Genomic DNA, 144179 nt, shown 5'->3' with positions numbered 1-144179 from the left:
AGCTTCACTGGAGAGTTCTACCAAACTTTCAGGGAAGAAAACTACCACTAACAGTATTTCAGAGCACAGAAAAGGACAGAATACTCCCAAACTCATTCTATGAAGCCAGCATATCCCTGAGGCCAAAACCAGGTAAAGACACCACAAAAAAAGAAAATTACACACCTATATCCCTCATGAACTTAGATGCAAAAATTCTCAACAAAATTCTAGCCAATAGAATTTAACAACATGTCAAAAAAATAATTCATCATGATCAAGTGGGATTCATACCAGGTATGCAGGGATGATTCAACATTAGAAAAAACAATTAATGTAATGCATCATATAAATGAAACAAAAGGCAAGAACCGCATGGCCTTATCAATTGATGCAGAAAAGGCATTTGACAAAATTCAACACACATTCATGATAAAAACTCTCAGCAAAATAGGAATAGAAGGAAAATTCTTCAACGTAATAAAGGGCATTTATACAAAGCCAATAGCCAACATCATCCTAAATGGAGAGAGTGTGAAAGCATTCCCCTTGAGATTGGGAACCAGACAGGGATGCCCTTTACCACCTCTCTTATTCAGCATTGTGCTGGAAGTCCTAGCCAGAGCAATTAGGCTAGATAAAGAAATAAAGGGCATCCAGATTGGTAAGGAAGAAGTAATAGTATCTCTATTTACAGATGACATGATCTTATACACAGAACACCCTAAAGAATCCTCAAGAAAACTACTGAAACTAATAGAAGAGTTCAGCAGGGTATTAGGATACAAGATAAACATACAAAAATCAGTTGGATTCCTCTACATCAGCAAAAAGAACATCGAAGAGGAAATCACCAAATCAATACCATTTACAGTAGCTCCTGAGAAGATAAAATACTTAGGAATAAATCTAACCAGAGACGTAAAAGACCTATACAAAAAAAACTATAAGACACTACTGCAAGAAACCAAAAGAGAACTACATAAGTGGAAAAACATACCTTGCTCATGGATAGGAAGACTTAACATTGTAAAAATGTCTAATGTACCAAAAGTGATCTATAGATACAATGCAATTCTGATCCAAATTCTAACAATATTTTTCAATGAGATGGAGAAACAAATCACCAACTTCATATGGAAGGGAAAGAGGCCCTGAATAAGTAAAGCATTACTGAAAAAGAAGAACAAAGTGGGAGGCCTCATACTACCTCATTTTAGAACCTTCTATACCGCCACAGTAGTCAAAATAGCCTGGTATTAGTACAACAACAGATACATAGACAAATGGAACAGAATTGAAAATCCAGACATAAATCCATCTACATATGAGCAGCTGATATTTGACAAAGGCCCAAAGTCAGTTAAATCAGGAAAAGACAGCCTTTTTTAACAAATGGTGCTGGCACAACTGGATATCCATCTGCAAAAAAATGAAACAAGACCCATACCTCACACCATGCACAAAAACTAACTCAAAATGGATCAAAGACCTAAATATAAAATCTAAAACAATACAGATCATGGAAGAAAAAATAGGGGCAACCCTAGGAGCCCTAATACATGGCATAAACAGTACACAAAACATTACTAACAATGCATAAACACCAGAAAAGAAACTAGATAGCTGGGAACTCCTAAAAATCAACCATCTATGCTCATCCAAACACTTCACCAAAAGAGTAAAAGGATTACCTACAGACTGGGAAAAGGTTTTTATCTATGACATTTCTGATTAGCATCTGATCTCTAAAATCTACATGATACTGCAAAAACTCAACAACAAAAAGACAAATAACTCTATTAAAAAATGGGCAAAGGATATGAACAGGCACTTCACTAAAGAAGGCATTCAGGTACATGAGGAGATGCTCATGATCATCAGCCATTAGAGAAATGCAAATCAAAACTACAATGTGATCCATCTCGCTCCAACAAGGTTGGCATTAATCCAAAACACACAAAATAATAAATGTTGGAGAGGTTGTGGAGAGACTGGACCACTTATACACTGCTGGTGGGAATGTAAAATGGTACGACCACTTTGGAAATCTGTAAACATTTTTACTTCTGTAAAAAACTGGAAATAGTATTACCATACGATCCAGCAATCCTACTCCTTGGAATATATCCTAGAGAAATAAGAGCCTTTACACAACAGATGTATGCACACCCATGATCATTGCAGCACTGTTTACAATAGCAAAAAGAAGGACACAAACAAGGTGCCCATCAACAGATGAATGGATAAATAATGATATAGTCACACAATGGAATACTATGCATTGGCAAAGAACAATGACAAATTGTTCTTTGCCAATGCATAGTATTCCACTGTGTGACTATATCATTATTTATCCATTCATAACATGGAGGACTCTGGAAAGCATTATGCTGAGTGAAATTAGTCAATTGCAAACAGACAAATATTGTATGAGACCACTATTATAAGAACTCGAGAAACAGTTTAAACACAGAAGAAATTATTCTTCAATGGGTACAAGAGCGGGGAGGGAGGGAAGGAGAGGGGTATTCACTAATTAGATAATAGGCAAGAACTATTTTAGGTGAAGGGAAAGACAACACACAATACAGGAGAGGTCAGCACAGCTGGACTAAACCAAAAGCAAAGAAGTTTCCTGAATAAACTGAACACTTCAAAGTCCAGCATAGGAGGGGCAGGAGTTTGCGACCATGGTTTCAGGGGACATCTAAGTCAATTGGCATAATAAAATCTATTAAGGAAATATTCTGCATCCCACTTTGGAGAGTGGCAGCTGGGGTCTTAAATGCTAGCAAGTGGATATCTAAGATGCATCAATTGGCCTCAACACACCTGGAGCAAAGGAGAATAAAGAATACCAAAGACACAAGGCAATTATGAGCCCAAGAGACAGTAAAAGGGCCACATAAAATCAGAGACTACATCATCCTGAAACCAGAAGAACTAGATGGCGCCTGGCTACAACTGATGACTGCCCTAACAGGGAACACAACAGAGAATCCATGAAGGAGCAGCAGAACAGTGGATGTAGACCTCAAATTCTTGTGGAAAAAAGACCAGACTGGAAGGTCTGACTGAGACTAGAAGGATCCCAGAGGTCATGGTCCCCAGTCCTTCTGTTAGCCCAAGACTGGAACCATTCCCAAAGCCAACTCTTCAGATAGGGATTGGACTATGGGATAGAAATGATACTGGTGAGGCATGAGCTTCTTGGATCCAGTAGACACATGAGACTATGTGGGCAGCTCCTGTCTGGAGGGGAGATGAGAGGGCGGAGGGGGTCAAAAGCTGGCTGAATTGACACGAAAATAGAGTGTGGAGAGGAGGAGTGTGCTGTCTCATTAGGGGGGTAAGCAACTAGGAGTACATACCAAGGTGTATATAAATTTTTGTCTGAGAGACTAACTTGAGTTAAAGCACAATAAAAAATTTTTTTAAAAAGGTGGAAAGAGAGCCACTCCCACCTTGACAATAAGAAAAAGCCAAATAAACTACAAAAGCACAACTTTTCTTGAATAGAAATGTTGAACCTAAGAGCTGAGATGAAGTTGCAGGCCAACAAAGTAGCCTAAAATCCAAGAAAAAACTGAATGCCTGGACCATCTCATCTGTGGTAGAGCCTGGGTGGAATTTGGGTCATCATATAAATGGGTGAGAAGAAATCAACTAAAATTTTTAATGAATTACTAAAAATTTAGTCATTAGTGGAGTCCAATGACTACAAAGAACTTCTGGGAGCCAGCCACAGAAACAAGGGGAATTTGTACTTACTGATGGAGTCTTTTCTATGACTTCTACTAGACACCCACAAGAAGATTGGGGGCAAGATGAGAAACTGAAAAGAGCCTTCCTCGGAGATACAGGCATAGAGGAAAATATTAGCTACCACAGCAGGAAAGGCCCCAGCTGCCCAGACCCTTCTTTAAAAAGGCTTAAGACTGGAGCAACAGAGGAAGGAGAGTCAGAAATAGGAGGAGGAAATGGCATGTGTGGCTAATTTTCTCCATGAACAAATGCCTCCTTTGCCAAAAGACCAGAATTAGGTGGTGTCCAGCTACCATTACTGAACATTTGATCAAAGACTTTACAGAAGAATCTTAATCAAAAGCGGGAAAATGTAGAATAGAATTTAAAATTCCTATTAAATCCATATTTTATGGTGCTGAGAAGGTTGGATGAACCCCTGAAACTATTGCCCTGAGATAATCTTTAAACCTTAAACCAAAAGTGTCCCCTGAAGTCTTCTTAAAAACAAACAATAATTTAGCTTAACTAGGAAAGAATGTCTGCCTTGAGCATTGTGCTCTTAAGATTTATCTATATGGGATCAAATGGACAACAACAACTTATAGATTACATAAGAAACTTATGGGGCAGTGAGTTTGTGTTAACAGGGAAGGAACAGCTTAGAAGAGGAGAGTGAGAATGGTTGTACAACTCGAAGAATATAATCAATGTCACTGAATTGTACATGTAGAAATTGTTGGACTGGTGTATGCTCTGCGGTGTATGTTCTCAACAATGATGACAAAAGCAAAATAAATTATATTCAAGTAGTCCCTGACTTATGACATACTCAAGTTATGCCAAACAACATTAACAACCATCTTTTTTTTTTTTTGTACATCTTATTTTTTTATCTTTATAATATGGACCCACTTACAATGTTCCAACCCCCAAAGACAAATAAAGTTTGGATTTATAAAGATACTGATAATAAAAGGCAATAATAATGAGAACAATAATAATAATAATAAAAATGAGGTATTTAACTTAAGTTAGAACCGACTTATAATGGAGTCATTGGAAGAGAACTCCTTCATAAGTCAGGGACTACATGTGTATACATATATATAAGCTTAAGATTCTGGGGGGAGCAGCAAACATTGTTGCCCCCAGGGCACAGGTGAAGACCCATTGTTGCCAGGTACAAGAAACAGTCCTGAGCCCAGTATTCTATACTTCTAGAGATTTCCTATAACTGGAGGAGTAGCAAGAAAATCTTTCCCACACAAGACTTGACATAGACCCAAGGCACAGTGTGACTGCCTGTCACAGAAGGAGAGGCAGGAATATGAAATACCTCATCCCTAAGGCCCTGGCATCTCAATGGGTAAGAACCTGGCTGCTAACAAAATGGTTGGCAGTTCGAATGCACCAGCCAGTCTTTGAAAACCCTATGGGACAGTTCTACTCTGTCCTATAAGGTCACTATAAGTCAGAACAGACTTGGCAGCATATAATAACAAGGCCCAGGCAAATAATGCCTACCTGAGACTGAAGGTGAAGAAGACTATTCTGCTCGCCCCCACCCCCCACCACCCTAGCAAACACCAAGTAACAAGCAGCAGAAGTTTGCCACTGAAGGAAGGGCAGGAACATGGAGAGAGACTGCCTGTATGGTGCCTACATGGTGTAAAGAGAATGCTGGAAGCTGAAAGTGGAGCATAAACATTGAAAAAACCCAACAGGACTCCAGACCCCACCCTAAGCATAAGGCATCTGTGATAGCTAAGATTGTGTGTCATCTTGGCTGAGCCATGATTCTCAGTGTTTTGGCAGTTGCATAATGTTGTGATCGCTTCTCTGTTGAGATTTGATATGTGATCACCCCCATGATGGGTTCTGCTGTGAGTAACCAATCAATTGAAATGGAGTTTCCTTGGGTGTGTGGGCTGCATCGAATATAAGTGAACATTCTGGCAAGGCTTGGGGGCTTTTTTCTCGTGCTAGATTCCGCACCTGGCCTCTGTTTGTCTGACCTCTGGTTCTTGGGAGTTGAGCTAGCAGCTTTCTTGTGATTTTGCCTGCTGATCTTGGGATTCATTAATCTTCACAGCCTGTGAGCAAGAGCCCTGCTCTCTGACCTGCAGATCTTAGGTTCGCCATACCTTACAGCTATGTGAATCAGGAGAAGCCTCTATCTTGATCCACAGACTTGGGACATCCCAGCCTGTACAACCGTGTAAGCCATTTCCTTGAGATATATATATATACATATATATGTGTATGTGTGTATATATATATATATATATATATATATATGTTTTACTGGTTTTGCTTCTTTAGAGGCTAGCCTAAGACAGCATCATAAGAGGAACATGAAGCCCATGGTGCATTGAAAGTAATCTTGGCAATAACAAAACCTAAATTCAGCTCACCTTTTAACTAGATTGACTAAACGTGCCATGCTAACTGCAGAGAAGAGGTTATCCATCTCCAGGCATAAATACTATTTATCTGTTCTTTCCTGCTCTACATAAGATGTTTGGCATTCAATCAAAAATTATGAGATGTGTGATTTTCCTATATGTTGTAAGTTCTGCCTCTATGATGTTAGTGAGGGAGGATGGGCAGCAGTTGTATTAGGGGGAAGGATTCAATCTACAAGACTGGATTGTGTTTTGAGGTAATCTCTTGAGATATAAAAGAAAGAAGCAAGCAGAGAGACAGAAGGACCTCATAGCACCAAGAAAGCAGTGCCAGGAGCAGAGCGCAATCTTTGGACCCAGGATCCCTGTGCAAAGAAGCTCCTAGTCTGGGGAAAAGATTAATGAGAAGGCCAACAGAGACAGAAAGCCTTCCCCTAGAACTGATGCCCTGAATTTGGACTTTTAGCCTACTTTACTGTGAGAAAATAAACTTCTCTTTGTTAAAGCCAAAAAAAATTACAAAAAGTAATTTGACAACCCCCTTGTCAAGCTACAAAATAATCAACAGAACTAGACTCAGAGATGACTTAGATGTTAGCACTATCAGAGAGATCTTAAAATGGCTATGAGTAATATGTTAAAGGATCAAAATAAAAAAATGGCTAATATGGATAAGCAGATGGAGGAATTTCAGAAGAGATGTGGTAGTGATTTTTAGAAGTCAAATAGGAATGCTAGAAATTTAAAAAACACAGTATTAGTGAAAAACAGTTCCTTGGATGGGCTCATATGTAGATGATACAGCTAAGGAAATAAACATACAGCTTGAAGCCAGGTCAATAGAAATTATCCAAACTAAAATACGAAGAGAAAAAAGAGCAAAAAAAAAAAAAACAGAGTACCCAAAAGCTGCAGAAGAGTATCAAATGGTTTAGCATGCATGCTTTTGGAATCCTGGAAGAAGAGAGAAAGAATAAGCAGAAAAAAAAAGTCTGAAGAGATAATGGATGGAAATTTTCCAAGAATAATGAAAGACATCAAACAACAGATCCAAGAATCACAGATCAACAGATCCAAGCAGGATAAATGCCCAAAAAACACACATAAAAAAAACCCAAAACATACACACCTATACACATATTCAAACTGCTGAAAACCAGAGATAAAGAGGGAATCTTGAAGGTGGCCAGAGAAAAAAGACATCTTACATCTAGAAGAACAAAGATAAGAATTATAGCAAACCTCTCATGAAAACAAAATATATAAGAGATCGACATCTTTAGAGTACTGAAAGAAAAATAAAAAAGGAAATCCAGAATTTTGTACCCAGCAAAAATATCTTTCAAACAGGAGGGCAAAAGAGATCTTTTTCAAGCAAACAAAAACTGAGAGAATTTATTGCCCCCCAACCTGTACTTCAAGGAAAATTAAAGGAAATTCTTAAGGTAGAAGATATAAGACAAGTTAGCCAACTATGGTCCGCAGATCAAATCTAACTTTCCATCTGTTTTGAAAATAAAGTTTTATTGAAGCAGCAACACTCATTAATTTATGTATTACCTGTGGCTGTTTTTGTGCTAACACGGTAGACTTGAAAGATTGCAAGAAACCATATGGCATAAACCAAAAAAAAAAAACCAAACCCACTGCCGTGGAGTCAATTCCAACTCATAGCCACCCCATAGGACAGAGTAAAACTACCCCATAGAGTTTCCAAGGAACACCTGGAGGATTCCAACTGATGACCTCTTGGTTAACAGCCGTAGCACTTAACCACTACGCCACCAGGGCTGCCATATGCATACAAAATGTAAATTATTTACTATTGGCCCTTTACAGAAAGAGTTTGCTGACCCCTGGAATAAGATACCAGACAGAAATGACACACACAAAAATTAAGATCTCTGGAAATAATAAGAAATAAAATAAATATTAAAACATTAAAAAAATTGTTTAATACCACTAAAAGATAAAGTGACTGCCTAAAGCAAAAAAAAAAAAAAAAAAAGTAACACTGTATTGTCAGGTTTATAAATATGTAAAAGTAAACTGTAAAACAATACTGCGACAGAGAATAGGTGAGAGAGCTGGAAATGTACAGTTGTCAGGTTCTTATGCTATGCATGAAGTGCTATTATTTGAAGGTAGACTGTGACGAGTTAAATATATAAAACCGTAAGGCAACCTCTAAGGAGCTCTGGTGGTGCAACAGTTAACCATTTGATTGCTAATGGAAAGGTTGGCAGTTCGAACACACCCAGTGGCTTTGTGGGAGAAAGACCTGGCCATCTGCTTCCATAAAAATTATAGCCAAGAAAACCCCATGGGGCAGTTCTACTCTGTCATATGGGGTCGCTATGAGTCGGAATTGACTTGGCAACACTTAACAACAAGGCAACATCTAAAAAACGGAAGGAAGGGAGGGAGGGATACATAATAATTCAATAATCTACATAAAATGGAATCGTTAAATTTTTTAAAAATCCAAAAGCAGGTAGAAAACAGGGAAGAGAGAGCAAAGAACAGTTAGAACGAATAGCAAACAACTAGATTTAAAATCAATGATATCAATAATTACAGTAAATGTATATGCTCTAAATACTCCAATTAAAAACAGAGATTATCAGATTGGATAAACACACAGAAACTGAAGAAGTAAGATAAGGTGTTAAAAGAAAACAACCATTGCAGTCAAGTCGATTCTGACTCATAGCAACCCTGTAGGACAGAGTAGAACTGCCCATAGAACTTCCAAGGAGCACCTGGTAGATTCGAACTGCCAGACCTTTTGATTAGCAGACGTAGCTCTTAACCACTACGCCACCAGGGTTTCCAGATGAGGTGTTAGGCCACTGATTTCAGTGATATTATGTCTTTGTGTATGCACATATCATTCAAACTGATTTTGCACATATCCATGTCCTCAGAAGTTCATTAGAAAGCTGCAAATCCACGTATGAGGTGAGATCAGTGGGTCATCGATAGTACCAGTCTCAGACTGAGCTAAATATAGGGATGAGGCATTTTTTACATATCATAACAAAGGAAGGAAGAAAGAAGCATTACACAGCCTGCTCAGTTTTTTTGATGTTGCTGTAAAAAAATAACCACAAGTGGCTGGCTTTGACAAACAGAAATTTATTTTCTCATAGTTTAGGAGGCTAGAAGTCTGAATTCAGAAGGCCGACTCTAGGGGAAGGTTCCCTCTGTCCGCTCTGGGGAAAAATCCTTGTCTCAGCTTCTCTGGCTTTCTTTTCGGTATTCCTTGGAGATCTCCACGAGGTACTGATGTTTCCCCATGTGCACTTGCTTTCTTCTGTGCTAATCTACTTCTTTATATCTCAGAATTGATTGATTTAAGACACACTGCACTGATAGGGCCTTATTAACATAAATGAAGAAAACTCCTATTCTCAAATAGGATTATATCCACAAGTAGGGAGGTTAGAATTTACAACACATAATTTGAGGGGGCACAATTAAATCCACAACACCTGCTTAGCCATAAATCCTTTGGTACCTTTTCCTTCTCCCCCATTTTGAATTTTTTCACTCTAAGTTTTTCTCTTCTTCCCGGTGTAACTTATTCAGGGCCCACCACTAAGCATCTCTATTTCTCCCACCTTTTCTAAAAGCCCAGTAAAGATGGTTTTATTCTAAACAGCCAGGAATCTTCTTTCACCCTGACCCTTTAGTTCTAGTAGATAAGATTTGTTAACTTTGGGATCCTATCGAATATTTTCCAATCCTGGGATCTAAGAGAAGCTGGAATAGAGACAGATGTGGTTCCAGCTGTGGGAGCTATATGTGCATGTAGTAATATGTATTAATATGTTAGCCATGAAATGAAAATGTAGTGATGCCTCAACGACGGAGGGATGCTTATCACAGTAAGTGTATTTAGCCTGGGTTCCCAGGAAGTTAATCTTACAGCTAAGGAGGATTTAAATCATCTGCCTCTTGCCACAGCAACCAGAACACACCGACTGCATAGAAGAAAGATAATGTTGGAAAGGATCCGGGTAGGGGATGCCACTTATTAGCTGTGTGACCCAGGGCAACTTAATTAACTTCTCTGTGCCTCGATTTCCTCACCTATAAAATGAGGCAATGATAGCCCATATCTTACAGAGTTGGTGTAACGACCAAATGACTTGATGCATGTAAAGTGCCTAAAACAGTATCTGGCACATAGTAAGCCCCCACAAATTTTAGCTTTAAAAATTATTAAATATTATCATGAAGGACTTTCTTGGGGTCAGCAACTTTCAGGCAATCCGTATTTTAAGAGTAAAATAAGGCAAGATCTGTAGCCAGATGCCTATTTCTGTTTGAGGGCACAGACAGTTCCACACACCCAGCAGAAGGCACAGAGAGACATGGCAAAGCAGGCAGTATAGACAGTCCTGGACAGAGCTGGAAAAAAATGTGGAACAAAAATTCTAACTCACAAAAAAAGACCAGACTTACCAGTCTGACAGAGACTGGAGAAACCCTGAGAGTATGGTCCCTGGACACACTTTTAATGCAGTACTGAAGTCACTCCTGAGGTTCAACCTTCAGCCGAAGATTAGATAGGCCCATAAAACAAAACGAGACTAAAGAGGGACACCAACCCAGGGGCAAGGACTAGAAGGCAGGACAGGACAGGAAAGCTGGTAATAGGGAACCCAAGGTAGGGAAGGGGAGAGTGTTGACACATCATGGGGTTGGCAACCAATGTCACAAAACAATATGTGTATTAATTGTTTAATGAGAAACTAATTTGCTCTGTAAACCTTCATCTAAAGTACAATGAAAAAAAAGAAAAAATTAAAAAACATGAAAGCAGGCAGGAAAAAAAAAATTTGAAAAACAGCTTCATATGTATGTTTTGTTCATGCTGTTCCCTTTGTCTCAATGGTCTTTTCTCCTTCCCCACCTGGATAATTTCTCATCTTCCTTTCAGATTCAACTAACCCCTCCACAAAGGTGTTCCTAACCCACCTCATCATCCTCCACTGCTCCAGATAGAACTAATTCGTCTTTCCTCTGTGCCCCGGAAACTTCAGTGCCTAGTAAACTTGACCATGGCAGTGGTCATCTTGTTGCCCTTTACTTAGATGCCTGTCTTCCCTACCTATACTGTGAAACCCTTTAGAGTGAGAATCAAAGGTTATCCATCTTTCTTTCCCTCTCTTACGTACTCAGTATGAACGTATAAATGAAGCAAAAAGGGCAATGGTTACCTAACATTCCATCCATCTCTCCGTTACCTCCACATTAATTCCTTTTGCTCCTATCCTCTCCCCTACCCTTTAAATGTGCCTTTTCTGTTTGGGGCTCAGGTTTGGTAAAGATTTTATAACTAGTGACATCATTACTTAATTATTCTTTCATACTGTTAACGTCACATACTTTGCATACTATTGGGAGAAGAATCCATCTTTTGTCTCAATTGATTTATTAACCATGCTATAATGCAGGGGTTTTCAAGCTCTAATGTGCACGAAATCAACCGGAAGCCTTGTTAAAACACATATTCCTAGGCCCTACTCCCAGAGTGTCTGAGTCAGTAGGTCTGTGATGGGGGCCTGAGAATTTGCATTTCTAACAAGTTTCCAGGTGATGCTGGTGATGCTGGTCCAGGGATCATACTTGGAGAGCCATTAGTGTAACTACTCATTCTAAGAGTAGTTAGAAAGGCTTCCTGGAGTTTACAGCAAAGTTCTGAAGGAAGGGAAGATAGCCTAGCCAGCACGAGTGACCCTTAGGGAAGGATCCTCTTGGGCAAATTATTTAAGGTAGTAAATAAAGGTGCAGAACGTGAACTTCTCTGCATTTCCCCACCTGTATCCAATCAAAAGGGACCATAAAACTGTCTCCCTTTCTCTCTTCATCCCCTGCCTCTTGCACTCTGTTCCTCTAGGGACTTTTCTGGGCTTATAATCAGCAACTCTAGTTTGGAACTCTACACCCTGGAGTAAAATGAAAATAGTAACACCGTGGGGTAGAGGAAGCATGGCGCCAAGACTAATGAGCTCTCTGTGGAATGAATCCAGATGGACTCTTTCTTCATGAGCAAGGGGAGTTGCCCAGAAAATATGAGGGGCTGCCTCGGTGGTTAATTATTAGTAATTTCCTTCAAAACATTTCCATATACACAGTGATACATAGGTAAAATAGTGAACATTAAATTGAATCTACACCTTGGAGTAGTTGGTTAGCATTTGAAGGCCCAGAATTCACATCTATACTGACCTGGAAAGCTCTCCTGTGGAGCACAGTCAGGCAATATAAGCTGTGAAGGCAGAGTACTCTGTTTTTCTGAGGTATCCGTCATATTTAGCTCAGAATCTGGCACACAGGAGATTTTCAGTGAAAATCTATATATATAGAGAGAGAGAGAGAGAGATTTAGATCTGCCAACAATATCCCTTCAGAGAGTTGTTAGAACTTATTTCTACAGTCGAAATAATTCCCCCATATTTCCCCTCAATAGTCCCCACACATGTGCACACGCCAAAGCTCTCTATAGTTAGGTATGGAAGACTTCATGAGTGCCACTGGAGGCTCTGATCAGTAGGGGCACAAGAGAAAACCAGTATGTCCAATTTAGGTTTAGTTTGTACCAAATAAATTCTTAGTAAATAATGACTTTTATTACATACGTATTCACAGTCTACAGAAAGGTTATATGAAAATGAACACCAATTTAAAGCATGAAATCCAGGATTTGGAGATATCAGATATATTCTTTTGGGTCTGTTATTAATGACTGTTGTGTTGTTGTTAGCTGCTATTGAGCTGAAGTGCTGTGATCCACAGGGTTTTCATGGTCTGATTTCCAGAAGCCAATTGCCAGGCCTTTCTTCCTAGTCCATCTTTGTCTGGAAGCTCTGCTGACACCTGTTCAGCATCATAGTAACACACCAGCCTCCACTGACAGACAGGGGATTGATATGCATGAGGACCACTGGCTGGGAATTGAACTGGGTCTTTCACATGGAAGGTGAGAGTGCTACCACTGTACCACCAATGCCCTCTTATTAATAACTAAAAAAAAAAAAAATGACAGCCAAACCTGTTGCCACCGAGTTGATTCCAACTCAGTGGCTGACTTTTCAGAAGTAGATCACTAGGCCTTTCTTCCAAGGTGCCTCTGGGTGAACTGCCAGCCTTATGGTTAGCAGCCCAGCACTTAACCATTTCTACCAGCCAGGGACGCCTTATGACTCTGTGTGTGTGTATTGGGTGCTGTTGAGTTGATTCTGACTCATAGTGATCCCTTGTAACAAAGTAGAACTGCCCCATAGAGTTTCTTGGCTGTAATTTTTACAGAAGCAGATGGCCAGGTCTTTCCCCCACAGAGCCCCTGGGTAGATTCAAACCACCAACCTTTCAGTTAACAGCCGAGCACCACTTGTCTTTATATAGTTCCCATCCTACGCTGAACCTTCTCCTTTCTATCTCCACCTCCCTGAAGTGACCAAGAAGAGTAGGTGTTCACAGATAGCTTTTAACTGCTGACAGGGCCAGTCTTGCCTCGTAGAAGCTTCAGACATGCTTCACCAGTTAAGCATTATGTCTACACTAATGAAGTCCAGATACTTTCCAATTAATTACATTTATTGACCTAAGTAATAACTATTTTGAGTTAATATCAGGAAATTTCTCCAAGTCTGCTCTCTATTTGGATCAAACTGTTGTTAAAACAAACTCTGAGCATGAACACTCCCTAAGGTCCCCATGATGGTGGTTTGCATGTGCTCTGGCTTATGATGGGAACCTATGGTAGAAGCTTGGTTTCGGCAAGTCTTGTCTCTCCTTTGTCCCCTCGCTCTGCCTGTGTTTTCTGTGTAAAGGGAATTGCCCAGGTCCAATGACACCAACCCCAATACAGGAGGCTAACTGCTCCTCCACAGGAACTGTCCACTCCCCTTTACCAGTCTGCCAGATTGGCCTACCAACTATTTTCATCTCTCCTAGTCCATTTTAAGATCCATTTAAATGCAATTATCAAGTCAATAATCTGACTAGAATTTGGTGAAGGAAAACGTCCATAGTTTAACAATCTCCAAAAGTCAGCTGCATAAAACCCTATTGCTATCATATCATGTGGCACATACAGACAGAGCTGAGCCATGATGAAGGGTATTCTGTTAGGGAGTTGGCTTACTTGGTTTTGTTCTGGGCGTTAGAATCCTAATTTATGTATTTTAGCCTGCATAGACATCACAACACTACACATGGCAGCATTCTTGCACTTGAACCTTTATTGTAAATGGAAGTATTTCTGGAGTAAGAATTATATCAGACTATCTTAATATATTATTAACTTATCTTAATATATTATTAACTTATGCTACATATTAACTTAGGCATAACTATATTTTTAAAATTTATAATTATTATTCAGGGATACTGACATAAACTTCTAATTAATCTTCACCAAAAACGTGGGGATAACCACTAATCGGTATAGCTGAGGAAACAGTTTTTGTTCTGATGTGTTTGGATCATGCCCTAACCTCGTAGGTGATAGCTTTGATGTTAGGGGATGGTGTTGTCACCATGCCAGCTTTTTGTTCTCTTTATTCCAGAGGCCAGAAAAAGAGAGGCGAACTTTTGTCCCACTCCATAACTGCTACTTTGAGGGTCTACCTCCTGAGGGCAGGGGACTAATCAAACCAAGATATTTTTGAAAAAGATAGAGAGGAAAGAGCTATAGCTGGGGCCACTCCTTGCTTGCTGCTTTGTCTCCTCCACCCTTCTCTACTAATTATAGGTTTCGCTCTGTCTCTTTCTCAAATTCATCCTAAGTGAACTGCACAATGTGCCAAAGTTCAAATATGAATGCATCAGGGCAGCAGAGGTTGCCACCCAACCCCACCCAAGCTCAGGCAGTACCTGAACCAACATTTAGCTTCTAAAGTAGAAAATGAAAGAAAGCCTTAAGTTCTTAAAAGAGGAAAAAGAAAAACGTGAATATCAAGTGCTAAGATTCTATTTAGGGAGTAAGTCTTTTTCCCCCCAACAAATATTTATTGAACACCTTCAGTATGTTAGACACTATACAGAATATATTTGAAGGCCTTTTCTTTGACTTCAAAGGAAATATTCGAAAACATAAGATATTCACATATGAAATGTCCCATAACCAGCACAAAAATACTAAAGACATGCTACAGAACGGCAGATGATTTCATACCTAGTGTGTGTGCTACTGATACTAAATATTATCCGTTTATAAGATAGACATGTGGGGGATGGATTAGAATTGTCAGGAAAGGTTTAATGGAACACTGTATGTTACTAAGAAGTTCTAGGGAAACTCTTTCATCCAGATTTTCATTATGCTTTTATCCTTCTTACTCCTACAACTTTAAATTCTTTCAAATTGAAACCCATCTTGTCCTTCCGGAAGTACAGGACATTCCTCCGGATTGTCAACATTAATCTATTGTTTCTGAATTTGATGATACTTTTTGTTTGTTTTGTTTTGTTTTTGAGGGGGAAAGGAGTCAGTGCAGCAGACAAATGAACTTGCTATGAAGTCTAAACTTTCTTCTGAAAAACTATAAAGGGTTGATGGAAGAGAGGAACAAAAGATTTCCTAGAAACTCACCAATGCCTGGCACATAATTAGCGTTCAATATATTTTTGTTTACTTCCTTAAGAGAGCAAGTAGGAAATTAATTTTTCACAGCCAGACATCTAGATAAAAATGCATTATACTACCAGCCACTGGAAACCCTGGTGGCGTAGTGATTAAGACCTATGGCAGCTAACCCAAAAATTGGCAGTTTAAATCCACCAGGTGCTCCTTGGAAGCTCCATGGGGCAGTTCTACTCTGTCCTATAGGGTCACTATGAGTCAGAATCGATTTGACAGCAGCTGGGCTTTTTTTTTTTTTTTATGAGCCACTATCTTATCGCTGTAGTTATATAAAATGTGAGCCCCAGGAAAGAACATGCTGTATCCCCAGCCCACTTAGGACAGTGTCTGGCTTTGGCAGGCATTTAATAAATATGAATGAATGAATAAATTAGATCAAAATGGCCTACTTGAAGTGACATTAGTGAAGATGGTGAAGCAAGAACCTCCAAGAGTTTGCCCCTCATAAAAGCAATAAAAAAAACTAGCAAAAATTGTCAGAAAAGATATTTTTAGAACTCTGGAAATTAACCAAAAGCTTGCAAAATCCTGGGAACATTTGGTTAAGAAAAATGGCTGAATCTTGCTAAAAAACAGTGAGATTTCTAGTATTTTAAATTACCCCAGTCTCATCTCCCATTCTCCAGCTCAGCAGTAGCCTTGAAAAATAAGCTGCATTTCCAGTACCAAAAGGAGCAAAAAGGATGTCATTCTCAAAGAAAAGTCATTATTTGACCTGTCTGGTGTTTCAGTAGAAGAACCTACTGGAAAGGCTTATCTTTATTTAACCAACTTGAACTTGGCTGGTGCTAAGTGCTTCTTGGGGTGGACTAATTGTAAAACATTTTAACATCATAACTTTCTGAGGTGATAAATAACAGAACAAACAATAGATGAGGCAAAAAGCTGAAAAGGAAAAGCTGAAGAATGAGCCACAACCCAAACCAAGCCTGTTGCTGTCAAGTAGATTCTGACTCATAGCAACCCTATAGGACAGAGGAGAACTCTCCCACAGGGTTCCCAAGGAGCGGCTGGTGGATTTGAACTGCCGGCCTTTGGTTTGCAGCCAGGCTTTTAACCACCACACCACCAGAGCTCTGAGATAGCCATAGAAGCTTTGAAAAGCTCTCACATATTCCTGGGACTCTAGAAAACCAGGTACATGATCAGGGCTATGGAAAGCTGTGCACATGCTCAGGAAAGACTTGAGAAAGCCCTAAACTCTCACCTCTGACTGGTCTTGAGCATTGCACAAGCAGGAAATGAAGGCCAGGCAGAGCTATAAACTGCCTGGTGGAGTGTTGAAGGCATGCCCCAACATACACATAGAGGCCCTCAGCAAAGACTGAGAGGCTTTTTGGTTTCAAATGTTTAAGAAAATCTGTGTTGAATTGTTAGCTGACTTTACAGAATTTCTTCAGAAAATTCACTAAACAAACAACAGCAACAACTAAACAAGCAGTAACAACAACAAATCCTGGGGAGGGCAGAGAATCTTATTTTCATAGCTGAGACTTTATATTATTGGAAATGACAAGTTTTCAACAAAACATTAGAAGATATACAAAAAAAAAGAGAGAGAGAGAATGGTCCATAAACGGGCGGGAGGGGGGAAGCAATCATAAAAACGATTCCTGAGAAAGCCAAGACACAGAACTTACTAGACAAAGGCTTTAATTCAACTATTTTAAATATGTTCAAAGAGCTAAAAGAAACTTATGTCTAAAGAAATAAAGTATGAGCATGAACCCTCACAAAATAGAGACTATGAATAAAGAGACAGAAATTATATGTGTATATATCTACATTTTTTATATATATATACATATATATATGTAAAATAGAAATTCTGGAGTTAAAAAATAAAATAATGGAAATAAAAAATTCACTAGAGAACTCAACAGCAGGTTTGAGTAGGAAGAAGAAAGAATCAATGAAATTAAAGGTAGTCAATAGACATTATCCAGTATGGGAACTGTGCCCATTAAAAACCAACGAAAATGAAGAAAAGTGAACACAGCATCATAGATCTGTGGGGTACCATCAAGCATACTAACATACTCATAATACGAATTCCAAAAGGAGAGAGATAAAGAGACAAAAGAATACTTGATTAAATCATGGGTAAAAAAAAAAATTCTCAGTTTGATGAAAAACATTAGTCTATACAACATCCAAGTTTACTCAACAAACTAGAAGTAAGGTAAACTCAAAGAGATCCACACCTAAAGCCACCAAATTGAGTCCAAAGACAGAGAATCTTGAACATAGCAAGAGAGAAGCAACTAATCATATACAAGGAATACTCAATAAGATTATCAACTAATTTCTCATCGGAATCCATGGAGACCAGAAGAAATGGAAGGACATATTTAAAATACTGAAAGGAAAAAAAAGAAAACTGTCTGCCAAGAATTCTGTATCTGGCAAAACTATCTGTCAAAAATGGAAAAATTGCTAACAGACATGGCTTACAAGAAATACTGAAGGGAGCCCTTCAGGTTGAAATGAAAGGACTCTAGAAAGTAGCTTAAATTTACATGAAGAAATAAAGAGCACCGGTAAAGATAGCTACATAGTAAATGTAAAAAAAGAGAGTAAAATGTATGTTTTGTTTGTAACTCCCCATCCCCTTTTTTTCTAATTGGAAAGACAACTGCAAAATACAACCATTATAAATTTATGTTGAAGGGCACACATGTATAAAGATATAATTTTGGGCAATAATAGCATAAAAGATGTGGAAGCAAAGTATTTATATACTATTAAAACTAAGTTGGTATTAAACCAAACTAGATTGTTACAAATTAAGAGGCTAATAGTAATCCCCAGGGAAACCATTAATTAGTTATGTAGAATACCTTTATAAATTTAGCATTGAGCTATGTCAAATATCAATTAGATGTTTGTATGGAATTTGTCTTGAACTTCTCCCATTTCTCTAATAACTGAAAAGTTAGCAGCAGAGACTAAGCTTTGGAAACTTGTCTAATAACTAAGCACCGTAAGATTCTACATAAATTCCAAGCATGTCTCTCTAAAAACGACTTGCTCTTTTTCTGGCTTTGTTAGGCTTGTAGGACAGATTTGGTGAAAACTTGACGGGGTAGGATTAGATCATGCGGAAAATCCAAGGAATGTCAGTAACTTTCTAAACAGATGCCAACTCTAAACCAAAAACCCAAACCCACTGCCGTCGAGTCGATTCCGACTCATAGCGACCCTATAGGACACAGTAGAACTGCCCTATAGAGTTTCCAAGGAGGGCTTGGTGGATTCGAACTGCCGGCCTCTTGGTTAGCAGCTGTAGCACTTAACCACTATGCCACCTGGGTTTCCATGCCAACTCTAACAATGATAAAATCTATTTTCTCGGAAGTGGAAGGAAGTGGGCTGATGAAGACATCCATTGTTATATCAGGATATACCCAGTAGGTGGAGTCAGAGTACAAGCGACCCATCCAAGGGAAGAAAATAGGATAAAGCGAATAGTTTAAAAGAGTAGAAATGGGCAGTCACGTGAACATAGACATTAGGAAAAATCCTCCCAGACAGATTATTATATTTAGGGTAGGATGCAAGAGGAAAATAATGGAATCTTTGTAAAAGAGATTGCATCAGTCAAGGTTCTACAGTAAAACAGAACTAGTAGGAGAAATATATATGATTTCTTTCAAGGAATTAGTTTACACGATTGCAGGGACTGGCAAGCCTGAACTCTGCCGGGCAGGCGGTCAGTCTGGAAACTCTCAGGCAGGAGCTGATCCTGCAGTCTTAAGACAGAATTTCTTCTTTCTCAGAGAAACTTCGTTTTGCTCTCAGTCTTTCAACTGATTGGGTTAGGCCCACCCACGTTATGGAGAATAACCTTTACTTAAAGCCAGCTGATTGTAAATGGTAGCCACATCTACAAGATACCTTCACAGCCAAGCCTAGATTAGTGATTGGCTAAACAGCTGTGTACTATAGCCTAGACAAGTTGATACATGAAATTAACCATCACAGAGGTTAAAATAAACAAATCTCGAGTGTCATTTGACCACGGTTGTTTCAACAGGTACTTAACTAACGGCAGGACGGTGACCTGAGTGACTTGCCCAGATCCTTTTCACATTATTGATTTAGTCCTTTTAAGCATCTCCTATGGCCCCAGTGCCAGTCTTTCAAATGCATCCATTGTCCTAGAAAGTGGTTGAAGGGATAATTAAGAACTTTTAAATGTGTTCAGAGAAAATGCTTTACTTCTACCAGATTTTGGTTGATTTAAGGATGCTTGTATGTATTTGGGAAACCCTGGTGGTGTACTGGTTAAGTGCTATGGCTGCTAACCAAAAGGTCAGCAGTTCGAATCCACCAGACGCTCCTTGGAAACTCTATGGGGTAGTTCTACTCTGACCTATACGGTTGCTATGAGTCAGAATTGACTCAACAGCAACAGGTAGTATGTATCTGAGTACTCCCCTGCAAGCTTGGAAGCTGTGAACTAATGAGGCAAGTACAAAATACTAAGAACAAAACAGATATTTGGACAAATTAGGTCTAGAGAGTGACTTAAACAAGATAATATTGCCTGATCCAAAGAAAGAGGAGAGAGTGACAAACTTCTTAGAAGAGGGGTTGGAATTTACAGGAGTCAGGATACAAGGTGATCTGGATATGAAAACATATAAAGGAAATGATAAAATAGAACACTTGAGGTTTTTTTGGTTTTAAGCCACAATTCCACTTTTGCCCATGAACTATTATGGAAATTGCCCTGTAGTCATAAACATCTTTAAAAAAAAAAAAAAAAAGATAAAATATGTGAGACCATGGTCTTCCAACACTAGATAACATGGCACAAGCATCTCAAGGCTCCAATCCCACAAAAAATAGAATCAAATGAGGTGGGCCCTAAACCTGCCCCAACTTACCACCTGGAGGTGGTATTCAGGCTCCAGCATGGGAAGAGGAAACTGAAACCCAGCCTGATGGTCTTATTGAATTAAGAAGTCAGAGATTGGAGTTTGGAAAGGAAGGGCAGCAGGGCAGGGCAGAATACCAGGGATGAGAGATCCATGTATCTTCAGAAGAATCCTCTTGAGTCTTTGGTGAGTACTAAACTGTATATCCATGAGAGGAAATTACTTGAGGCTGAGGAAAATGCCATCAGAGGCAGTAGGCTGAAAAATTCCCAGACATCACACATGTCTGAAAAGTGTTTATATTCCCACCAGTCAATGTGAAGAGACCTCATAATGCACAGGTCCTTGGCACAGTCCTCAGAATGGCTATGTTTTAGTAGTGAGAATAAATAAATTAGACCCAGAAAACAAAAATTATCTGGAGCTGTCCTGATAAAGTGCAAAAGTAAGACTTAAAAGTATCAAACTGATTCTAAGTAAATTAACCACACCCCAGAACAGAGCCCAACAATATTTAAAAGGATACAACAAAATCCAGTGGGTAACAAAGTAAAATTCACAATATCTGACATCCAGTTAAAAATTTTCAGACATGCCTAGAAGCAGGAAAATAATATCCATAACCAGGAGAAAAATCAAGCAATAAACCTAAACTCACTGCTGTTAAGTCAATTCCAACTTGTTGTATAGTGACACTATAAAACTTTTTAGGAGCGGACCACCACATCTTTCTCCCACGGAGTGGCTGGTGGGTTCAAACAGCCAACTTTTGGTTAGCAGCTGTGATTGTTTAAGGTTGTGTGCCAACTTGGCTAAGCCATGATTCTCAGTGGTTTGGCATTTATGATTTAGTTTGGCAGTCATATAATGTAATCACCTCCATGTTGAGGTCTGACATAATGTGGTCACCTTCATAATGGGATCTTCTGTGAGTAGCCAATCAATTGAAGGCAGTTTCTCTGGGTGTGTGACCTGCATCCAATATATGTGGACTTTCTGGCAAAGCTAGCTGGCTTTTGTTGTACTGTGGATCCTGCATTCAGTTCATCAGAATCTGACCTCTAGTTCTTGGGAGTTGGGCCAACAGGCTGTTGTCTTACCTGTGGATCTTGGGTTTGTCAGTCCCTGCCGCTGTGTAAGTCAGGAGAAGCTTCCAGTCTGACGCCTGACCCAGGGACTTGGGACTTACCATACGCTACAACGTGAGCCATTTCCTTAAGATAAATCTCTCTGTCTCTCTGCCTCTCTCTCTGTCTCTGTCTGTCTGTCTCTCTCTCTCTGTATATATATATGTATATACATGCTTCACTGGTCTTGTTTCTGTAGAGAACCCAGATGAATAAAGCAATAGAAACACAGAAATGAAAGAAATGATGGAATTGTTAGAAAAAGGTCTTTAAAAGGCTATTATAAGCTGTATAATTATGCTAAAAATGTACAGGAAAACATGAATAAAACTAGGAGAGAAATAAAAGAGATTTAAAAAGACTCAAATGGAAGCTGTAAAGATGAAAAACAGAATATTTGAAATAAAAATAAACTGGATGATGGTAACAGCAGATTAGACAATGCTGAAGAAAAGATCAGTAAATTTGAAGGCATACAAATAGAAACTATTTTTGTATGAGAGACTGACTTGATTTGTAAACTTTCACTTAAAGCACAATAAAATTAAAAAAAAAAAGGAATAGAACTACCCAAAATGAAGCATAGAGAGAAAAAAGGCTTAAATAGATTACAAGGCCATTAGAGACCTATGTGACAATATCAAGCAGCCTTACATATGTGTAATTGTAGTTCCAGAGAGAGAAAAAAAAGATGAGGGGTATATTTGAAGAAACAATTGCTAAAATCTTTTTCAAATTGAAGAAATTTGAAGTAAACCATAATCCACAGAGCTAAAGACTTGGCCTAAGCATAAAGAAGACCACACTAAAAGCACCAAAATAAAATTACTGAAACCAGAGATAAAGAGAAAATCTAAAAAGCAGGTAAAGAAACATACACACATTACATATAGAGGAACAAAGATGAGAATGACAGGACATTTATAGTCAGAAACCTTGCACACAGATAGATAATGGAATAACATTTTTAAAGTGTTAAATGCCAAGAATTCTGTATCTGGCAACCTAGAACTGTCAACCTAGAACACTATACCCAGCAAAAATAGACATAAATAAAAGCATAATAAAAGTTTTTTTCGAACAGAATCTAAAACAATTCATCACCAGAAGACCTTCCTTACAAGAAACCAAGTATGGGTGAGACTTTAAGTGTATTCCATCCTGTGACAAATTTCCTATTCTTCCGTGAACCTGTGAAATCTAGATTACAAATTATCTGTTTCCAAAATACAGTGGTGGAATAGGCACAAGGTAGACATTTCTATTACAAATGGGAGAAGGGATAATAGGCACCAAGCCAGTCCAAAACCCAGTAGAGCAATTTACGTTAGCTCTCAAGTCTTGAAAATCATCCTCTGTTCTCAGAAACCATCTGGACTATGGCTCTGCCCTTCAGCTGGCCATGCCCTCTGAATTCTGGATGGAGGGCCCTCAGCCCTCAGCCCACTGGGATGGCAACTCTGCTCCCTTGGCTTTGGGTGGCCCCATTCACCTAGTCCATCTAAGTGGCAGCCCCACTACCTATGCGCTGGCAGACCTCATTCTTCTGCCCCTGGAGCATGGCAGCCCCACCTGCTCAGCTTTGGGCAGTGATCCCATCCCCCTGACACACCTTAATGGCAGCCCCACACTCTGGAACTGAGTTGGTAAAGATCTGACTCTTTGAAACCTTTGAAACTGAGAAGGCCCTGCTTCCCATGCTCCTTCCAACAGTTCTGCTGATGTCTGAGCTGCTCTAGGGATGGTGCTTTTCTTTTCTCAGAGGACAACAGATGTAGCTCCTTTGGCTTGTCTCCTGCCTGTAAAATTCGAAGAGGTAGACAGTTGTCTTTCCTTTTGTCCTGTCTCTGACCCCTCCAGTCTAAGCTGATGGGTTTCCTGCTGTGGTAGTTGGTTAGATCCATCAGTCACAGAATTAAACTCTTTAACGAAAGATTGTGTACCCACGTCCTTGGTGAACATTCTAGGACACATGTCCTTACTTTGTACAGCAGTATTTTCCAAATCTTTTAGTTCTGTTTTCATTTTGCACAGTTCATTTTTAAATCCATCTCTTTCCTCTCACATTTTAATATAAGTGGCAAGGAGAAATCATGTAGCCCCTTTAGAATCTTGCTTAGAAATCTCCTCAGCCATATATCCAAGTTCATCACTTATAAGCTCTACCTTCCACCAAACATTCGAACATAATTCAGATAAGTTCTTTGCCACTGCATAAAAAGCATTGCCCATCTTCCATCGTCTATTCACATGTTCATCATTTTATTTTAAAGCCTCACCAGAAACAGACTTAACATCCACATTTCTAGCAACATTTTGTTGCTCACACCATATGTGTTCTCTAAGACAGTAGAGACTTTCTCTATAGCTCTCCTCGATTCCTTCTGAGTCCTCACCAGAACTGCCTTTGGTGTCCACAATTCTACCAACAGTATCTTTGAGGCAATCTAGGCTTTTATTATCAAGCATCTCAAAAATCTTCTAGCCTGTACTCATTACCCAATTCCAAAACTGCTTCCACATTTTAGGTTATCGGTTAGAGCAGTACCCCACTCCTAGTACTAAATTTTGTCTTAGTTATCTAGTGCTGCTATAACAGAAATACCATGAGTGGGTGGCTTTAATAAACAAAAGTTTATTTTCTCACATTTTAGGAGGCTAGAAGTCTGAATTCAGTGTGACAGCTCTAGGGGAAGGCTTTCTTTCTCTGTCAGCTCTGGAGGAAAGTCCTTGTCTCTGAACTTCTGCTCCTATATGATCTTCATGTGGCTTCGCACCCTCTTCTCTCATCTCTGCTTGTTTAGCTTGCTTGTTTAATCCCTTTTATGTCTCAAAAGATATTGACTCAAGGCACACCCTACACTAATCCTGTCTCATTAACAAAACAAAGACAACCCGTTCCAAAATTAGATTATAACCACAGGTGTAGAGGTTAGGAATTACAACACATATTTTGGGGGGACACAATTCAACCCATAAGAGAACCCTAGAGCAACCGCTAAAAAAAGTGTAATTATCCAACAGTGGAGATAAAATGGAATCCAAAAAACATGCAGTTAATTTAGAACAAGGCAGGAAAAGAGTGGAAAAGGAAGAAAACAACAGAACCGGTTGAATTACTCTGCACCACCAGGGCCTTCATCAGAATATAGCAGAAAAAATTCTGAAATAGGAATCAGAAAGTGGGTTCTAATCCCAATTCTAACATTCACTAACTGAATGAACTTGATTTTCTATGCCTCAGTTTTCACATTTGTAGAATTGCTAACTTCGCTATTGCATCCCGTTGTTGTTAGGTGCCATCGAGTTGGTTCCAACACATAGCGACCCTATGTGCAACCGAATGAAACACTGCCCAGTCCTGCACCATCCTCACAATCACTGCTATGTTTGAGCCCATTGTTTCTGCTGCTATGTCAATTCATCTCTTTGAGGGTCTTCTCTTTTTCCCTCTCTACTTTACCAAGCATGACATCCTTCTCCAGGGGCTGGTCCTCCCTGATAACATGTCCAAAGTAAATGAGATGAAGTCTCACCATCCTCACTGCTAAGGAGTATTCTGGCTATACTTCTTCCAAGACAGCGAACGTAAAATGATGTCTCATTGTGGTTTTGATTTGCATTTCCCTAGTGATTAATGATGTCAAGCATCTTTTCATGTGCTTATTGGCTATTTGTATATTTTTTCTGGGAGAAATGGCTATTTAAATGCTTTGGCCATTTTGTGTGTGTGTGTGCTTTAGGTGAAAGTTTGCAGCTCAAGTTAATTTCTCATATAAAAATTTATACACACTAGTTGCAATCCCTATAATATGACAGCACACTCTCCCTTTCCACCCCAGGTTTCCCTTGTCCCTCCAACGAGCTCCTGTCCCTTCCTGCCTTCTCATGCTGCCTCCAGACAGGAGTCACCCATTTGGTCTTGTGTACCTGCTTGAACTCAGAAGCGTACTCTTCACAAGTATTATGTTTTGTAGTCTAGACTTTGTCTAAAGAATAGGCTTGGGGAATGGTTTTAGTTCTGTGTTAACAGAGTGTCCAGAGGCCATGACTTTGGGGGTTCCTCCAGTCTCAGTCAGACCGTTAAGTCTGGTCTTTTTATGTGAATTTGAGTTCTGCTCCACTCTTTTGTCCTGCTCCATCAGGGACTCTCTGTTGTGTTCCCTGTGTCAGGGCAGTCATTGGTGGTAGCCAGGCACCATCTAGTTCTTCTGGTCTCAGGCTGATGGAATCTCTGGCGTATGTGGCCCTTTTGTCCCTTGGGATAATGTTTTCTTTTATATTTGGTGTTCTTTCAATGCTTTGACCATTTTTTAATTGGGTTGTTTGACTTTTTGCTGTTGAGTTGTAGGAGTATTTATTTATTCTGGATATTAAGCCTTTATGAGATATATGATGTGGAAATATTTTCTCCTGTTCTATAGGTTGTCTTTTTGCTTCCTTGATAATGTCCTTTAATGCACAAAATTTTTAATTTTGATGAAATACAACTTATCAATATTTTCTTCTGCTGCTCATGCTTTTTGATATTATAAGAATTCATTGCCACATACACAGTTTTGAAGATTTATCCGTATGTTTTCTTCTAAGAGCTCTTCTGTTAAGTTGCTGATCCATTTTGAGTTAATTGTTTTTGTATGGTGAGAGGTAAAGCTCCAACTTCATTCTTTTGTACATGGAAACTCATTTGTCCTGGTACCATTTCTTTAAGGGACTATTCTAACTATTTTTTTTCCCATTAAATGGTCTTGGCACCGTTGTGGAAATTCAATACTCCATACATGTATGGCTTAATCTCCTAGTGCTGCTACAACAGAAATAATGCAAATGGGTGGCTTTAACAAACAGAAATTTATTTTCTCACATTTCAGGAGGCCAGAAGTCCAAACTCAGGGTGCCAGCTCTAGGGGAAGGCTCGCTCAGTCCTTTCTAGGGGAAAATCCTTGTCACAGCTTCTGTAACCCTGAGGTTCCTCAGTTCCTTGGCAATCTCCACATGACATCTATTTTTCCCCGTTTGTGCTTGCTCCTCTCTTAACCTAATCTATTCTTTTTTATATCTCAAAAGTGATTAGGCTTAAGGCACACCCTATACTGCTATGGCCTCATTAACATAAGAAAGAAAAGCCTATTCCCAAAGGGAATTACATTCACAGGCACAGGGGTTGGAATTCCAAGACATATTTTGAAGTGACACAACTCAGTCCATAACAATGTACGAGTTTATTTCTGACTCTCAATTCTATTTCATTGGTCTATAGCCTTATGCTAGTACCCACTGTTTTCATTACTACAGCTTTGTGGTAATTTTGGAAGTCAGCATGTGTGAGTCCTCCAACTATGCTCTTCTTTTTCAAGAATGTTTTGGCTCTCCAGTTGTTGGCATTAGCTGTTGTTGAGTTAGCCTCAAACTCATGGCAACACCATGCACAATGAAACAAAACAGTCTGATCCTGGACCATGCCCAGGATGAGTTGCAGATTGGTACACTGTGATCCATAGGGTTTTTATTGGCTGATATTTGGAAGTAGATCACCAGGCCTTTCTTCCTAGCCCACCTTAGTCTGGAAGCTCTGCCAACATCATGTTGTTGTTTTTGTTAGCTCCTGTCAAGTCAGTTCCAACTCATAGCAACCTTACGTACAACAGAACAAAACACTGCCCAGTCCTGCACCATCCTCATAGTCATTTCTGTTTGAGCCCATTGTTGCAGCCACTGTGTCAGTCCATCTCCTTGAGGGTCTTCCTTTTCTTCACTGACCCTCTACTTTACCAAGCATGATGTCCTTCTCCAAGGACTAGTCCCTCCTGATAACATGTCCAAAGTACATGAGACAAAGTCTCACCATCCTCGCTTCTAATGGGCATCATAGAAAAACACAATCCACCACTGACAGAGAGGTGTGGCTATGCATGAGGCGCATGGTCCAGGAATTGAACTTGGGTTTCTGGCATGAAAGGTATGAATTCTATGGCTGAAAACCACCAGCACTTCTTGGGATTCCATATAAATTCACAGATAGGCTTTTCCATTTCTGTTAAAAAAAAAAAAAAGGCTGTTGGGATTTTGATAGTTATTACATTGAATCTGTAGATTGCTTTGGGTAATAGTGACATCTTTACAATATTATGTCTTCCAGCCACGAATATGGGATGTCTTTCCACTTATTTAGGTCTCTTTAACACTATCATTTTTAAATTTTAAAAAGAAAAGATTGTGTTTACCTATCTATATAGTTGGTGAATTAAAAAGCAACTTCTTTCTAGAGATCCTGAAGAGATTAGTTATACATTATAAATGGAAGCAGGAGAAAACACAAAGGAATCTGAGACTCCTAATTTCTTATGCGTATATTCCACTATATATTCTATGTTTAAAGTAAAAAAGATTTTCAGCTCTTAGCTTAAGGAAATCAGTCCTTAATTCAACCTTCTTTCATAATGTCAGATTTCATCTTTGCTCTAATTATATGTGTCTTACTAGAAAGACTGCTTGACAGTTTCTCCCTCCTTCTACTCTATGCTAGCTGCCAGTGTCATTTCTCCTGGGTGGAAGCCAATTTCTTGGACCATCTAATTTTAAATCTGGCAGCTGTTTGTGGGCTGAGGTCTTTTTGTCTGCAGAAGACAGAGCAACATGTAGTACCCATAGAAGCTTTAAACATGTTCTTGATTCTAGGATAGGACTGATCCCCATGTTCTCATTTAGGCCAGAGAATTATAAAAGATACAAGACCTTTATGGCCAGTGATCATTTCAGCGGTCATAAATCGTCAAGTTCAACTTCATAGTTCACATCCTAGGGCACTTAGAATCAACTTTCTTCCTTGATTTCCAGACTCAGGTCCTATGGATGCTCTCTCTCTCTATGTATGTTTATATCTCGTTCTCTCTCTTCCCTCTCTGTTCTCCTCCCCCTCTCCTTTTCCCTCTCTCATAAATTCCTTTGTTTCTGTAGCTCCTCTTTTCTAACCTGGTCTTTAACTGTGAGCACATAATACATTTTAGTTCTTGAATATTTATATATTATCCTTTTGGAAAGCTTATCTTTCTCTTCAGGCTTAACCACCTCCTACATATAACCGAAAAGAGCCCTGGCGGCACAAAAGTTAAGTACTTGGCTGCTAAGTAAATGGTTGGCAGTTTGAACCCACTCAGCAGCTCTGCAGGAGAAAGACCTGACTATATGTGCCTATAAAGATTACACCCTAGAATAGCCTATGGAGCAGTTCTACTCGGTCACATGGGGTTGCTATGAGTTAGAATAGGCTCCCACGGCACCTAACAACACAACAACGTATAACTGAGTCCCTGGGTAGCACAAAGGGTTAAGTGCTCAACTACTAGCCCAAAGGTTGGCAGTTTGAATCCACCCAAAGCTGCCTTGGAATACAGGCCTTGCTGTCTGCTTCCAAAAGGTCATAGCCTTCAAAACCCTATAGAGCAGTTCTACTCTGCACACATGGGGTAACCATGAGTTAGAATCAGCCTGACAGCAACAACAACAGGTATCACTGACACAGTTATGGGTTAGAGCTAGAACAGACATCAGAACTAATTCAGTCTAATTCCTTCCTTTTCCAGATGAGTGACCTGAGGACATTAAGTGATTTATAGAGGGTTAACCAATTAGTTAGTGGTTCAGCTAGCACCAGCTACTGTTTCCTGTCTCCAAATCCCCTGGCAAGGAGCCCTGGTGGGTCAGTGGTTCAAGCGCTTGGCTGCTAACTGAAAGGTTGGTGGTTCTAACCCACCAGTCACTCCAAACGAGAAAGATGTGGCAGTCTGCCTCCATAAAGATAACAGCCTTGGAAATCCTATAGAGTCATTTTGAGCAAGGAATCTGCTCAATAGCAATGGGTTTCATTTTTTTGGTTTTGGTTTCCCAATCCAGTGATCTTTCTATTACACAATGCTATCTCCCTAAATTATTAAATGTACTAGACCCCTAGGCCTGTGAGTCGGAATTGACTTTATGGCAACTAACAACAACATGCCTGTGAATCTATAAGCAATGCCCAGTACATGCTTTCCTGTCATCAGACAAGGCAGCACAATCTTGTCACACACATAAGTGTGTATACCCCTCACAATAAAGATACTTGTATTAGTTTTCTGTTGCTGTGTACGAATCACCACAAACTTTGTGGTTTAAAACAACAAATACATATTATCTCAGTTCTTAAAGGTCAGGAGTCTGGGCACCGGTAACCTACGCAGGGTCTCACCAGGCTGAAATCAAGGTGTCCACCAGCATTTCCATCTCATCTGAAGCTTGAGTTCCTCTTCTAAATTCACTAGTTGTTGACATAATCAGTTCCTCGTGGTTATAGGACTCAAGCCCTTGACTCCTAGAGGCCACTAGCTATTCCCTGCCATAAGGCACTTTCCACAGAATGATACATTGCTTCTTCAAAGTCAATGGGAGTGTCTCTGCTGCATTGAACCTGACTTCTCCAGATTCTCTTTTAAAGGGCTCTCCTGACTAGATAAAGCCATTTTTTTTATGGTGCTTTAAGTGAAAGTTTACAAATCAAGTCAGTCTCTCACAAAAAAACTTATATACACCTTGCTACATACTCCCAATTACTCTCCCCCTAATGAGACAGCCTGCTCTCTCCCTCCACTCTCTCTCTTCATGTCCATTTCACCAGCTTCTAACCCCCCCACCCTCTCATCTACCCTCCAGGAAGGAGATGCCAACATAGTCTCAAGTGTCCACCTGATACAAGAAGCTCACTCCTCACCAGAATCCCTCTCCAACCCATTGTCCAGTCCAATCCACGTCTTAAGAGTTCGCTTCAGGAATAGTTCCTGTCCTGGACCAACAGAAGGTCTGGGGGCCATGACTACCGGGGTCTTTCTAGTCTCAGTCAAACCATTAAGTCTGGTCTTTTTATGAGAATTTGGGGTCAGCATCCCACTGCTCTCCTGCTCCCTCAGGGGCTCTCTGTTGTGTTCCCTGTCAGGGCAGTCATCGGTTGTAGCCGGCACCACCTAGTTCTTCTGGTCTCAGGATGATGTAGTCTCTGGTTCATGCAGCCCTTTCTGTCTCCTGGGCTCGTAATTACCTTGCATCCTTGGTGTTCTTCGTTCTCCTTTGATCCAGGTGGGTTGAGACCAATTGATGCATCTTAGATGGCTGCTTGCTAGCGTTTAAGACCTCAGACGTCACTCTTCAAACTGGGGTGCAGATGTTATTATGCCAATTGACTTAGATGTCCCCTGAAATCATGGTCCCCAAACCCCTGCCCCTGCTACGCTGGCCTTCGAAGCATTCAATTTATTCAGGAAACTTCATTGCTTTTGGTTTAGTCCAGTTGTGCTGACCTCCCCTGTATTGTATGTTGTCTTTCCCTTCACCTAAAGTAGTTCTTATCTACCATCTAATTCGTGAATACCCCTATATAGAGCCGTTTCGATTAACTTAAAGTCAACTGATGAAGGGCCTTAATTATATCTGCAAAATTCCTTCACCTTTGGAGCTCTGGTGGCTCAGTGGTTAAGAGCTCAGCTGCTAACAAAAGGTCAGCAGTTTGAATCCACCAGCCACTCCTTGGAAACCCAATGGGGGCAGTTCTACTCTGTTCTATAGGGTGGCTATGAGTTGGAATCAACTCAAAGGCAACAGCTTTGGTTTTGGTTTTTGCCATATAACAACTTAATCATGGAAACGATATTCTATCATATTCAGAGATTCAATTCAAGAAGAGGTCATTATACAGGACATTTATACCAGAGGGTGGGGATCTTGGGAATTATCCTAGAATTCTATCTACCACAATACTTGTTTGCAGATATTTCATTCTTCTTCCTTCCTGAGTATCCAGAGCTATTCCAATTGATTTCCATTTACCAGATCATCATAAAACAAAATCAAATGCTTGAAATCCCTACTTTTAGAACAATGACTAACAAAAGATGTTTTTTTCAATGTCAGCTTTGCTCCTATATGACCATTGGAAGGTCATTTAATTTCTCTAAATCTGTGCCTTAGTCTTTCAAATATTGTCTCCAGTAAAACAAGACCTAACTATATTAGGCCTCTGTATTAATGCTCCCCAATCATTTTCATTCTATTTATTGTCTCTTCTATACCATATTAAGGAGCCCTGGGGGCACAGTGTTTAAGAGCTACGGCTGCTAACCAAAAGGTCGGTAATTCAAATCTACCAGCCGCTCCTTGGAAACCACATGAGGCAGTTCTACCCTATTATATAGGGTTGCTAGGAGTTGGAATTGACGGCAACAGGTTTTTTTGTTTTGTTTTGTTTTTTTCCGGTGTGCAGTAATTAAAAACTCAGCTGCTAACCAAAAGGTCGGTGGTTTGAACCCAGCTGCTCCATGGGAGAAAGCTGTGGCAGTGTGCTTTCATAAGTTTTATGGACCTGGAAACCCTATAGGTTTGTTCTGCTCTATCCTATAGGACCACTATGAGTCAGAAACAACTTGATGGTGGTGGGTTTGGTTTTTGGGTTTATACCATTTTAGGGAAGAAAATTGCCCCCTCCCTTTTATTCTTATGGGAATCCATTCTATGTGTGTGAGGAGGGGCTGACCCAAGCCTAGCTAATCAGCAAACTTCACCTCCCTTCAAACAGTGAAGAATGAGTTCAAGAGTTGGTATGAGAAGCTCCTCCCTGGTCCTCTCCTAGATTTTTGTGCCAGAGCATGATGTAGATCTGGAGTGGTGTCATTTTACCCGTCACATAGAAAGAGCCTGTATGAAGAATGAAACCAAAGAGTAACATGTTGAGCTAAGAAATAGAGAGATATAAAAACCTGTTAATCCCTGACAGAAATGGAGTCAAGCAGGCATAAGCAGACCCAAAACACAGAAAAAGAAATAGATTAAGACTTTGGATCTATCCATCCCTGAAGCCACTGTAATCTTGGAAATCTGGGTCTTGTCAATCAGTAAATAAGTCCCCTCATCTTCGTTTCCTCAGGCTGCCTAACAAAATAACACAAAGTAGGTGGCTTCAAAAAAATGGATATTTATTTTTTCACAGTTCTGGAGCTTGGAAGCATGAATTTAGGGCATTTGGACTTCTCTACTTGCTCTAGGGGAAGATCCTTCCTTGTCTCTGTCAATTAAAAAAAAAATTACTCTTCAAGAATTTCTACACTATGTTCAGTGACATTGGTTACATTCTTCACATTAGGTCAACATTCTCATTACTTCCATTCTAGTTGTTTCATTCCCATTAACTTAGTCTTATTGCCTCCCAAACTTCTCAACCATGCTTTAGAGTAACTGTTGTCCATTTGGTCTCATATAGTCAATTTTTTAAAAGAGCGCAGTACTCAAATTTAACATTCTTTTTTTAAAAGATTTTATCGTGATTTAGGTGAAAGTTTACAGCTCAAGTTAACTTCTCATTCAAAAATTTATACACATATTGTTTCGTGACATTGTTTGCAATCCCAACGTGACAGCACATTCCCCTTTTTTACTCGAGGTTCCATGTGTCCATTTATCCAATTCCTGTCCCCTTCTGCCTTCTTGTCTTGCTTTTGGACAGGAGTTACCCATTTGGTCTCATATATTTGAACTAAGAAGCATGTTCCTCACGTGTTTTTTTTTTTTTTTTAATAGGCCTGTCTAATATTTGTCTGAAAAGTGGGCTTTGGGAATGGTTTCAGCTCTGGGTTATCAGAGTGTCCAGGGGCCATAGTCTCAGGGGTTCCTATAGTCTCTATCAGGTCAGTAAGTCTGGTCTTCCTTCGTGAATTTGAATTCTGTTCTAGATTTGCTCTGGTCCACATTTTTCTCCTTTTTTTGTCAGGATCCATCTATTGTGTCCTGATTACAACATTCAGTAGTGATAGCCAGGCACCATCTAGTTTTTTCTGGTATCAAGGTAGTGGAGGCAATGGTTCATAAAGACAATTAGCCTTGTAGTCCAGTTCCTTCTCTGATTCTCGAATTTCCTTCTTTCTCATTTACTCCAGATAAATAGGGACCAATAGTTGTATCATAAACAGCTGCTTATAAGCTTTTAAGACCCTAGACACTACTCACCAAAGTAGGAGGTAGAACATAAACTTTAAGAATTACATTATGCCACAAAAACTAACTCAAAATGGATCAAAGACCTAAATATAAAGCCAAAAACTATGAAATTCATAGAAGAAAAAATAGGATCAATGCTAGAGGCCCTAATACACAGCATTAACAGGATACAAATCACAACCAACAACACACAGGCTCCAGTGGATAAGCTAGATAACTGAGATCTTCTAAAAATTAAACATTTATGCTCATCAAAACTCTTCACCAAAAGAGTGAAGAGAGAACCTACAGACTGGGAAAAATTTTTTGGCTATTACAACTCAGACAAAGGTCTAATCTCTAAAATCAACAAGAAAATCCAACACCTCTACAACAAAAAGACACATAATCCAATTAAAAAAAGGGCAAAGCACATGAACTAGAGACTACATCATCCTGAGACCAGAAGAACTAGATGGTGCCCGGCCACAACCAATGACTGCCCTGACAGGGAGCACAACAGAGAACCCCTGAGGGAGCAGAAGAGCAGTGGGATGCAGACCCCAAATTCTCATAAAAAGACCAGACTTAATGGTCTGACTAAGACTGGAAGAATCCCAGCGGTCATGGTCCCCAAACCTTCTGTTGGCACAGGACAGGAACCATTTCCAAAGCCAACTCAGCAGACATGGATTGGATTGGACAATGGGTTGGAGACAGATGCTGATGAGGAGTGAGCTACTTGTATCAGGTGGACACTTGAGACTATGTTGGCATTTTCTGTCTGGAGGGGAGATGGGAGGGTAGAGAGGGTTAGAAACTGGTAAAACAGTCATGAAAGGAGAGACTGGAAGGAGGGAGTGGGCTGAATCATTACGGGGAGAGTAAGTGGGAGTATGTAGTAAGGTGTATATATGTGAGAGACTAACTTGATTTGTAAACTTTCACTTAAAGCAAAATAAAAATTATTTTTTTAAAAAATGGGCAAAGGATATGAACAGACACTTCACTAAAAAAGACATTCAAGCGGCCAACAGACACGTGAGGAAATGCTCATGGTCTCTAGTCATCAGAGAAATGCAAATCAAAACCACAATGAGATAACATCTCACCCCAGCATTACTGGCACGAAACAATAATACAGAAAATAACAAATGATGGAGGCTGCGGAGAGATCGAAACTCTTATGCACTGCTTGTGGGAATGCAAAATGATACAACCATTTTGGAAAATGATATGGTGCTTCCCTAGAAAGCTAAAAATAGAAATAACATATGATCCAGCAATCCCGCTCCTAGGAATGTATCCTAGAGAAATGAGTCGTAACCTGAATAGATATATGTACACCCATATTCACTGCAGCGTTATTCACAATAACAAAGAGATGGAAACAGCCTAGATGCCCATCAACAGATGAATGGATAAACAAACTGTGGTACATATGCACAATGGAGTATTATGCAATGCTAAAGAACAACAATGAATCTGTGAAGCATCACTTAACATAGATGCATCCGGAGGACATTATGCTGAGTGAAATAAGTCAATCACAAAAGGAAAAATATCATACGAGACCACTACTATAAAAACTCATGAAAAGGTTTACATACAAAAAGAAACAACCATTGATGTTTGCAAAGGTGGGGAGGGGTGGGGATGGAAAAACACTTAATAGATAAGTGGTAACTTTGGTGAAGGGTAAGACAGTACATAACACTGGGGAAGCCAGCACAGCCTGTACAAAGTAGGGCCATTTTAGCTCCATAGACACACCCAAACTCCCCGAGGGGCTGAAATGCTGGGCTAAGGGCTGTGGGGACCATGGTCACAGGGAATATCTAGCTCAACTGACATAACAGAGTTTAAAAAGAAAATGTTCCACATCCTACTTTGGTGAATAGCATCTGGGGTCTTAAAAGCCTGTGAGCGGCCATCTAGGACACTCCACTGGTTTCACCCCTTCGGGAGTAATGAAGAAAACTAAAGACACAAGGGAAAGATTAGTCCAAAGGATGAATGGACCACAACTACCATAGCCTCCACCAGACTGAGTCCAGTACAACAAGACGGTGCCCGGCTACCACCACTGCCTGCTCTGACAGGGATCACAATAGAGGGTCCCGGACAGAGCTGGAGAAAAATGTAGAACAAAATTCTAACTCAAAAAGAAAGACCAAACTTGCTGGCTTGACAGAGACTGGAGAAACCCTGGGAGTATGGCCTCCAGATACCCTTTCGGCTCAATAATGAGGCCACTCCTGAGGTTCACCCTTCAGCCAAAGATTTAACAGGCCCACGGAAGAAAACAAGACTAAAGGAGTGCACCAGCCCTGGGGCAGGGAGGACTAGAAACTAGGAGGGAACAGGAAGGCTGGTAATAGGGAACCCAGGGTTGAGAACGGAGAGTGTTGACATGTCATGGGGTTGTTAACCAATGTCATATAATAGTGTGTGTACTGTTTGATGAGAAACTAGTTTGTTCTGTTAACCTTCATCTAAAACTCAATTTTAAAAAATTTGCCCAAAAAAACTACATTATGCCAATTGACTGAATTATCCCACGAGACCGGGACCCTAAATCTTCAAACCAAGAAAACTAATCCCATGAGGTAATTGGTTATATCTAAGAAGTATCAGCATCTGTAGCCCCTATTTGTTTATATATATATAGTTGTTGTTGCAAAGTTACATACAGGATAGCATTTACCAATTCATTCTTTTTCTTGTGTACAACTTAGTAGCATTATCTCTTTCAGTTTTTGTAGCCCTTGGCATTTCTTGGCATTCCTCTGCTGCTTATAGGTGCATCTACCTGTGTTATCACATGGAATGTCTTCCCCTGTGTGTGACTCCCATTTTATAAGACACCACTCAAAAGGGTTAGGATCCATCCTACTCTGGCATGATATTACTGGTGTACGATGACTAATAAGTCTTTTACTTAAGTGATAACATCTGTACAGAAAGGGTCCCATTCATAGGTACAGGGGTTAGGACTTCAACAAATCATTGGGGGTGGAGGGTGTCACAATTCAATCCATAACATCCCCTTTTTTTCCTGAACTAGTTTGAACTGGGTTTTTGTCATTTGCAACTGAGTCTTGATTAATACAACCCACATAACTAGAAATTTCTGATAAAAGTTACCATTGCTACTGACAAAAACTGTTCATTAAGAGAAGTAAACTACAACTGCAAGCAGCTATTATATGGGGCGGGTCCTGAGGGTGGGACCAGTTGTGGATGGTAGGCATTGACAGTGGGAGGGACGAAGGAGCACAGGGAATGTGAGTGGCAGTGGCTTGAAAGACGAAAGTAAACCTTGGCAATTAACATTTAACGAAATTACTAGCATGACCCAAAATGTGAATGAGAACCCAATTCTCTTCCTGTTGCCTTTGCAACATTGTACTTCTCTTATATTGCTCTTCTGTGAACAGAGACTATGGATGGTAAACAATTACTTCGGAATTTACAAATGGCAAATTTAAATCTCCATTTTTTTTTTTTTTTTACTCTTGTTCCTTAACCATGTTTTTATTTTTCTGCAGTTAACTTGCATTGCTTTTTTGGGATAAGGAAAAAACTATTTTTGATAAAAAAAAATTAAAGCCTATACCTAATGGTTCACCTGATTTTATACTAAAATTTCTATCAGCGGACTACCTGATAGTTTAGCAAGTTAGAATCTAAGAAACTTCTTTAACTTATTCCTTTTATTCTCTATATACTATCGTGGGAAACCCTGGTGGCATAGTGGTTAAGTGCTACGGCTGCTAACCAAAGGGTTGGCAGTTTGAATCTGCCAGGCGCTCCTTGGAAACTCTATGGGGCAGTTCTACTCTGGCCTATAGGGTTGCTATGAGTTGGAATCAACGTAACGGCACTGGGTTTGGTTTTGGGTTTTTATACTATCATGTAGCTAGGTCAATTCCTCCTGCAAACTTATTACTCTTGCTTTTAGTCTCTGTTTTAATCAGTATATTTAGTTATAAGGAACAAAACTCTGCTCAAGCTACAGGTGGGGAATGAGCATTGACAAGATTCAATAGTCAATCTTTACGAAGTACAGCTGGGCCAACCAGGGACTGAAGATGAAATATCAATATCTGAGGCCTTTCTTTCCATCTTCCACAGGGCCCCATTTTCTTATCTCTCCTCCCTACAAGTTTCTTCTATTTTCCCACTTCCCTCTAAAGACTGCATTTCTCTGTTGGCCTCTCTTCCAAATTTTGATTTGAAGGGGCCATGATTTCATCTCTAGTCCTTACTCTATATGACCTTTTAGTTCAGATGTATGTTATCGTGGATACAGCATCTCAATCTCAAATCCAAATTCCTACACGAACCTTAACAAATCCAGCTTGGGTTTCTATTCCCAGACCATCATTACATCTTGACTAATAAACCTCTTGTTTCCATTTTCTGGATCCCTGTTATTCACACAATCCCAATATACTTTTTTTTCTATCATCAGATCAATTTTCTTAAAACACTAATTTCAACATTTTACTCCCTCCCTCTTCAATGTTGTCTCATTATTTAAAGTCTCAAATAATCAACCTGGAATTAATGGTGTCTAAGAAGCTTTCTGTCTTCTTCTCTGCCCCTTGCTCACTCATACAGTCCTGCTGGTTGGTCCTCAAGCTTGTACTCACACTAAGGGTTTTTACTTACTGTTTTCTCTCCCTGGAACACCCTTGCAAGATCTGTTATTTCCTTCTTCATCATTCAGATCTTTGCTCAGCCTTCCCTTCCCACTCCATCCAAACTAACCCCCGTCTAAACTAAGAAACCCCAATTACTCCCTATCCCTTTACTCTGTTTTATTTTTCTCCACAGTATGGTATCACTACTTGAAATTACATTACTTATTTACTTTGTAAATTGTCTATTACCTCACAAGAACGGAAAGACCTCTGCCTGACTGGTTCACCACACTATCCTCAGTGCCTAGAAGAGTTCCTGACACATAGGAAACCTGTTCAGCCTTATTTTCTGCTTTTAGCCTGCTCTAGATAAATGCATAACTTTACCAATTTTCCTAAACATCTGTTTCTTTTATCACAGTGGTCTTTTCACCCAAATGTTGCTTTTCCTCTCTAGAAATCAGGATACAGATTGGGTTTATAGCTCTGCACTTTTGGCGAGAAATCCATACACAAAATTTCATGGGCTCTCCTGTAACTTGGAAGTATTTCACATAATGTAGGGTTCTTATGAAGACTACTTAAAAATGCATGTGAAAGTATACAAAACTATGAAACATGATACTGAAGTAATGTCTTTGTAGGTATAATTCAAGTCCCATATTCTTTTTTTAGGCTTTCGCATACTCTTCTAAAGGTATATGAGTATTTCCCCCTGAATTCCATTCATTTTTGCACCAAATTTTACCGTATCTTGAAAATTTAATTGTTCATAGTATGTTGTCTTCTCATATCCCAGTAGATTGATAGTCTAATGGAGGACAGAGATTGTCACTTTTTTTTTTTTGGTGGTTCTCCCAGTGCAAAGGGGAGAGACATTCCAGAAGAGACATTTATTTAACACTGATTATTACTGGTGCAGATCAAAGACTGGTGAAGATCAAAGACTACAGCTTTCAGTATGGATCATACCTCAATATAAAGACAACAAAAATCCTCACAACTGAACCAATAGGCAACATCATGATAAATGGAGAAAATATTGAAGTTGTCAAGGATTCATTTTATTTGGATCCACAATCAATGCCCATGGAAGCAGCAGTCAAGAAATCAAACATCATATTGCACTGGACAAATCTGCTGCAAAAGACTTCTTTAAAAGCAAAGATGTCACTTTGAGGACTAAGGTGCACCTGACCGAAGCCATGGTATTTTCAATCGCCTCATATGCATGTGAAAGCTGAACAATGAATAAGGAAGACTGAAGAACTGGTGCTTTTGAATTATGGTGTTGGTGAAGAATATTGAATATACCATGGACTGTCAAAAGAACAAACAAGTCTGTCTTGGAAAAAGTACAGCCAGAATGCTCCTTAGAAGCAATGCTGGTGAGACTTAGTCTCACGTACTTGGGACATGTTATCAGGTGGGACCAGCCCCTGGAGAAAGACATCATGCTTGGTAGAGAGTCAGTGAAAAAGAGGATGACCCTCAATGAAATGGATGGAAACAGTGGCTGCAACAATGGGCTCAAATATAGATTGTGAGGATGGCACAGTACTGGACGATGTTTCATTCCGTTGTAGTTAGGGTAGCTATGAGTCGGAATTGACTCAACAGCACCTAACAACAATATTGCAAATGCTATTACAATTATTTCATTTAACTCTCTTAAATAAAACCTACCACTGATCATCTTTTATAGACATAAAAATTGGTGAATAGAGAGTCTAACTTGGCCATAATCACAGAACTTGGATGTGGGAAAGCTAAAATTTAGACTCAGTTCTAAGTGAAAAAGCTACACTTTACTCACAGGGCATAATGATACCTGTCAAATGATTATGCTGTGGTTATTAAAGACTACTATGCAAATAACAGACTTGCTTGGTCTTACTTATTAGCTGATTTCATTGCAAACACCCTGAACTGGAGCCTACACAGATCTAATTAAAGGGCTAAAAAAAAAAAAAAAAAAAAAATACCCATCCAAACCAGTTGGCAACCCCACATGCATCAGAGTAGAATTGTATTCCACAGGGTTTTCAAAGGCTGTTTTTTTGGAACAGATCGACTGGCCTTTCTTCTGAGAATTAAAGGACAGTAAGCATTTATTAAATACTAAACTATGTGCTTAGCACCATACATATATTACAACCTGTTGCTGTTGATTCCAACTTGTAGTGACCCTATAGGACAGAGTAGAACTGCACTACAGGGTTTCCAAAGCCATCAATCTTTACGGAAGCAGACTGCCACATCTTTCTCCCAATAAGCTGCTGAGTGGGTAGGGGGGAAGAAAGTTCAAACTGCCTACCTTTTGCTTAGCAGCCAAGTCCGTATCCACTATGCCTCCAGGGCTCCTACATGTACTATAGCATAGCTAATCTTTACATACTAAACCAGTAAAGTAGGTATAATTACTTGCACATCTACAAATACTTTATGGTGACTTGTCCAAAGGCCATGCAGCCAGTAAGTAAAAGAATTAAAATCTGAAAAATATCTGACTGCACAGCCCATTCTTTGTCAAAAGTACTAGGGCTCGGACTTCCAGCCAACATGGTGCCATAGACAGAAGCACCACACCGTCCCTCCACAGCAAAGACTTGCAGAACTAAGTAAAATGGAGGCAAACATTAGTCCTTGAACCCAAAGTGTCAAATGAAGAGATAAAGAACTCAGCCAAGCATCAAATGGGATAAGAAACTGACAGAAAACAGAGGAGACGCGTATGGAGGACCTCTATCAGCTAACACAGCATGGATTTGCCATCTTGTATTCCTGTTGGAAATTAATGGACAGGGAGCACGGGGAAGCAGCTTCATGGAGCTCCCAGCAGAAGACAGAGCACCTGGTAACCAGCAACATAGGCTTTCCTAACCCCCACACTTCCCCCCGCCCCCACCTTAGCCTCCCTTGCTTCCTATCAGCTGAAGTCTTCTGGCCTGAAGGCAACTGCTTCAGCCTCGGGCTGCTTGGATTCACCCTGCCCACACTAGCCAGCTCCCTGAGTGCCATTTGTCTGTTGCTGATGTTGCTTTTTTCCATTTCTTTTGGTTTCTTCCATGCCTCCCACGACCTCCCCCTCCTTTCTGACATCTCTGCTTCCTCTTGAAAGGCTGTGAAACACTGCTCGACTGGGGAACCACTCCCCCAGCCTGCGACACCACACTGGTGGGATTCCTGGTCCCCCCCTCCCCCAACGGCTTGGTAGCCTCTTCTAGCTGAGCTGCACTGCATGGCTTAGTGGGATCCCTGGGGGCATTTCTTTTTTTTCTCCTTCATTTCTTAGTTCTTGTCTCTCTATACTTACCTTTTTTTCCTGTCTCCTGAATCCTGGGCCTGTGTGACATGTATACCCCCTCTAACCAGGCTATACTGCACAGCCTGGAAGCTACTTCTCCAGTCTTCAAAGCTGAACCAGTGGGACCACTGGGAGCTTTTCCTTTTTGTCTTTTTCCAATTTTTTTTTTATGGTGCTTTAAGTTTTCAATCAAGTCAGTCTCTCATATGAAAAGTTATACACACCTTGATATGTACTCTAGCTGTCCTCCTCCTGAGACAGCACTTTCCCCCTCTGCACCCTGTATTCCCTGTGTCCATTCCAGCAGCACCTCCTGTACCCCTCTTCCTTCTCATCTTGCCTCCAGACCAGAGTTGCCCACATAGTCTCATGTGTCTACTTGAGCCAAGATCACTCCTCACCAGTATCATTATCTATCTTATAGTCCAGTTCAAGCCCTGTCTGAAGAGTTGGCATCAGTAACGGTTCTCATCTTGGGCTAACAAAGGGTCCAGGGATCATGACTTCCAGGGTCCCTCTGGTCTCAGTCAGACCATTAAGCCTGGTCTTTTTACAAGAATTTGAATCTGTTTCCCACTGTTCTGTTTTATCAGGGATTCTCTGTTGTGTTCCCTGTCAGGGCAGTGACTGGTGGTAACCGTGCACCCATCTAGTTTTTTCAGTCTCAGGCTGATGGAGTCTCTGGTTTTTGTGGCCCTGTCTCTTGGGCTCATCTTTACCATTGTCTTTAGTGTTCATGTTCCTTTGCTCTAGGTGGGTTGCAATCAATTGACACATCTTAGATGGCCACTTGCTAGCATTTAAGATCCAAGATACCTCTCACTAAAGTTTTATTTTTCCAAATTTTTACGTAGTTACAATTTTTTTCCTGCTTTTCTCCATTTCTTGGTTTCTCATCTCTCCACTCCGATGGCAAGCTCCCTTAGCACGCTTTTGTTTTGAATCCTGTTTCTCCTTTTTCCCACACTCATATTAGGTCTACACATCACAACCTCCCCCCTCCTTCCTGCCTACCTGCACTGTGCACTGAACATCACACCCAGAAGCAGCACAGGCACAGCCTAACAGAACTTGCCCAGCACTGATTCCCAGCCCGCCCTGTTGGCCCTAGTACTTGCCATAAACAACCCATCCCAGGCCCTCCCTTTCAGCTGGACCTGCCCATTGGACAAGGTGGTGAAAAGTATCACAACCATAGAGGAGTAAACAACAAAGAACACACAGCCTGTCTGGACATAACAAAACAAAATGCCAGGACAAAACAAACAGATATACAATCAATAAACAAAGAAAATAACTACTGAGTGTATTGAAGACAGCAGACAATATCAAACAAAGAAAATAACTACTGAGTGTACTGAAGACAGCAGACAATACCAAAAAATATTAAAAACAGACAGGATGGTTCCAGTAGGCATCCAAAATAAAACACCAGATGACTTTCCAGTAGAAGAAAAGGCACTAGAACAACCTGACAGGGAATTCAAATCTCTAATATTTAGAGCACTCCAAGAGCTGAAGCAAAAAGCCAACAAAAATGAAGAAAAAATAGACAAATTCATAGAAAACACAGACCAAAAAATGGAATTCAGGAAAATACAGGAACAAAATGCCAAAATATATTCACAACTAGAAATCATAAAAAAATAACAATTAGAAATCCAAAAGATACACAAGATTTCAGAAATGGACAGTGTCATAGAAGGTCTGGGGAGCAGGTCTGAAATGATGGAAAATAAGTGAAATTAAAGACAAACACTTGGATCCAACTGTTTGAGGCAAAATCAGAAAAAAGAACGAAGAAAAAAATGAAGAAACCCTGAGAATTATGTGTGATACAATCAAAAGCAAAAATCTGCGAGTGATTGGAGTTCCAGAACAGAGGGAAAAAATGGAAAACACAGAGAGGATTATTGAAGAATTGCTGACAAAAAACTTCCCTAATATCATGAAAGATGACGGTGAACATCCAAGAAGCTCAAGAGCCCCACACAGGATAGACCTCAAAAGAAAAACAGCAAGTCATCACGGCCACACTCGCTAAAACCAAAGACAAAGAGAAAGTCCTCAGAGTAGCTCGAGAAAAACAAAAATCACATACAGATGAGAAACAGTAAGACTAAACTGATTATTTGGCAGAAACCATGCAGGCAAGAAGGCAATGGGATGACATATATAAAACCTTGAAAGAAAAAAATTGCCAACCAATATATCCTGCAAAACTTTTTTTCAAATATTATCATGAAATTAGGACATTACCAGATAAATGGTAATTAAGGGAATATGTAAAAACCAAACACAAACTTACAAGAATTATAAAAGGGGAGTCCTGTGGTCTGAGAACAAACAACATCAGACCATAGCTGGAATCTAGGACACAAGATTGTAACAGCCAGACACCAACCCAGGAAATGATCTCTCAAGGACTCTCCAAAACCAAAAGAATTACAACAGGGAACCAGAGAGGTTAATCTGTAAATGACAACAATGTCAGAGCAATAAAAGAGGGAATAAACTGTGTAGGTATGGAACTTTCTAATAGACAGGAAGGCAAGGTGATACCAATTAATAACAGACTGGTTAAAACCTAGTAAGATAAGGGTAAATTTCAAGGTAATCACAAAGTTAACAAACGTACTCATCAAAATAAAGAAGAAAAACATAAACTCAATAAAAACAAGAGCTACAAAAACAAAAGAAATGAGTAAGAAATCCACAAACAAAAATTTTTGGCTATTACAAATCGAAGGTCTAATCCCTAAAACCCACAAGAAAATCCAACACCTCTATAACAAAAAGACAAATAATCCAACTAAATAATGGGCAAAGGAAATGAACAGACACTTCACCAAAGAGCACATTCAAGCAGCCAACAGACACATGAGGAAATGCTCAAGATCACTAGCCATTAGAGAAATGCAAATCAAAACCACAATGAGATACCATCTTACCCCAGCATTACCGGCACGAATCAAAAAAAAAAAACAGGAAATAACCTGGAGAGGCTGTGGGAACTGCTGGGAATGCAAAATAATACCACCACTTTGGAAAATGATATGGTGCTTTCTTAGAAAGGTAGAAATAGAAATACCATATGAGCCGGCAATCCCACTCCTAGGAATATATCCTGGAGAAATAAGACTTGTCACACAAATAGACATATAAACATTCATGTTCACTGCAGCATGGTTCACAATAGCAAAAGGATGGAAACAACCTAGATGCCCATCAACAGAAGAATGGATAAACAGTGATACATACACACAATGGAGTATTACACATTGTGAAAGGACAACGATGCATCTGTGAAGCATCTCATAACGTGGATGAATCTGGAGGGCATTATACTGAGTAAAATGTCAATCACAAAAGCACACAGACCACTACTGTAAAAACTCATAAAAAGGTTTACATACAAAAAGAAACAATCTTTGATGGTTACGAGGGGGTAGGGGTGGGAATCGAAAAACAATAGATGGGGAAGCCAGCACATGTACAAGGCAAGGCCACGGTAGCTCCACAGATATATCCAAACTCCCTGAGGGACTGAATTGCTGGGCTGAGGTCTGTGATGACTACGGTCTCAGGGGAACATCTAGCTCAACTGGTATAACATAGTTTATAAAAAATATGTTCTACATTCTGCTTTGGTGAGTAGTGTCTAGGGTCTTAAAAGCCTGTAAGCGGTCATCTAGGATACTCCACTGGTCTCACCCCTTCGGGAGCAAGGAAAAATGAAGAAAACTAAAGATACAAGGGAAATATATGTCCGAAGGACTAAAGGACCACATCTACCATGGCCCCTACCAGACTGAGTCCAGTACAACCAGATGGTGCCCAGCTACCACCACTGACCGTTCTGACAGGGATCACAATACGGGGTCCCGAACAGGGCTGGAGAAAAATATGGAACAAAATCCTAACTCAAAAAGAAAGACCAGATTTGCTGGCTTGACAAGACACTGGAGAAACCCTGAGAGTATGGCCTCCAGACAGCCTTTCTGCTCAGTAATCAAGTCACTCCTGAAGTTCACCCCTCAGCCAAAGATTGGACAGGCCCCTAAAACAAAAAGAGACTAAAGGGGCACACAAGTCCAGGGACAAAGACTAGAAGGCAGGAAAGCTGGAAATAGGGAACCCAAAGTTTGAAAAGGGAGTGTGTTGACATGTTGTGGGGTTGTTAACCAATATCATAAAATAATGTGTGTACTGTTTAATGAGAAACTGGCTTGTTCTGTAAACCTTCATCTAAAGTACAAAAAAAAACACAAGAAAACTAGGGCTGCCTCTGAATACACAAATAGTATTAGATCCTGCAAAGCTCAACTATAATAGATCAGACATAGTCTCTAGTCACAAGATTACAATTTAGTATGCAATGCTGCTGTAAGTCTGTGCAAGAGCCTCCTCATGGTGGAATGAAAGTTGCATTTCTTGCAACGCGATTCGTTACTTTTGTATGTGGCCTTTCTAGCCATGGTCTTGTAACTCCCACCCAACTGACTGTATGATAGGTAATTGTGGCCTACCAAGGGGATTGGTCAGTTTTGCCCTTAAAGAGAGCCAATGCTAGAGTGGAGAAGAGGAGCCCACCACCATCAAGGAAGGAGAGGCCAGCAAGAGAGACCCATCACCCAGAGATGCTGTGATGGGCTTCCCATCCACAGAGAAAGCTGAGTGCCTTTGGGCAGGGACTGAGGGCCAGGGAGAGGTGTGCCCACAAGCCCAGCTAGGGAGAGACAATCCTGATAGAAGAGTTGTATCCTGAGTGTTCTTGAGCCTGAACTGTTACTTACCTAATAAATGCCATAATTGTGAGTATGGTCTGTGAGTTGTCTGGCCATTGCAATGAATTATTGAACCCAGCAGAGAGTGCTGTGGCAAAGACATTTGGTGTCAGAATTGGTAAAGATGGTGGAGGGAGGAGGCATGTCTCACGTCCACCTCACAGGAATCAGCCTAGAGCTGTTATGTTGGGTCTCCTTTCCCTTGTGGGGTTGGAGGAGGTCAGATACCACCCCCAAGCTATTTTCACATTTCTTCAGATAGAATATATAGCAATATTTATTCAGCACAGACAAAGTGATGAAAGGGGCAGGCAAAGTCCACCTAATGAATATTTGAGGGCCTAACTATATGTAAGGAAATCCTGATGGCATAGTGGTTAAGTGCTATGCCTGCTAACCAAAAGATCGGCGGTTCGAATCCACCAGGAGCTACTTGGAAACTCTATGGGGTTGCTAAGAATTGGAATCAATTCAACAAAAATAGGTAATGGGTTACCTATGTTTAAGGGTTTCAGAAAATGTTATAGAGAGATCTGTCTGTCAAGAACCAAAAGACTCAAAAATTTCATCTTCCAAAAGTTGAGGAATAGCATAAGAGAATTACACATAAGGAACCAGACTTCAAGTTTAGGCATCTGGACTGAAATGAATTAATTAAGCATGGAGTGGGTAAAAACAGTCGCCAAAAGAAAGAGTCACACTCCAGGTTATTTCGTTTCTAGTTCATAGCGTTTTTATTTTAGAAAAGCCAAACCAGTTAAAGTATTGCTTCCGTATTTTGTGTATTTCTATCCTCCACAGTCAAATCAATCTTCATCCATTCTCTTAATGAGGTACGCAAAAAGGATCACTGGTTACTTCAAACGAACCTATAAGAAAAGCCACATTCACATAATCACAGATTTAAATTTAAAATTTAAAACAGTCTCTACAGTTAGGATGAGCAAAAAAGAGAAAATAAAGTCAGAAAACCAAATAATCTGACAATATTACAAATCGGCTAGACTACCAAAAACAATATCCATGCTTTTTGTAAGTATATTACTTTGTCTCGGTGACGGATCTCAATTAACAAAGCAACACTCTTAATTGTAACTTGACAGATGTTTAATGCTCTTATCATTAAAAACTAAAAACTAACTCTCTTATTGTTTCACAAGACCAACGGTACTTCCCAAATTCACTTGACCTTTCTTTGGGTGAGACTAGTATTCTAACTTCCTGGATTTAGTTCTCTGTAGTGGGTGAAGAGTTACTAGTTCAACTTATAACCCATAATATCTTTACTTCATCAAGATGTTGCCCACACAATAACCAACACTTTCTTCTTTTTTTTTATCCCTGAGTTTGTAACTCATTTCAACCAGACATTTAGTTAAGCATACTTTCCCATGGATTAATTTAAATTGTACTATATACAGAAATAACCTACGTTTTACAAAAATCAATCCAATTTTAGACACTGAATGTTCATTATCATTAATAAATATGGTTTAACATAAGGCTCATATACAAACTAATAAAAATCCAATTGTGTTTCATTGGAAAAACCACACAGGAAAAAAAAATGATAAATCTTTCTGTACAATATCACAGAAAATAAATCTTAAATTATTTTACCAAAATGCACAAAACAAAATTAAACTAAACATGCTCTTACTTTGGGCTCTAGGCTAAATTTTCAATAAATTACAGAATGAGCAACCAATTTTGATCCAGATTAAGATTCAAGTTGGTCATCTTCTTTCAGTTCTAAAGCACTAATATTTTTACATACCAACCAGAAATTAAAAAAAAAAAAAATTTTTTTTTTTTTTTGGTGAAGGTTTAGGTTCCCATTCAACAATTTCTACACAAATTGTTCAGTGACACTGGTTACGTTTTTCACCATGAGCATTCTGGTTGTTCCATTTCCATTATTGTATTTTTATGTAAATAACATGTGCCTTTACATTTGTCAATCGCTCCCTCCCCATGTGAGGTATTTTCTTAAGTGTGTTATGCTAGTATTTTTTTTTACAGCATAGTGGCGCTTATGAAAATTCCTAGTGGGGGGAGGGAATGGTTGACAAATGCAGAAGGCATGTATTATCTGCAAAAAAATATGGTAGTCTAGTTTCTCTGCCCCCTTATAGTCTCATCTTTAAAGCAATTGTTGACTGTTGGGGGAAATTCTTGACTAAGACAAAAAACACTACCACAGCCTCCACCAGACTGTGTCTAGTGTCTAGTACAACTAGATGGTGCCCAGATACCATCACTGACTGCTCTGACAGGGATCACGATAGAGGGTTCCAGACAGAGCTGGAGAAAAATGTAGAACAAAATTCTAACTCACAAAAAAAGACCAGACATACTGGCCTGACAGGGACTGGAGAAACCCTGAGAGTATCGCCCCCAGGTACCCTTTTAGTTCAGTAAAGTCACTCCTGAGGTTCACCCTTCAGCCAAAGATTAGACAGGCCCATAAAACAAAATGATACTAAAGGGGCACACCAGGCCAGGGGCAAGGACTAGAAGGCAGGAAGGAACAGGAAAGCTGGAAATAGGGTACACAAGGTCGAGAAGGGAGAGTGTTGACATGTCATGGGGTTGTTAACCAATGTCATAAAACAATATGTATACTGTTTAATGAGAAACTAGTTTGTTCCGTAAACCTTCACCTAAAGTACAATAAAAAAAATATACATATATTTATCCTTCATTTGAAAAGATCCTATTGTGGGTTAACTATGTTTCTCAAAAAGATATGTTCAAGTCTGAACCCCTGGTATCTGTAAATGTGACCTTCTTTGGAAATAGGGTCTTTGCATACATAATCAAATTAAGATGAAGTCACTTTGAAGCTGGGTGGGCCCTAAATCCAATGTGACTGGTATTCCTATAAAAAGAGGGATAAAAAGACACACAAATATATAGAGGGAATGCCATGTGACAAAGGAGACAAAAATTGCACTGAGGCCTCTAGAAGCCAAGGAACACTAAGATTTGCTGGCAAGCTAAGAGAAGCTAAGAGAAAGGCAGGGAACATATTCTCCCCAAGAGCCTTTGGAGGGAGCATAATCTTGCCAATATCCTGATTTTGGCCTTGTAGTCTCCACAACTGTGAGAGAATAAACATCTCTTGTTTTAAGCCATGCAGTTTGTGGTACTTTGTTAAGGCAGCCCTAGAAACCTATTACAACTTCCAACCCTATAATAGATAAATGCAGGTACAAATAGTGATACTTTCTTTATGACATCACAGTTCTTGCTGCAGGGCACTTGGTTCAATGACTATTGTAGTTTTTGAAGGATGCATAGTACACACTACAAAGAACACTGGATTTGCAGTTAGGAGACTTGGGTCCTAGTTGTGGCTCTGTAATCTTGGCCAGTCACGAATATCTCTGGACTTTAGCTTACTTATTTGTAAAATTGTAAACTGTGACAGGCCTCTGTAGGCCAGTAGCACAACCTGTTATTATAGATATTAACAGAAAGTCAGAACTCCCTTAAGTAATCTCTTCTCTAGGTATTGTTTTTACCGTCTATAAAATTTAGAAACAATTATCTGTGTGCTACTTTAAGAGTTAATAAAAATATTTCTAAAATGTTCTTATACATCCTAGACAAAAGATTTAGTCAGAGTTTTAACCTTCACCTGAAAAACTAGAAACTGATTTTCTCTGGTACATAAGTCTATAAAACACTGACTGTTTTGGTCATTTCCATATTTCATTAGACTTAAAAAAAAAAAAAAGTCAATTTGAAGTTAAAAGTCTAGAAAAGCTTCAGAACCATATGCCTTTCCTTTTTGTCCAAAAGATCTTAAATAATTTGGTTGCCAGGAACAATAAGGATACTATGGGTAAAAATAAATATGTAGTTGAGTAACCAGATCTGCATCTTATTATACATTTAAGAACTGAAGTTTTACATTCTTTGTTCTAGGGGACTTCATTTTTTCTACTCAGCCTCGTCAAACTCTAACACATACAAGGCCACAAAGTCGTTACTGATTCACATATCTAAAGACAGTGCTGTGGCAAGGAAATAAAGCTCCATTACACAGCAAGATACAGACACAGAGAATGCAAATGAGAAGGGGGAGCACATGTGCATGCGTGCACATACACAGAAGAAGTCTGGCAGAGATAAAAATGGCAGCATTGGAAAAGTAAAATTCAGAGGGAATGAACAAGAGAAAGAGACAAAGTATGCAGAGAAACAGGTGAGAGATAAAGGTCCAAATTTGGGAAGCAGAAGCACAACTAGAGAAAGATAGTGGAAGAGAGGAAAAGCAGAGACAGATAAGAGAGAAAGACAAACAGAGTAGAAATAATGGGCATGCACAGTGACAGGGGTCTAGATACAAAGGGGACAGCCAGTTGAAGGAGATTTTTTTCTCCATGTTTTCAAATCACATTCTTTTGTTATCCCTCCAGTGCTCTCACTAAAAAGGGGAAGGGGACAGCCTTTTATATCTGTGTAATGGTTAACAATACACATTTCACATCTCTCAGATTTTTATAGACTCAGATTTACTATTAGCATCATTTTACAACTGAAGTTCATATGTATCAAATATACCAGGGAGAACATCTTTATTTTAGGTATTGCTTATTTTTTTCTTTTTCTCTATGGAACAGTTCTACTCTGTAACACACGGGGGTCACCATGAGTCGAAAAGGACTCCATGGTAACTGACAAGAGCAAAAACAATTTTTTTTTTTCCTAAGCAAGGAATGAGAGTACCCAAGTTAGGACAAATTCAACCTGAAGCAAGAATCTACTGGCATTTATGATTATAATCACACTTATTAACACTGGTATCAGATTAGAAACGTACTCTTACAGTAGTTGAAAGTAGCTTACTTACCATTTAGAGTCAAATTCCTGAAGTCTTAGTCCTGTTTCCACTTTCTAACTCCTTGCTTCACTTGGTATCTCATATTCTATCCCTCCTCCTATGCAGGCTTCAAATCAGTAGCCATCCATCTGAAGAATTCCTTCTTCTGCTACCACCTACCAGTTTATTTCTCTGCTGCAGCAGAAGGGTATATAGAAAAGGTTCCTGCTTACTATTCAGATTAACCAGAATTTAACATTTCATATTTACACATCTGTACCAACTTCCTCATGTCTCCCTAAAACCTCCCCCAAAAGTCAAAAACAAAAAAATTCCCACTCGCAGAAAAAAAACTCAAACAATGTATGATCAATGTTCATGCTAAGTTGGAAAAAAAAAAAAAAAGTGGAAAGATTTAGACACTCAGCCATCTCACAGAGCCATTTTCTTTTGTTACAGTTTCCTTCATCACCTATCCCTACAATCTATACGATCTATGAATAAATACATAAAAATATAACTCCTGAAAAATTTAAGCTCAGGGACTACCAAAGGAATTGTGGAAGATGCAACAATATAAAAGAGTAATTCTAGAAACTAAGAGTGTTAGGTGCTTTACCTGCTTGAGTTTTCAATGTTCTGGACTGCTTATTGCCCAATGGCTCTGAATACATTAAAACACGAACACATACGCCACCTACATTTAAAATAGGGTAGCATTTGTATGCCCATGTAAGCATTGGGTGTATTTCTCGAAAAACACTAACACATCCATTAAGTTCTTTAAAAAGGACTATGAATGCACATTTCCTCAAACTGCATACACACATAAAAGAATTAGGAGAAACACGGAAATAGTGACAAATGCAACAGCAGTTTTAGGGAAATTGGGAATTAACACCACATAAATTTTCTATTTGTTAAAACCCTGAGATTCATTTCTATTCCCATCCTGTTTGTCATTGAGTCTCAGTTTCAAATTTATTTTGAATTAGCTACTAAGGAATAGTATCTAAGAACAAACTAATAATAACAATAATGGCTTGTTTTTGTTCCACCCTCCCATTACCTTCATCCCAAAATAAAACATGGAGTTTTGCCAACTTAAAAAAAAAAAAATCAAGAAATAAAACAAACACTGACATAAGCACCAAAGGCTAGTTGACAGTGGCACTGCAGTGACATTGTTTCTCCTTTCTTTCTCATTCCTTCCCCCAATCTCAAGCCCCACCCTTTGACCTCTGTATATGGGATGAGCCTGAGCAGGAGTTGGTGATGTCAGGACTGCGCCGTTCCCACGGATGCTCCTAGAGGCCTGCTGTGCTTCTGGGAACTGGGGCACAGGGATGTCTGTCTGACTGAAACCTAAAACAACAACAGTTCACCCCACCCCTCAAGTTCCCAAATCCCACAATAGCCGCCATTCTATATAAGGCCCATCTAATAAGTTCGAATATAGTGATATCTAAAAGCAAGATCATTTTTAATAGGTTAGTGCTATTCAGTGAAGGGAGAACAGAGGTTATCAAACTCCCCATGCCCAATGCAGTCAGTCTATATATTCTAAAGCTGGTCATTTCTACCAGCAAGAGAACAACGTTCTCCTGAACCAGCCTTTTTTAGTATATATCATAAATTCCTGCAGAAGTCCATTTGGGATTCCTCTGTCAGTAAATCTTAGTTCAACAGATAAGTATTTTTGAATGCAGATGCTTGGGGGAGTGATTGTCCCTATCTTACATGAGTGAACTGAAGCACACAACAGGCTAATAATGACTTACTACATGGCTTTAGCTGTAGAAACAGCATTACAAACTGGGATTTTCTATTCACTAAGTAGTAATTTACTGGACTTACAGCCTTTTTAGGTAAGACAGCTAAAGCCACAGGATAAAATTACGCAGAGGCGTATCTTGTAAAGGTATTGGTTTCTTTCACTAAAATTCAACTTAATTAGGATTATCTCCCAAAATAACAACTCACAGCTAAAGTTGTAGAAAGAATAGAAGCGGATAAAAGGGTAGGTGGGTTGGAGAGGCAGAGAAAAGATACTAAAATGGGCAAGTTGTCCTGCCACTAACTTATTGTTGTAATCTGTTTGACCATCCTGTCTCCAGAAATTCCTTCCAATCTATTCAAATCTGATTTTTGAATGTTTAAACAATGAATTTAAGATAATCTCAAACTGCTCACACTTACATCTTTGTTAGAACCAGTGTCTCAGAAATGCTGGAATGATTAGCTCTGAAATCACACTGCTCCTAAAATAACCGAAATGCTTTCTACTGTCTGTCTCATCATTCCCTTTCACTTTTATAATGTCACAGAAACAAAAGCACTAAGGACAACTGAATACTATGGTGAGTTTTTACCATAAATATAACCTGAAACCTAATTTTACCTTTTCAAAACTCTAGTTTTCCATACCTGTCAACTCCTAATTGATGTCTTTATACTGTGAGCTCACTGTGTATTCGGAACACCAACCTCTGAAAAAGCTTAAGCCAGAGTAGCACAATGGAAGAAACAAACAAACCCAAAACAAAAACAAAGCCAAAAAAGTCACACTCTGAAATACTTAATTATAGACATATATGCAAGGAATGGAGTCATCTAAATGACTAAATAAAACCCCCAAAGTCCTGAGTTCATCCCAACCAATTCCAAACTTTATCCCCCAGAAGCACTTCTTTAGTCAAATCATTTACTAGATATATTAATGCATTATTTTTTAAATGAGAGTTACTGCAAACCTAGGGTTGTCTTTAAAGCATATAAAGAAAAAAAAAAAGTAAAGTTAGCCTTGTGATGCAAAGAAAGGAGAAAGAGTCAAATTACCTGCAAGCAGGCCGGGGCTGTGCCTGAATCCAAACCGCTGCATTTACCATTCATTATACAGCTGCATTATGGGGGAAGGGGAGTTTAGAAGGGCACTGACCCCGAAAGTTCTCAATACTTCTCACTCATCATCAGGAAGGGGGAAGAAGGAAAGTTTTTTCTCTGGGTATTTTTTTGTTTGTTTGTTTTTGTTTTTTTTGGCTCCTGAAAAGGCTGGCAAAGAACAGTAACAGTGCAAGGAGTTAGAATATTTCTTTAAAAAGTTTTTTTAAATGTAAAACATTAAGGAATTTAAAAAGCCAAACATTCGTTAATATAAAAATAATTTTCACTAGAGTTAGGCAGCCACCCCAAAACAGCATGGCAAAAGGGCATTGGTATAAAGGAAATAAAATACCACACGAAAATCCAAAAACAAAACTAAAAACATTTCAAATTAAACCTGGAAGACTAGAAGATTCCAACAGCAGATTTCTGTCCACTACTGAAACATTCCAAAATCCAAGCTTCAAAGGCGCCTAAATGTATTTTAAATGAAACTTTTTTGGTTTTGTTTTTTAAGAAAAATAAATAAAAAAGAAAGCAGTGAACCTGGTATAAATCCTGCAATATATTACATTTTTAAAAATCCTAGTACAACAAAAACAAATTGTAAATGAAATTAAACAAACAAACAGACAAATAAAAACAGTAGCAGCAGAGGTTACCTGTCTGAGCACCTACATTTTCTTAGGAGGGGATCGTGTCTCACCAGCCATATAGCCCATAAACCTTCTCAAAAAGAGTGAGCCAGAAGAAAAATATAACACAAAATTTGATTTCACAATGTCTCTAAGCCCCCCCAGCCCCCAAACTGGGGATTCACTGAATGTAGAGAATTTGTTTTTCCATTGTTTTCTCCTTCAGAAAAAGAAGAGACGATTATGAAAGTCAATGACTTCTTTCAATGCCTTCGGTACATTCTCAAAGTCTAATAAAGTGCTTGATGAGCAAGTCTCTTGTTAGATTTCTCTAATATTCCAGGGCAGTTTTCTTATTGAGAGCATACACAGAAAGATTTCAAAGTTCAGTGGAGAAAAAGCCAGCAGAAATGACCAATCAATTATAGGCACCAAAAAGGAAAAAAAAAAACTATTAAAAAATTTAAATGGAATAGTTCATACTTATATATGTGTGTGTGTTTATATACGTATATAAAGTCCAGTCTTCATCACAGATTACATAAAAACAATATCAGAATTATTTTTAAAATACAATTTATAATTACAATTTTAACAATACACAAATTTTACAATAATTCAGATTTTGGCATGATAATCATTATACATATTTGATAAATACATTTTTACCTCTCAAAATAGCAATGAAGATTATACAAAAGTTATTACACAATTATAAAAATAAACTTAATATTCACTTAAATATCTGCTGCTGTATCATTTGGGTTCTTCCAGAATGATTTGTCCACATTGTTTAATTTTTGAGGGAATGCATGAAAATAACCATGTTTTTGAAGTCTGAGATGACCATTCCTGCCTTTTTCATTCTAACATGTGACTGTACAATTCAGAAGCTGGTTGGCAGAAATGTTTTAATATAGTGTGAATGGACAAAAGATGGATAAATGGTGAGTAAACTAAAGGGCAAATAATTTCAGTTATTTCCTATAGCTGGTTAACTTGGTAGAGGTTTAAAAAAAAAGTTAACTACAATTTTCCCTAGTCCCTTATCCCACTAACACAAACCTTGAGTTTTTCATCAAATAGTTTGTTCTATTTCCATTAATCTACGTACATGTGATATATAACTATTTAAAATATATGTATCATAAGTGGCAACCAGATGGTCTCTACACAAATATATGAATGATGATTTAACTGAGCAGTTCTTCTTTTTTCCTCTACACCAAATAGCACAAATCCCCCAAAGTATGGTCATTCAGTGAAAGAAGTACCAAGTATTTCTTTCTGTTAATGGTACCAAGTACCAATGTTTACATATGTGTGTGAGTGCCCCAATAACCCTGCTCAAGTCAAATTCTTTTAGGTGTGATTAAAATACCCTATGAGATAAATTAAAAATTCTTCGTATGTATCTTTTTCTGAAGTGAAATGAGACACTGCACAGATTATAGGTACTATTCTATTTGTCAACAATCAACCTTTCACTCAATTTTAATATTATTTAATTCTATGAAAAAAACAAATTTATTACATTCCTTTTTAAAACGGGGAAAACTGTACAAGTAAGCATGATCAAACCTCTGTGAGAGCTGGTTAATACTGATCTTTTATTATTGCCTCGAAGTCTCTCTAGTAGTGTCCGAGAAATTATGTTTAAGGTCCATCTGAAGGAAAATAGCATTGGAGAGGCAAGAAAGGGCTTGGGTAAAAGCTTCGGAGGATTGTAGGGAGATGGAACTTGCTGATTAAAAATTACGTTGAGCTTTGCAGCATCTCTGTAACATACTTTCCAAACCCATCATTGGGACAGTATTACCCATGTTTTAAAGGCTTGTGTCATATGCAGTTTTGGGGTTTTTATAAATTCAGAAAGTAAAGGAATATAAAGAGTGGAGAGTACTGAAGGCTTAAGAGTAGGGCTCAGTACAGCTAACTAAATAAGTCCCCCAACAAAAACAGTCCAATCCACCCCACACCAAATTCTGTGATTAAAAGAAGAAAATGCATAGCCAGAAGCGTTGAAGAGAAGCATGTAGCCTTGAATAAATCATACACTGAACTGTCGAGAACCAAAGAATAAACCAAACATACATATACACAGAAAGCCTAGGAAATATCCATTCTCCTTATATCTTCAGGTGGGTATCTCTACTCCAGTAGAGTCTAATTATGAAAAGAACTTCTGATTTTTAAAGTCGAAACTTGTGTTTCCCATCATGCTCCATTTTCTAGGGTCTACCCTTTTTGACTGGTTGATTAAAAAAAAAAGAAAAGCGAAACACATACACATGCATGCGTGCACACACACATATATACTCCCTCCCAAAATGTGAAAAATGCAAATATATAACGCTGGCATTAGAAATCACTTCAATTTTATACTTAAGAACTTATAGGCCCTTGACTTATCCCCCCCTCCCAAATTTTTCCTTGCCCTTATCTTTCATTGCCCAACCACCAAAGAAAAAAGGAAAAAATAAAAGGCTTTAAATGCACATGTTTCAAGTCAGTATCTTGTTAACAAAAAAGGTAGCATTTTCTTCACTTTGGCCATTGTTAAAGATGCAGGCATAGAGCAGGGAATGTTAGACTAGCATGTATTAAAAAAAAAAAAAAAAGCAACATTAACAGAGCATATATCTTTCAAAAAGACTAAAACACTAACAAATACAAGTCAATACACATACTTTAAACTAGGGTAATTTTATCTACATTGGCGTAAATGTTATTTCGTATACCAGACATTGCAATCCTGTTCATTTCCCTTTCATCATGCAAACATGCCAATTTTGCCATTAGAAAACTTTTACTGGGTTTTATTTATTTTGCCCTTTCACCTAAATTAAGGGAAAAAAACCAAAACAAAAACAAAAAAATAAGAAAACTCAATGAGAGTCTCTCAAGACTTTAGAAACTGTAACATACAGCTGCTAGTTGATCTGGAAATGGCAGAGGTTTCAGATTTGTATTTTTAAAAATTTCTGTAATTTAGGCATGTTCCTCACCCAGTACAAATTTTTTTGCAACACAATGGAAAGTCATACTACTCTGAAATTTGTACCCACTATACAAAAATAAAAGATGCAAAGAACCATGAAAAATTTTATATGTTCCTCATGGCCCAAAAGCATACAAATTTTTGATTATTTTAAAAAGAAACTATGAGAACTTGACATTTTTCTGTATCCCACCTCTTCTGCCTCGTTTCAGACTAGATCTATATAAAAAAAAAAAAAGACCTATAGGATCTGTAAATGAAAATCAGTCACATGGAACAGCAGAGGTCTTGTCTATCTCCCCCTTCCCTCAACTAACTTAATTTTCTCTCATCTTCCTGAGTATTTTCCATGAACAGCATTGCAAGGTGGTTAAAAAATAATAATAAGAAGAAAGAAAAAGAAAGTAAGTTTTACAAGTTTTGTTGGTTAATTATTTACCAGTGGAGTCACTCCACCAGGAGTTTGATTTCATTGGCTAGCAGCTGGTTCATGTTGAACAGGCCCCCCCCTGGGAGCTTGGTGAGCAGCTCCCGCTCCGTGCTTTCTGGGTCGCTGTCAACAGAGCTGGAACTCGCGCTCATGTTGTCGACAGCAGTGCTGGCTGGGGGACCCAGCTCCGGCTCACTAGTCTCACTGGCCGTGGACACCACGGAGAGCAGGGACATACGCCGGGTGAGCCGGCCAGAGGGCAGAAGGGAGGCGGCATAGTCTGCTATGATACCAGCTACATCTAGATTACAAGCCTTATCAAAGGCGATGAAACCTACATTTGCATTGGCTTCGCAGACACAGAAGGAGCCGTCATCTTTCATCAATAGGTCAATGCCACACACATCCATCCCCAGGATATTAGACACCTGGATAGCTAGCTGCTTCCCTTGTTCACTCAATGAGCACATCATCCCCACACCACCTGGCAAAAAAGAAAACAAGGTAAAAAGTTACCAAAATGGTAACACTTTTGGAGTAAAACTAAAGCTAGCCTCTGAGACTAACCCGCTCTTCTAAATCAGCAGTGAAAATAAAGGTACTATTTTGTGTCAAACTGGGACTTTGAAATCTAGGCCATCTTCATTAGGGATCCCCTTCCCTAAATTCATTCTTGCAAAGAACCTGTGACTTCCTATATACATCCTACATATTTACTCGGTACTATTATATCCTTACCACCTCTTGCTCCATGCGAGCTGAACAATGGCAACGATGTAGAAAACATTTTCCTATAGCTGTGAAGCATGTGAAAGCTGGATAATGAATAAGAAGACTGAAGAAGAACTGATGCCTTTGAATTATGGTGTTGGTGAAGAATATTAAATATACCACAGACTGCCAAAAGAATGAACAAATCTGTCTTGGAAGAAGTACAGCCAGAATGCTCCTAAGCAGCAGGGATGGCAAGACTTCGTCTCATGAACTTTGGACATGGTTATAGAGAGGGGCCAGTCCCTGGAGAAGGAGATCATGCTTGGAGGAGAGTCAAACAAAAAGAGGAAGACCTTCAATAAAATGGATTGACACAGTGGCTGCAATGATGGGCTCAAGGTAATAACTGCGGAGATGGCACAGGACCAGGCAGTGTTTTGTTCTGTTCTACATAGGGTTGCTGAGTCAAAACTGACTTGACGGCACCTAACAACTACTACAATAGTTGTGAAAGAGCATAGTGTACACTGACAAGGATCCTTCCCAAATGACAGTAATTTACTACCTTCCTGAAACATAGAAAGACTGACATAACATGCATTAGATCTAACCAAACTGTGTGACCTCATACATTCTATGAACATAAAGGGGGGAGGGGATAGATTTAATGACATAAAAACTAGAAACTGTAGCAAACACTTAAGTGCTCGGCTACTAACCGAAAGGTTCCAGCTCAAGTCCACCCAGTGGCACCTAGGAAGAAAGGCCTGGCGATGTATATCCAAAAGGTTAGAGCCATTGAAAACCCACTGTAATTAATTTTTTTTAATTAAAAAAAAACTGAAATTAGCATTAACATTCTTTTTATGCAAAAAGCCCTTTCAAATCAGTAAGAAAAAAAAACCTCTACAGCAAATTAAGATATATGAATAATTCACAAAAGAAACAGAAAGGCCAATAAACATCTAAAAATGTGTATGCACTCTTCAAAAAAAAAAAAAAAAATTCAAGTCTGCTGATTGAAAGGGCTTACTAAAATCCAGGTTGACTGATAAAAAAAGACACATATTTAAAAATATTGATAAAATTTTAGACCCCTATGAAGAAAAAAAAACAAGTTTTTAGGCAAAAAGAATAAATTACCTACAAAGGAAAACGATCAGAGTATATTTGAACATTAAATTTCAACAATAAAACCTAAAACGCAGCAAAACTGAAGCCAGACTCTTATAATCTAAGAATCCAATCTCAGCCACGGTATTATTCTCCCTTAAGGAGAAAGAAAAATATTATGAGGTAGCTATCACTTACATACCCCATCCAAGAATAATAATCAAGGAAAGACATTAACGTATGACTAAGCACCCAAACCTCATGATATGGGAAGATGAGGATGAGGAGTAAATGCTGGTGAGTAATGAAAACTGCAATATGTTGTTAGATGCTACCGAGTCAGTTCCAATTCAAACTCATAGCGACCTTATGTACAACAGAACAAAAAGCTGTGGTTTTATGTTATGCTCACAATCGTTGCTATGTTATTTGCATAAAAATACAGTATTTATTATACTGATGATAGGTCTATAGATCACATTTACATGTGAAAGACAATGTGTTTTCAACTTGCTATGTAAAAAGATCGACAGCTATATACTGTATATATACGAATATACAGTAGACAAGTTGTAATACTAATTTATATACTACAAAGATATTTGCATTGTTTTTACCTAGTGAGCAGTTGCTTTGCATCCTCCCATCTGTTGAACAACGTAACATGGTGCCAACCACACGGCCTCCCACAACTATGACACGTACATCCCGTCCATGGGACTCTTTAACATACTTCTGGAACAGGTATGGAGCTTCATGGCGAATAAGATGGCTTAGATCAGCCAAATGATGCTTATCCCGAGCCAAGAAAACAGCTTTGCCTGTGATTGAAAAGAAGAGAAAATATGTAAGTCATCAAACTGTGGGCAGTTAATATCTATTATCTGCATCTTTTTGAGTCCCAAACAATCCCCTTCTTCAGAACCTACTGCACTTTATTTTTTTTCTTAAGTTTTCTTTGTTCCAATTGTTTAATCAAAGTAATAGTTATGATAACCAGTGAAACAATGCAAAAATGTATAAAGACAAAGTTAATAAACTCCTTCTACTATACCCTCCACTCCAAACTCTTACAGTATCATTTTGGTATATGTTGTGAAGTAAGAGGTCTAGATTTGTATTCCTCCAGAGGTTACCAACAATGTCAACTTCATGTATTAGCAAAACCTTTTCTCTCTGAGTTAAAACTTACATACTATATTAGCAGTATACTAATACATTTAGTATATAGTAACATAGCAATGTTATTACTTGTATTTATTTCTGGATTCACAGTTCTACATATCTATTGTTGTGCCAAAGGCTGTAGCTGTTTTTAAAACATGGTTTTAAATCCTCTGACATTCCTCTCATTGAGGGGGTGAGAAAGGATTTATGTCCCTTCCCCTTGAATCTAGAAGGGCTTGGGACTGCTTCAACCGAATAGCAGAATTGACTCTGTATGACTTGTGAGGCTAAGTCATAAAAGGCCATGAGCTTCTGCTCTGTTCAAACCCAGCTGAACCTTATCCAGCCCTTCCCGCTAAACATGTGCTGACTTTGGATTTATAAATCTTTTCTTTTATAATCTACACTTTTTATGCCTTAAGAAATCCTTCATAATCTGAGATCATTAAGACATTTCTATATGCAGCCTTCTAAAGTTCTTTATTAACCCCAGACACCCTTTTAACTCAGGACTGAAGTCACTCTTTCAGCCAAAGTTTAGACGGGTCTATAGGGCCAACAAAAACACATGTGAGGGACATGCTTCATTGTTCAATCATGTATACAAGACTAATAAGCACATCAGCCCAAAACCAAAGGTGAGAAGTCAGGAAGGGACAGGAAAACTGGACAAATGGAAAACAGGGAACCTGGGGTAGAGGAAGGGGAGAGTGTTGGCTCATCATGCAGATTGCAACCAATGTCACGAAACAATTTCTGTGTTAACTGTTTAATGAGAAACTAATCTGTTCTGTAAATTTCCACCTAAATCACAGTAAAAAATACACTATCATATTTGAAGAAAAATAGTTTAACACTAATAACAATATAGATACAATCATGTACTGTCCAATCTTACTTAACAGAGTCCTTCGTTTACTTCTGAAAATTTATATAATTTAAGAATAAAATATACTCTACAGAGCAAAAAATTAAAATAAAGTTCTTTAATTTTACCTCACATATTTAAGTCTATGATTTTACAATGGATTTTTGTCTGTAACGTGAGGGAGGGGGCGCACCTTTTTTTTTTGTCTTCATACCCATTGCCGTCGAGTCGATTCTGACTCATAGCGACCCTATAGGACAGAGTAGAACTGCCCCATACGGTTTGTCTTCATAGAGATAACCAAATGTCTCAGCACCATTGGTGATCTATATATACCTAATCCTGCATAAGTGCCATGCGGTCTTAATGACATGGCTTTATAAACATTTTTGTTAACTAGCAAGGGAAAAAAAAAAAAAAAAAATCAATCCACTTTTTCTCAGGAGGGTCTTGATTATTCTTGGCACTTGTTCTTCCATATAAATTTCAGAATCCTCCTATCAAAATTCATTGTTAGGATTTTTTAACTGAAACTGCATTCAATCTGTAGATCAATTTAAGGAGATGACATCCATTCCTGTGCTATCAAATTTGGTAGATACTAGTGACGTGTAGCTATTTAAATTATTTAAAATCAAATAAAATTAAAAATTCAGTTCCTCAGTTGCACTAGCCATGTTTCAAGTGTTCAACAGCTACATCACTGATAAGCGAAGAACAGAGCACATCTATCACTGCATAAAGTTCTACTGGACAGCATTAAAAACAGTGAGTCCTTCAACTCATGAATATGGTAAACCTCCTTTTTTAAAGGTCTTTTTCAATGTCTTTCAACAAAGTTTTATAATTCTTTCCATATAGGTCTTACTCATCTTTTAGTGGGTTCATTCCTAGTTACCTTATATATTTTAATGCTATTTTAAATAACTCTTTAAAATGCTTATTTTCTAATTGCCTATTTTTCACGTACAGATACGTAATTTATTACTACGGACTGATTTTATGTCCAGGAAGCTAAAACTTTAAGTGCTAAAAATTTATATCAATTATTTTGTGTTACTTATGAACCCAATATATGATTTAAAAACAAAACGAGAAGGGAGATGACTAAAGTTTGTAACTGATGATCCTGTATTGTTCGGAAGGAAAGTAAAGGTACTAACTTGAAACTCAGTCTAAGTATGCCTGTTAGAATTCCCAGGATAACCACTAAAACAGAAATAGCTTCTAGCCAAACTGAACAATTGACAATAACCTCCTATAAATCTGAAGTACTATGTACCTAACAAACTTCCTGTATCATTCCTTCAGAATCTCTGCTTCATAAGCTATAATTACTTAACAATTGACAATAAGAAAACGATTTAGTCAATAATCACAAGCGAACAGAAAAATTCAAATAACTGCACTGATCTGATAAAAAAAAATCTTATTTTTATAAAATCATTGTTATTAATTCTGAAGGAATTTCAAAATCATGTGCCATAGCAACACTCATACACACCTCTATGACCCCGTGTATTCTTCACTACCATTGGGAACTCCAATACTTCTGCTTCATCAATCATTTTAGCAAAATTTTCATGGCCACCTGGTAAAAAAACAAATTTAAGAAGGACAGCAACAGAGCTGTTTTATGATAAATATTATCTACACTATAGACAGCAGTAGCATAAGGCAATGATTACACAGAAGTAGAAGTTAAGAGCCTGATGGTCAAATTTGTTTTTCTTGGAGAAAATAAAAAACGTAGGCTCAAAGTACAATTAATATCAGTTTAAAACTCACTTTTTAAAATGAACTAATCTATATATATTCTGATATCCAACTTAAAGAAGCGTCTCGCAAGTAACAAAGCTTCCTGGTTCTGTTAACATTTTTCATTTTTTTCAATCTTTTATTTCTTGACATCCGAATAACAGACATTCCCGGTCAGATTAAGAAACTGAAGAGGTAGTCAGTAAAGAAAGTTGAAGACATGGTGCGCATTCACACACGCCATTCTCTTTATTATCAAACATGCTTACGAATTTTCTTTATCTCAACTATTAATCAGAGTTCTTTCTATACCTAGCTACTCAGTGTTAAGATTTAACTTCTTAACTGTTTTTATTTCTCAGGAACAAGTGATACAATAGCCAGATTACTGTAAAAATGGATTATAGTTGTAAAAAAAAATCAGCCAGGAAAAAATTCATTAAACAACTGCAACATCATAAATTTACAGCTTAGGTAAATTAAGATGATTCAGCTCCAATTTTTAAACTCAGAATTTTTAACCTTTTCTCCTTTTCAAGTCTTAAAAATCAAAATTGTAGAATTATTACATAACCTGTAATATCTCAAAAGCATCAGGAAGACAGAATTCTTGATTTATTAAAATTATCTTTTTCTCTTCTTGTGCAACTTGCTAAAAATGCTAACTGCATCCACACATGCCGTACAGACATGATGAATTCCCCTCTTCTTTAAAATCTTAAAAATAAGAAGAGGTCAGGGATTTCTTTGTAAAGCCTTATCAAATTTCCAAACATTCTACTGGACATTCATTTGGAGAAATACCTTTATGGGAAAACTCTGCACTAATTTATAGTTAGTCTCCTCTTCTCCAAACAAGAACTGGATGGGCAGGAAATGTGTTAGCATAATGTTGTTTATAGTAGTAGTGGTACTCAAAGTGCAGTTCTGTAACCTGTGCCTTTTTTCCACTTGGTTGTTATTGATATGTGACCCAATAAATATAAAAAGTAAGCATAAGAAGCTTGTATAACACTTTGGTACTGCTGTGGTATTTTGATTTTACAAGAGCATTGATTCACATCAGATTGGCCTTAAAAAAAAAAAAAAGTCCTTTACCACAAATAGTTTTAGAAGCACTGGTTTTAAAGCACACCTAATACAGTGTCATTTTCTAAAAGAATATGGAAGTATTTATGAGGCTCTATCATGAAAATGGTAATAAAGTTATTAAGAAATTACAAAAAGATGTCATCAAATTCTATTATCTTTTACCCCAGGGGTTGGCAAACTACAGCCTGTGTGCCAGATTCGGCCGGCTGCCTGTTTTTTTAATAAAATTTTATTCACACATAGCCGCATCCATTTGTTTACATATTGTCTACGGCAGTTTTCACACTACGACAGAATAGTGAGCTGCGACAGAGACCTTATGATCTGCAGAGCCTAAAATATTTACTATCTAGTCCTAGACAAAAAAGGTTTGCTAACCTCGTTCTACTCCAAATCATGGAACTAAACCTTAAGGCACAATTCAAAATTCTCCTGCATAGTTTGTTAAAATTGAAAGTCACCTCTATAAGAGGTTCTTTCATGTTTATAAATTTCCTTATATCATATAACCCATTTAGTATGGCTTTCAAAATTATCAGTGCTCTAAAACTTAAGTTATACATTCTCATTAGTGAACTCACCATAAGAGAAAGTATCTGGCAGAGGAACACCATGGCCAGCCAACTCTTGAAATGTCCAGAACTTATTAACACAGTTCAGGATGGCTTGAGGTCGGTTCATCAATCGACATCCCATCTTCTCTAGATGGCGCAAAACAGTGATGTCACTATCACTTTGTACCCAAGGGGTTGGTACTCTCACTACCACCACCTGCGGGTAGGCAGTGATTAGTTCTCCATTAATCCGTAGACCTGAAATATATAAAAATGAAGTAAAAACCATCAGAAGGGAATATAAAATAAAGAAACAGAAACATATCAAAGTAGGGGGCAGGTGAGAAGGGTGGCGGTTGTTAATATTTGACTGTGATGGGGAGACACTCCTCCTTAAAAAAATTCCTGCACTTGTTAAATAAATTATAATACATGTGAATATAATGAAATACTAAAGTACTAAAAAGAATGTCATAAATATTTTTGAGATGTGAAAAAAAAAGTACAGATACATAATGTTGAAATTTTAAGAACAGCCGTCTTAATTATCTAGTGCTGCTATAAAAGAAATACCACAACTGGATGGCTTTAACAAAGAGAAATTTATTCTCTCACAGTAAAGTAGGCTAAAAGTCCAAACTCAGCTCCAGGAGACGGCTTACACTCTCTGTTGGCATTCTCATCAATCTTCCCCTGGACTAGGAGCTTCTCTGTGCAGGGACCCCAGGTCCAAAGGACATGCTCTGCTCCCGGCACTGCTTCCTTGGTGGTATGAGGTCTCCAACTCTCTGCTTGCTTTCCTTTCATCTCTTATAAAAGGTGGTGTAGTCCACACCCCAGGGTGTCCCACCCTAATCCTCTTTAATATAAAATTACAATCACAAAATAAAGGACAACCACACAATACTGGGAATCATGGCCCAGCCAAATTGATACACACATTTCTGGGGGGATATAATTCGGGCCACGACATTAACAAATCTGAAAATAAATTTTACTAGTGTTTAGATATTCACAGAAAATGTCTGGAAGGACAGATGACATAACTGGCTTTCCCTGAGTCTGACTAAATAGTATGGCAGAAGAGGCAGGTTTCTAGAACTTTTAGCCAATATCATTCTATTCAGGGAAGCCCCTGATACTGAAGAAACAAGTTATTTATGAATTGTTCCTTAAAACTTATTTTCATTAAAAAAACAGTACATATACACACATTATTCTGCTGTAAAAATCAATGAAGTCCTGATATATCCTATAACATGGATAAACTCTAAAAACAATGCTGACTGAAATAAGTCTGTCACAAAAGGACAAATATTGTATGATCCCATTTACATTTCTAGAATAGGAAAATGTATAGGGACCAAAGTCTATTAGTGGTTCCGTTACCAGGTGTGGGAAGGAGAGAGGAAAGAGGGAGTCACTTCTTCGGGGGCACTGAGCTTCTATTAAAAGTGACAGAAAAAATTGGAAACAATGGTGATGGTTACAGAACATGATGAAAGTAAATAATATCACTGAACTGTAGATGTAAAAAATCTTGAAATGGCAATTTTTGTTATTATATACTCACCATAATAAAAATAAGTAAAATTTAAAAATAGTTCATATTTGTTTAGAACATTTACAATACAAAAATATGTAATATATTCACTTCCCATCCTATATAACTTTCTTCACTTAAAATTATACCACGGACACCCTGCTATAGCCATACACGTACAGCTTTATTTCATTTCTTTCTTTTTTTTTCCCCCAGTGGCCTGAATGGAATTACATTTACAGATACATGATCAATCTCTCACAGATAAACATTCATTCATTCAATAAACAGTACGCCATTACTAGCTATCAGATTCGTTTTTAAATGCCAGGAATACACTGGTAAAAAGACAAATAAGGCCCTTGCCCTCAAGGAGCTCTCATTGTACTAGGAGAGACAGATGCTGTAAGTGTTGTCATAGGGGCAAGAACAACCATTAGAAGAGTATGTGCCTTAACCACAATTTCTACTGCGAAGTATAAAAAATAAAATTGGTTAGGTAAAGTGTCAGATATGGAAAGCCACAAATTCTGGGCTAAAGAGTTTATATCTGTTCTGATTAAGAGAACTAAAGGTGTGTGCTGAATATTGCCTGTTGAAGCTCCACATAATCCCCATTTTTTAATCCCTCCCCAAACTGGGGGTTTCCTGAAGAGCAGGGCCACATTCTCCAGCTAGGAGGGTTCCATTTGAGAATCCAACCAATGACAGACAATTACACAAAATTCCATTGGTAAAAGAAAAGAAGAAGTTACTATTCTCTAGGAGTAGCTGTGTGTAGGTAGCATGGTCCACAAACAGGTGACATAAGGTTCTGTTACTGGCTTCCAGGCATTCTCCTCAGAATCATTCAATTTGCTGCTATAGGCTAAAACCTTAAAGATCATCGATGGGAGCTTTCTGCAATCCTGCACCTCCTGATTTCTAAGGCTTTAGCAGTGGCTTGCCTGAACATACTGAAGTGCATTTTTTTAAAGGGAAAAAAATCTAATAACATAATTGAGGATTAAAAGTTTTTAAGATTAGGATATAGAGGATGTAGAATTGAAAACCGAAGTCAGTTTGGGACAAAAGGTGCTAAGTTTGGATCTAGATATGAAATGTTTTCATGGTCAAAGTAGAATAGTCTCTAATAGACGATGACCTAGATAGGGGTGGTGTTACAATCCCACCCTAATCCTCTTTAACATAAAATTACAATCAGAAAATGGAGGACAACCACAGAATACTTGGACTCATCCCCTAACCAAGTGGATACACACATTTTTGGGGGGCCATAATTCAATCCATGAGAGTACTGTTTATACACTATTAAAACTCACATAATCTCTGTGAAAAATCAAGAAAGAAAGAATAATGGAGATGTGATAAAAGAACTGTGTAATCAGCCAGGAGGGGCTCCCACTAGCCAAATTTGAGATGATTTGAGCATCAAAAAAGAACTGATCACACAGCGAATACACAAAAGTCCACGAATCCATAATTATACTCAAATGCAGAAAGAAAAAAAAAAAACCTCATTTGCTCCCACTGGAGGGGACAATTATATAGCTCCTTACTCTGTCCACAGTTCAAATCTACCAGCCAATCCTTGAAAATCCTATGGGGCAGTTCTACCCTGTCCTATAGGGTCACTATGAGTCAGAACAGACTCGATGGCACAAAACAATTACTCTAAAAAAACTGATAAATGAAGAGAAAGGATGACATTTACCCCACCTTTTTAGAGGAACTACAGGTCATCGAAAGGAGCCCTGGTGGCACAGTGGTTAAGCACTTGGCTGCTAACCACAAGGTTGGCAGTTTGAATCCACCAGCTGCTCCACAGGAGAAAGATGTGGCGGTCCACTTCCATAAAGATTACAGCCTTGGATCTAAATATTACAAAGCATCTTCTCTGACTATAAAGCCATAAAAGCAGAAATCAATAACATAAGAAGCAGGGAAAACAAATCGAACACTTGGAAACTGAACAACACCCTGCTCAAAAAACGACTGGGTTATAGAAGAAATTAAGGATGGCATAAAGAAATTCACAGAATCCAATGAGAAAGAAAACACTTCCTATTAAGAACCTTTAGGATATAGCAAAATCAGTACAAATGCACACATCCAAAAAGAAGGGCCAAAATCAAAGAATTATCCATACAACCTGAACAGAAAGAGCGCAACAAAAGAAACCCTCAGACACAAGAAGAAAGCAAATAAAAAAAATTAGAAATAAATGAAATAGAGAACAGAAAAACAATTGAAAGAATTTATAAGACCAAAACCTGGTTCTTTGAAAAAATTAACAAAATTGATAAACCACTGGGCAAACAAAACAAAAACCAGAAAGGAAGCAAAGAACCCAAATAAGAAATGAGACGGGCCATATCATATCAGACCCAACGGAAATTAAAAGAACCATATCAGATTATTACAAAAAACTGTGTTGTAACAAATTTGAAAACCTAGAACAAATGGATAAATTTCTAGAAACACACTACTTACCTAAACTAACACAAACAGAGGTAGAACAACTAAATAGACCCATAACAAAAGAGGTTGAAAAGGTAATTTAAAAACTCCCAACAACAACAAAAAAAAGCCATAGCCCAGGTGGCTTCACTGGAGAGTTAGTTCTACCAAACTTTCAGAGAAGAGTTAACACCACTACCACTAACAGTATTTCAGAGCACAGAAAAGGACTGAATACTCCTAATCTCATTCTATGAAGCCAGCATACCCCTGATGCCAAAACCAGGTAAAGACACCACAAAAAAAAGAATATTACACACCTATATCCCTCATGAACATAGATGCAAAAATCCTCAACAAAATTCTAGCCAAAATAGAACTCAACAACATATCAAAAAAATACAAGGTGTGCAGAGCAGGGATGGTTCAACATTAGAAAAACAACCAATGTAATCCACCATCACAGAAATAAAACAAAAGAACCACATGACCTTATCAATTGATACAGAAAAGGCATCTGACAAAGCCCAACACCCATTCATGATAAAAACTCTCAGCAAAATAGGAATAGAGGAGAATTCCTCAACATAATAAAGAGCATTTATACAAAGCCAACAGCCAACCTCCTCCTAAATGGACAGAGTCTCAAAGCATTCTGCTTGAGAATGGGGGCCAGGCAAGGATGCCCTTTATCACCACTCTTACTCAACATTGTGCTGGAGGTCCTAGCCAGAGCAATTAGGCCAGAAAAAGAAATAAAGGGTATGCAAATTGGTAAGCAAAAAGTAAAAGTATCTATATTTACAGATGACATGATCTTATACACAGAAAACCCTAAAGAATCCTCAAAAAAACTACAGAAACTAAAAGAAGAGTTCAGCAGAATATCAGGATACAAGATAAACATACGAAAATCAGGTGGATTCCTCTATGTTCCTCTATGTCAACAGAAAGAACATCGAAGAGGAAATCACCAAATCAATACCATTTACAGTAGCCCCCAAGAAGATAAAATACTTAGGAATAAATCTTACCAGAGATGTAAAAGACTTATACTAAGAAAACTACAGAACACTTCTGCAAGAAACCAAAAGAGACCTACATAAGTGGAAGAACATAACCTTGCTCATGGATAGGAAGACTTAACATTGTAAAAATGTCCATTCTACCAAAAGCCATCTATAGATACAATGCAATTCTGACCCAAATTCCAATGACATTTTTGAATGAGATGGAGAGACAAATCACCATCTTCGTACGGGAGGGAAAGAGGCCCCGGATAAGTAAAGCATTTCTGAAAAAGTACAAAGTGGGAGGCTTCACGCTACCTGATTTTAGAACCTATAACACCACCACAGTAGTCAAAACAGCCTGCTACTGGCACAACAACAGACATAGACAAATGGAACAGAATTGAGAATCCAGACATAAATCCATTCACATATTAGCAGCTGATATTTGACAAAGGCCCAAAGTCAGTTAAATCGGGAAAAGACAGTCTTTTTAACAAATGGTGCTGGCATAACTGAATAGCCATCTGCAAAAAAATGAAACAAGACCCATACCTCACACCATGCATAAAAACTAACTCAAAATGGATCAAAGACCTAAATATAAAATCTAAAACAATAAAGACCACGGAAGGAAAAAAATAGGGGCAATGCTAGAAGCTCTAATACATGGCATAAACAGTATACAAAACATTACTAACTATGTGCAAACACCAGAAGAGAAACTGGGAGGTCCTAAAAATCAAACACCTACGCTCATCCAAAGACTTCACACCAAAAGAGTAAAAAGATTACCTACAGACTAGGAAGAAGTTTTTAGCTATGACATTTCCAATCAGTATCTGATCTCTAAGATCTACATGATACTGCAAAAAGTCAACAACAAAAAGACAAAAACCCAATTAAAAAATGGGCAAAGGATATGAACAGGTACTTCACCAAAGAAGACACAGATAACATGAGGAAATGCTCACGATCATTAGCCATTAGAGAAACGTAAATCAAAACTGCAATGAGATACAATCTCACTCCAACAAGGCTGGCATTAATCCAAAAAACACAAAATAATAAATGTTGGAGAGGCTGTGGAGAGACTGGAACACTTATACACTGCTGGTGGGAATGTCAAATGGTACAACCACTTTGGAAATCGATTTGGTGCTTCCTTAAAAAGCTAGAAATAGAACTACCATACGATCCAGCAATCCCACTCCTTGGAATATATCCTAGAGAAATAAGAGCCTTTACACGAACAGAAACATGCACACCAATGTTCACTGCAGCACTGTTTACAACAGCAAAAAGATGGAAGCAACCAAGATGCCCATCAACGGATGAATGGATAAGTTATGGTATATTCACACAATGGAACAGTACGCATCGATAAAGAACAATGCTGAATCCGTGAAACATTTCATAACATGGAGAGATCTGGAAGGCATTATCCTGAGTGAAATTAGTCAGTTGCAAAAGGACAAATATTGTACGAGACCACTATTAAAAGAACTTGAGAAACAATTTAAACACAGGAGAAAATATTCTTTGATGTTTATGAGGGTGGGGGGGTGAGTATTCATTAATCAGACAGTAGACAAGAACTATTTAAGGTGAAGGAAAAGATAACACATGACACAGGAGAGCTTAGCACAACTGGACTAAACCCAAACGAAAGAAGTTTCTTGAATAAACCTAAGGCTTCGAAGGCCAGAGTAGCAGGGGAGGGGGCCTGGGGACCATGGTTTCAGGGAACATCTAGGTCAACTGGCATAATAAAATCTATCAAGAAAACATTCTGCATCCCACTTTGGTGAGCGTCTGGGGTCTTAAACACTAGCAAGTGGACATCTAAGATGCATCAATTGGTCTCAACCCACCTGGATCAAAGGAGAATGAAGAACACCAAAGACACAAGGTAATTATTGAGCCCAAGAGACAGAAAGGGCCACATAAATCAGAGACTACATCAGTCTGAGACCAGAAGAAGTAGATGGTGCCTGGCTACAGCTGATGACTGCCCTGACAAGAATCTCTGATGGAGCACGAGAACAGTGGGATGCAGACCTCAAATTCCCATAAAAAGACCAGACTTAATGGTCTGACAGACTAGAAGGATTCTGGAGGTCATGGTGCCCAGGCTTTCTGTTAGCCCAAGACTGGAACCACTCCCAAAGCCAACTCTTCAGACAGGGATTGGACTGGACTATAAGATAGAAAACAACATTGATGAGAAGTGAGCTTCTTGGTTCAAGTAGACACGTGAGACTATGTGGGTAGCTCCTGTTTGGAGGCAAGATGAGAAGGCAGAAGGGAACAGAGACTGGCTGAATGCACACGGGGTGGAGAGCGGGAGTATGCAATCTCATTAGCGGGGAGAGCAACTAGGAGTACATAGTAAGGTATATATAAAATTTTGTACGAGAGACTGACTTGATTTGTAAACTTTCACTTAAAACACAGTAAAAAATTAAAAAATAGAAATTACAAAAAAAAAAAAATAAGATTACAGCCTTGGAAAACCTACAGGGCAGTTCTACTCTGTCCTATATGGTCACTATGAGTTGCAATCAACAGCAACAGGTTTTTTACAGTTCATCACCAGGAGGAAACAATCTTCTTTGAAGAAAAGTGCCAACTAATAAATAAAGAATAATAAAATTACAAAAATCACCATTTTGCAAACTCAAACTAATAACTAGGCAAGGATCATCAATGATGCTAAAAGCATTATGGAAAGACTGATGGCAATATGTGTACAGTGCCATCACAGATTATTTGCTACACCAAAGAGAAAAAACAGGTTTTTTTTTTAACAGAGAGACCTTGCAGCCACAGTGACCAAACTTAACGCCACTAATAGTGGCAGAGTCAATCATTTTGTGCCTCTTAGTTAGATGCAATATGAAGTATATACCATCTTCTTGGGCACCATTTTTTGCTCAAAATCTGTAACCTGGATCTAATCAAGCTAATTTAAAGAAAACTTTGGGAGGCAGACACCACAAGGAAATGATGAGAGAAATCCAGAAAGTGAGACATTCTTAAGACAATTGTTCTGATCACTTCAGAAAGTTGATAGACAATATTGAAGAAATAAAGATAGGGAGATTGTTCTAGATTTAATTCAATCCATAAACCAAATCTGAATTTTAAAATAACTGAAAAAGACATTTAGAAATCTGACTCTAGAGCATATACTGGATGACATTAGCATATACTAGATGATATCAGGGTGTTATTTTCTTCAGTGTGCTAATGGTATTGAATTATATATGACAGTGTCATTTTTTGGATACACATATTGGAGCATTTAGGTGTGAAATGACATAAAGATGACTACTTGATTTGAAAAGTTAACTCCTCAGAAAGTATCTATGTATGTATGTGTATAGTTTATACATATCGAGAAAGATAACAAACTAAGACAAAAAGTTATTACTAAACACAACCTAGGTAGCAAGTATATAAAAACCAAATCCATTGCCATCGAGTTAATTCTGATTCATAACAACCCTATAGGACAGAGTAGAACTGCTCCTATAGGGTTTCCAAGGCTGTAATCTTTATGGGAGTAAGCTGCCACATCCTTCTCCCAGTAGCAGCTGATGGGTTCGAACCGCCAACCTCTTGGTTAGCAACGGAGCATTTAACCACCACACCACTTGGGCTCCTTAACAAGTATATAGCTGATCGTGATTCTATTTGCTTAAAATTTTTAATAAATTCTGGAGGTTGGGGGTAGGGTAGGCAAAAGAATCAAGAGATCACATCAAATTTCTGAGTATTATCTAAAGAAAACTGATGCTGGTCATTTCGGTTTTTATAGTTTCTCGGAATCCTTTCTATCACCAACAATAAAAGCCCATTTACTGTTCCTGCACTGCCCCATTTCCCTTTGCCACTGTTATTACTCCACTATAATCATTTACATTAGTTTATCCTGAAGATAGAGAGAGGAAAGTCAGACTAAAGGTTAAAACAATTTGCTAAAGGTAATAATCAGAACCAAATCTAGGAGTAGAACACCTTCTTTCTCAGACTGTAAGATCTAGCTGGAAAAAAACAAAATGCAGTGTTAAGAGATTCACAGCTTCTTCTGATTTGCCTACTCCGAGCTAAATCCACATAACAAATATTCAGTTGTTTTGCTCTAGAAAACTGACTCATTATTTAACTGACAAAGCTATTTAATTCAGTATCAACAATGTTATTTTATGCACATCAATTCTGAAGAATCAAATCCCAAAAATGATTAACTCTGAACGTTTTAAGACACTCAAATTATAAATCTATTTTCTAAATAATATGCTCCAGAACATTAATAAAAACTGCAGCAAAAAAGTCTGAGTCACATTGAACTGATGCCTCCCATAAATGCCAATCTGTCCTTTATATCTTACACATCAGACTGCTCCCTTAGACCCTTTTTTTTTTTTAATCAGTGGCTTTTTCCCTCCTACCAGGTCCTAAACAAATCAAAGACAAAGGAGGAAAAGTACTTATCTAAACTTTGAAGAGAACAGGACAATTAACAATAAGGATTTATGGTATTGAGGGTCGATAATTCTCAAGAGTTACATAAAACATTACAAAAGTCTTTAAGGCTCCTCTTATAACGACCAATTTCGAAACATCAAAAATTGTAAGATTATATTTTTATAAGAATATGCCTTTCACATCTGCTTAGCTGCTTCCTAACAATACTTTGTTTTCTACCAAAATAAAAACCCACTGCCGTCGAGTGGATTCCGACTCATAGTAGCCCTATAGGACAGAGTAGAACTGCCCAATAGTTTCCAAGGAGCACCTGGTGGATCTGAACTGCCAGCGTCTTGGTTAGCAGCTGTAGCACTTAACCACTACGAACCAGGGTTTCCAAAATATCACCCTTTAACATCCTCAGTAATCCTTTCTGCTCTAATTTCTTAATATCTTGTTTCCAAGTCTTATCTATTCAGCCCAGGTAGAGACAACATTTTTAATCTTCAAAGGCATGTTCTTTTGGGAATGACAAGAAATGAAAAGAATTCCTTCCCCAGATGCTTTATCAGTAGTACAGAAAGAAACAAAAGGAAGGCTGCTCTAACAGCTCACCTTATTATCATTCAGCACTGCTGCATTGCAGCTGACAGTCGTGTGTTTAAAAAAAAAAAAGGGAGAAAGGATAATAGAAAGCAAGCAAACATGCAATCAGATTATGACTACTTCATTTTAAAAGCATTTTTATTCAAGGTAATATGACTGCACAGCTTCTTTTATCGTGTTTGAGTATTCTCTTTTGCTTTTCTACCAGTCAAATAAAAATTGGATCAGGAGAAATACTTTATGAAATAAAAAGTGGTAACCACACAAAATAACCTTAAGAGGTTCACCCGTTCATCCATCCATTTTTTTCTTACTCGTTCAAAAATTTTGTTGAAGACCTATCTTAAGGTAAGATGAGCCACCTTAGAAGAAAGTCCTAACTCCTTCTGAGAAATTTTGAGGATGATAGGAAAAAAATAAATGCATGTAAAGTCGCTTAGTAAGTGACTGGTACACAGTAACGACTTAATAACTGTTAGAGCTTATCAATCGCTGTCAGCTCACAATGGTAGGGTGAGGTAAGTTGATGACACAAGTAATATCTGTTACTGGCAATACAACTTGAGAAGTACTTTTTTTATCCCCTCTCCAACCAAATCCATCTGGTTTATTTGATATTTAATAATACATGAAAGTTTCATTTTTAGAGATAAAGATAGTTCTATTTTGCTTATTTAGCATAAAGTCTTGCTTTTATGAAGCTTTTTATGTTAAATGAGTAGTGTAGTGAAAGCTCATGCCTTCCCACTTTGTGCCACCCAGGGACCACATTCACATAACTTTTATTACAGTATATTGTTGTAATTTGTTCTATTTTATTATTAGTTTTTGTTGTTCATGTCTTACTGTGCCCAATTTATAAATTTAACTTTATCATAGGTATGTATGTATAAATCAAAACATAGTATAGATAGGGTTCAGTACTATCCACAGCTGCAGGCATCCACGGGGGATCTTGGAACGTATCTCCCACAGATGAAGGAGGGACTATGTATTAAAAATTCGAGGTACACACAATGGTTTGTAATAACAAACCGGTGCTACTTTGGGACACACATCAAAACATTACTATCTTATTATGTTAAAGATGTTTTAGTGTATCTGGAGGTGTTTCTTTAATGTCTTTTATGCACATAAAGGTACACTACATACTTTTTTTTTTAATACACTAAGACAAACATTTGACTGATGTTAGATATGAATCGTACTTAACTGTTCCCATTTACATACAAATTTGACTTAAAGACAGACTTAGGAATTGAACTTGCTCTTAATCCAGGGACTGTATGTGTGTGGTTTAAGAGAAATACCTCTTAGTTTACTAGGCAGAGAAAATTTTGCCTAACCTGGTAACTGGTATTAAAAAAAAAAAAACCTACGCTAAACATCATGCTTAGTATTTGAAACAAAATCAGAACATTTCCTTTCAGATCAGGTGTAAGACAAGTATGTGCACTAATTACCACTTCTAACCATCAGTGTACTGGAGGTCAATAGTCTAATTTATCAAAATAACTTTTATTCATACAACTAGATCCTAATCCATAATAGTCAACCTCCCATATAAGACTACAGCTACTTCCAAGAGAAATTTTATCCTAAGTCTGAAAGAGCTTGAAGCATTAGGAGACACAACTAATGCAATTCCTTCATTTTCCTGAATTATTTTGGAAAGGGACAGGCGTTCACTCTGATAACACAGGCATAGTCATTTGCTGCTGGCAGGGAAGATAAAAGTTTCATTCAAGTGTCTTAAGAACCAAAATGCAGATGGATTTAGCATGCAAGTAAATATAACCGAAGCTCCTGGTGGTTTGATAGAGGGAATGGAGGGGAAGAGACCTGAAAACATAGGAGAAAAAAAAAAAAAATTCTTGGTGATCTAAAACACTGGAGGTTTTTCCTTAGAATAATTATGTTCCACGTCTTATTTTTAATACATATATTCTTAAGAAAATAGCCAATTGCAAATTTCATTGTCCAGGTGGGTTGGGATCACAGTCCTAGTTTCCCAAAGATTGAGCAGAAAGTGACTCAGCATGAGCCAATCCTCATATAATTAACATGAAAATTAAAACAATCTGAGTGACTGCCGGCAAATGGCGGGAGTAGGAAAATAGCACAGGTGAGTCTGTCCACAAAAACAACCGAACTAGAAAGAGTAACTGGCACCAACTATTTTGGAACTCAATCAGACACTGAAACCAAGCAAGGGAAGTACCAGATGAAGATAAAGGCTGTTGCTGATCCTGTATATGTGAGCCACATGCACCGACCAGTTATCATCCCCCACTCCTCAGTCCCCACAATGGTGGAGGTGACAACAGCCCATGGTCCATGTTCCTCGAGCGAATGGCTGGTGCCAGGGCAGGCAGTGGGGACCTTGTCATCCAAGGATTCGGGGTTGCAGTTTGCAGCTGGGTTGGGTTGGTCTGAGTATATCTTTCATTATTTGTGGATTCCATATCTGTGAATTCGCCTACTTGCTAAAATTTATTTGTAGCCCCCAAATCAGTACTTGCGTGCATTTGTGGACTGTGCAGATCAGCAAAAAATTTGAGTTGACAGGATGGCACGTTTCCCAGCTGATATCAAATAAAGCTATGCTATGCCTTCTTGTTTCAGTTCTCATACTGTAAACAAATGTCCTTTTTGCAGTCTGTTTAATGCCACTCTTTTGTACTTTTTTTTGGTAAATCTGCTGTTCAAGGTGTCCTCCAAGCACAGTACGGAAGTGGGGGCTAGTGGTCCTAAGTCAAAGAAGAGTGTGATGAGCCTTACAAAGAAAATACGTTAGATAAGCTTTGTTCAGGAATGAGTTACACTGCTGTTCACTGTGAGCTCAATGTTAATGAATTACAAATACCTGACATTCGGAGCAAGGAAGAGGAAATTCACCAATCGGCATATGAGGCTATCCCAGAAAATGCTAAAGTAACATCTTAGTGCATGATGAAGATACTGAGAAGATGGGAAAGTGGCTTAATTTGTAGATTCATGAGATGACAACCAATTTAAAAATGTAGTGGAAAGCACTGTCATGAAACTGAAAAACAAAAAAATTTACAGTCACCTTACCATAGGGTCGCTATGAGTCAGAACTGACTGGATGGCAATGGGCTGGTTTGTTTTTGTTTACCCAGGGTCAATAATACGTTAGTGTTTTCACTTCTTTACGTAAAGAAATATTGCTTGTAATTATTTCTAAGAAATGTATATTAAATAAGGTGTCTTTAAACAGAAACACATATTATACAAAGATTATGTATAGATTACTTAACAAAATTGTTTGGAACAGAGCTCGCAGGAACCTAAGCATGTGTTTTCCTGTAGGAACAAAGGCTCAGTATTCACTAATTCAGTGTTAATGGCAACTTTACAGAGCTACCACAAATAATGAGAATCAATTGTAGAAGTAGGAAAGCAACATGACAACTGGTGAAGCTAAGCAATATGTATACAGAAGTTCTTTCTACTATTCTTGCAATTCTTCTATAAATCTGAAATTATTTTTAAAAAGAGAAGGGAAAGCAAGGCTAATATACTCATTTTAACTGACTGAAGAGAGGAATTACCCAACATTCTTGAATATTACATTATAAAACCAATAAAATGTTACCAAGCACAGACCATGTAGCCTTTTAAAATTAGGCCAATCTTTAAAGCTAAAACAGAGAATCAACAATTGTTTTTATCTCTAAGGCAGGAAACACTACTACCATTTGAGGAATAAATCTTTCAGTTGAAACAAAATCAGCCAGCCTATTCCACTGAAGAGATGGATAATAGGGCCAATAAAAACCCAAAAACCTGTTGTCATCGATTCTGACTCATGGCGACCCCATTACAGACTAGAATTGCTTCAGTGTTCTTGGCTGTAATCTTTATGGAAGCAGATTGCCAGATCCTTCTTCCATGGCTCCAATGGGTGGGCTCAAATGAGCCAACCTTTAGGTTACTAGCCAAGTGCAAACCATTTGCACACCACCCAGGGATACCTAATATGAACAATAAAAACTATGAAATCCATAATCACCTTTCTAAATACTTCATTAAACAAAAAGAAGGAAAAAGAGTTTGAAAACTAAAATGCAGATTGATTTAACATGCAGATAAATCAAGTTCCTTAACTGGTGCTGCACATCAACAGCTAATTATGTATCTCACATACTCAGCAAAACTTCCCTTTGTTTAAGCTTAATCCCTTGGTACTTGTATTTTTTAATTTTTTTAAAGTTTGGCTGACAAATAGCAGAGGTAGTAAGCACCAATACTCCATAGTTTACATCATTACCAAACATTCTGAAGCCCTTTGACCAAGGAAAATGAGTATTTTTTATTTGACCTTCAGATTTTCTATGCACAAATGAGCAATTAGGGCAGTTTTTCTTATTCCCTACTAGACGTAACTTCAGAAATATAGTCCAGAGGATGACAGATACAGGCAAACTACTTCATTCTTCTCTTTCCCCCACTGAATTTCTGGCTCCTTAATGTATTCTGTGCTTTGCTGACATCAAGGCTCATGAAAAGACAACAAAGAATTCCAAAAGTTTTAACCAATTGTTAACTGGAACAGGGAATGCATAATTCAGTTTGCTTCTTGGCATTTATTACTTTCTCCATCTGGTGGTAAGATGCTTTTCATTTTAAATAAATAAATACAGGTTTTTATAAAATAATTTGGAATAAAAGTTAACTCCTTCCTAGTTCCTGTGTGTTGAGCCAATGAAAAAATACTAAAATAACTTTGAAAAAACATCTCATACTATGAAGTAAAATGTGATTTATCTAAACCAGAAGGCCATCAAAAAAAAAAAAAAAAACCCAACATCCATGATTTTTTAAACTTATAGCTAGTACTACTAAAGGAACTCACATCTAGTCCAAATACAGGTTTGATTCCATAGAGGTAATGAAATAGATATACTAAACTAAAAAAGATTTTTATATGTATGTAATAAGGGTTAATGGAGGTAGGGGAACAGGCACTAATTTTCTGGCAGTGGAAATATAAATTATACAACCTTTCTGGAAATCAATTTAGTAAACTTATCAAAAGAACTCCATGAAACTATTTATACACTGACTCAGCAATTCCACTTACAAATTTGCTCTAAGGAAAAAAAAAATCAGTAGTATAAACAATACAAAAGTTCACAGCAGGTAACTGAACAGTAAAAAAGGAAAAAAAAAAAAAAGAAGCAACCTAACCTAAATGTTTGCTTCAAGTGTCAAAAGTATCTTAACATCTGAGGATATGCACCAGGCACTATCTAAGCACTCTGCATTTATTAACTTATTTTTTTCCTTCTTTACTGTTGTATTTCTCAGATTTTCTAAAAAAAAAAAAAAAAACATTTATTATTACTGTAATACACATATCCAAGTATTTGCTCCTATTTCTATGAACCCCTATCATATTACTTATATGATACAAGGCTTGATAAGCTCCAAAGGACAAAATGCCACAATCAGATTACTAATATCACAGAAGAGAAGTAAGAGCCTGGGAAAAAAATATTTTTAAATGTCTACTCTAAAAAGACAATGTTCCGCTGCTATTCATAAGGTTTTCACTGGCCAATTTTTTCGGAAGCAGACTTCCAGGTCCTTCTTCCTAATCTATTTTACTTAGTCTGGAAGCTCTGCTGAAATCTGTTCAGCAAGGGTGACCCTGCTGGTATTTGAAACACCAGTGCCAAAGCTTCTAGAATCATAGTAACATGCAAGCCACCACAGTAGGACAAACTTTGACAGATGAGTGTTGGATAAGTCACTCAGTTATGGTGTTGGTGAAGAATACTGACTACACCATGGATTATCAGAAGAATGAACACATCTGTCCTAGAAGTACAGCCAGGATTGCTCCTTAGAAGCAAGGATGGTAAGGCTTCATCTCATGTACTTGGAGCATACTATGAGGCTGAACCAGTTCCTGGACAAGGACATCATGCTCGATAAAGTAGAGTAAAAAAGAGGAAGACCCTCAACAAAATGGATGGACACAGTGGCTCCAACAATGGGCTCAAACATAGCAACGATTATGGGGATGGTGCAGGACTGGGCAGTTTTGTTCCATTGTATATAGGGTCACTGAGTCAGAACTGACTCAATGGCACCTAACACCTCTAAAAAAATTAATGAACTACTTCACTATGTGTGTAGATATTACCATCCCTGTTGAGAAACTGAGCTGAGAAGTGGTTAAGTAACTCAACCAAGATTCAAATACACATTCAGTGGGCTTCAACAGTTCTACTATACCAAGAAAAAAAATACATTAGCATTTTTTAAAATGCTAATTAGACAATGTGGAAGTTGGGCAAGATTTTTTTTTCCTTTAAAACGGGGGGCAGGGAGCAAGAGGGAAAAACTGCATAATTCCTAAAGTTCCTTTTCTGACGAATTTTAGAAATTTTTATATCAAAAAATGACGCCTCCCCTTAGAACAAGGTCTGAAAATTAGTCAGATGGAACGTGTATTACTTTAATGTTTTTCATTTAAAAAGGACTTGAGAGCATACTACATGTTCTCTTGGACATTCTCCCCTGGATATATCCACGCAATTCCTATCAAAACACACATACTTTAAGGAAAAATAAGCCCTTTCCTGCAAGACTGTCACTTTCTACAGTAATAACACTAAATTTCTAAACACTTGTCAAAACTTACACTCTACATGACTATAGCTAGCTAGCCCTGACCTGTCTACTGAGATCCAGACTCATTTTTTCAACCCCTCCTGGCAATCTCCAACTGAATATTCTGAAACCAGCTTAAATTTATTCCTCCTCTTATCCCTGACATTAATCATACAACCTTCACCCAACTGTTCAAGTTAAGATCTTGAGATATCCTTCAACTCCTTTCTCCCCCACTTCTTAGTCAGTAGGTCACCAAAGCCAATAATTTAGTTTCTGAATGACTTTCAAGCAAAACTGGCCCAATCTCTACTATTGCCTTTGCTGCTGCCCTAGTTCAAACCTTTAAATTTCTTATGAGACTCCTGCAATGTCAGGAATCAGGTTACTCTTCCTCCAGGTGCTTCTTCTCTATAAGGTGAATTCAAGCTTTTTTCCTTGCCTAGAACAGTTTTTTGTTCCTTTCTCATAACACCAAGTCCAACTCACTGTATAAGCCCCTGGTAGAATGCAAACTTTTCCACAAAGCTTCCCCATTTTCCCTTACTTTGTATACTTCAAGTACCTTATTTGTACATCTATTATAACCAATAACACTGTGCTTTACAGTCATCTAGGAAGTCTAAAAGCTCTTAACACTGCATCTTTCAAAATGTCAGTGCACAGTAAGTGACCTTTGAATCAATTTTAATTTAATAAACTCTTTACTCCATATGAATTTAAAATCTTGGCTTACTTCAGTTTTTGTAGACAGAGATGAAAAGCAATTTCAGAAATTAAGTTCATTAATAACAGAACCCCCTCCCCCCATATCTACTCACAGTTATGCTGGTAGGTGATAGATACTACTTACTATGATCAACTTCACATCGCATCACTTTGAAATAACAACAGATTCTAGAAGTTAAGGGGGTGGTAATGCTCAGAATAAAGATTTTTAAACGTGCATTTGATTCTGTTTTTAACAAGAATTGGTTTTCTAAATAAAGTATGTAATAGTATAAACTCAAGAATTCAAACAAAACTCAAAATAATCTGTAACTAGACAGAGGAGCCCTGGTGACACAGCAGTTAAGAGACTGGCTGCTAACCAAAAGGTCAGCAGTTCGAATCCACCAGCTGATCCTTGGAAACCCTATGGGGCAGTTCTACTCTATCCTATAAGGTCTATATGAGTCAGAAGTGACTTGAGGGCAATGGGTTTTTATTTAGACACAACTGGTCTGAAACTTACCTTTACTTATCTAACGTTTCAATTAAAAGTAAAAAAAAAAAAATACAGGGAAAATGCTAAGTTGTATATACCTACAAGGATTTCAGAAGTACCAATATAATGATATAATCACAAATCATACTTACCTATATTTTACTTATTGATTTCCTGTAGGCTTTCATTAGGCAATACCACTGGTCTACTTTGAATTATTAGAAAACCAACTATATACTTAAAACTAGCTGTTCTCAGGCACTCATACAATATTAATGAGAGTTTTGGAAAAAATACATTAAAATTTAAAATGAGTATATTCTTGACCAAAATATTAACTAGTACTTATCCTATGGTTATACTCAAAACAAACATGATTAACATGATTAATGCCACTGAAATGTACATGTGAAGATTGCTGAAATGCCAGGTGTTTTGTTACATATATTTGCTCATGGGAAAGAATACTACAATACTAAAAAATGACAAAACCATTAAGAAAATTATAGTAGTATTTGTCATAGGAAAAAGAAAATGTCCAACAATACAACATTGGTGATATAAATTGTGATTTCACAAGCTCAGCACAACTGACATTCTGAGCTAATTAAATATTTTTGGCGGGGGGGGGGCTGTACTATGCATTATATATAATGGTTACAAGTATCCCTGGCCTCTATCCTCTAGAGGCCAGTAGCAGCCCCTTACCCAGTTGTGAAAACCAAACAGGCCTAATGACATTTCTAAATCATAAACCAAAACCAAAGCAAATCCACACTAATACTTGTAGGCATTTTCCCAAGAGAAAAAAAATATGTGTCCTCTAAAAGACTTGTACAAGAATGCTCAGGGCTGATTTATTCACAGCCCCAAACTGGAAACAACCCAAATGTCCATCAACAGGAGAATGGTTAATGCAGTAAATTCATACAACAAAATACTACTTAGTAATAAAAGAGAATTACTGATGAATATAACAACACGAATCTCAAAAACTTGTTAGCTTCTCTCATATAAAGCTCAAGAATTGGCAAACCTAATTCTTGGTGTAAAAAAAAAAAAAAATCAGAACATTAGCTGCTGGAGGTGGGGTAATTGACCAGAAAAGAGCATAACAAAACTTCCTTGGGGTGACAGAAATGCTCAATTTGTTACACAAGTACAGATAATTGCCTAAACTCACAGACTGAGCATTGAAGGTTTATGACTTTTCTTATATGAATTATACTTCAATTAAAAAATAAAAGAATAAAGCATTTTGTCTGACCAACAAAGACAGTTAAGTCCAATGTAACTCACAAAGACAGTAGAGAGGACCGTTAAACAGTCAAATAGTTAAACAATGAAAATTACAAAACACGATGAGGGACAAAAAGAGACCTACAAAAACGGAAAGACATCCTGTGCTCATGGATGAAAATGTAGCAAAAATGTCAGTTCTACCTAAAGCAATCTACAGATACAAGTCCAATACAAATCCCAACGACATTCTTTACTGAAATGGAAAAACTAATAACCAACTTCACATGGAAAGGAAAGAAATCCCAAATAGCCAAAGCAGTATTAGAGAAAAATAACAAAGCAAAAGGCCTCACGGTCCCTGATATACACCTTATCGACATGTTTAGGTTCCAAAGACCATGCTGCTATGCAAAAATCAGCATTGTATTAAAACGGAGGTTGACCACACCAGATATCAAAAAGTAGAATGACTGCATTGTTACATAACCAATTGCCAAATTACATGATTACATAACTGCCAGACCACTGCAAATCATGGCCCAGCCAACCTTAACCATCACAGCCAGTGTTACTCTTGGCCTTGCACTGCTATCTTCATTACCATCAGACATGTCATTAATGTGCAAAATAGTCAGATAGTGCATTTTTTTTTTACTACTACTGTAAATGCAAAATGTTGGATAATGGGAAAGTCAATAGTATTCAGAACATGTATAGAATGATCTTTCTGTGTAAAAAAAAAGTTTAAGAATTCAATTAAAAAATTGATTCTTTGAAGATGAACAAAATTGACACAGTTAGCTAGACTGGCAAAGAAGAAAAGAGACAAATAATTAAAATCAGAAACAAATGTGGAGACACTACTATGGATCATACAGAAATAAAAAGGATTACAACAGAATACAATTAAAAACTGTACACCAATTTCATATCTAGAAGAAATGGATAAATTTCAAGAAAAACAAAAATTTAGGTAATTGGGAAATTTATAGCAGTAAACACCTACATTAAAACAGGAAGACCTCAAATCAATAACCTAAATTTAGAACTTGAGGGGCTAGAAAGAGGAGCAACGTAAGCCCAAACTATCTGAACAACAACCAAAAAAAAGATTATGGCAGAAATAAACAAAATAAAGAGAAAAATATTATTAGAGACTCAATGAAACCACAAGTTGGATCTTTGAAAAGATCAAAAACCTTAGCAACACTGATAAAGAAAAAGTCACAAACAACCAATTTCAGAAATAAAAATGGGGACATTACAACTGACCCTATAGTAATAAAAAGAGCCAGAAGAGAATATGCCAATCAATCAATTATCACTACTAAAGTAAAAACTGCAAAAGTTTTCTATACCTATGGTTCTTGGTTTGCTCTCATCCTTCAGAGATATTCCTTAAGACCCCTAGTTTCCTTTCTGATTTTCATACACTTAACGCCAACCCAGATCCTGAAAAAGGGATGCCAATTAAGAAAAGGAAGTCACCAAAAAAAAACAGGACATGGAAGAATCATCAGGAACTAATTTTTATTGCTGGCACAATAAATGAGAGAGGGGGATATTCACGAATTCTTATCCAATTAACAAATGCATCCTTGCATGATTCCAAAGTTGCAATTGTTCTTATCTGTATCTCAATCCAGCACGGACTACGTTTAGGATCAAATAGTTTAATTGGGATGGAACAAGAGGTGTTTTAAGAGGTGTGAGACACGAGGTTGGAAAAGATGTTGGCCAGACCAAGAGGCACACACTTAATTTTGTGAGCAAGAAAGTACCATTAAAAGCTTCTGAGTTATAAAAACACATAATTATGACTACAGAGTTGAGGAACACTCATCTGACATCAAATATACTGTAAGTACTAAAAGAAGAAAGAACAGAGATATGATGGCAAGTTCAAAGGCTATTCAATAGTCCAAACAAAAGTAACAATGGAACTCTTTAAAAGGAATAACTAGGGACTTCCAACTATGTCACCATGAAGAGGTTGACAAATCCTGACTCATAAAGACAAGCATTAAGACTGGACAAATTTGTTTAAAATTCTATTTCACATCTCTGGAAACTGAACAAAGGCAAGCAACAAACTGACACACACTTATTAACAACAACAACAGAAGCATATTATTGGGGTAAATGTTTTAACTGATGATAGTACTCGGTGAAAAAGCTTACAGACCATTACTTTAAGTAGCAGGTAGAAAAAGAGGATTTGGAGAGTCAAATGTCATAATTAGAGCTGTGATCTGAAAGATTAATTTGACTACAATGATAGAAGATGAGTTAAAGGTGAAAACAAATTTAGAAGCTACTGTAATAATGTAGGCAAGCCCTATAACACACTTCCACTTTATTCGTGGTATTGAGAATAGAGATAAGGATGCATTGTCAGATATATTGAAAGCAGAATAGGCAAGCCTTTAACAACATTACATTTGAAGGTAAGGTTGAAGGAAGAAGCAAAATGACTCCCAAGGTTTCAAAAACTTGAGTTGGGGAGATGATGTTATTAACAGAAACGGTTAATATTAAAGTTAGAAAGATCTGAAGAGGCGCTAGAAAGAGTAGTTGCACGAATACTGAGATACAGACAGAAGTAATAAATAAGGAGAGTGAAAGAACCTCTACGCCTTTCACTACTCATTTATTACTATACTGTCTCCTCTACTAGATTGTGAGAACATGATTGCATGGATAATGGGTAACTTTTTTCATGTAACATAAACATAGAAATTCACCCAGTTAAAGTGTACAACGATGGCTTTTAATATATTCATTGTTGTACAATCTCAGAAATGCAACCTTTGGTTTTCTAACCTCTAAGACACAGCAACATAAAACAGAAGCCTGTGGGAATGGGGTTGAATAAGCTAATGTGCCACATTGGTTTATGTCTCTTCTCATGGAGACTTCAAGACCGTGGCATCTAACACAATAAAACATCTGAGTTTCTTATTCCCATTTCAACAATAGGTGTACATGCGATAAAGCAGAAAATGTTATAAGTGGATACTGGATTTACCTTGATTTGATCAGCGATTTTGTCACAGGTGCGAGAGGAGTGCAAATGGCATCCATTCTTTTTCATCGGTAACTTTTTAGTCATAACTTACCATATTTATAATAATTTTATACTTATTTGTGTGATCATTTGGTTAATGCTGATCTTATCATTTAAGAAGGGGCCATGTCTAATTCTGCACACCAAACCAATAATTAACACATACATAGTAAGTGGTCAAATAAGATTTCATGAAAGAATGAAGCAGGCTCTACCCAGATCTTCTGAATCTAAATAACCAGGCATTCGGCCCAGGCAGATATATTAGGAAAGAGAACTAGACTGAAAATAAAATAGTGAGAATCATCCTTAGAAAGGTCGAGAACTACATTCATGAAAATAAGAGTACTAAGGTCAAACAACTTAGAAACATTTCTAAAGCAACAATAACTGCTGAAAGGTACTAAGAACGAAATGTTTTAAGAGGACAGAAAGTGATTTATTTGCTTAGAGACTCTACTTACTTAATCTATAGTAACATTTTCTTAATCAGGCAAGAGTTTGGATCTATCAACTAGTCTATGAATAAAACTATTCTACACTGTCAGATAAAAGGAAACCCTTGCGGTGTAGTGGTTAAGAGCCACAGCTGCTAATCAGAAGGTCGGTAGTTCCACTCTATGCGTATAGGGTCACACTATGAGTTGGAATTGCCTCTACGGCAACAGGTTTGATTTTTTTTTTTTTTAATTCAGATAAAAAGGAGCCCTGGTGGTATACATGTTAACTCCGCTGCTAACCAGAAGGCAGGCAGTTTGAATCCATTGGCTGCTTCACGGGAGAAAGATGTAGCAGTCTGCTTCCATAAAGATTTACAGCCTTGAAACCCTACGGGGCAGTTCTACTGTTACACAGGGTTGCTAGGAGTTGGAATCGATCGCAGTGGGTTATCAGATAAAAGCTAGATATTATATTTTGCATGTCATTAATTCTCACAATAACTGTTACTCTTCATCCTAACGATGTGGAAATTAAATCATGTGGCCTCATTATGATTCCACAATCGCCAAGCAAGTGATCTAGAATGGACTTTGTCTTAGATTCTTATACAATACTATCACTCAATTAGGAAGTATTTTCTGAAACCCAATCAAAAATTCCACTTACATGCCACCATATACTGTCCCCTAACAAACATGATCAATTTAGCTGTAACAAGTTATAATTTTCCAATGCAATGATTTAGAGACTCAATTCTAAAAAATATCTACTTTTCCAGGATGGCTTCCTTTTGTAAGTCTGAAACAAGAATGAAATGCTAGAAATACTAATGCCAATAACAGTCAAATCATTAGGACATTTTTACCGTAACAAATTGTATTCGTATTTAAAAAATTAATCACACACGGATTTTAAACAATGTACTAATAAAATAGGACCCCATAAAGCACAAATTCCCTTAACTCGTTGCCGTCGAGTCAATTCTGACTCATAGTGACCCTATAGGACAGAGTAGAACTGCCCCACGGGGATCCAAGGAGAAGCTGGTGGATTTAACTTCTTCCCTTAGGAGTACCTTATAAACAGTGGAAATGTAAGAACGCTAGTAGGTTATCTTTAATTTACCTTGCAGTTATTTCCTAAATAGTAAAAAAAAAAAAAAAAAAAAGATTTCCTTTCCTAGTGTTTTCATTTTTTCCATAAAATCTAACTAAGATAATACTTAGCAAGGACAAGGGCTATTATTAAAGACTCCTTTGTCCTAATTATTCCTAAAACATGCATATTCACTGTAGGCCTTCCTAAGCAAAAATGTACAGACTACTTAGTATAGTCTTACCCAGATTCCCTTGCTCGATTGTCAACACCACCTCATCCATCACAACAGCCCTAAAGTCCAGTTCTTCCTCACAACATTTGGCCTTCAGTGCTCTTAAGATCTCTTTTTGGGGGTAGTCTTCCCTGATGCGACGATCTGTCAAAAACCACAACTTCGCAGCCACAGAGCTACACATCTTGATCTGCTTTTTCTTCTTCTTCCTGGGTTATTTCCTCCTGAACGTGAACTCTAGATGGAAGAGAAAATACACATATAAAATAATCGAGAAATCTACTTAATTTTTGGGTTTTACACAAATAAATGCGATTATTATATACTAACTATACAGAGAAAGGCAAGTAAAGCGTAATTATGCCCGTTTTCCCCTTCATTCAAATTAAAAAATTTCATACCACTAAAAATATGGAAAATGACAATCTCTGTTGAAACAGAATTTCTCCATTAGGCTGGAACTACAGCTTAATAAATCACAGTATGTCACTTATTAGCAGAAATGTTCAACGCCATTCCCTATATTATAGTCTAGGAATATACTCTGATCCACCTCCTTTCCATTGGTATTTTTAAAAAAATGCAAATCCCTTCTTGATATGAAATAACTGAGATTCTCCAATCACTAGAAGCCCCAATTATGTATATTTCTGTCTCTGTAGTTAGTTTTATATTCAATTTCTTTATTTTGCTATAAACCAAAACCAAACCCATTGCTGTCAAGTCGATTTTGACTCATAGTGACCCTACAGGACAAAGTAGAACTACCTGCCCCATAAGGGTTTCTGAGGCTGTAAATCTCTACGGAAGCAGGCTGCCACATCTTCCTCCCTCAGAGTAACCGGTGGGTTCGAATCACCGACCTTTCAGTTGGCAGCCAAGCGATTTAACCACTGTGCTACCAGGGCTCCTCTGTTTTGCTATAGGTATGTACATTTTATTATAAATGTATTTATAGGCATATAGAAAAAATGTGTGAACATCAATGCTGAAGAGTCACTGACACAGTAACTTTAATCAAGTGATCGGAAAACGAGGAAAAGGCATTTAAATTACCAGCCCCGGCCCATTCATTAAAATTGATTTCAGTCAGAGAATAGCATGTCCTTAACGGAGTATTTTTATTTTTTCTTTAAATTCTAAGACATCTACTTTTCTATGTTTCACATCTGGAAAAAAAAAAAATTCCCAACCCATCAAGAAAAAAAGAAAAACCAAAAGAGCTGAGAAGTCAATCACACAGCTGTAAATTTATAAACAAGAGCCCAAATGTATGCCAATAAATCCTCAGTGTTTACAGAAAAGGTCAAATGATAGTTACTTTTTTTTTCTTTAAATTTTGATTGTGTTTTAAGTGAAAAGTTTACAAATCAAGTCACTTATTGTCACTCTTCAGAAGGCAGGAAAGAGTCCCATGTAAAATGGTTATTTTTCTGACACTTAAAGGCTAAGCTTCGGTTACCCAATAAGAGATTTATTTATAAGGAAATACTTTATTCTCAAGCAGTGTCAGGTAAATGTGTTTGCAAATCTCCACATACATAGGGGAATATTGTATTTCCTCTATTAGAATGTAAACTCAGGTCAACTAACTCCCATCTTCTATTTATTTTTCTAGCGTATCTAGAAAAATAATGTATAAACATCAAATGCTAAATAAAAGCTACAGGTAAACTGGTAGAGTAGCTCTTTTAAAATAGAGAAATTCTGTAAAGAGAATTTACTTTTATGTGAGATTATCTACCCATGCAAACTTCTGGATAGGCATACCAATAGAAGACATCACTGTCTTTGAATAGTCTAGGCAAAGCTAATTAAAAAGCTGGTAATCATAAATAAAATTCTTCATTCACCTCTGACACAGGAATGAACAGACTATTAGTTTCACTGCTTGATTTCCCAGATTCTTAAATAAAAATAGTATTTAGAAAGTACTACTTTAGTTACTTCCCCAAACTTTGGTGTTAATTCTAACATTAGAACAACCCTAAGGATAATTTATTTTTCTACCTTACAAAATATTTCAAGTAAAGATTCTTAGGATCTAAAAGTGAATATCCTTTTTCTTGTAAGGTCAAGTTTCTGTAATTTATAAACAAAGGAAAAGCTCAATGTTTAATCAAAACCTTGTAATACATTATTTAGAATTTCTAAAGGATATACCAATCTAATCTTCTCTGTAGAAAAATGAGATAGTAAAAAGATTTACATCATATTCCAGAATAAAAAAAGAAAAGTTAAAAGCTTGAAGGCACCTTTTTCTCCCCTTCATTTTTTATGTGTGGTCCCTTCCCAATGGTAATTATTGCACTAGGGCAAAAGCAAAATCACAATCTACCACCTGGAGCTATTAAAGTACCTCTTAGTATTAGGAAAAAAAAATTTTTTTTTCCAGATAAAACATAGCATATGAACTCAGAATTCAAAGACTGAAAAAAAGATAAAAGGTCAGAGAAGAAAAAATATATATACTTTGTATTTTTAATATACAAACTAGATTTTATTCCACTTGGCAATTACTACAAACATACTTTCAATATCATTTACTCTTGGATGGGGAATCCTAGAGTTGGAGCAAATTTGTGGAAAAATAACAAACTGGTGTATCTTTGAGTTCTAGGCACTCCTTCACAGCCTCCTTGTCAATGAGGCATTTCTCCTGACTGCTCCTCTTCTGCACATAATCCCCAGGGGTTCATTTCTAAGTCCTTCTCTCCTCTCTCTAGAAATGTCATCCTGACCCAGGTTTCAACTATTGCCACTGAAACCTGAATATATCATTTACCCACTAAATATCTCTTTCCAGCCAGGAGCTCTTTACTGAATTTCAGACCCAGTATTTTTTTTTTTTATCAATGTACCTACTAGTCATCGCAACCCTATAGGACAGAGCAGAATCCCCCAGTTTCCAAGGAGTGCCTGGGGGGTTCAAACCGCAGACCCCTCGGTTAGCAGCCATAGCACTTAACCACTATACCACCAGGGTTCCCATGTACCTACTAGGTCTCCCTAGATGAAATGCCACCCAACGTTACCTCAATTTGAGCATGTAAAAAAGGTTGAACTTATCTTTAGTCACATACCTGCATTGGCACCTGTAGCCCCAACCCAATTAAGGCCACTACTAAGCACTCAATCCAGCAACCTGGGCATTGTTTTTGACTTCTATCCCCCATTAGTTATACACAACACACACACACTGCTATCTCCTAAACATCTCTTGAATTTTCCTTTTCTCTCCATCTTCAGTGCATAAAGAATACCATAAAAGCCTTCAAACTCATCTCTCTACTCTCACACTTCCGATTTTCTGAACATACTGTAGTCTCTCAGGCAAAAAGAGGCATGGACTATATAATTCCAGACCTACCTACCTACTGAACCCTGGGCTCAAATGTTAACACATCTGTTAAGTTTTCCCTGACTCCTAAAGTCATTCTTCCTCCATGAGTCTACATTATTTTATTATACTTATATTCTACCCGTTATCACACTATATTGTAACTTTTTTTTTTTTTTAACTAGGGTCTACCACTATCATACGATGAGTTCTTAAAGTTTGGTTCTGTGTTTGCATTTCTTTAATGATTCTACTCATTATAAGTATGATTTCTCTTTTACACACGTAAATCATAACTGAATTCATGTTTACAGCATAAAACTAGTTTAAGTCAGTGTTTCTCAAACAAGGGTCCATAGATCTATCCAGAAGGCCATGAACTTTTTTTTTCTTTTCTCTTTATTACTCAAGTTTGAAACGTGTCCTAGGCCTATTTTCTTACTAAAATCTAATCATATTACAGATAAGAATTATATCTTCTTGTATATGTATCCTCAGAATCAAGCATTTCTAGATTACATGCCATTTCATAGCAGCACAATGTAAATGCGTAACAATTATATACATTTACCAATATTCAGATACTGAACTAATTTACTGAGCACTTTTACATACACTATCTCAAACCTCAGGTATTACAGTCATCATTTTTACACGTTAGGGAACTAGAGTCCAAAGAGATTTACCAAAAGTTTTTTTTTTTAATCTAGTGGAAGAAGATGAGAGCCTAAATCAAGAAAGGGGCTATGAGTATTACTCAGCTGTAAAGAGAAATAAAAGTCCTGACACATGCTACAACATGGATGAACCCTGAAAACATTATGCTGAGTAAAATGTCAGTCACAAAAGGACAAATACTGTATGATCCTACTTATGTGAAAAAGGCAAATGTACAGAAACCAAAGTTTATTAGTGGTTACCAGAGGTAGGAAGGAAAGGAGAAGGGGAAGTCACTGCTTAGGTAGCACTGTTTGTTAATGGTGGTAGAATAATTTGGGACAGGATAGTGGTAGTAGTTGGACCACATAATGAATTTAAACAATGTCACTGAATTGTACATGTAAAAATTGCTTAACTGGCAAATGTTTGTTACATATATTTTTACCACAATAAAATATATATATATATATATTTTTTTAATTAATTTCTTCAATTTCACCCCTGGATTCAGCGAACAAATCACAGATACATTTAAAAATAATAAGTCACAAAACTTGAATTTCAAAAGATTTAAGTTCTATGATTCTCCCTCCAAATCACAGGTCTATTAACTGACTTAATGAAAACTGTGCCTTTTAACACCAACTTTATAACACTTCAAGCTTTAGGCAAGGATCAATTTTCTTTCTCAACAAATCCTAATGCCTGCAATTCTTTTCAACCCATAAAACAAACCAGAATTTGACACGTGTGAAATTCTCCCCTTTTCTTTCCCTTACTCTACCAAAAAGTCTATTAGAAGTAGATCTGAATGACTGTTAAATGAGAATGGGGAATGAGTAAGAGCTAGAGGGGTAAAGGCATTAATAAGGATGGGAAAAAAAGAGAGGCACCCCTTGGGGGGTGAAAAAAAAAAAATTTGTAGATCTTACTAAAAAACCAATCCATTGCCATGGAGTCGATTCGAACTCATAGCGACCCTATAGGACAGAGTAGAACTGACCCATAAGAGCTGCCAAGGAGCGCGCCTGGTGGATTTGAACTGCTGACCTTTTGGTTTGCAGCCATAGCACTTAACCACTACACCACCAGGGTTTCCAGATCTTACTAATGCAACAGGAAATTAATGAATGATAAGAGGAAAATTTCGGAGAAGAGTTTAAGAACCAAATACTTGAGTTAGCCTAGTTACCCCATTTTTTTTTTTTTAAATTGTTTGGTTTTTTTTTTTAGTTACCCCATTATCCACTAATTATGCTCCCCAGTAAATGACTGTCCCCTTATTAATTCCTACACAGTCACATCCTTTAGCTAAGATTTCACTTCAAATAGTATCACTCTCTTTTGGTGTTAAGTGCCATTTTCTTTACGACGTTAACTTGAAAGTAGGCTGGAATGTGGTGAAAACAGGGGCAGGAAGCCAAATATTAATCAAAGATGACTTCTTTTAAAAAAAAAAAAAAAAAAACCTGCTGTTGATTTTGACTTATAGTGATTCTATAGGACAGGGTAGAACTGCCCCCAAGGGTTTCCAAGGAGCAGCTGGTGGATTCAAACTGCCAATCATTTAGTTTGCAGAGGAGCTCTTAACCATAATGCCACTAGGACTTTAAAAAAAAAAAATAGCACTAACAAAAAAGAAATGTGTAACAGTCGCCATAGTCCCCCTTTATATTTGAAATAGTATACCTCAAAAACAGAGCAAACAAGGACATGGATGAATCTTAAAAACTTTACGCTGAGTGCAATAAGTCAGACACAAAAGAATGAATATTATATGAGCCCACCCAAAAAAACCAAACCCACTGCCGTCGAGTCGATTCCAACTCATAGCGACCCTACAGGACAGAGCAGAACTGCCCCGTAGAGTTTCCAGGGAGCACCTGCTGGATTCAAACTGCCGACCTTTTGGTTAGCAGCCATAGCTCTTAACCACTATGCCACCAGGGTTTCCTATATGAGCCCAGTACATGAAATATCTAGAATAGGCAAAGCCATAGAGGCCAAAGTTTATTGGTATGTGTGTGGGGGGGAGCTACTGTTTAAGGGTTTTTGTTTAAAAAAATTTAGAAACAGTGGTAATGGTTGCACAACATGGTGAAAGTAATTAATGTCACTGAATTGAACTGTACACGTAAGAACAGTTAAAATGGCAAATGTTTGGTTATATATATTTTACAACAAGTAAATAAAATACAGATCAAACATACTATTTTCCCAAAGTTTCCAGGGTACACTCATTCTTATTCTGTACTTCTGATAGCTCTTTCATTTCCAATATCCATAAAAAATAAAAGATAGCTATATACATGATTAAACCCCTTGCCATTGAGTCGATTCTGACTTATACTGACTGTTTCCAAGGGGTGCCTGGTGGATCTGAACTGCTGACCTTTTGGTAAGCAGCCATAGCACTTCACCACTATACCACCAGGGTTTCCATATGCATGACTGGGGTGAAAAATAAGAGTATAACCATTTTCCTATACAAACTCAATATGGTCCATTTACCAGAAGACTAAAGAAAAATGACGGTAAAATATATTTACACAGAAACACAAAATGCAAGGAAGGTACGGAAAGGTAACACTTAAGAATATAAAAATAGGTAAGTGCCTACAGACTCCATTCTTCATACAAAGAATACATGAATGACAAAGGCAAACAATGCATACAGATGAGGTTTAAAATGTTCTCCATTTACATTTCACAAAATATTTTCCATATACATTTTCTCATGTAATCTGTACATAATATTCTTTGAGGGACACAGAAATATATCACCCCCTTTTAAAAGACAGACCTGCCCAAGATGCCACTACAGCAGAGCCAGGACTGGGATTCAGGTTTTCTGAAATCTTTCTACTGTTTCTACTATACCTAAAGATACTACCAAAGAGAATTCAGATAAAGAAAATAAAATTCTTATTTTGCCTGACTGTATGTACTGGACGCTGTTAGGTATTTTGTGTCTTCTCACTCAATCTTCACAGCCATCCCTTTGAGGTACTGTTGTCTTCATTTGGCAGATGAAGCTGTTACACACAGCACAGAGAGGTTAGTTAACCTAACGGCACACAATTAGACAGAGGTAGTGGCTGGGATGACTTCAAGGTCTGCACACTCTGAGAGACTGTCAGTTGCTCCCTTATCCTTTTTCTACTTTTTCCTTAGTAGTAAGATACCAGATATTTAGCTAAGTACAATGCCATATAACTAAAAGACTGTATCCTCCATGCTTTCTTACTGATAGATGTGGCCAATGAGATCTGAGTATTGCATCGCAACTTCTGAGAAGCATACTTTAAGAGAGGTGTACTCTTCCTTGGCCTTTCTTCTATCCTGCTATCTGGAGTGTGGATGTTATGGCTATGGCTCTAGCAATCATCCAGATGATGAGGACAGGCAGAGGTCAACTCTAGGAAAAGCATGGGCTATGTACTGCAAGGAACCTGAATCCCTGACAACTGTGTAGGTAGAGCCACTGCCTTTTAGGTACAAAGAAATAAACTTCTATCTTAAGTCAATGATATTTTAAGATTCTTTGTTATATGCCACTGAACATTATCCTAACAAAAATACCCTATCATATTTTGCTCAGAAGTTATAGAAAATTATTCCCTTGACACCAAAGTTTACATGTCAGCAAGCAGGGGTATTGAGTTTTTATAAGTGGGACTTTCTCTTTATACTAATATCATCTTTTTCTCATAAAAGGGCTTTCATTTGGTTATTTTACTTTATGTTTATTTTCATAACATCTCTCTGAGAAGGATCAGTAGAAATATTACTTAAAAAAAAAAGCAGACTGTTTAAAGTCAAAAGTTAATCATAATCCCAGATTAACTAATAATCTAAGAGCACTTCTCAGTACACAAGACTAAGCATTCAATTAAGGAATACATTCAATTAATATTTGAGTACCAAATAGGCGCTCCACCGAGAGGCACTATGGCAAACAAAACAGACACAGCACCAGCCCTCAAAGAGCTAAAAATCATCTGACATTAAAATGTCATGAGTAAATATGCACATTTTTATACATTCCCACTAAAGGGTCAGGAAAAAAAACTAAGACATTAGTTACTAAAATTCCCAAAGTTGGCTGTTATAAAAACCCATTAAACTTTCCAAAAAAACTAAGTTGTCTCTGGAATCCAAATAAAATTGCTAATGATTTCACTTAATAAAGAAAAGTTACATCAAGGTACCACAGAAACAAGGCACAAAATTTGAAGAAAAAAAAATTCCTGAGATACAATGCATAGTACAGGTCAAAGGTCATCACATTTAACATGATAAATGTTGGGCCTTCCCCCCAAATTTTCTTTCTAGACATTACTATGAAGAAAGGAGTAGGGAAACTACTAATTTATTCCAAGTATCTAACCAAATCACATATCAAAGGGATAAATGAATAACTGAGAACTCCAAAACATCAGGGAAGAATTCCAAATGGGCTGTCTGGGCAGGCTTGCATGAATTTTCAAGATGCAGTTTTCTGATAAAGCATCAAAATCTGAAATGCTGCCAAAGACGGAACAGCACAGCAATAAAATAGAAGTGGTCTGATATTGCATAGTAACTCCATTTTCTATTTTGGAGACCTTATTTCTAAATTTATAAGAACATGAAGCCAAGAGCTATCATGGTTGGGTGGTGGGAGACCTTTAACAAAAGATATGGAATGTAAGGAGCTAAATACACAGTAAAAAAATTAGGGTGGGGTAGGAATATCAGCCTGGATTTTTATTTTTTATCATAACTTGCTGATGTGTCACCACTTTTGAAAGACAGGTAATAAAATTCATTAGGCATATAAATGCTCAAATAGATTTTTGTTTTGCTAACCCATCACTTCACAAACTGGTACACATTTTATGAGCACCTAGTAGACTCTGCCAGACAAAACTGGGAGAACTGATTGACAGATGAATGACACAGCGATCAATGAAATTATTCAGACTAGAAACTCCATGAAGACAGAAGTCATGTTTTATTACCTGCTGTTATTTTTTTTTTTGTTTGTTATCTCTAGTGGCTAACAAAGAACTTGATACATAACAGACTGAGGAGATAAGGAATAGGAGTTATTTGAAAAAGAGTTTGCTGTATTAAACCATAAGAGTATCAACAAATCATAGTTATTTTCAATACTAAATATCTGACAGAAATGTATGTAGCTATCCAGAGTAGTTATTAGAAATTTCTAATTTTTTTCAGTAACTCTTTAAAAAAATAAAGCTTAATGCTACTTCCCATCATCATCATACAACTGACCCTGAAATAATTAGTTTTATTACTGATTGAAGTTGGGGGAGGGGGGGAAACCTCAGTAAGAAGAAAAAAGATATAAGCAGATGGGTTCAATGCAGACCAGCTTTAAGGGATTAGAGCTGGCTACCTCTGTGGCTTGTCCTCCAGGCCAATTTTGAGGAAAGAAAAACAGGAAAAGAAAACATGAAAAATAATACCATGGCATTATTTACCACAAAGCCAGAAAATCAGTCTTTTTCCTGCAAACCTAAAATATACACAGATACATATGGCATATGAACCCAAAATACATTATATATAGATATTTTTGGAGGTACTGTATTACTTAACAACTCTTAACATGAGAAGCAGGAAAATTCCAAGTTATGAAAGACAATTTATCCAACATCTGTACCTAACCTCCCTACTCCACCTCTCTTGAACTGCATGTGCCATTACACCTAACATTTGAAAAAATTTTTCATTGTTCCTTTTAGTCTCCCCCTCCTTCAGATTGTAAAACAACTGCAACTTCCAAAATCTCGTCTCATATGCTTTTGTCTTAATCCCTCTTGCAGAATACTTTATAATGAAACTAATCTGCCTAAAATGAAGTCTCTCTACAAATCCACATCACTCAAGTGCCCCCAAAACAGTTGTCAGCAAGCAACATACAATATAACTCACCCTCCTTACTTTTATGTTTGGTTTTCTCTCACTCTTCACATGTTGTTCGTGGGTATAGAAGTTCTTCCTCCACCCATTTTCAATCAGTTTAGGTCTCTATGCCTGCTCCCCAGAGGAAGATGATAAAATCTACTCCTGCTTCCCACAGTGTGGAACAACTTGATCTGCTCTGTCCTCTTTCCCCAGCCCCTTCCTGTGTTCATGGTTGATCGGTCTTTCAGCTCATAGGGAAGGGAGAAGTTTTATGAAATCAATCTAGTGACTTACCCAAGCAGCAAATCCCAGGTGGATGCAAATTTGGAAACGGGGAAATTTTAAGGTATGTTTCTCCTTGTGCCCCAACAAACTAATGCCTGAGGCTTGGCTGTTGTGTATTGGTCAGAAGAATGTCCACTTTAGTGTGTTTTCTTATCAATATGGCTAAGAAGGGGTATATTTTACTGCTAACTTCCCTCTGGAGAGGAAAAGGGGACTGAATGAGAAGGGAAAAAGAAAAAAAAAGGATAATTTCTTGTTGAGACTCTTCCCAGAAACTCACTACTACTACTCAAGGAAGTATATCCAATAGTGACTGTGAGTAAACATGAGGAAAATAAATAAGTTATCCACTAGAATTAAGTGGAATTTTAGCTGGTAGCCAACAACTTAAGTTAGATACTCAGCTCCTTACCCCCTGCAGGGGGAGAGGCGGGAAGGGAAAAGTGGTTCTTGACTGAGCAGAAGATTGTACGTGTCTGAAAATGATGTTCCCCTTCTTGGTTCTCTTTCCTCAGAATCACAGACTGCCCCCCTCCCTGACAAGCAGACTCCAGCACCTGGTAGGGGTAAGAGAAGACAAGAGAGAAAAAAGGGAGACAGAGAAAGATAAAAACATCAACAGCCATGTTGCCAAGCTAACAGCTAAATCAATGACATGAAAGAGGGAAATTAAAAGCACTAACCAAGACAGAAAAGAATACAAGATTGATTACCTCAAAACAAAATAGGCCTCCTCTCCTGACACACTAACCAAATAACACACAGTAACACTTAGAAAACAAAGTTAACTATGACTGTTAACTTTTTAAATTAGAAGTTTCCATACTAAAATTTAGAATATAAATGTTGAATCTCCGTGGTGGGAATTTCAGAGAATTGTTTTATTCCAAATGAGTGTCTTTATAGTATTTAGACAACGAATTGTTTTTTAAAAACCAACTGAAGAGATTAACTTTAACCTACTCAACAATGTGAGGAAAAAAATGCAATTTTCGTATCATTTAACAATTAAGAACGTATATCAATCATACGCCCACAAATAAGAAAAATCTTCCATATTAGGCTGCCCATATACTTTCCAGATAGATCTCGGAAAAATTTATGCAATTAATGGGAAAGCACACTGAAAGAATTTACATCGAAGTTACGTTCAAAGCGGTTAATAACCCCATTCATGGAATAGACACCTCACTTCTATACAGAAACACAAATGGGGTAAAATACCGGGATTACAAATCTGATGTCAGAGACAAGGGGAAGGGTGTTTATATCCGCATCAAGGTCGAATAGTTCAAAAAAAAAAAAAAAAAACTGACAAGGAAAGCTATCCGTGGTGACCCTCAGTCTTATTCAGAGGGCTGCTAAAGGAGAAGAGGAATGACTGTCTCACACTCTAAAATTTGCGCCTAAGAAGGAAAAAATGGAATTAAAAACATAATAACTACAGGACGAACCCCACATCATCCTCCCTCGGTTACACCACAGGAATTTGTCTGAGGGAAGCAGGGGCAGGAGAGATTACCACACTCAGGAAGCCAGGTTAACCCATCCCAATCCACTGGCCTGCGTCGATTCCGACTCGCAGCGACCCTACAGGACAGAGCAGAACTGCCCCATAGGGTTTCCAAGGCTGTAATCTTCAAGGAAGCAGACTGCCACATCTTTCTCCCGTGGAGCGGCTGGTGGGTTCGAACCGCCGACCTTTCGGTTAGCAGCCGAGCGCTTAACTACTGCGCTACCAGGGCTCTTCGGCAGGCAGGTTAGCAACCCATATTTTGACTCCAACAAGCATTCCCAGGGTTACCACACCCCCCCTTACAAACGGAGGAAACCATACTTGTTTCACGCCCGAGGTCGCAGGCTCCCTCCACACGGTTCGCTCAGTCACACGCTCACCACATTACCAACCCCCTCCCAGCGCGCTCGCCAAGCCCACGTTCTGACTCCTCCCCACCGCCTCGGGCACCAAAGCGACCACCGGCCTTCACAAGCCCCCGATCCCGGGCACGCACGGCCGCGTTCCCTCCCCGGGCCGAGGCCCCGCTCGGAGGGAGAGTCCGTTCGGCCCAACTCGCCACCCGGGGGGAGCGCGCCCCCGCCTCACGCCCCTACTGGGGAAGGGAAGCGGTCATTCCGCTCACCTGGCTCGGCAGCTCCTCCCCTCACTCTCGGCCCACGGAGCCCGGCTGGGGCCTCCGAGGGAAGCGCAGGCGGCCGAGCGGACTGGAACTCGGAGGAGAGCAGGCGGAGGGGGACGAGATGCCAGGAGCCGCCTCCTTTCTCCTCCGGCGACCGTGGCTCCGCAACCAGGCCGGGCGTCTTCACACACTTGCCCACTTTCTCACAGCCTCGCGGTCGGTCTGAGTCCCCCTCACCCCCACTCCCACACACACTCCACACACACACACTCACATCCAGCCACCCCTCGCTCACTCACTCACTCACTCGTCTGTCGCGCGCGCGCGCACCAGCCCGCTCACACACAGCGCGCGCGACGCCGGCGGAGGCCGCCCCGCGTTCCCTCAGACCCAGGCGCCGCGCGCCGCCTGCCCGCGTGCAGAGGACCAGCGCGCGCCACGGCCCCGCCCTCCCAGCGCAACGGGCGGGGGGCGGTGGCCGGCGGGGCGAGCGGCCTGGCCTGCTCTGCAACCCGGCTGAGAGGATCTGACCCCTGCGTCGACACCCATTTTCCCGGCTCCTCGTCCCCGCTTGCAGCCATTGCCGGCCTCTTGGGCTGTGGCGAGGCGATGGAGCGCGCGCGCTGAGAGGGACATGGGAGCGCGAGAGCTCTTCGAGGACGCGCTTCCCCCACCCGCCCCCAAACCGTCCTCAGTGAAAGGGAAACGGGTGGGGGGTAGGCGAGGTTTGTTTCCAACTGGAAACCGCGAGATTAGTCCTTTCCGTAGTGCACCCTCCCTGTCCTCACATTCCCTCCTGGGGCCCATTCATCCACACTTTAAGTCTTATGCAAGCCCACCGAACCTTTTGGGTGCAGCGTCCTGTCTGTGTGTCCACGCCTCTGCGCCCCCATTCCTGCCCAGCCTTTCTGCCAGCCACCACCTAGAATCCTCTTACCTTGGTCTCTCCTGAAGGTGAAGATTTGGGAACAGAGATCGCTAACATTTATAAGGGCCTTATCAGTGTACGGAGTAAAGACAATGCCTGTGTGTATTGTGAGGCAATTTAAAAACTGCATCATAGACTCTCTGGCCTTTTAAACAGGTTTAAATCTGTAGGAAAGGTAGTGTGGTACAACCAGCTCTGCAACTTAGAAATCATTGTAAATCTTGGGCAAGTTACTTAACTTCCTCTGAGCCTTTCTTAGGAAAAGATAACACTACCTGAGAATGAAATTATATATTTAAAAACATTATGTGAACTACGAAACTATATAAAAATAAAGTAAAATTGTAATCCAAAGAAGGCTAAGAATACGAATGTGTTGTTACATTACTATTCTGTTGATGGTTTTCTAGATGGTGAAGAGTAAAAACCAAAGGCAGCAGATGACCCTCCTACCTTACTGGAATAACTTTAGTCATTCGTTACTATCTGTCCTAACCAGTTTGCCTACTTACAGGTCACATCCCCTTCTCAGTCACTTTAGCCAACAACTTCTCAGCAGTCCTTACCAATACAGTTTCATCTGTCAGTCTACTTTTTTGCTGGATTTCCTTCGGAGTACTGAATGTCTTTTAAGAGATGCGGCATAACCTAATATGATAACCTCTGGAGCCAGACTGCCTGGGTTGGATTTCTAGTTGCACTACCTGTGTGATCTTCAGAAACAACTTAACCTGTGTACCTTAATTAGCTTAACTAAAACTGAAGATAAAAATACTTGCCTACTTCATCGAGCTATGAAGTAAATGAGTTAATAAGTATACACTACTTAATATCTAGCTCAACAAATGCTATTATAAATGTTTATTGTTATTATTATGTTATCACACTGAGAGTAAGCTAGGATAGTGAGCTATTTTCACAAAGGGCATATTTAGAGAAAAAAATGTGCTATATGATACACTACCTTCGGAAGAGAGAGAATAAGGTCTACAGAACTAAAATGTTGCTATTTATTTACACTTTGATATTCAGCTTCCAGGGACATAAAGTACATTCAACCCCAAGACTAAAAAGAGAAGTATTTTGTGATTAAGAAAAGCTTGATCGCAGATATGTTAACGCTCTGAAAATCTGACAAAAGATACATATGGAATCTGACACGGGAAAGGTTCCATGACCCAGCCCAGAGACAATAATACCTAATTTGCTGCTTCAAACTCACTGTAAAGGACCCATTTCATGGTAACCAGAAAAAGTGCTTTCAACTGGTAAGACTGTGTGTGGTAGGAATATTAGACTATTAGCTTACTTGCCACTTACCATTAAAAAAAAAATGCTACTTACCATTCATTGTACTGCTAGTATGTGCCAGACACATTCTAAGAAATTCCTAATGTGTACAATATTGCCTTTTACTTAAGCTAGTCAGAAAAAAAAAAAAACCTCAAAGTTGTATTTAGAAAAACGTGGTTTATTTTAAACAGATTATATTTATGATGTAAACTTAAAGTTTCAAGCTAGATAAATAATAAATGCAACCTGATGACAACCTTTTAACTCTTCTATTTGGAGCTCACACACATAATGATAAAATTCATACTTTATTTTTTCTGTATGAAGTAATGAGGGAGCAGAAATTATTTTTAGCATTTACAGACTGGAAAACCAAGATCCAGAAATGCTCAGTTAACTTAGATTCAATCATAATCTTTGGGCTTTCATGGTTGATGTGTTTACGCAGGTATAGACTCAAATCTCCTTTAGGTAGCAATGTATCTGAAAAGTATTTAACTAGCTTGTCTTTATTATCTACCACTGATTTTTTTTTCTTTTTTTTTTTATTGTTTCAGGTAAAGTTTACAGAGCAAATTAGTTCCTCATTCAACAAATCATAGAGTGTTCCATGACCTTGGTTGCAAACCCCACATTGTGTTAGCGCTCTCCCCATTTTCGCCCTGGGTTCCCTGTTGCCTTTGTCTGGTTTTCCTACCACTTCCTGCCATCTCTTCTTTACTTTTGGGCAATGTTGCCCTTTTGTTTTCACAGAATTGTTTGTTCTACAGAGCACATTCTTTTTGGGTGTTATTTTTTATAGGCCTGTCTATTGCTTGGCTGTAAGGTGGCTTCCAGGAATAGCTGCAGTTCCAAGTTAGAGGGGTATCTTAGGGCCATAATCTCAGAGGTTTCTCCAGTCTCTATCAGGCCAATAAGTCTGGTCTTTTTTTATGAGTTTGATTTTTTGTTCTACATTTTTCTCCTGCTCTGTGCAGGACCCACCATTGTGATCCTGGTTAGAGTGGTCAACTGGTTGCAATTGAGTCATACGACCCTGTAGGACAGAATGGAACTGCCCCATAGGGTATCCTAGGAGTGGCTGGTAGATTTGAACCATCGACTTTTCGGTTGGCAGCTGAGCTCTTAAGCACAGCTCCACTAGGGCCCCAGTTTTTAACCAGTAAAATAATATTCTTTAGTAGGCTCTGTGGTCAGATGAATTCCTTGGGAAAAGATAAGTAACCTAGCATTTGCGAAATCAGATAAATCAGATTTGAAACCCCAGCTTTATTATTTACTAGCAGCATGGAATCATTGCTTAACCTCCATAAGCCTCAGTTTTCTCATCAGCAAAATAAAGAGGCTTCATTAAATTATAAGCATTAATAACTCGAATGTAATGCACAAGATAGTCTCAAGAACTATTGGCCATCCTTATTCAAAACTAATTGCTACCTAGATAGTTACATAGCAATCAAAGCAAAGTTATAGAATGCTTAAACATGTGTGATAATAGTACAAATAATAGTACGAATAGTCATACCTATTTACTATATGAGTGTGAGACCAAACCTATGGGTAAGTAATGTCTTTGGCATGATATCCCTTACCTAAACCAAAATACACTACCTCTAGATGTTTCCTCTTGTTCCTAAACACATTAGAATCAACTGGAGATCTTTTAAAGCCTGAATGCCCAGGAAGCACCCCCACAATGATTTTATTGGAATATTTAGGATTGGGATCCAGGCATTAATTTAATATTTTTTAAAGCTCTCCAGAGGATTCCAGTGTGCAGCCAAGGTAAAGAAAACAGAGGTGTTAGAATTATCTGTATATAGCCATTGTTGAAATGCACATAGCTTTTTCAATTAGTCAAGCAGATTAGCTGGTTAGAATATGATAGTAAAATTTGTACCAAGAAATATTTTTTACAGTGTTCTATTTTTTTTAGGGTTAAAACATCTCAAAGTTTTTAAAAAAAAACCATTGCTGTCAGGTTGATTCCAACTCATAGTGACCCTGTAGGTCAGAGTAGAACTGCTCCATAGTTCCCAAGGAGCCCCTGGTGGATTTAAACTCCTGACCTTATGGTTAGTAGGCTAGCTCTTAACCACTGTGCCACCAGGGCCCCAAAAGACAATTCTTTGCTTGGCTCGATAGGGATCAAACCAGTGGCTTTGGCATTATTAGCACCTCTCTCTAAACACTTGAGCTAGCCAGCCACATTCACAAAGTTTAGTAAAGCAAAAAGAAAGTTTTACTCAGCATACATTCAAAAAGGCAAAAGTGGAAAGGAAGTAGACAAGCATGCTGCCACAGCCATGTCTGCCAGAGTCCAAGGATTACAGAACAGGCAAGAATGGGAAAACCGACAAGCATATTGCTAAAGCCATGTCTGTCCCACTCTGAGAGGAACATCACATCAGTATACATTAACGTTACAAATGGGCAAAACCATTGAAAGCTTCACCTTTTCACTGATTGGCTAAAAACTGCTAGTTCAATATGATTCTACATTTTGAATCATCTTTCGTCATAATCATTGATACAGGTTTCAGTAACAATAGTCAGAAGGGCCTTCACTGGTCCAAAAAATTTTCTATTCATTAAATGCTAATAGGAAAAGAAAAGAGTGGAAAATCTTTTATATCCTGTTTGATTGGTTTAGATGAAGTGTTTCCTAAAAGATATTTTCTAAGATTGTCGTAACTATTGTCTTTCTCAGGGCCTAGTTGATGTGTCCTTGTGGCTCCTTGTGAGTTTAGCTCCAGCAGGGGCACATTCTAGGACAGGGAATAGTGGCTTCAACCTTATCACCTAAAACAAAAGTTCCTGGTAAGACAATATGAAGATACCTGGGAGAGGGCACATAAAAGTGAAGGATTGATGAAAATAGTATCTCTCCTAATAAAGTTGCCCAGATCCAACCAACTCTTCTGATTCTACTTGTATGTTTAGGTATATATTTACATCAAGTCCCTGGGTGTCACAAACAGTTAAGCTCTTGACTACTGGCTGAAAGGTTGACCACTGGCTCCGAAAGGTCACAGCCTTGAAAACCCTATGGAGCAGTTCTACTCTGCACACATGGGGTCAACATGAGACTACTAATTCAACATGTCTATTCAAACCAAAAAAAACCAAACCCATTGTCATTGAGTTGATTCCGACTCATAGTGACCCTATAGGACAGAGTAGGTAGATCTGCCAAGGAGCGGCTGGTGGATTCGAACTGCGGACTTTTTGGTTAGCAGCTGTAGCTCTTAAACACTGCGCCACCCAGGGCAAGGCTCCCAACATATCTACATCAGTGTAAAAAGCATAACTCACCCACAGAGCAACAAGAGAATATAATAGTAATAATAAAATGACATCTAGATGGCATGTTAAGCAAAGATTCATACCATGAACTGCCAGAAGAAGGAACAAATCTGTCTTGGAAAGTACAGCCAGAATGCTGCTTAGAAGGGAAAATGGCGAGACTTAGCCCTACATACTTTGGGCATGTTATCAGGCTGGACCAGTCCTTAGAGAAGGACATCATACTTGGTAAAGTAGAGGGTTGGTGGAAAAGAGAAAGACCTTTAATCAGGTAGGTTGACACAGTAGCTCAACAATGGCCTTTAACATAGCAACAACTGTGAGGATGGAGCAAGACTGGGCAGCGTTTCGTTCCGTTATACACAGGGTAGCTATGAGTCAAAACCGACTCAATGGCACCTAACAACAACATCATAGATATCATTTGGTACAAACCTTTTTCATCCTGCACTTAAAAATGTGGAAACAAGTTGGGATTTGATCAAAATGACAGGCCTCAAAGTAGTAAAGTTGAGAATTGTGAACAGGAACTTAATCTTGGAATCCAGGCTGGTTATCAATACCTAAAATAGTGTTCCTTGTGGGGTATCTAATGTGATTACTGCAAAATTTATGTGGCTGGAGAAAAGGTGGTAGGTGTCTTATATCAAAACCAACCCTAGCAAATAAGGAATAGTAGCAGCAGCTGCAATAGATCTCACTCTCCCCACTGCTTCCTCTCTGGGAGCCAGCCGGCTAGAACCAGCCTGACAACAGTCTCCCAAGTTAGAATAGCTAAACGCTAATCTAGCCTTTCTCCACCCACCTCCCTCCTCCCTTTTTCTCCACTCCATTTCTGCATTTCTAGCTACGCCAAAAAAATGCCGGACACAAAGGGGGATGGGTGAGGAAAGGAATACAAGACAGTAAATTGGCTGAGTCAGAGAAGACAAGGAAAAAGCTCGAAGGAAAAGATTTAGAAAGAGGAGCGATGTAGGTTTCCCCCCTTCTTTAATTGTATCTGGTTGTCAGTAAGATTTCTTTTTCTCTACCACAGGAATAACCTCGATGCTTGCTAAAAAATTCAGATTCCTTGGCTCCCATCTCTGACCTTCAGAATGAGCCTGCAAATCGGCATTTTTTGATCCACACTCAAAGCTTATACAAACAGCCATAATCTGTATTTTTAATCAGCATACCAAGTTACTCTTAGACACATGAAAGTTGTTTTAAAGAGACTAAAATAACCATTTCTAGAATGTTCTTTTTTCTTTTTAAAGCACTCAACATTTATAAACTCATTTGAGCCCCAAACAACCTTGTACGGTTGAACAAACATTCTTAGTCCCTTCTGACAATAGAGAAAATTGAAGCAATGAGATTAAATCATTGGGGGCAATTTCCTGATGTCCTAATTCCCTGTCCACTGGAGTGCCTTAAAAGTATATCAAGCTGGGAAGAATGGAGGATGAAAGAATGGAATAAGTAAATGTGGAAAGACACTGTATTCTCATCTAAAGAATAGAGGAAGCACTGAGTAATAAAAGAAAAAAAAAAAGGCAAAATCCTCCCCCACCCCACCCCCAAACACCTTTCCTTCTAGGGGAACATAACTGAATTGGTAGCCTTTTCATCCATGGAATCCAACCACAGAAATTATATTCAGACTGCTACAAGGACTGTTTGGATCCGTCTCTGTCACCAGAGACCAAAGGTCAATGAACATTTACAGATTGAATGATTTCTGGAAGCATCCTAATGGCCTAGCATTACAGTAATTATCCTGGTATGCTTTGCTGTCCTTGGCACAATGAAAAAGCTAGACTAGGAAGTTCTGATTATTAGTTTGAATTAATGTAGTTACCCTAAGTGCAAATAAACAACAGTTTATAACTAATCTGTTCAAATCTTACCTGTTTTATTTCCTTATTTTTAAAAAACCATTTTGGTCTCTCGGTTTCTAAACCCACAGTAGTCATTGAGGTGGATTTATTTTCCTTTCTTTTCCTAGTTAACCTCTTTCCATCAGCTACACCTGAATCTCCAACTTCCTTTCTTTCCTTTATTTTTCTTCTCTTCCAATGCTTTTTTATTTGGGTTTCATTCTAACAGAATATTACCAATCATGAGATAGTAAAGAGAAAGACAAAAATTGAAAACAAAGCAAAAAGCACTGGAGAGTGACACAGTCATATTACTAGAAGACTATTTACTATACAGGTTCCTGGTCCTTGGTGGGAGCCTTGGTGGTGCAACAGTTAAACATTTGGCTGCTAAACAAAAAGGTTGGTAGTATGAATCCAGCTGCTCCTGGGAAACCCTGTGGGTCAGTTCTACTTTGTCCTATAGGGTTGCTATGAGTCAGAATCAATTCTCAGCAATGGGTATTCCTTTTGCTTGTTTCCTCGAACTTTTATAGACAACTGAGGCAGATAACAGAGATGGGGTGACTAGCATACTGGCTTGCTTAGAAGACTTGGGCATGTGGAGAATACCATAGAAGTATATGGCCAATATAGAGTTTTATATCTATCCCCAGTCTTGTAATGAGGAGCCTTGATAGTGCAGTGGTTAAGCACTCCACTGCTAACCAAAAGGTTGATGATGCGACTCTGGGAGAACGGCCTGGCAATCTGCTGGCGTAAAGATTGCAGCCTACAAAACCCTATGGGGCAGTTCTACTCTATAACACATGGAGTTAAAATTGAGTTAAAATTAACTTGAGAGCAGCAAACAACAGCAGTCTTGTAACAAACCTAATTTGTCTTAGAACATGGAATGTTTCAAGAGCTTTTACGCATATGAAGCCATTTAATCCTCTTTAACAACTCTGCTGGGTTTGAGTATCTTCTTTTTATAAACGAGCAAACTGAGGTACCAAACCCCACCAACCCACTGCTGACTCATAGCAACCTTATGGGACAGAGTAGAACTGCCCGATAGAGTTTCCAAGGAGCACCTAGCAGATTCAAACTGCCGACCTCTTGGTTAGCAGCCGTAGCACTTAACCACTATGCCACCAGGGTTACCAACTGAGGTACAGAGAGGTTAAATAACTTGTCCAAAGTCACACAGCTAGCAAGTGGCAGAGCCAGGATTTGACTTCAAGCAGCAGAGTCCATGCTCTTAACCACTTTGTTTGAAAGCCTATTGTAATCCCTCCAAAGGCTAAAAATTTGATTTCTTCTTGGTGAGGACAGTTTTATTTAGATATCAGCTCTTGATATTTTGGCTTAAGCCTCTAATCACATTTACAAACATTTGAAAAATGATACCTAAAAGTAATATACCTATGTATTAGAATTTGCCACAGAGAAATAGACAAAATGAAAAGAAGCAGAAGTAACAAAAACTACATGACAATAGTTCCAAGGCCTTTGCACGCAGGAAGACTCAGAATAATTTCAAAGAATTCAAGAGTCCATTAAAAAACACGTTATTGAATTGGACACCTGAAAAATGTTGAATTAGCAAAAGTTGCGTTATACGTATTTTTACAAAAAAAAAAAAGAATCCACTAACTAAACTTCACCTGCAAAGATTCAACAAATAATTACTATTAATACTGTACATGTATTATTCTTCAAATATGTATAGATTCGATTTTGATTAATACAGTGCAACTCTGTTTAAGGCATTACTAAAGTCATAGTAACTTTTTATCATCATGCATTTTCTCAAATCCAGATACTAAAAATACAACTACCCTCTTGTGGGAGTTGAGAAATGTTTTGAGGTTTAAAAAGGGATCCACTGTCATGTTGGAACAGAGTTCCCTGGAAAGCAGGGTTCAGTGGAGAAACCAGGGTTTAGTGACTAATGGGAGAGATCAGAAGTAGGTCAGCTGGTAGGGAGTAAAGTCAGCCGAGAAATGGGGTGTGTGTGGTGGGGGTGTGGAATTTAAGGTGGGGAAGCAGAACCATTGAGGGGCAGAGCTGTGGGGGTAGGAGAGGGGAATATGCAGAGGCCGGCTGTAAGTCTGCCTTTTATAGGCTGATTGCAGAAACAGCTGAAGCACCACTTTCCCCTCCCCCTCCTGGCCTGCTTTCTCCTAGGCTTCGTTCCCTACTTTCACATCACCATTAGGCCCCCTCTGCTGGAGACAAAGACACCGGAGAAAGGAATGGGGAGAAAGGCAGACTGGAAAAGAATGATTTCAATTTTAGAGAGTGGTGAGGAAAAGAAGTGAAAGAGATTTTTAATCAAATCCAGGGAAACATGATGGAGAGAAAGAAATACAAAGAAGAAAAGCAGATGAAAATAAGAGTAGAAAAGATGGCTGAATGAAACAAAAGCCAGATGAATGAACGGAGCAAAAGTAGTCTTGGAAATGTAATTAATAATTTCTAATTTTTCAGGATTTCAAAAATGACGTGAGCAAAGAGCTGGGAAAGGAGGACATCAGGATGTTTGTAATTTGCATGTCAAAAAATATGTAGTTACTGTTCTGGCAACAAGGCAAACCTGGAATACTGCTAACTAGGACTTCCCTTCCTTGCCAAAGTTCTTTCTAGATCTAGAAATTCCCATGAATACATTAAACATCTCACTGCAGGATAGAAAGTCCTTGTAAATTTTGTTAAAGTAATAACAATAACCATCTTTGGAGTGTGGAGAGGCTGTATCTCAACGTCCCTGCTTTGGAAATATCTCAAGCACTTCACACGTTAAACACCCAAAACAATAATTCTCAAATCTTATTCAGTGAATCTCTGGATCAAAACTGAATGTCCCACTATTATGCCCAAAAGTCCTCCTGTCTAAAAAAACTCTCGCTTTTTTCCATCTTAAAACTGATAATGCTCCTTTCTGTATATTTGTTAAAATTTAAATATAGCCTGCTGTAAATAATATATATATACCTGTAATATATATATGTCAAGATAAATCATGTTTAGAAAGAAATAAAGGAGACTAAGAAATATCTCAGCAAGGTGACAGAGGAACTAAGGGTATATAATGCATTTATCTGGAAGAATATGTTGCTTTTCTTTCCCCTTTTCTTCATATCATTTATCTTCTGTTTTCTCATTCCCTCTTTCTCCAAATCTTTTCTTTTGTTGCAACAACTTTTCTCCCTGTTTCCACCTCGTGTTGTCCCATATTATCTTCTAAACTCTCACTTTGTTGTGTCTTGGCTAAGTCAGCCAGACTTCCACTAAACTTTAGAGCTGGAATCAGAACAGTGCATTCATTTGGCAAAATCTCAGTCACACATACCACACAACCACAAGCAAGCACTCTGACTGCAAAATCCTATCAACAATACATTCCTGTTTCTTGCAGTCAGCAGTTCACACAGTACCATGATCTGAATTAAGCAACACATACATTCACATACATTCTGCATGCACATGGCCTCTGCATTCAGCTCACAAAGACACAATGTCTACAGAGAGAGGTCTTGCAGGCAGCATACACAGACGGCACTTTCTCCACCCCTTTCAGAAGCTCTTCCTGACTGGCTCTTTCTCCCTGCCACCTCCTCCTCCCCTCATGCTTCCTGGCAATGACTCCCCTCCTTTTCCTGCAGTTCTCCAAGTCCTAACTGCAGTGCCATCCATCACTCTCCCAACAGATTCTCAGGCAAAACGATTGTTCTTTCTTGACTGGGAACTTGATCTAGCGAAAGGGCTGTCAGAATAGGATTTCCTTCTGGAACATAATATACAGTGTTGTTGCTTGTCCCTAGTACCTTAACTTATTTCCACAGATTTTTAATTTTAATGTGGAAGGCTTGGGGAGAAGGCAGGGGGGAAGGAAAAAAAGGGGGATGAGCTGGGGTGAAGGGACTGAAAAGGAAGAAAGAAGGAAGGGGAAGAAAGGTAGTCTTGGTAAAAATTTCATTAAGGACAGCTTGGACAAAACCAGAGAAACGGTTAAAAAAGAAAGAGGGGAGAGCAGAAAAGAGAGAGGAAATGGAGCAAGACGTGTGAAAGTAAAAGGAGAAACAGAGAAACAAGGTAAAAGTATGAGAGATTGGTTATTACAGTTCTCTTGAGCTTTGTGTTATCCAATAAGTTACTGAGGTGACCCCAGAAATAGGAGAGAAGATTCTTAGAAAATGTTAATAGGAGAATCAGAGATAAAGAGACTAATCCCTTAATGAGATTGTGTATTTGAAATTTCCAAAAAAAATCAAACAGATAACCATTAAAAATATCTGCCACAAGGGAGATTTAAACTACTAATTGGAAAGTATTTAGTGATGCCTGGAGTATATGTTAAAGGCACAAAATCTGGTAATACATAAATAGTATAGCTGCCCGTGCCCCTAATTAAGCTTCCTAATTGTCTCTCATCTTTGGGCACTTATGGCTGTGTACATGGAAATATACTAGGATTATGAAAAGATACTCGTATTACATGTGACTCTCTGTGTACATAATAGAGACAGTAGCAATTCCATAGAAAAATCACGGATATTGCTCACAGTCCTGCTCTCTATATTACATAGCACCCACTGTTTACAGAATGCTAAAACTAAGAATTATACCAAAGAAGCAACATGGCATGACAGGAAAAGTATGGAAGTGAGTCAGGAGACCTGCCTACGAATCACAGCTCTGTCACTAACTAGCCATGTGTCCTTAAGTATGCCATTCCTCCTCAAGTCTTAGTCCCCTCATCTGTAAAAGGTATAGAGTAATATTGTGGCTAGGGTGGGTGGTGGCTATACAATGTGCTATGAAAACAGAACAGATGATGTATGTGAAAAGCATCCTACATAGAACTCCTACATGCTTGAAGTATAGCTGTTAAAACATGGGAAAATAAAAATACAGAGAAGATATCCCCCCAAAACTATTCTCAGAGTACTTAGAATCATACTTTTTTCTGTGGGACTCAGTATTGGCCTGAGAACCACTCACCATTATAAGCATTTGAAAGAACACATGGGTTTGAATTGCTTTAAGTTAAGCGAGACATGGAAGAGAGCCAGTTTTATTTAAGAGAAATGGGATTTTCTTAGCAGGAGTGAACTACTGCGTTTTTGTTCTGAGTGATTCTGTTTTCAAGAGCAGAACTGCGGCAATATTAGTTTGGAGGTTCTAAAATGCCAAGTTGCCAGGACTTCACAGTTAACTGTACCATAAAAGGGGCAAAGTGGGAAAACCCCTTTATCACTAACTGCATGGCAAGGATCAGCATAAACCTGATTCCCAACTGGAAATAGATCCAGGCTTCACCTTGCCACATTTCCATTCCCCGTCACCAGCCTCTTCTACAGCAGGAGCTCTTTCTCAGATCCTAACCACCCAGAATTAGACCTCATCCCTGGCTATCCTGAACTGGGTCAAAACATCCCTAGCCACCTGAGGTTAGGTCCAGTGGCATCACCAGAGTTAGTGACACCCAGTGCGATAACTCATGGTATCACCTCCCCCATAGACCTCCTCCCGCACCAGACCGTATAGAATCCTTAGTAATGTTTTTTATACTATTTACTCGTAAATCATAATTCACTCCTGTATATCACTCCTTTTCCTTTAGTTACTACTACATACTCAAAAAAATTATTGATACAGTTCACATACGAATTACCTCAATATTGCAGCTAAAACATCAGAAAATTTGACAAAATCGGTGACTATAAACACACCGAAAAACAAACCAAACCCAGTGCCATCAAGTCGATTCCAACTCATAGTGGCCCTCTAGGACAGGGTAGAACTGCCCTATAGAGTTTCCAAGGAGCAGCTGGTGAACTTGAACTGCTGACCTCTTGGCTGGCAGCTGTAGCACTTAACCACCATGCCACCAGGGTTTCCTATAAACATGCCAGCAACAACAAAAACAATAGTGTGTGCTTGTAGCAAATGCAGATGAAACGTGATTACAAGTATCATTCTAGTTGGGTAATAATGACAGCCCCGACTGGAGCTCATTAGAAGGTTCAAAAAGTAAATATAGTTTTAGCCTTGTAGGTGTATTGATAAATGTAAGCTGGGCTTACAAAAAATGTTTTTGTGTTATAACTAACTAACCCACTGCCGTCGAGTCGATTACGACTCATAGCGACCCTATAGGACAGGGTAGAACTGCCCCATATAGTTTCCAAGGAGCGCCTCGCAGATTCAAACTGCTGACCCCTTGGTTAGCAGCCATGGCACTTAACCACTACACCACCAGAAAAAAAAAAAAAAACCACCAGGGTTTCCTATAACTAACCACAGGAATATTTTTATATAAAAAAAATATATTTCTGCTCAAACACTGCAGTCATTTTGGTGTCACCCCCTGTGACTGTGTTATCTGGTGTGGTCCACACCCCCTGCATACTTCTAGTGACGCCACTGGCCTGGACATTGGGGTGCAGCCATAGGCTCAACAGTCTGCACAACTCCCTGCACTTCAGACCTGCTAGCATTTCGGTTTCTCTCATCCCCTGGGACTAGATCACTAGAAGGACTCTACCCTTCCACATCAATTGCCCATGAAGACTTTCCCAATTACCCAGCCACCGAGAGCTGGGTATACACAAATCAACACTGTACTGCCAACCTCTGTTGGTTCATTGCCCCTGTGGGTTCATTAATTCTCTATAACGGGTCACAAAATTCATGGAGGCTATGCTTCCACCACTCGTCTGTCACTTTGTCATACTGTAGTGGCTTGTGTGTTGCCATGATGCTAGAAGCTATGTCACTGGTATTTCAAACACCTGCAGGGTCAAGCATGGTGGACAGGTTTCAGGAGAAAGAGCTTCCAGACTAAAACAGACTAGGAAGAAGGACCTGAGAATCTACTTCTGAAAAAAACTGGCCAACGAGAACCTTATGAATAGCAGCAGAACACTGTCCAATATGGTGCTGGAAGATGAACCCCTCAGGTCGGAAGGCACTCAAAAGATGACTGGGGAAGACCGCCTCCTCAAAGTAGAGTTCACCTTAGTGATCAGGGTGGAGCAAAGCTTTCAGGACCTTCATTTACTGATGCAGCATGACTCAAACTGAGAAGAAACAGCTGTAAACATCCATTAATAATCAGGACGTGGAATGTACCAAGTATGAATCAAGGAAAGTTGGACATTGTCAAAAATGAAATGGAACGCATAAAGATTGATATTCTAGGTATTAATGAGCTGAAATGGACTGGTACATGTCATTGTGAAATAGACAGTCATGTGGTCTGCCACGCCAAGAATGACAAATTGAAGAAAAGTATAGTTACACTTATTGTCAAAGAAAAAACATTTCAAGATCCATCTTGAAGTACAATGCTGTCAGTGAGAGGATAATACCCACAGGTCTAGGAGGAAGACCAGTTAATACAATTGTTCAAATTTAAACACCAACCGCTAACGCCAAAGATGAAGAAATTGAAGATTTTAACCAACTTCTGCAGTTGGAAATTGACCAAATATGCAAGCAACATGCATTGATAATTACTGGTGATTGCAATGTGAAAGTTGGAAACAAGGATCTGTAGTTGGAGAATATGGCCTTGGTGATAGAAAAGATACCAGAGATCACATGACAGAATTTTGCAAGACCAACAACTTCTTTATTGCAAATACATTTTTTGAACAACAAATGACAACTATACATGTGGACCTTGCCAGATGGAATACACAGGAATCAAACTGACTTCATCTATGGAAAGAAATGATGGAAAAGCTCAGTATTAGTCAGATCAAGGCCTGGGGACTACTGTAGAACAGACCATCAATTACTCACATGCAAGTTCAAGTCGAAGTTGAAGAAAATTAGAACAAGCCTATGAGAGCCAAAGTAGGACCTTGAATATATCCCACCTGAATTTAGAGATCTCAAAAATAGACTTGATGCATTGAACACTAATGACCAAAGACCAGATGAGTTGTGGAATGACATCAACGACATCATACAGGAAGAAAGCAAGAGGTCCTTAAAGAGGCAGGAAAGAAAGAAAAGATCAAAATGGATGTCAGAAGAGACTCTGAAACTTGCTCTTGAATGTAAAGTAGCTAAAGTGAATGGAAGAAACTAAGTAACAGAGCGGAACAGAAGATTTCAAAGGGTGACCCGAGAAGACAAAGTAAAGTATTGTAATGACATATACAAAGACCTGGAGATAGAAAACCAAAAGGGAAGAACATGCTTGGCATTTCTCAAGATGAAAGAACTTAAGAAAAAAATTCAAGCTTCGCATTGCAAAAGTGAAGGACTCTGTGGGGAAAATACTAAATGACACAGGAAGGGTCAAAAGAAGATGGAAAGAATACAAAGAATCACTGCACCAAAAAGAATTGGTCGACATTCAACCATTTGCCTAAAGAACGAACAAGTCTGTCTTGGAAGAAGTACAGCCAGAATGTTCCTCAGAAGTTAGGATGGGAAGACTTTGTCTCACATCCTTTGGGCGTGTTATTAGGAAGAACCAGTTCCTGGAGAAGGACATCATGCTTGGTAAAGTAGAAGGTCAGTAAAAAGGAGGAAGACCCTCAATGAGATGAATTGCACCATCATCCCACACCCTTAATAGCCAACCCCACACATATTCCCCAGGTTTCTGTTTGTATATATTAGAAAAGTCAAGCAGTTCTTTTGGAGTGTAGTGTACCTCCTCCTGGGTCACACTGTATACTTCACCTTTTGGGGCTCACTGGGACTTAAGTCTAGTTTTAGGTCTAGAAGCCAAAATGGGTGGGGAAATATTTTGAGAGCTTTCAGCATTGTCTTGTAAAGCATCTGCCTCAGGCGATGCCCCAGGCAGTGACTCAGACAAGAGCACTTTAGACACACCTGGTTTGATCTTATTACATGGCAGTGGAGGGGCTAATGGTATTACTGGATCGGGTGGTTTAGTAGACAAACATGGAATAATCTCTTCAGAAGGGAGTGAGAGGGCTGGTTCTATTGGCAGGACTGATTCAATGGAATTTAGGGGCTCAATGTTTCCAGTTTCCTGATTATCTGCCCAAATGTCCTTATCCCAAGTTTCAGGATCCCGTTTCTTCCCAATCAAGGCCCTTACTTTAACTCCAGATGCCTCTCAAGGTAGGCAGTTGAATTGGTGTTGTAATTCAACCACTCTTACAAAAAGACTCTGGGTTTGGTTTTAGGCAAGATCAGCTCTGTTACGAGAAATAAGGCTTTGTTTCAAGGCACAAGTGGAAACTTTGAAGTCATTTATGTGGCTCTTAAGCTTTGACTCTAAAGCCCTGAGCTCATTTGTTTCTTTCACCAGTTTGTCTAGTGAAAGTACAACCAACCAACTAGTTCCTTATACTTCTCGTTATGACAAAATTGTAGAAAGGTATCACACATGCGATTGCCAGAGCCTTACCTTTCACCAATACCTGATCTATTGATGGTGATATTTTGTATATTTGAATTGCCACCTCACATTATGGTTTAGCAGTGCCCTCTTTACTGCTGCAAGCAGAGCCATCAACATCTTTAAGACCAACCAGACTTGAGAACCAATTTAGAAATCTCATAGTTATGATTTTGTTTCTCTAGAACCACTCTCAGTACCAAATGTCTTAGGCTGGGTTCTCTAGAAACGCGAAGCCAGTAAAACATATAAACATATGTATAAAAACCAAACCCATTGTCTTCGAGTCAATTCTGACTCATAGCGACCCTATAGGACAGGGCAGAGCTGCCCCATAGTTTCCAAGGAGTGCCTGGCGGATTCAAACTCCTGACCTTGTTAGCAGCCATAGCATTTAACCAGTATGCCTATGCCACCAGGGTTTCGAAATATATACAGAGAGAAGTTTATGTTAAGGAAATGGCTCACATGGTTGTAGAGGCTGGAATGTCCCAAGTCCGTGGGTCAGGGTAGAGGCATGGGCTGGCAAACCCAAGATCAGCAGGTCAGAAGGGCTCTCGCCCACAGGCTGTGAAGATCGATGAATTCCAAGACTGGAAGTCAAGACCCCAGATATGCTGCTAACTTAAGTCCCAACAACCGAAGGTCAGACTAAAAGCAGGCAGCTGCACAATCCAATATGAGCACAAGCCTTGTCAGAGAGTATCCACTTATATTCAGTGCAGGCCACAAACCCAGGGAAACTCCCTTTCAACTGATTGGCTACTCCCAGAAGATCCCATCATGGAGATAATCACAGCATATGGAATTTCATCATGGAAGTGATCACAACATCGTATGACTGTCAAACCGCTAAGATTCATGGCCCAGCCAAGTTGACCCACAACATTAACCATAACAACATCTTTGAAGGAAAGCCCGGAATGAATAGAAGAGAAGCAATATCAAGGCTATTTTAGTAAAATGAAACTTTTCTGAATTCAGGGTACGGGTTCCTGTGTGTGCCATGACCCAAACAAGTTATACCTCGAAAAAAATTTGTTTTGAACAAAAAAGCTAAAGGAAAAAAAAAGTCTTATGAGCATTCAGGTCTTACTTGGTGGAAATCCCAGGTTCTTACTCGGCGTGATGTGGATTAGCCAATTAAATGAGAGATCGAGGTGGAAGAACAGGAAAGGCACCTTTATTTCATTGTACAGGGAAAAAGAGTTGGAGCTGCTGCTGCCACAACTACTCCCCAAGGGTGGGCAGGCAAGTTACTTTTAAGGGGTTTACAAGTAGGGAGTTCATACAAGCTACATCAGCAACATTCTTAATCCTAGTAGGCAGGCACAACATATGACCTCCAAGCAAAAGCAGAATTCAAATGCAAAGCTTGGGGGGAGGAAGCCCAGCAAAGGAAACAGGATTTTTAATAAAATACTGTGAGGGAGGAGGCCAAGCAAAGAAAACAGAATTTTTAATACAGCACTGTGCAGTCCGTCTCACTCCTTCCATTTCTTTCTGGACATTAGTCATTCAGGACCAGTATCCATTTTGAACTATAGCCCGGCTTGGAATTGTTTGGCATTTGAGGAGTGGCAAATGTTAGACCTAGGCCTTTCATCATGCCTGATTTCTGGTTGGTTTATAACTATTTTACTAAATATTAAAAGGAAAACAGTGGCTTTTATGCCCTGATTATGTGAATGTTTCCCTAAAAGATTTTCTTTTTAAGATTGTCTTAGCTATTACCATTATACCTCAGGGCCCAGGTGATGTGTCTTTATGACTCTTTGTGAGTCTAGGTCTAGCTGGGTCACATTCTTTATGCTCAAGGACAAGGAATAATGGCTCCAAAATTATCTCCTAAATCATTCTTTTCTTTGGATTGCAGTTTGGAGATAACACATTGATGATTAATACCTGGACTTAGTGGAGCCCTTAGGTGGTGGCCATTGCTCTTTTCCACCAGATAGCATCTGGTTCTTCACCAGGATCTTACATAAGAGCAACATTCCCGTCAATTGCATTACTTATATGACCAGACTCAATGCACATCAACATTTTAGGCTGAGACTTTTTGAAGTGTATAAGATAATAGAAGACAAGTTCTATTATACCTAATACTATCAGGATACAATCTAAGAATATCATTATTTCTTGCAATAGTGATTTAGCTCATGTATTTATTCTTGATAGTAGCCAACCATATAAATCTGGTGTTCCTGAGAGTGTTATAGTGTGTACCCAAGTAGCTTGTTCTCTAATTCTATGTATTATCTGTTCCTTTGTGTTATTTTTCTGAATACAACAAGAGGTATTTGCTACAGTACAGATTACCCTTTCTTCGGCTATAAAAATCTAAGGCTATTTTGTTACCTCACATCACCATGGCTAATGAGGTCAGAGATCACTGTTATGTTTTCATCTCATTAGCAGCATCCCATTATGAATTTCTTAAAGTTTTTTTTTTTTTTTTCCAATTTAACTATACCATATTAGGAATTAAATCTACCAACCAAACCCTGAGTGTTGGACCAATGGGTTCCTTTTTTACTCTCATTTTATAATGTGTAACGATTTTTTAATGATTTAACATTACCTTTTCAATATTTACTACCATTATTGCTGTGAATATCTAATGATAAACCTTAAAATTCTCAAATGTTGCCCATGCATTTACCAGGAATCTAAACAAGAGATTGTCCACTTAAACTGTCAGTTGGAAACGAATCATTTAAAGTAGTGTAGTTGGATCTACCACACAAAAAACATACATCCATACGGAGCACACAAAGTTTGTCTAGAGGAAACAGAAGGTATAGAAAAATTTACATGTGACAACCAGATTTTCATTAGGGAATATATGATTAGCAGGATAATACGGATGGACCTCTCCTGTTGGAAGTCTTCAGTTAATCTGTTCAAAACATACCAAATGTTCTTCTCCAGGGCAAGCTACTTTTCCTTGGTTTACCCATTATTAACAGTCATGGGTCACTTTCTCAGGAGCAGAAGTGTCACGAAACTGTTTTTTGTTTTGTTTGTTTGTTTTTTAGATAACTAATAGGAGTTTTAATGCTGTTCTCTTTGTAAAACCATAACTCGAATTAATTTCAGACACTTCTCTGGCTATGATATTTACAACTTTGCTAAGTTTACCAATACCAAAAAAACCAAACCCACTGCCGTCAAGTCGATTCTGACTCATAGCAATCTTATAGGACAGAGCAGAACTGCTCCGTAGAGTTTCCAAGGAGCACCTGGCGGACTCGAACTGCTGACCTCTTGGTTAGCAGCTATAGCACTTAACCACTACACCAAAGCTTACCAGTAAGAACTCCTAATTCAAGAGTTACAATATCTAAACCCATTAGTGAAATAATTTAAGAAAAAGGACAGTGGTTTCTTATATTCAGGAAGTAGGACGTTAAAACATCAGCATTGTTACCCCATCAAACCCTTAGTATTCCTTTACACAGTCTTATGTAGTTAATTTCTGTTCCATGTGATTCTGAATCAGTCACTGTCTATGAGCCCGTCAGCTTCTACATAAAAGTTTTGGAAATCTGGATTCAGTCTATAGTTTTTTTCATAAGTCTAATATTGTCCATCTTTCTGTTGAGATGTTTTGGTCAAACATTTTCAGCGAATCAGCAATCTAAAAACTTATGTGCAGATGACAAAACTTAACATGGGCATTGTCTTAGTCATCTAGTGCTGCCATAACAGAAATACCACAAGTGGATGGCTTTAACAAAGAGAAATTTATTTTTTCACAGTCTATCTAGTAAGTTACAAGTCCAAATTCAGGGTGTCGGCTCCAGGGGAAGGCTTTCTCTCTCTGTAGGCTCTGGAGGAAGGTCCTTGTCCTCGGTCTTTCCCTGGTTGAGGAGCTTCTCAGGCACAGGGACTCCATGTCCAAAGGATGCACTCTGCTCCTGGTTCTGCTTTCTTGCTGGTATGAGGTCCCCAAATCTCTGTTTGCTTCCATTCCTGCGTGCAGGCCACACCCCAGGGAAACTGCCTTTATCTTGGATCAGGGAGGTGACCTGAGTAAGGGTGTTATTACAATCTCACCCTAATCCTCTCAACATGAAATTACAATCACAAAATGGAGGACAACCACACAATACTGGGAATCATGGCCTAACCAATTTGACATATATTTTTTGGGGGACACGATACAATTCATGACAGCCATGATTAATTTATAAAAATAATACTCTTAAAAATGAAAGACCTTAAAGAAATCAATTATAAGCATAATGTAAAACCAGTCAGTTTTTAAAAACTTAGACAATATCTCTCTAAATATAATGATTAACCTTATTTTCAAAAAGCTTCAGATGTAATACATTACTCAACAGTTTTGAGGCATAATAACATATGAAGCCCTGGTGACAAAGTGGTTGAGAGCTCAGGCTGCTAACCAAAAGGTCAGCACTTCAAATCCACCAACTGCTCCTTGGAAACTCTATGGGGGAGTTCTACTCAGTCCTACATGGTTGCTATGAGTCGGAATCGAGTTGATGGCACACAACAACACAACAACAACCATTCCATATAGTCAGGATGTACCAATATTATTAAGTCTCTTAATACCCGAAGAGTTAAAAAAAAAAAAAAATTCATGGGTAAATAATGTGAATTCTCCAATCAAACCATTGGCTTTGATGACGCTAGATTCAAAAAACAAAGTTGCGACCAAGTTAGCAATTAAAAAAATAATAAAATGATGACATAATATTATGCATTTGTTTTCTAATACTAGGCAAATACATAAAAGGAAATGCTAACAGCTAAATTTTAACCCAAAGAGAATTGGACCCTTCTCTTGATTTTGGCAACACATTCCATGTATTTTATAACATATTAAATAAACCTTTTTAGCACTTTATAAAAATTTTCGTGGCTTTCCATGAAGTTTCAGAGTTGTCAGGAGTTTATTACAGGTCACTGTGAAGCAATACTCAAGTTATTTAACCAAGATCTTTAAGACTAAAAATCTTAGTTTTTTTTTTTTTTTTCTTGTCTTTCTTAAGGCATGTGGCTTGGTTTTTGACTCAGAAATCTTATTCTCATGAGAGAGCAAACCTTTGCCTTTGAGGGAGATTACACAAATAAATTAATTCTTCAACTCAGTAATCAAGAAACTCAATTCTGTTTTATGCATGATTTAACATTAAAGCTCTCAATGATTTCATAAAACACTAGACTTCAGACAGATAAAACTTTTGACCATGTCAAATAAATTTCTTTTTAATAAACCTTTGTTGTAGGGGAAAAAACATCACAAAGTTTAGTAAGGCAAAAAGAAATTATTATTTGGCATATATTCAAAAAGACAAAAGTGGGAAGCAGACAAGCATGCTGTCAGAGCTAATATCTGCCCGAATCTGAGGAAGGTTACAGAATCATCAGTATATATTATCACAAAACAGGGTAGGAACATTGAAAGCATCATCTTTTCACAGATTGGCTAGAAACTTGATCTTACATTTTGAATTGCCTTTCTTAACAATCATTGGTATAGTTTTCAGTAACTGACAGTCAGGAGGATCTTCATTGGTCAAACAAATTTCTATTCACTAAATAATAGTAGAAAAAGATAAGAGTGGAAAGTCTTTTGTGTTGTTTTTGATTGGCTTTATGTGAAAAGTTCCCTAAAAGATATTTTTCTTCCCTAAAAGATAATTTCTAAGATTGTCCCATCTATTATCTTTATCTCAGGGCCCAGTTGATGTGTCCTTGTGAGCCCTTGTGGCCCTAGCTTCAGCTGGGTCACATTCTCTAGGCTAAAGGACAGAGAATAATAATTCCATTACTATTTTCTAAAGCAGTCCCTCCTTTTGATCGGTGATTGGATACAACACATCAATGATCAATACCTGGACTTAGTCAAGCTCCTAGATGGCAACCACGGCAGGTTCTTTAAACTCATGCTGCTGGTTTTCTACTGGATTCCTGTTTTTTTCACTAGGTTGTTAAGTAAGAGAGATGTTCTCATCAATCGCGTTGCCAGAGAGAGCAGACTCAATGTACATCAACATTTTAGCCTAAGGCCTTCTTTTTCCTTTTAGCTGTGTAAGACAATAGAGAATAATTTTTATTATTCCTGATACTATCAGGATGCAGACTAAGAATATTAGTATTCCTTGTACTAGTGATCTAGCCCATGTGCTTATTCCTGATGGTAGCCACTCAAATAAATCTGGTGTTTGTAAGTATGTAACAGTGCGTAACCAAGTAGCTTGCTATCTAATTCTATGTATCTCCTGTTCTATTTCTCCTGTGTTATTTACTCAAATGCAACAAGAGGTATTTACTATAGCACAGACTCTGCCTTCTTGAACTAATAAAAAATCCAAGGCTGTTCTCTTGTCTAATGCCACCTTGGCCAATGAGGTCAGAGATTGCTGTTGCGCTTCCATCCCACTAGCAACTTCATCTGCTATTTGTCCCATAGTAATGAATAGATTTCTTAAAAATTTCTCTAATTCGACTATACCGTAGGTAGGAATTAAAGCTCTTAGGAATGACCAACCCCATCCTGAATGCTGGACGAATGGGCTTTCTTTCTTCTGACTCTCATTTTACAATGGATTTAAAGCTTTAATGACATGTATTTGAATATTAGGGAATGTCAATAATAAGGCTTCATAAGAGGTTAAAGTAGATCTGAGAATTGCAGGTACTACCTGCAGAACAAATAAATTTAAGCATTACCCAGAACTATATCTGCAGTGTTTTCTACTAACTGAGCAGTTGCTGCTACTGCCCTTAAGCATGGAGGATAAGCATGGGCAACAGGATCTAACTGAAGACTATAGTACCCTACAGGCCTCTGATGGCCTCCATGTTTCTGAGTTAGAACACTACAAGCATTCCCATTTTGTTCATTTACACACAGAGAAAATTTCAAAGCATAATTTAGAAAACCCAAAGCAGGAGTAGTTAAAAGGGCTTGTTGAAGTGTGTGTACTCCTTCTACACCTTCTTCAGAAAGGGTAAAATGATCCATTACTTCTTTTTTCAGATAGTGATAGAAGGGCTGGGCTAACAATGAAAAATTCAGAACCCAATTTCGACAATACCCACAAAGACCTAAAAAAAATCCTTAATCGTTTCTTTGTGGTAAGCAGAGGAAAAGTTAATATAGCTTCTTTTCTCTTTGGGTCTGTGAAAATATCTTCAGCTGAAATAAGATGTCCTAAGTATTTAACAGTGGATTGGACAAACTGTAGTTTTTGTTTGGATGACTTATGCCCTCTAAAAGTTAAATATTGCAATAACAGAATACTATCTTCAACATTATTTTGTCTAGAATTGGAGCAAGCCATAAGATCATCTGTATACTGCAATAACACTGATCCATGTTTAAACTGAAATGGAACCAAATCTGAACGCAACACTTGTGAAAAATAAGTTGGGCTTTCAGTAAACTCTTGTGGGAGAACTCTCCACGTGTATTGTCAATTTTTCCAGGTGAAGGCAAATAAATATTGGCTATCCTTGTGAACAGGGTTACTAAAGAAAGCACTACAAGCATCTACGACTATAAAGCATACAGCATCAGTTGATACCTGGGCTAAGAGTAAATCAGGATTAGGAACTATAGGGAATCTAGACATCGTAATTTGATTTATGGCTCTTAAATCTTGTACAAATCTCCACTTTCTATTATTTGTTTGTTTTTTACTGGAAAAATAAGAGTGTTGCAAGGACTAATGCATGGTATAATTAGACCTTGCCAAAGGAAATCTTGGATAATAGGTTCTAACCCTGCTACAGCCTCAGGCTTTAGTAGATATTGAGCTATTCTAGGCAAAGGTTTTGAAGTATCTATTTGCACCTGAATAGGTTCTGCTGACAAGACTTTTGTCTTTGCCCAAAGCTCAGTGAGTATTTGCTGTAATTCTTTTTCTCCTCCCTGAACCTGTTCTATACTTTCTTCTACTTCCATTAACCCTTGAATAAAGCACAAGGTGTCTTCTACTTTTCTCTCAGTAATTGAATGATCTAAGGCAAAAAAAAAGAAAAAAGTAGGAAAGTTTAATAGAATTTCTCCACTATCAGTAAACTCTATATGGCATCACCATTTGGATAATAAATCTCTCCCTAATAGATTAGCGGAAACCCTGGTGGTGTAGTGCTTAAGTGCTACAGCTGCTAACCAAAAAGGTCAGCAGTTCAAATCCACCAGGCGCTCCTTGGAAACTCTATGGGGCAGTCCTACTCTGACCTATAGGGTTGCTATAAGTCGGAGTTGACTCAACGGCAACGGTTTTTTTTTTTCTTAAATAGGTTAGCAGGGGTATCATTGCTGAGAAGAAATGGATGTAAATCGTCAGTGGGTCCTAAAGATACTGATACTCGCTCTGAATGAGGCAAAATTTGTTCTTCATTTGAAACTCCCACGATTTCAGAAATTTTGTTGCTCCAAGGAAGGGGGTTTCGTAAACACGTGGGATTTATCATCGTGGCCCCAGTGTCAGTCAGGAAGGTACAAGGCTCCCCTTTTACTAGGAGTGTTGTCTCTCCCTGACTGTTGAGAAGAACCATGGCAACCCCCCCTAAATCCTTGGAGCACTGTCACTGTGGTGGTAACAGAGGCGCTGAGAAGTAACCTTCTGCTTATTCTTAAATTTTAAACAATCCCTCTTAAAGTGGCCAGGCTTCTTACAGTAGTTACAAGTTAGTTCAATTTTTAGCTTATTTGTTTGAAACTGTCCCGTGGCCAGGGTTCTATGGTTACTGCTTTTACATTGTAGCTGCAGAGCTGTCAACTTCTTTTTCTGTTCTCTAGTTTGTAATTCACTCTCTCTATTTTTATCTTCTTCAGTTTGAGCCAAATTGTAATCCACTGTAGCCAATTCTGAAGGATTTACATTTTCCCAATTTAAATGGTGTCTTTTTACCAAAGGTGCTAATTCAGGCAATAAGCCCCCTAAAAACATGGAGTTGAATATAGGCCGATGTTCTTTTATAATTGCCTGTAAACCTGAATATTCTTCAAATAATTTGGAGAAATGATCCATAAAAGCATATGCATTTTCTCCCTTTTCTTGTTTATGAGCCTGATTTTTTCCCCCATCAACCTTTTTGGAAATACTTTTGGAAATGTGTTATCAATTCCTTAACCAAGCCTTGAACTTCATCTCTCAGTTCTTTCCCTGTAACCCCAGATTTTGAGATTAAACTTGCCTCTGGATCTTTCCACTTAGCTTCAGCCATCCACCTAGCTGCTTCTCCTGAACCTGGTAGCATATGTAACAAATTAAACAAATCCGAAGGACCCGATTCATAGGTACTAGTCCAGATAATAAATTCGTGTAAAAATTTCTGAGGATTTTCATGAGGGTCAGGAAAGCCTTTTACCATTGCTCAGAGTTCAGATTTGGACCAGGGGTTTACTGTTTCTTCCACTGGTCCACCTGTTAATTTAGGCTGTCTAACTACTACCAAAGGCATTAATTTTTTTTTTAACTACCGAAGGCATTAACGGAGACGGAGGGTCAGTTTTCAGTGAATCACTGGAATGAAAAGGTAACTCAGCTAAGAGAGAGCTAAAAGGCAAATCATGATACAGAGAAGCAGGTTTTTCCTTTTCCCTGTATTCTTTCTCTGTCTTTTCCCTCTTCTTTAATACTCATAGGAGTTCTATTCGTTAAAGAATCAAGACCTTTCTGCAATGCCAAGATCTGTTTTCATTGGTTAGCAGTATTTTGCTGAACTGAAGCAAAAGTATTCACTTGCTGTCTTCTCGAGGATTCAAAATACCAACTAAAAAATATTTCCCACTGATTCTTCTTTATTTTTGACCCTCTTGCTCTAATTTACCTTTTAAAAAGACCGATCTGGCCAATTCAAAAGTCCCCCATTTAGGCCATTGTCAGGAATCCTTTCTTTCATTAAATCATGCCATTTTTTTCAATATGATGCCATTTTAGGGCCAATATTCTTTACCATATAGGCAGCGGGTGTGGGTGTGCCGAATGGCGGCCAGTCAACTTTACTTTTCTCTTGCTTATTTCCCATTTTAAATTTGAAAAGAGGGAAAAGGGAGGTTTCAAAACAGCACTATTTTCCAGGTTTTCTCTGGGCCACAAAAAGAAACCTAATGGGGAAAACGGCGGGGTTTGGACAGTGTTTTGCTTAGACCAATGTGTATCTTCGTTGCATGAGAATTTTCTTGCAGGTGGCAGGCAGCCTAGCGCTCTAGCCTGTCTCGTGACCACTCTATCCTGTCACAGGAGACTTTAACGCTGGTGTTGTGCACTGGCAACTGCCCTAATGGCTTTTACTGGTTGGTCGGTGCCCAAATTTTTGTGGCTTATACTGTCTCAAAGCTCTCTGAAAATAGAATTACTTCTTCAATGTTTCAAATGCCCAAATCCGGACCTAAAACAGCAGTTCACCTAAAGAGTTACTAAATATCACTCTTAGCCAAATGATCAAGCAAAAATCTGAGAAAGATTCTCCTTAATCAACCAAACGGTTTTTCAAACAAACATACCAAACAAAACGGAAGAAAACATGAGAAAGAGAACAAAAAAGAATAAGCAAAGGCTCATTTTCCAAGAGCACACATCCGATTAGTGTGGAAGGGACTTGGACTGGGAACAAGTGGGCCGGAAGATAAGACCTCTTTTTTTTTTTTTTTTTTTTAATTATTTGAGTATTTTAATCTATTTTATTTTTAGTGTTTTTTTTTAAATAATTTTTATTGTGCTTTAAGTGAAAGTTTACAAATCAAGTCAGTCTGTCACATATAAACTTATATACACCTTACTACATACTCCCATTTACTCTCCCCTTAATGAGTCAGCCCACTCCCTCCTTCCTGTCTCTCCTTTCTTGACCGTTTTGTCAGTTTCTAACCCTCTCTACCCTCCCATCTCCCCTCCAGACAGGAGATGTCAACACAGTCTCAAGTGACCACCTGATACAAGTAGCTCACTCTTCATCAGCATCTCTCTCCAACCCATTGTCCAGTCCCTTCCATGTCTGATGAGTTGGCTTCGGGAATGGTTCCTGTCCTGGGCCAAAAGAAGGTTTGGGGACCATGACCCCTGGGATTCTTCTAGTCTCAGTCAGACCATTAAGTCTGGTCTTTTTATGAGAATTTGGGGTCTGCATCCCACTGTTCTCCTGCTCCCTCAGGGGTTCTCTGTTGTGCTCCCTGTCAGGGCAGTCATCGGTTCTGGCCAGGCACCATCTAGTTCTTCTGGTCTCAGGATGATGTAAGTCTCTAGTTCATGTGGCCCGTTCTGTCTCTTGGGCTCATAGTTATCGTGTGACCTTGGTGTTCTTCATTCTCCTTTGATCCAGGTGGGTTGAGACCAATTGATGCATCTTAGATGGCTGCTTGTCAGCATTTAAGACCCCAGACGCCACACTTCAAAGTGGGATGCAGAATGTTTTCTTAATAGAATGTATTTTGCCAATTGACTTAGAAGTCCCCTTAAGCCATAGTCCCCAAAGCCCCGCCCTTGCTCTGCTGACCTTCGAATCATTCAGTTTATCCTGGAAACTTCTTTGCTTTTGGTGCAGTCCAGTTGAGCTGACCTTCCCTGTATTGAGTATTGTCCTTCCCTTCACCTAAAGTAGTTCTTATCTACTATCTAATCAGTAAATAACACTCTCCCACCCTCCCTCCCTCCCGCCTCTCGTAACCACAAAAGTATGTGTTCTTCTCAGTTTATACTATTTCTCAAGATCTTATAATAGTGGTCTTATACAATATTTGTCCTTTTGCATCTGACTAATTTCACTCAGCATAATGTCTTCCAGGTTCCTCCATGTTATGAAATGTTTCACAGATTCGTCACTATTCTTTATCGATGCGTAGTATTCCATTGTGTGAATATACCATAATTTATTTAACCATTCATCCGTTGATGGACACCTTGGTTGTTTCCAGCTTTTTGCTATTGTAAACAGTGCTGCAATAAACATGGCTGTGCATATATCTGTTCATGAAAAGGCTCTTATTTCTCTAGGGTATATACCGAGGAGTGGGATTTCTGGGTTCTATGGTAGTTCTATTTCTAACTTTTTAAGAAAACGCCAGATAGATTTCCAAAGTGGTTGTACCATTTTACATTCCCACCAGCAGTGTATAAGAGTTCCAAACTCTGCACAGCCTCTCCAACATTTACTATTTTGTGTTTTTTGGATTAATGCCAGCCTTGTTGGAGTGAGATGGAATCTCATCGTAGTTTTAATTTGCATTTCTCTAATGGCTCATGATCGAGAGCATTTTCTCATGTGTCTGTTAGCTGTCTGAATATCTTCTTTAGTGAAGTGTATGTTTATATCCTTTGCCCACTTCTTGATTGGGTTGTTTGTCTTTTTGTGGTTGAGTTTTAACAGGGTCATACAGATTTTAGAGATCAGGCGGTGGTCGGAGATGTCATAGCTGAAAATTTTTTCCCAATCTGTAGGTGGTCTTTTTACTCTTTTGGTGAAGGCTTTAGATGAGCATAGGTGTTTGATTTTTAGGAGCTCCCAGTTATCGGGTTTCTCTTCGTCATTTTTGGTAATGTTTTGTATTCTGTTTATGCCTTGTATTAGGGCTTCTAATGTTGTCCCTATTTTTTCTTCCATGATCTTTATCGTTTTAGTCTTTCTGTTTAGGTCTTTGATCCACTTGGAGTTAGTTTTTGTGCATGGTGTGAGGTATAGGTCCTGTTTCATTTTTTTGCAAATGGATATCCAGTTAGGCCAGCACCATTTGTTAAAAAGACTATCTTTTCTCCAATTAACTGATACTGGGCCTTTGTAAAATATCAGCTGCTCATATGTAGATGGATTTATATCTGGGTTCTCAATTCTGTTCCATTGGTCTATGTGCCTGTTGTTGTCATACCAGTACCAGGCTGTTTTGACTACTGTGGCTGTATAGTATGTTCTAAAATCAGGTAGAGTGAGGCCTCCTGCTTTCTTCTTCCTTTTCAGTAATGCTTTACTTACCTGGGGCTTCTTTCCCTTCCATATGAAGTTGGTGATTTGTTTCTCCATCACATTAAAAAATGTCATTGGAGTTTGGATCGGAAGTGCATTGTATGTATAGATGGCTTTTGGTAGAATAGACATTTTTACTATGTTAAGTCTTCCTATCCATGAGCAAGGTATGTTTTTCCACTTACGTAGGTTCCTTTTAGTTTCTTGCAGTAGTACTTTGTAGTTTTCCTTGTATAGGTCTTTTACATCTTTGGTAAGATTTATTCCTAAGTATTTTATCTTCTTGGGGGCTACTGTGAATGGTATTGATTTGGCGATTTCCCCTTTGATGTTCTTTTAGTTGATGTAGAGGAATCCAAGTGATTTTTGTATGTTTATCTTATAACCTGAGACTCTGCCGAACTCTTCTATTAGTTTCAGTAGTTGTCTGGAGGATTCCTTAGGGTTTTCTGTGTATAAGATCATGTCATCTGTAGATAGAGATAATTTTACTTCTTCCTTGCCAGTCCGGATGCCCTTTATTTCTTTGTCTAGCCTAATTGCTCTGGCTAGGACCTCTAGCACAATGTTGAATAAGAGCAGTGATAAAGGGCATCCTTGTCTGGTTCCCGTTCTGAAGGGAAAATGCTTTCAGGCTCTCTCCATTTAGAATGATGTTGGCTGTTGGCTTTGTGTAGATGCCCTTTATCATGTTGAGGAATTTTCCTTCAATTCCTATTTTGGTGAGAGTTTTTATCATGAATGGGTGTTGGACTTTGTCAAATGCCTTTTCTGCATCAATTGATAAGATCATGTGGTTTTTGTCTTTTGTTTTATTTATATGGTGGATTACATTAATGGTTTTTCTTATATTAAACCAACCTTGCTACCTGGTATAAATCCCACTTGGTTGTGGTGGATTATTTTTTTGATATGTTGTTGAATTCTATTGGCTAGAATTTTGTTGAGGACTTTTGCGTCTATGTTCATGAGGGATATAGGTCTGTAATTTTCTTTTTTTTGTGGTGCCTTTACCTGGTTTTGGTATTAGGGATATACTTAGTATTCCATCATTTTCTATGCTTTGAAATACCTTTAGTAGTAGTGGTGTTAATTCTTTTTTGAAAGTTTGGTGGAACTCTGGATAAGACCTCTTTTGTAGCCAGCTTCTGCTCCACATTCCAGGTCTCCTTGAGTTTGACTGGATTTGTAGCTTCAGAAATCCTGCCATAGACTAGGCCATTAACTGTTGTAGTGGAGAAACATCACAAACTTTAGTAAAGCAAAAAGAAAGTATTATTTGGCTTATATTCAAAAAGACAGAAGTGGGAAGCAGACACGCATGCTGCCAGAGCTAATGTCTGCCCGAATCCTAGAGAAAGGTTACAGAATCATCAGTATATATTATCACAAAACTGGATAGGATCATTGAAAGCATCATCTTCTCACAGATTGGGTAGAAACTGTGATCTTACATTTTGAATTGCCTTTCTTAACAATCATTGGTATAGGTTTCAGTAACTGACAGTCAGGAGGGTCTTCATTGCTCCAACAAATTTCTGTTCACTAAATGTTAGTAGAAAAAGATAAGAGTGGAAAGTCTTTTGTGTTCTGTTTGATTGGCTTTATGTGAAAAGTTCCCTAAAAGATATTTTTCTTCCCTAAAAGATAATTTCTAAGATTGTCCCAACTATTGTCTTTAGCTCATGGCCCAGTTGAAGTGTTCTTGTGAGCCCTTGTGGGCCTAGCTTCAGCTGGGTCACATTCTCTATGCTCAAGGACAGGGAATAATAATTACAATATTATTTTCTAAATCACCTCTTAGATGTTGACTTTATTGCATGTCTTTTATAATGCATCCCTTTAAATGGCAAAAATGAGTGCACTCATTAGTAGACATATATATATATGAGTCCTTTCTCTTGTGACATAAAAAGTATATAAACTTAAATTATGATGACTATCTATTAACTCAAATTAATATCACTAGTTATTTAAAAGGTCTTGGAAATTACCTTAAGCCGTGTATACCATAAAACATGCCTCTTGAAATAAAGTTTGTTTAAATATTTCAGGTTTTTATTTAAATTTTACTATTTTTCTTAATCTAATTTTAGCCATTAAAGATTTTGTTGACCACCTTTGGAAATAACAAAGTTTCTGTTCAACTGATCAATGCATTGAGATGGATATAATCTTAAGTTCTTGGCTTGGGTGGAAACATTTTTCTAGGCCATTTCAGATGTGTCTTATTGTGATTCTTATTTTTTTGGTTTCTTAGAGTTCCCCTACAATAGACGACTTATTTACACTTCTTTTGTGATTGAGATTCTCCTAATTTCTGATGAGGATAGTAAAGCAGCAATTTTTTCTTATTTTCTTTTTGTTGGAAAGGGTCTTTCAAAAGCTTCCCTGAAGCTATATGAGTAGGGTCTAGGAAAGCCTGATCCTGCCCTGTCCTCCCTCTCTTTTGACTCTTGATAGAAGATACTATTAGGTCATTCCAATTCATTTGCATATGTTTAAATTGACCTAGGCATTTTGAAATGCAAAAGATAACTGATTTCTTTCCTTTACACTATTCTCTTGTTAAGCAGTTTTGCTTTCTCTTGATCACAACCTTTTATCTACCCAACAAATACCAAAGCTCTTTAACATTTTTTGCTAGGCTTGTCCTATGCCTCCTTTTTCATACTCTGTAACTGCTAGTTTTACTTGAAGACAAAACTATCCTTTCTCCTTACATAAAACACATTTCATATAATATCTAGCTTAAGTTACTTAGAAAGGTTTAGGTTTTAAGATTGACTTAAACCTAAAGTTTTTCAATGTAGCTACTAAAAATCTAAATCATAAGACAGACACAAGACACCATTTTTCTGGAAGAGGAAGAAACTGAGGTTCTAAGACAGCCTTACAAAACCAATAACTGTCAGCCATAGCCTCCAACCTGATACAAGAGAGAAACTTAGACACAATATTCTAGACCAGAAACAAGCTCTCAGAACAAAAGGGGACAGAAAAGACCACATAAACTCACCTGATCTGTGAGGCCAGCTCAAAGAACAAGCTTATATAATACTACACAAAACAAGAATATGGAGTTTTAGCTTCTTAAAGTGTATATAGTAATTTTTGGTAAGATTGATTGACTCAGTTCAATGGAAAAAATACATTCTAGATAAAACGTATTGTCAGAGCCTCAGATGGAAGAATATTAGAACTTTTGACAAAGCTTGAGCATCAAACAAAAGTTTCCCCAAAAGGAAAAGAAAGACAACACAAATGGAAAGCTCATTTTCCCCAAGTGGCCACTGAAATTCTAAATTGTTTTTAGTATATTTAGTTTTGATTTAGGAAATAATATTGGAGTAATTATTCCCTGTCCTTGAGCATAGAGAATATGACCCAGCTGGAGCTGGGCTCACAAGGGCTCACAAAGGCTCACAAGGACACATCAACTGGGCCCTGAGGTATAAAGACAATAGCTAAGATAATCTTGGAAAATATCTTTTAGGGAAACTTTCATGTAAGCCAGAACACAAAAGGCTTTCCACTTGTCTTCTTCTATTAACATTTAGTGACTAGAAATTTGTTGGACCAATAAAGACCCTCCTGACTGTCCTTACTGAAACCTGTACAGGGTTATTAAGAAGGACAATTCAAAATGTAGGATCACAGTTACTAGCCAATCTGTGAAAAGGTGAAGTTTTCAATGGTTTTGGACATTTTGTAGTGTTAATATACACTGATGATTCTGTAATGTTCCTTGGACTCAGGCAGACATGGCTGTGACAGCATGCTTGTCTGTTTTCCCATTCTTGCTTATTCTGTAATATTTCCTTGGACGCAGGGGCACGTGACTGTGGCAACACGCTTGTCCGCTTCTCAACTTTTGCCTTTTTCAATGTATGCCAACAAAGACTTTCTTTTTGCTTTATTAAACTTTGTGATTTTTTACCCTACAACCATTTATAGTATTTTTAAATATGAGCCCTAAACCAGTACCTCAGTAGCGGTGGGATATCCAGGCTAATTTATCAAAAATGTTAAGTTCAAACTTTTGGTTTTCTCTCTCTTTTTTTTTTTTAACTTAATTCATTTTGTTGGCTAGGGACCTAGTCTCTTATGTTAGGCCTTAAATATACTAGTTTCTTAATTGGAAAGTATTTTAAAGTAGCTACAATGATTTTAACATTGTGATTTTTTTTTATTGAGAAACTATATCTTAAAACAAGTACCAAGCTACCACTTCTCCCTGTGAACTTGGCAAAACAGAGCATTGTTTCCCAGGTTTTCTCCAGGGCTTTAGCCTGTCTTAGGACCACTTTATCCTGTCACAGGAGTCTTTAATGCTCGTGATGAATGGCTTTTACTGGTCGACCTGTGCCCGAATTTTTTGGTTTATAGTGACCCAGAGCTCTTTGGAAATAGAATTGTCTGTTTAATGTTTCGAATGCCCGAATCTGGGTACTAACCTGCAGTTCATCAAAAGAGTTATTAAAGGTCACTCTTAACCAAAGGATCAAGCAAAAAATCTCCTTAATCAAACAACTGGTTTTCATAACAAATGTGCCAAACAAAGTTTAAGAAAACATGAGAAAGAGAAAAGAATATGCAAAGGTTCGTTTTCTGAGGGCACTTACCCTGTCAGTGTCGAAGGGACATGGAGTGCGAACACATGGGTCCAGGAGATAGGGCCTCTCTTTTTGCCATCTTCTAGAAGCTCTGCAGTCCAGGTCTCCTCGAGGTTGACTGGATTCATGGTTTTAGAATCCCTGCAACAGCTACACCATCAACTCTTGTAGGGTGAAAACAGCAGAAAGTTTTGTGCAAAAAGAAAGGTTTTATTTGGCATATATTTGAAGGGGCAAAAGTAGGAAAGGGACAAGCATGCTGCCAGAACCATGTCTGTCCGAGTCTCTGTTCCCAGTTCTTATGGATGTATCTTAGCGGGCCGCATTCTGGGATCCCCTGAACGATCCCCATTCTCTGGATACACACACTTACACATTCATACAACCTAATCCAGTGCCAGCTTAACAGGTAACTGAGCCTTTTACACCCTCAGTGGTCAGTTCTTCCCACTTCTTGGGACTCTTCTAAGGCCTTACCTAGGAATTACCCTGTTATTTACCAAATAACCTCACATTCCTAATGCCCTTGCTCGTCAATTTCTCCTGCTTCTTGGGAATCTTCTAAGGCCTTACCTAGGTACTTACCAAACAACTCAGGTGCATTTTGTGTCTCCCACAGAGACAACTTTTGGGTCCCAGGTGGATCAGCTTTCAGAGCTACTCCAACATCTCCAGGAGAAACCTCCTAATGGCACCAGACATCGGGGTCATTTGTTGACGGATCCACCTCGGAAACTGAGCAGATGGGTCTTGGCTGTCTTGCCAGAAATGTTACTGGGTGGAAACCCCAGATTCTTACTCAGCATGACTTGTATTGGCCAATAAACGGGAGACTGAGAGGGGAGGATAAGAAAGGCACCTTTATTCTGTTGTACAAGGAAAAGGAGTTATTCAGAGCTGCTGCTACCAAGACTGTTCCCCAAGGGTGGGCAGGCAAGTTACTTTTAAGGGGTTTACAAGTAGGGAGTTCATACAAGTTACATCAGCAATATTCTTAATCATACTAGGCAGGCGCAATGGGGTTTACATACGACCTCCAAGCAAAATCAGAATTCAAATGCAAAGCTTGTGGGGAGGAAGCCCAGCAAAGTAAACAGGATTTTTAATAAAATACTGTGGGATAGGAGGCCAAGCAAAGAAAACAGAGTTTTTAAAAGAGTACTGTGGGGGCTGTGTCTCACTCTCAAATAGTTTGGATGTGTTATCAGGAGGGACCAGTCCCTGGAGAAGGACCTCATGCTTGGTAAAGTAGATGGTCAGAGAAAAAGAGAATGACCCTGGAGGAGATGGATTGACACAGTGGCTGCAACAATGGGCTCAAGCATAACAATGATCACAAGGATGGTGCAGGACTGGGCAGTGTTTCATTTGTGGAATTCTGTATGGCATGAAGCAACATGCTCCTTCCTAGGAAGATTCAGCTGCTATTGGAGTTCAGTCTCCAGAGTTCAAGAAAGAAAGGACATTCAAAATGTAGTAAGCTTAGCTCCCACAAATGTTTATAAAAGTAATACAAATCTTTAAAAAATTTCTTAAAATTGAAGCATCGTAATGTAATAATAATAAAATAAAAATAATTTGAATCTAGAATCTCAGGTTGTATTAAGAAAATTATGAGAGATAAAGGAACATGGATACAAAGAGTGAGGGTAAAAAAAACACCTTGTTTTAAATTAGAATACAAATAGTGCCATTTCTCTCTAGACTGATACTTACATTTTGAAAAAACCTAAAAGATACTCTGGTAGCATCTTAAATTGAATGAATAATAAATCTCTTCCAATACAGAGAATAAAAGGAAAGACAATAAAGAGAGTGAAGAGACAGAGAAAAACATGGAAGATAATTTTTTAAGGCACTTATATATGGAATGTTAATTTAAATGACTGTAAAAGTAAATGTAATGCTTTCCTGTTAAAAGACAGACATGTGCAGTTGGACAAAAGCCAAATATATCTATTCAAGATGCCCAGCACACAGACAGAAAATAGGCTACACTTGAAAACATATTTTATAAATTATTAGAGAAAGCGAAATTTATAAGTTTATTTTGTAAATTTATAATCACCATAAAACTATCACAAAGCTCCATGATTAATTGAACCTTGCCTTCCGCCACTACTCCCTTTACTGAGATCTACTGATAACAGGTTACTTCCAGCCTTCCTGCTAATAATTTGACCCTCCACCCACCTGTAGCCAAGAAACTTTTTGAGATTTAAATTAGGAGGTAAAGGTTTGATGACTATCCTTTTCTCGCAAGATGAGAAAAATTTCCATTGGTATACAGCGGTTTCTGCCAAGTTTTTGCAACTTGGGTCAGGCTTTCATGGTGACTATTTGGTTTCGTGGATTAAAAAAAACAAAAAACTTTTAAACCAAAGTAAAACCAAAAAACCCCGTTGGCTTAGAGTGGATTCTGACTCATAGCAACCCTATTGTACAGACTAGAACTGCCCCATAGAGTTTCCAAGGAGTGCCTGGTGGATTTGAACTGCTGACCTTTTGGTTAGCAGCCCTAGCACGTAACCACTGTACCACCAGGGTTTCCAAAATCAAAGTAAGATGTCTGTTATAAATTTTCCTCTGCAACAATTCTCAGCAGACGCCCAGAACAGTGCTTGCTACGTGATAGACACTCAATAAATATTTTTTAAATTAATTAATCAAATGAAAATTTAAAAAAGAAAATTTATTAGAAAAATTAGAAACATAAGAATAAATCAGCAAATATAGTAGGGTGCGGGGGAATTAATTAACATCTTTTGGTCTTTCACAGAGCAAGTAAGAAAGAAATAAAAAGAATATACAGGATCTGAATAATGCAACTAATAAAGTTGATTTAATAGACAGGTATCAAACTTGTACTCTACAGAGAATTCACATTCTTTTCCTGTACCCATTAAATAAATACAATAGAATATATGTGAGGACTTTAGAAAATTTTACAATAATGCAATAAAATTATAAATTAATAAAAGTTAAACTTAGAAGACCCCCAGTTCACGTGTTAAAAACTCATGGACGGGGAATTCATTTCTTAAGAAGACACTGAACTTCTCTTAAGGGTGATGAAAAAATTTGGAGACAGATAATGGTGATGGTTGAACACGTGATAAACATAATGCTACTGAACTGTACATGAGAAGAATGGTGAAATGGCAAACTTTTTTTTTCACATATCTATTTACCACAACTAAAAAAAGCAACAACAAAAAACTCATGGAATTATTCAGCCATAAAGAGAAATGAAGTTCTGATACTTGCTATCAGATGATAGTATGGATGTTTTTGTTGCTAGGTGCCCTCAGGTAGGTTCCGACTCATAGCGACCCTATGTACCACAGAATGAAACACTGCTGGGTCCTTCGCCATCCTCACAATCGTTGTTATGCTTAAGCCCATTGTTTGCACTGTATCACCGTGTCAGTCCATCTCATTGAGGGTCTTCCTCTTTTTTTGGTGACCCTGTACTCTACCAAGTATGATGTCCTTCTCCAGGGACTGATCTCTACTGATAACATGTCCAAAATACGTAAGACGAAGTCTCGCCATCTTTGCTTCTAAGGAGCATTCTGGTTGTACTTCTTCTGTGATAGATTTTTCATATTTTTGGCAGTCCGTGGTATATTTAATATTCTTCACCAATACCACAATTCAAAGGCGTGAATTCTTCTTCAGTCTTCCTTATTTATCGTTCAGCTTTCGCGTGCATTAGATGTGATTGAAAATACCATGGCTTGAGGCAGGTGCACCTTAGTCTTCAAGGTGACATCTTTGCTTTTCAATTCTTTAAAGAGGTCTTTTGCAGCAGATTTGCCCAACACAATGCGTCTCTTGATTTCTTGACTGCAGCTTTCATGGTCATTGATCGCGGATCCAAGTAAAATGAAATCCTTGACAACTTTAATCTTTTCTCCGTTCATCCTAATATTGCTCATTGGTCCAGTTGTGAGAGTTTTTGTTTTATTTGCATTAAGGTATAATCCATAGTGAAGGCTGTGGTCTATGAGTATGGATGGACTTTGATAATGTTATGCTAAGTGAAAAAAGTCAAACACAAAAGGACAAATATTGTATGATTCCACTTATAAAAAATATCTAAAATAGGCAAATGAATAAAGAACAAAGTTTATTAGTGGTTACAAGGGGATGTGAAGAGGAAGAAATGGGAGTGTTGCCTAAAGGGTACTGAGTTTCCGTTTGGGGTTATGGTAAAAATTTGGAAATGGATAGTGGTGATGGTAGCACAATGTGGTGAAAGTAATTAACGTCACTGAGTTGTACACTTAAAAATGGTTAAGGTGAAGGGTAAGAGAGTACACAATACTGGGCAAGCCAAGCCAGCACAACCTGTACAGGGCAGGATCATGTTAGTTCCATAGACACTTCCAAACTCCCTGAGGGACAAAATTGCTGGGCTGAGGGCTGTGGCGACCATGGTCCTGGGGAACATCTAACTCAATTGGCATAACAGTTCTCAAAGAAAATGTTCTACGTTCTACTTTGGTGAGTAGTGTCTGAGGTCTTAAAAGCCTGTGAGCGGCCATCTAGAGTACTCTGCTGGTCTCACTCCTTCGGGAGCAAGCAAGAATGAAGAAAACTAAAGACATAAGGGAAAGATTAGTCCAAAGTACTAATAGGCCACATCTACCACGGCCTCTACCAGACTGAGTCCAGTACAACTAGATGGTGCCTGGCTACCACCACTGACTGCTCTGACAGGGATCACAATAGTAGATCCTGAACAGAGCTGGAGAAAAATGTAGAACAAAATTCTAACTGAAAAAGAAAGGCCAGGCTTGCTGGCCTGACAGAGACTGGAATAACTCTGAGAATATGGCCTCCAAACACCCTTTCAGCTCAGTAATGAGGTCACTCCTGAGGTTCAACCTTCAGCCAAAGACTGAAAAGGCCCATGGGACAAAACAAGACTAATGGGGTATACCAGCCCTGGGGCAGGGACTAGAAGGTAGGAGGAACCAGGAAAGCTGGTAACAGGGAACCCAGGGTTGAGAAGGGAGAGTGTTGACATGTTGTGGGGTTGTTAACCAATGTCATAGAACAATGTGTGTACTAACTGTTTGATGAGAAATTAGTTTGTTCTGTAAACCTTCAACTAAAGTACAATAAAAAAAAATTTACAAAAAGAACTAAACCAAAACAAAAAATGGTTAAAACAGCAAATTTTTTGTTACATATATTTTACCACAACAAACATGTATTAATGATACAGGTAGTCCCCGAGTTCCAACATATTCAAGTTACTATAAGCACACTTACGAGTATCTGTTTTTTCTTGTATGATTTGTGTATTTTTTTGTGTGTGTATATATGTATTAAAATATATCTGTAAGTTTACATGTAATGTCCCCAATCCCCAAAGACAAATAAATATTGGATTTATAAAGATACTGATAATAAAAGGCAATAATAATGAATACTAAAAAAAAAAAAAAGAGGTATTCATCTTATTTCAGAATCAATTTACAACAGAGTCGTCAGAATGGAAGCCCATCATAAATTGGGGACTACCTGTACATAAATAAATAAAGTTTAAAATTAGATTAAAAGAACAATCTTAGAGAAAAGGCTACTGAAATAAATTCAAAAGGTGGTTATTTGAAAACTATTAGGCAAACCTTTAACAAATATAATTTTCACAATTAAGAAAAAAGTGAATAGTTCTTCCTTTTTAATCCTAAGGGATTAAAACACTAAAAAAAATTTTTTTTTTAATATGGATGAAATGCGTACTATAAATTAGGAAAAATATCGTAGGAAAACACAAATTACCAAAATTGATTCACAGAGGAGCAGAGGAGTAGGCGAACACCTATTTGTCTCTGCTTAAGTCACCTCCTGACTGACACAGCACCTGGTGTCATTCTTCATCCCCTTCCCCAGCTTTCCTTTGTTATGCTTATCGCTACTTGTAATCATGACAAAACACACTATATTGTATATATATTATTTTTGTTTATTTGTTTACCATCTTTCTCCTCCACTAGGTGTAGAAATTTTCTTTTCTTTTTAGTCACTGGATCTTCAGGACTTCAATAATTCTTGGCACATAATAAGTGATCCATCAATACTTGCTGAATAGCACATAATGGTAAGCACTAGAAACCTTTCCATTTAAATCAGGAATAAGGCAAAGTTCTTGCTATCACTGCTGTATCTTAAGCTCGTTCTGGAAATTTCAGCCAATGTAATAAGAACCCATAAAATGTCATTAAAAAAAACCAAACCCATTGCTGTCAGTGCGATTCCGACTCATAGCGACCCTGTAGGACAGAGTAGAACTGCCCTATAGGGTTTCCAAGGACCACCTGGTGGATTCGAACTGCCGACCTTTATGGTTAGCAGCCATAGCTCTTAACCACTACAACACCAGGGTTTCCAAATATTAAAAAGAGGAGACAAATTATGACTTTTTTCAGGTGATAAGACTGTCTATGTGGAAAACATAAAGAGAATCAACTGAAGATATTGTAATTAATAACAGAATAAAGAAAAATAATTGATTAAAAATATGTAAACAATGCTTTCAACATAGCAGCAGTAATAGGTTAGAAAATATTAAAGAATGTTTCACAATAAGTTGTATTCATATACTTTTGCAATTTAAAAAAAAAAAATTAAGAAAATATACAAAAATTTTGGTTCTCAGTAATAGCCAAAGTATTAAAATACCTCAAAAAACCCACCCACTATCATCAGGTCAATTCCAACTCATAGTGACCCTATGGAATAGAGTAGAACTGCACCACAGAATTTCCAAGGAGTGCCTGGTGGATTCGAACTGCCGACCTCTTGGTTAGCAGCCATAGCTCTTAACCACTACACCACCAGGACTTCCATTAAATACCTAGGGCTAGTGAAATATTGAGGGCTTTAAAAGAACTGGAGCCCTGGTGGCAAAGTTGTTAAGAGCTACGGCTGCTAACCAATAGGTTGGCTGTTGGAATCCACCAGGTACTCCTTGGAAACCGTATGTGAAAGTTCTACTTTGTCCTATAGGGTCGCTATGAGTAGGAATCGACTTGATGGCAACAAGTTTTAAAATAACTGGCTAAAAGGATATACCTGTCAAAATATTTAAAATGTAAAATTTCCACTAAATCAAATTACTGAATGTTTTTCCAAGAATGTCAAAAAATTTTCAAAATTACGTATAGATGCCAAGCAAAATTATTCAAAAACATAGGGAGTTTTATAAGCTTGTTATATCTGCAAGATTCACTATTCAGTAGTCAGTTTGGTGTTATTGAAAGACGGTTTTTCACAAAAGGGACCCACTGAAAATTCGAATAATCTCGATTTTAATTAATAAAAAAAAGGTATGCCTTTCAGCATTGTTTTGGCCAAATTTGTTCAAACTGTAAAGCAAGAACCAAATATGCTGCAATGTGGCACCAATCAATTAAAAAGCATGACTTTTTTTTTTTAAAATCCAGGAGTGCAAAAAGAAAATCTGCTACGGCTGAAGTCAAAGAACAGAACTCTTGGTTATCACTCATTTTTTGCTCAGTTGTTTCAGGTTAGTCCAAGGCTTTGTTACTTTTAAAGGGCTCTCTCTCTCTTTTTTTTAAATAGCAATTCCACTTCTTATCCTGAAGTAATAGATACAATTTTCTTTTTGTTACTAAACCAAGATACAAAAATTATGTAATCAATTATTTTTAAAAAATAAAAACAGCATCCACAACAATAAAATGACTTCAGAGTTCATTGGAGGAATAGATAAGCCAAAGTAGCCAAGAACATTTTGAAAAAGAGGAAGAATGAAGTTGCCTTATCAGAACACGGGCAAGATTATAAGGGTACAATAATCAACATAATATGATAAAGAAAAAAAAAGCCATTGCGGTGGAGTCACTTCCCGACTCA

General features: G+C 38.3%; 1 protein-coding gene across 8 annotated transcripts; it reads right to left on the bottom strand.

Moving 5' to 3' along the window:
• Window positions 1–47254: 47254 nt before the first annotated feature.
• On the bottom strand, window positions 47255–102453 carry RIMKLB (ribosomal modification protein rimK like family member B). 8 transcript variants are annotated; one of them, XR_007517121.1, is made up of 9 exons: window positions 101955–102447; window positions 89622–89849; window positions 65613–65843; window positions 63686–63772; window positions 60764–60967; window positions 58658–58803; window positions 51990–54421; window positions 51401–51565; window positions 47255–47408 (listed from the first exon to the last, which is right to left on the bottom strand). XR_007517121.1 is itself a non-coding variant. In XM_049882386.1 (7 exons), the coding sequence occupies exons 3-7, from the start codon at window positions 89794–89796 to the stop codon at window positions 58337–58339; spliced, it is 1164 nt and encodes a 387-aa protein (XP_049738343.1). In that variant the 5' UTR covers window positions 89797–89849; window positions 99823–100370; window positions 101955–102453; the 3' UTR covers window positions 54334–58336. The 8 variants fall into 8 exon arrangements, 5 of the variants coding, with proteins under 5 accessions (XP_049738343.1, XP_049738345.1, XP_049738342.1 ...); XR_007517122.1 differs by having other exon boundaries at window positions 51401–52067; window positions 54209–54421; XR_007517123.1 differs by having other exon boundaries at window positions 54209–54421.
• Window positions 102454–144179: the final 41726 nt, after the last annotated feature.

This window comes from Elephas maximus, chromosome 4 (assembly GCF_024166365.1).
Source record: "Elephas maximus indicus isolate mEleMax1 chromosome 4, mEleMax1 primary haplotype, whole genome shotgun sequence".
NCBI classification, from domain to species: domain Eukaryota; kingdom Metazoa; phylum Chordata; class Mammalia; order Proboscidea; family Elephantidae; genus Elephas; species Elephas maximus.
This window is presented reverse-complemented; position numbering and strand designations above follow the sequence as displayed.

Coding starts and splice junctions, on each gene's coding strand:
- RIMKLB (XM_049882386.1), bottom strand. CDS start 89,796: ATGTGTAGCTCTGTGGCTGCGAAGTTGTGGTTTTTGACAGATCGTCGC. Junction 65,844..89,621: donor AATCGAGCAAGGGAATCTGG/GTAAGACTATAC, acceptor TATATATTTCAG/GTCTACGGATTAATGGAGAA. Junction 63,773..65,612: donor GCCAGATACTTTCTCTTATG/GTGAGTTCACTA, acceptor TTTTTTTACCAG/GTGGCCATGAAAATTTTGCT.